Source organism: Mesoplodon bidens, assembly GCF_964165515.1.
Source record: "Mesoplodon bidens genome assembly, chromosome: 8".
In the NCBI taxonomy this organism is placed as follows: Eukaryota; Metazoa; Chordata; class Mammalia; order Artiodactyla; family Ziphiidae; genus Mesoplodon; species Mesoplodon bidens.
This window is the reverse complement of record NC_138165.1, coordinates 40508285-40652463: the sequence shown is the minus strand read 5'-3', so window position 1 is coordinate 40652463 and position 144179 is coordinate 40508285. Positions and strand designations below refer to the sequence as shown.

The window sequence follows — 144179 nt, the reverse complement described above, 5'->3', positions numbered from 1 at the left end:
GAGTGAGAGCACTAACCAAGAATTAAGAGGGGGCCCCCCCTCAAATAAAGGGCAAATGAGCATTATCAGCGACCCTTATAATGATCAAGAGGATGGACTCGGTCATCAGATGACCTGGCATGAAATCTTGCTCTGCTGTTTTGTGACCCTGAGCCAGTGTACAGATCAGGCATGTTTGGGTTGCAGATTACAGAAACTCAATTCAAAAAATCTTAAACTCTGGATTTAACAGATCATTTCACTAGAAAGTCCAGAATTGGCTTTGCACTTGTTACGGATCCAAGGATTTAAACAATGTCACAGGTAACCTTTCTCTCTCGGTTCCAAGGAAGGTGACGATTAGGAAGTATTTGTGTGAAACTTTTTTCTAGGTCCCATAAGATTTCTAGCTGAGTGTGATAGGCTGGATGATGACCACCCCGCAAAGGTGTCCAAGCCCTAATTCCCATGCCCTGTGAATCATTACCTTACAGGGTAAATGGGACTTTGCAGACATGATTAGATTAAGGATTTTGAGATAAGGAGATTATCCTGGATTATCAGATTGAATCCAATGTAATAATCACAAGGGCCCTGAATAAAAAGAGGTAAGAAGGTGAAATGCGATGTCACAGGAGATGTCACAGGAAAGCAAGAGGTTGGAGTCATACAAGGAAGGAATCGTGAGGTAAGAAACATGAATAATTTCTAAAAGCTGAAAAGGGCAAGGAAATGGAATACAAAGCCTCTGAATGGAGTACAACCCTGCCAGCACCTTGATTTTAGACTTCCAACATCCAGAACTGAAAGAGAATAAATTTGTGCTGCTTTAAGCTATTAAATTTGTGACAATTTGTTACAGCAGTAACAAGAAACTAATACACTGAGTTTCTTGTTTCTCTGCTTTCATTTTCATTGACTGGCTAGGGGCAGAAAATTCAGATTTTCCAACTATTTGTGGGATATATATTTTTGAACCTTAATCATCTTGGATTGCTTCCTACTGGCCAAGAAGACCTCTCATACTCTCATAATAAGGTTGTATTTTTTTCTCGCTCATCTGTCCATCAGTACAGGTTTGAGTGAATCTGTAGCAGTTTGCTAAAAACTATAAGAAAATTACAAACTCTCAAGCATCCTGATATTTTTCTATCAAGTCTTCTAAAAATCAATCTTTAGTAGGAAGTGGTCCTAATCAAGATTTGAGGGGACAGTTTAGACCAATGATGGTCAGTTTCACAATCAGGAATGAGAGAATTCTTGTTTCTTCTCATCACTCCTAGTTATCCAATCCCACATTTTAAGGTCTATAATCTACCTTTCACTCTTGGTGTCCATTTCTTTGATATATAATGTTTCACTGGTTGAAAATGAAAGACGGTCCATTCAAAACAAATTCCACAGAAAGGAGAATTATTCTGGCTTCTGGAAAGTTTCGTTTCTCTCCCTCTCTCTATTTCTCTCTCTCTCTCTCTCTTATTGTTCTACTTTGCTCTATACTGACTTGTTTCTCAGGTAAATTCTCCCAAGGTCATAGCAAATACTTCTCCGGCAACCCTAAGTTTACATTATCAAGATAATTATTAATATGAAACAGGAGCATTTCTTTCCCATTAATTCCAGCCCAAGTCCCTGGGATGGCCTTCATTGAGCCACTTTGGGATATGGGTTAACTCCTGAGCCAGTTGTTGTGACTTGGGGGATAGAATCCTCCAGTTGCCAGGCCTGGGGTAGGTGTCCACTCCTGAGCAGAAAAATGGGCAAAGACAATGAGAGGGACTATAGGACAAACAAACAAACAAAACCCAGACATTAGCAGATGCCTACCTTTTGAAGAGATTCAGATCTCCCACCAGTGAAAGATAGATTCTAATATAATATTCGTCCTAGAATTGTAAAAACTAAATGTGTTAATCCAGGGAAACTGTTTAGCACAGTGTGGCATAATAGATATTCATTCATACTTGTTTCTTTTTTTTTTTACTGTTTTATCGTTACTTAGTTATGTTACTATTATTATGACTGCTAGCCATGTAGCTTTGGAAAAGTCACTTAACCTATCTGAGCCCATTCCTTCATATTAATAAGAATGGTAACACATCCCTTGTCATGTAACAGTAAAAAACAAGTTAATATGTACAAGGTGCCAGGCACAAGGTTGGCACATAGGAGAGAACCATGAAGAGGAGATATTATTTTTATTGTTATCTGAGAAAGAAGGAACAGGACCACACCTATCTTATCTACATATGCATAGATTTTTTTTTTTACAAACCAAACGCTGAAATTTGACTTCTGAGATAGGTATCATTAGATCACTGAAAGGCTCTTTTTCACTCAGTAGGAGGCAATGCGTGGGCTGCTCCTGAGACTGGCACACATACATGGAATTTAGATCTAATGTGGCTTCAGTCCTGTCCCTTCCTGTAGTCCCTGGGAAAACTTCAGTCATTGACACCCTTTAGAATGACTTGTTGTAGAGGGTCATTGCAAACTATGGTGGCATCTGTTCCATCTAATAACACACACCTGGGTGAGTACCATGGCTTCATCCTTCCTATCTTGAATTGGGATTAGTGTGTGAGCACCAGCCTGTGGCCACTACAAATACTCCAGTGCATTGGCTTGGTGGAAATTGATCCTAAAAATGTACAGAAACTGATCCTAAAAATGTATGAAATAGCAGGTGACTATGAAAACCTTGACCCCTAGATCTCTCTTACACATCAATCCTTGCAGTAGAGAATGAATTATGTTTGAGACCCTTGCAGAGCAATCGCACAGGTAAGGAAGGGGAAGCCCCATGGAATGAAATCATTTCACTCTGTTGGACATAATTTTAAGAGTATACTCTCCTAGATGCACGAAGGAGTGTCCCCAATGAGCTGGGCTCTCGAGAGCTTTTAGCCAGGCAATTATAATAATCCTGTCTTGCTTACAGTGGGATTTTTCTTGATGCACTTTAATGGAAAGAATGCTTTCTTTATTCATGGACACTCCATATATGTTAGATAATAAAAGGAATTTGTGCAGGTGTTTATAAAACCACAGAAAGAAAATTTTTAACTGCATACACACTCTTTGGTAGTTTGAAGGCATTTTATCTTCCTCCAGGGGAAGCAGAGCTGTATGAAAGTCATATCACTGTCAGCAGCATCCCTCCTGAACTATTTTGAATGTCACTAGGAGTTTAAGGCAACATATTGTTTTTCAGAGGAGAAAGGCAACAAAATAATTAAACACATTTTTCCTTCAGGAAAAAAAAAGAAAAAACAAGTCATCTCTGTTTTTGTACAAAGGTGATATGATGTGACCATGAACAAATATAATCTCCTCAAAGATGCCTCTGGTAACTTAGCTCAGAAGACTGTTTCAGGGTAAGCAGGAAAAATTCACACACTATCAATAAGTGAAATACATCTGCAGAGAGATTAGAATTTCTTGTAAATCCTTTGTGTTGAATCCAGATGAAGAACCCTGGACAGCTGTGCAGATTCTTCTGACCTTTAGATGAGGAGAGCAATGATTTGAAAGTTCTGTTTATTGATTAACTTATTCACCCCCCTGCACCCCGAAACTTGAAGCCAAACAGGAATGTACTTCAGAAACCATCTAGGGACTTCCCTGGTAGTACAGTGGTTAAGAATCTGCCTGCCAATGCAGGTGACACGGGTTCGAGTCCTGTTCCAGGAAGATCGCACATGCCATGGAGCAACTAAGCCCATGCACCATAACTACTGCAGCCTGCGCTCCTAGAGCCCACGAGCCACAACTACTGAGCCTGTGCTCTAGAGCCTGTGAACCACAACTACTGAGCCCGTGTGCCACAACTACGGAAGCCCATGTGCCACAACTATTGAAGCCCGTGCACCTAGAGGCCGTGTGCTGCAACAAGAGAAGCCACCGCAATGAGAAGGCCGCGCACCACAACGAAGAGTAGCCCCCGCTTGCCGCAACTAGAGAAAGCCCTCGTGCAGCAACAAAGACCCAACAACGAAGACCCAACACAGCCAAAAATAAATAAGTAAATAAATTAATTAAAATTAAATAAATAAAAAGAAGCCATCTGACTCAGAGAAATGTAGGAGAAGAACAGCACACTCGCTCTGTGGGGTCTGCACAGCAAGGAAAATGTAGGCTCTGGGAATTGTTGATGTGGACCGTAGTAACAGTCTTCTAACTGGTTGCCCACCTCCAGTCTTCAATTCTCTGTCTCCCAACTCCAAATGATAATATTGTAAATTCCAAGTACATTATGTGCTTCACAGCAAATGTTCATTCACACACAGAGAAACTCAGTTTTTGCCCATTGCTCCACTGCTTGCCATATTCAGTACCAGTTCCTTGTAACACAATACAGCTACTTTCCAGGTTGATCACCCCAAATTGCCCCATTCTTGCTTCTACCCTTGCCACAGAGAAGTATTCTGTGTTACCATACGTGACTCCCATTTCCATGGGAGTATTCTTTCTTGGAGTATTCTTGGAGTATTCTTTCCCCCATGTCTGGAACTTTCAGAACTTCAGAACACCTGGAGAATGCCTATCTCATGGAGTTTTTGAGATTAAATTACGTGACAAAATATATGTGGATCACTCGGTACAGTGCTTGGTACATAGTGACAGCCGAATAATAGCAACAATGCTATTTATTAATATATTGTTGGATACTTGCAGGCTTTGCGTGATTTGTTTTTGTACTTCTATAGGGGCAAGCACACCACCTAGTTCATAGTCTATGTTATATACACAAGATTTGAGTTGGCAGTAGAGGTTTCTGGCATTAGAATGTGACAATAAAATTCATTTGAATATAAAATTCATTTGAATATATCTCGGATCCCTTTCTTGTCCTTCTTTTACAAATCTGTTTTTATCTATTTAAATTAAGTATTAGGGATTCAGGATCTAAGAGTTGGGTTTTCCACGGTGTAGGACTGTGGTATGGCTTTCGAAGACGCCACCTACTGGCAAACAGGCAGAGTTTAAGTTAGAAAGTGAAATAAAAGCAGCTCTGTGGTGCCACAGAAGACCGTGCTCAGTGTTCTCATATTCACCCTCCTGGTTGCTCACTGGACAGAACCTCCCAGTAAAATACACATTGGCTAATACAGTCTTCATGTAGAGAGTTTTAAAAGTCAGCTGTCACTGATTTTCAGGTGAATATTCTGGGTCGGATTTCCCAGAGCAGAAAGCCTCCACAGAGGAGGAGCATGTGATCAGACAGGATGTGACACACTTGACATGTTTAGGAACCCTAGATTCTGGCCAGGTAGACCCCACCCTATCCTTCAATGTGACCCCTCACCAGTAGCTCTTGGGCAAATCCTTTAACCCAGGAAAGCCACAATTCCTAATCTGAAAAACTAACATCATGAGCCTGCCCTCAGAGGCCTCTTATGAGGGTTTAATGAGATCCTATCCAGAGATCTCAGTGGCTGGGATCTAATATATGCTCTAGAAATGGACCTGCTGCTGTGATTAAGCAAAAGAGTCTATGCCTGGGCTTCCCTGGTGGCACAGTGGTTGAGAGTCCGCCTGCCGATGCAGGGGACACGGGTTCGTGCCCCGGTCCGGGAAGATTCCACATGCTGCGGAGTGGCTGGGCCCGTGAGCTGTGGCCACTGAGCCTGCGCGTCCGGACAACGGGAGAGGCCACAGCAGTGAGAGGCCCCCCGTACTGCAAAAAAAAAAAAAAAAAAGAGGCTACACCTGTGTTACTCAGTCATCTTCAACATTCAGTTTGCCTCAGAATATTCTGGGCACCTCCTTTAAAATCTAGGTTTCTAGACTGTACTCCCAGATATTCTAACTTGGTTGAAGCCCAGAACATGCACTATAAACAAGCACCTGGGTGATTCTGGTACACATTCTAATAAGCAATACTACACTTTCTAACCTCCAACACACACCTAAACAAGGAAAAATAAAAGGCAGTAACTCTTGGAGGACAATTTTTTTTCATTATTCATATTACTTAAGAACTTAAAGACTGTGAATAAATAAATTTCTGGAATAACAGTAATAATTTAAAAATAAAAGTAGTAATAATAATAACCAACATGTGCTAGCACTTATTATGTACCAAGATTGGTCAATGAGCTCTCAAAACAATAGCCCTTTAATCTTCACAACAATCTCTGAGATAGGTATTCTGGTTGTCACCATTTTACAGAAGAGGAAACCTAGGCACCATCTAGTCATCTATCTAGTAAGGGACAGAGCCAGGAGCCAGAATTTAAACCAAGAAAGTCTGGCTCAGAGCCTATGTTCTTAAACACAATCCACCCTTTATAAAAATATAGCACTATTCACGACCGAACCAAATCACAGGGACTAAACAGCTATTAGTCAAATAAGGGACCAAATTACCCGTAGAGCTTTTCTATTTAATAGAAACCCCAGGGGAACAGGTAACTAATAGTATAGTCACAGGCCACCTTTTAATGCATTCCACCTTCCCATGTTTGATTTTTAAAAATTTTTTCTAATAGGTTGGTCTTCACTTCTTATACTTTACAATATCCCAATGTTGAATTCCCATGGTTAATAACATTCTTTAGTCTGGTGTTCATGGATAGACTTGTAACTTTATACTTGTTTGCAGTTTTAATTTTTAAAAATGAGCTGCCTAATACAACCAATACATCCTCAATGAAAGTCAAGGTTCAGAAAGACTAAAGGGATAGAGAAGTCCTAGCAACCTCTGTGAAAGGCTGGTTTTGAGGGAAAGAGCTAATGTGTACCTAAAAGCCTAAAGGTTATACTTAGTTTTTACTATCGACAGTAAGAAACATAATTTAAAGGGTAACGTCTCCCAGGCTATGTTCTCAAGAGAGTCTATGGCTGACAATAAAATTCATGCCTGAGGCTCACTTTTGCAACAAATTTTAAGGAACTTGCCACTTCTTCCATCCAAAATCCTGAGGGAGAAGAAAAAAATGAGTAAGAGAATGACAGGGCTCAGAACTCATAGTCATCCTTAAGGGGAAAATTCGTGGAAATTAAACAGTGATTTGTTTCCTTTCTCATTTCTAATCCCTCACACTCTGTGCATAGGCTTTTGGATAATAAGAACATGTGTATAGATGGAGCATTCCAGTGTTCACAGTCTTTCACAGTCATTCATTTGATATGAGTGAAGCAAATCATTTCAGGCTGAGTCCAGTGAGGAGCTTTTTAAAGACAATGTTGGCAGCCCAGGGTCATAGCCATCTTGTCACTGACTTGACGTGAACTCAGAGCACCTAAGGGCGAGCCAGGACGTGTGTCTCTGCATCACAGAGAACTAGTGCAATGCCTGCCACCAAGGATGCACTTCATAAATGTTTAGTTAAACGAATAAATAAAATATCTTACCCAACCCACTCCACTTATAGATGAAAAACTCAAACCTCATAGGAGTGGAAAGTTTCATGAAGCAGAAGTTAAGACATAAAGAGAGGCAAAAGAGCCAGGCAAATAAAAGAGAACATCCTTCTGTCAATTACCTTCCTTTTTCCCAGCTCTACCTCTTTTCTCTGTATATCTCTGAATCTTTCTTATCCTCTCTTGGTTCCTTGTTCACTAAATTAATTGACATTAATATGTAACTAAAATATATGGTTAATGTATTGAATTAAGAGAACTTGAAATATTTAAACAGGCTTCTTAAAAATGAGCTGACCTCAGATAGGTTTGGGTTGCTGTGTACATCTCTAAGATATATACACTCTGCATTTATTTGTCTCTCTTTGAGTTAGCAGCCCTCAGGGGTAAAGAGGTTTATTGTACAAGCAGCTTATGTTTTTAGTTAACTCATGTAGTTCTCTGCTCTCATTTTATTTTCAAGGCTAAAGAGGGGAATAAACTTGACATAATGTATATAGGTAACTCACAGAAATAACAGAATTACCACTGAGACGCCTGCCTCTTGGTCATAGAATCAAAGATGCTCAGGGATGAAGGGATCTTTGAGTTGAATCTATGACACCAACTGTTCAATAGTTGAATCCCTTCCACAACACCCATTCCAGGCACTTGACTATTCTCTTTTCGAATATCGTTAAATAATGGAGAATTCAGCACTTCATGAAGGCAGCCATGCTTGAACTGCTCTGAGTTCTGAAAACTTATCCCTGTGTGGAGGTAAACTTTCATGCCTTAAAGCTTTCACACATCAGTTGCGCTTGACTGAACCCTCTGGAACCACCCAGAACAAGTCTAGTCTGTCTTCTACCTGACACTCTTCAGATATTTGAAGACAGCTTTCACGCCCGTCCCCATCACCCAAGTCTTCCCTTTTCTGGAATAAACTTCTCTGGTTCATCATATAACATTTTATTGAGTAGCTTTACACTATCAAACGTTCTTACCTGAACATATTGTCATATGCTGTGTACAGGGCTGACAAGGGTCAGATATATACTAATATAGACACACTGTGTATTAAAATAATTTCACTATAATTGATAAAAAGTCATGGTTCTAAGTCTCTCCCTGAGAGTCCACCACTGCCTTTGCCCATCACCTGGCACTCTCCTGACATCGGCATGACCAATAATCAAGGGTTGTTCCTAGACCAATGTGTTGATTAGTAAATTACTAAATCATATTAGTTGCTAGATGTTCTAAATATGCCCTATTCCTAAGTATCTTTTTCAAGGTAGTGGTCGGAAATTTAAAAAACAAAAAAAACCTGAAGGAAACTTTCAACATTTACTCAGAGCTTCTTATGTGCCCAGCAATATGACAAGCGTTTTCAAACATTATTCTCATCTAACTGTCATAGAAAGACTGTGAAGTAATCATTATTATTCCTATTCTAGAAAAGAGAACACTAAAATCCTTGGAGGTCACATATCTTACCCAGTGTTTCACAACTATTAAATGCCAGAGCCAGAATTCAAAAACAGATCAATGGTCAAATAAATTTGGCAAACGCTACAGGTTCTTTATCCTCATGGAAAATCCTGATGAACTTGAGCACATTAAAGATTCTAAAAAGTTCTGTAATAAAGAAAGTAGTTTAACCCAATGCATTTGAGGTTTTACTCTTAGCCGAACCAATGCTTTAATTACTTTGGAAGCTGATCCTCACTGTTGATTCATGGCAGTCTAAATGATGACTAAAGCCCTAGATCTTTTTCACGGATGTCATTGTTAAGATCAGCTATCCTTTCCTATCCCTGAAAAATGTGTTTTGAACTCAAGGGCAGAAACTTAAGTCTATCTCTTTTATATTACCTTTGGTTAAATTCATGCTTTTTTCCAGCTTGTCAATATCACAACTCTGCCATCTTATGTAATCACTGTTCCTTTTGTTTTCATTCATCCTCACACTGACCACATTCTCTACATCTTCACTTAGACTGGGAATTATAAATGTTAAACATAGAAGAATTGAGGACTTTCAGTTTCAGATCTAACATGTAATGAGGTCGGAAGTCATCACCTCCATCCTTATAATTAAAAATCTGGATAAACTAAAAATCACTGACTTTTCTTGGGCCTATCAGAGAACTGAGGTTTCAGGGCAAAACATTACCTCCGAATCTGAAGGGTTTATCCAGACAGACACAGTTGATAGCTGCTTACTTAGAGCAGAAGGTACTGGAGCCATAAACTGTTAGAAACACTCACACAATAACTTTGACAATTTGCTAGAAGCTGAGTGAGGACTAGTGTGAGAGGAGAAATTCCTGGGGGCCACACTTCTCAGGGTTTCCCTCACATATTTATGGGCTTTATGTCCAGAAACACAACCAGGTTCTCATGGTGAAGATCTGAGAAGGATCTTCTACTGGCTCTGGCAGAAAAAAAAGGAAGAATAATAATTGTGAAATATACCCCAGAGTCTTCTTCATAACAAAGGTCTAATGTCCCTGGGGAAAGACTTTCCCTGAGCATTAGTCCAGCTGGAGGAGGGCATTCCTCCCTCTCCAGCTCCGTCTAGTCTCCCTGCCTCACCTAAGGGAGAAATTAAAAAGCTATGCTAGTGCAGAAATACTTGTGAAGGTGACAGCTCAGAGACACTGCCCCAGAAAGGACTGAGATTTAATCATAAAATTATTGAATGTTTCTGCTCCCCCTACCTTTCCACCACAGCAATGGGGCTCCAGTATAATAGCGGGTTGCCAATGAAGGAGCTTCAAGACATAGATTGTTTCTGAGGAAAAGTAAACAGGGAAGCCCAAAGGGAAGAGGAGAGACAAAATTAAGGAAGAATTTGAAATCTCTGATGCCTAACACTATAGTGAACACTAAACACAGCCCAACTACTAGCCAGATTAACATGAATCCTCACACTAAAATCCTATTACCTATTTACCTGTCTCACTTTCAACCAAAAATTACTAGGCATGCCAAAAGGAAAAACAAAAAACAAAAAAAGCACACTCTAAAGAGAAAATCAGTCATCAGAACCAGACTCAGATATGCCAGATCAGTCTGGTAATTTATAATATAATAACTATGATTAGTGTGTTAAGAGCTTGAATGAATAAAGTAGGCAACATGCAAGAACAGATAAATGATGCAAGCAGAGAGATGAAAACTCTAAAAAGGAATCAAAAGAAGATATTCCAAATAAAAAACACTAATTTATGGAGAACTATATGGAGGTACCTGTAAAAAACTAAAAATAGAGCTACCATATGATCCTGCAATCCTATTCCTGGGCATGTATCTGGAGAAAATGATAATTCAAAAAGTTACATGCACCCCAATGTTCATTGCAGCACTATTTACAATAGCCAAAACATGGAAGAAACCTAAATGTCTGCTGACAGATGAACAGATAAAGAAGATGTGGTATATATATACAATGGAATATTACTCAGCCATAAAAAAGAAGGAAATAATGCCATGTGCAGCAACATGGATGGGCTACAGATTATCATAATAAGTGAAGTAAGCCAGACAGAGAAAGAAAAATGTCATATGATATCTCTTATATATAGAATCTAAAAAAAAAAAGACACAAATGAACTTATATACAAAACAAAAATAGGCCCACAGACATAGAAAACAAACTTACAGTTACCAAAAGGAAAAGAAGGGGGAGGGATAAATTAGGTGTTTGAGATTAACATTTACATACTACTATACATAAAATAGATAACCAACAGGGACCTACTGTGTAGCACAGGGAGCTATAGTCAATATTTTGTAATAACCTATAAGGGAAAAGTTGTCTTTTTCAGATTGAAAAAAACACAGATATATATATAGATAGATAGATAGATATCGATATATAGATATAAAACTGAATCACTTTGCTGTACACCTGAAACTAACACAACATTGTAAATCAACTATACTTCAATTAAAAATAAATAGGTCAATAGCGACTTCCAAAAACTGAAATGCAAAGAGAAAAATAATGAGAAAAAAATTAACAGAACATCTAAGACCCATGGGGCAATTTCTAAAGGTATAACATATAATTGGAATACCAGGATAAAAAAGAGAGAATGAAACAGAAGAAATATTTGAAGTATAAAGGCCAAGAACTTTCCAAAATTAATGTCAGACACCAAACCACAGATCCGGGAAGATCAGAGAATACCAAGCAGGTTAAATAAGAAACACAAAACAAAAAACTAACCATATCATATTCCAACTGCAGAAAACCAAACACAAAAAAGAAAAATCATGAAGAAGCCAGAAGGAAAAAATCATTTTACCTATAGAGGAACAAGAATAAGAATCACCACAGACTTCTCATCAGAAACCATGCAAGCAAGAAGAGAGCAGAGTGAAATAGAGTGTTAAAAGAAAAAAGTCCACTCACCTAGAATTCTATATCCTGTGAAATTATCCTTCAAAAATGAAAGAGAAATACTTTTCTCAGACAAAAACTTAGGGAATTCATCACCAACACACCTATCCTGCAAGAAACGTTAAATGTGGAAGAATCCTGGGAAGCAGCATTTAGAACTTCCTCTTTGGATAACATCATTCTGTTAAGCAGCCCTTGTTCAGACACATGTGAACCATTTTCCAACAGGATATTTATAATTGCATTAAATTATTCTTCATCCTTTCTCCAGAAACTTTATGAAGGAACTTCCAGTATGCCTGTGGAAGATCAGATACACTCATACAACAGGCAATATTTCTTGCTAAAAGATGAAATGAAGTTATTCTGTCATGAAGTGATCTTAGTGAACTCTTGCTGGATTTTCTTCTCAGTTTTTCTGAATCCTCTCTTTAATAATTCATTCTGGAACCTTGCCCAATATTAATTTAAAGCTCACTAATCTGGAATGTCAGAATATACTCTTTTTTGTTCCTCTTTTTAAAACGTGAATCTAAATTTGCACTATCATATCTTCAACTTTTCCTTTATCCTTCTAATTTCTTTACATATCACTGTCCTCATGTGCACCCTGGGAAACTGTACTCCTGATTTGCCACAGCAGGAAACTTGAACACATTTTTAGTAGCAGGATTATCTCTTAGACTATTTTATCCCATCTTTATCTTCCATTCTGCCTAACCAATGTTTATTCTGTACAATTTAATATAGAAGTCAGTCTATCTCAGTACGCTAACACATATATATGGAATCTAAAAAAAAAATGGTTGTGATGAACCTAGGGACAGGACAGGAATAAAGACGCAGAAGTATAGAATGGACTTGAAGACAGGGAGGGGGAAGGGTAAGCTGGGACGAAGTGAGAGAGCAGCACTGGCATATATACACTACCAAATGTAAAATAGATAGTGGGAAGCAGCTGAATAGCACAGGGAGATCAGCTCGGTGCTTTGTGACCACCTAGAGTGGTGGGATAGGGAAGGTGGGAGGGAGACGCGAGAGGGAGGGGATATGAGGATATATGTATATGTATAGCTGATTCACTTTGCTATACAGCAGAAACTAACACAACATTGTAATTATACTCCAATAAAGACGTTAAAAAAAAAAGAATGGGGCTTCCCTGGTGGCACAGTGGTTGAGAGTCCGCCTGCCGATGCAGGGGACACGGGTTCGTGCCCCGGTCTGGGAAGATCCCACATGCCGCGGAGCGGCTGGGCCCGTGAGCCATGGCTGCTGAGCCTGCGCGTCCGGAGCCTGTGCTCCGCAATGGGAGAGGCCGCGACAGTGAGAGGCCCATGTACCGCAAACAAACAAACAAACAAACATAAAAAAGAATGTATCAGTGTACAATATGAACTACTTGCTTTTTTCTTTAAAAAAAGAATAAAATATTAATATGTTTTTGGAAAAAAAAGAGTTCTACTCTCTGGTGTCAGCAAGCAACTTTATATGCTAATTGTGATATACACCCTGTCCCTGAGCCTATTCTCTTGATGATCTTATTCTTGTCCTAAATGTAACTAAGATCATTTTGTCATCCTTGACCTTCTCATAAGTTACAAACCACTTTGGATCTTAACCTTTCTAAAACTGATCTTCAGATCTTTGCTTCCCCCCTCTGCTGTGACTTTAAATTTTTCAATATCAGGAGCCCTTATTTTTACTGCTCTAAACCTAAGGTCATTGAAGAGTCTAGTACATTTCCTGTAATGCCACTCAGGCCAAATCTCTTCCTTCTCCATACATCTATTACACTATATATGAAAGCAGATGAATGAAATTTCCTTACCAACCTAGATCCCTCTTGAAATAAATCACAAGCAGAGGCTGAATGTCAGTTAATAAAATGTCTACCCTCAGGTTATTGAAATAAGAAAAATCAGTTTCCTGTATCTTAATAATTTTTTTGATAATTTTTATTGTTACTTACTTATTTGAGATATTTAATAATAAAAGAGCTTAGTGAAATAAGTCAGACAGAGACAACAAACACTGTATGACCTTTCTCATATGCAGAGTTTTAAAAAATTGAACTCAGAAACAGAGACTAGAATGGTGGTTACAAGGGGCTGGGGTATGGAAGAATAGAGGAGATGCTGGTCAAAGGATACAAATTCTAGCTGTAAGATGAGCAAATTCTGGGGATACAGAATAATAATGATAATCACCATACAGCATGGTGATTATCATTAATATTATTGTATTATATACCTGAAAGTTAAGAGACTACCTCCTAAATGCTTTTATCACAAAAACAAAATGGTAATTTATGTGATGTGATGTGACGCAGGTGTTAGCTAACACTATGGTGGTAATCATTTTGTAATATATGTGGATCAAATCAACACATTGTATACCTTAAACTTATACAACAGTGTTGTATGTCAATTATATCTCAATAAAGCTGGGGAGAAAAAAGGAATAAAAAGAGCTTGAAATTGTCGTTGTGTAATGTATAACACAATAATAGTGTGAAACATAATAATATAATACATTGATTGTATAATTGGAAAGTGCTTTGTTTCTCAAAAATCTGGGCTCCTGCCTGTACCTAACACTGACTAAACATGGGGGAGTGGTGGTCTTTTAACCTCTTTAGTCTTTGTTTCCTCATCTCTAAAATTGGTCTAATAAATGAACAAGCTGTTAATGCCAACCTCATAAAGTTCTTGCAAGGGTAAATGAAATAAAGTATATGATCTTGACCTTGAAAGCCTCAAGGCAGTGAATTCAAAGTGTGGGACATGATGTTTTATTTTGTTTTGTCTTGTTTTGTTTTGTTTCATTTTATGGCTGTTGGACATGTATCAATACTAAGTAACATTAAATCACATAGTATTTTTCATTATGTAAAGAAGAAAGTCTCTTTTTGGTGCTGGTATGGTTTCACACCTTTCTAGCCCTAGTTAATCTCCTTTTTAAACAAAGGGAATGTAGGTCACAGGCCTCCCTTCAGCAGGCAACAGCATTTATCTAGAACTTAATTACATTATTTTGTTTTAATTGTACTAATTTTTTTTAGAGCTATACTTACTTTAAAATTTTTTTTTAATTTTTATTTATTTATTTATGGTCTTCGTTGCTGTGCGCAGGCTTCCTCTAGTTGCGGCGAGCGGGGGCTACTCTTCATTGCGGTGCACAGGCTTCTCATTGCAGTGGCTTCTCTTGTTGTGGAGCACGGGCGCTAGGTGCACGGGCCTCAGCAGTTGCAGCACGCAGGCCCTAGAGCGCAGGCTCAGTAGTTGTGGCGCACGGGCTTAGCTGCTCCGCGGCATGTGGGATCTTCCCGGACCAGGGCTCAAACCTGTGTCCCCTGCATTGGAAGGTGGATTCGTAACCACTGCATCACCAGGGAAGTCCCAACTGTACTTATTTCTATAATTACTTTCTATTTAAACTATATTTGTTTTCGAATTTCCATTTCTTTGTCAAATAAGCAAATTGAAATAAAAAGAAAATTGACTTTTTAAATGAGTAAAAACTAGTACAGATGGTTTAAGGTTTGGCATAAATCCTGAAGTTAATATAAAAAGGACTGAGGAAATATCCTATGATGCAATGTACTCATTTTAATGTATTATACTGGTATTATCAATGAAATTATATTCTTATTATTTGTTACTAAAAACAAATAATTCTTTGAAAAATTGATGTTTGGTACAATTTCCTACGCCTGATTCCCAACGCTTCTTACACAGAATTTTAAAAGAATTCATCCATAAAAAATAAAAATGCAACTTGCATTTGATGTCTGACTTTTATCTCCTTTAAGTTAGGGATAATATCCTACCTCCTTTGTTCGTCCTATGGTAACTCTCAGAGTGCTGAGTGCACAAGTGTTGCTAAGTAAATATTCAAATGTGTTGAACTGACATTTAGGAATATCAAGAAAGTTTATGTTTAAGATATCAGTGCCTCCCCAACTCTTCTCAAACTATCACCCGATGTTAACTAGCAGGACAATTTCCTCACCTAACTCCCACTCTCAACTATGAAGTTATAGCTAGATAACGTAGAGACCAGTCTGGCTCACAGAATCTTTAGCTGTTTAGCATAATATCTGCCAGTACCCTGTAAGCAGGCTGAGTCTAGGTCAAGGAAGTGTACTTTTCTCCATAGTTTATATATTCTATAATTATAATTACATGTCAATAAGTGTAATTATATATGTCTTCTCTAATCCTTTCCCAATTCAGTCCCTGTTCCCCATCACCATGACAATGCATATCTTACAAAGAGAGCCTTTATCAACAGTCAAAAGGTGAGACCTTTTGACTTTTCTCTTCAGGGAGCTCATCCATATCCATATTCTCTGCTTGTGGGCTCCTGACATTTTAATGTCTGAAATACCTAAATCCTTTATAACCAATAGAAAAAAACCAAAACAAAACAATGTCTCTACATTCTAATCACAAAAATGGTTGTTCAAAGTCTTAAGCCAAAAAGGAATAAAAAACATTTCCAGGAACCTCATCTTGGAAGATATTTCAATATTCATGAGAAGCATTATTTACCATTAAAATATGTAAAAAGGAAAACCAAAGCCTGCAGAGGAAAGCCAGCGAAAGGCAGATTTTAAATTCTCTGCCCTTGAAGCTGGGTTAGTAGAGCTCATACCAATTGCACTTGATTAGGTTCTGCTTTAAGTCTGTGGAATCCTCTCAACTAGTACTATGCTTTTCCTTTATTTCTGACTCTTATTCTTTTTTTTTTTTTTTTTTTTTCCGGTACGCGGGCCTCTCCCGTTGTGGAACACAGGCTCCGGACGCGCAGGCTCAGCGGCCATGGCTCACGGGCCCAGCCGCTCCGCAGCATGTGGGATCCTCCCGGACCGGGGCACGAACCCGTGTCCGCTGCATCGGCAGGCGGACTCTCAACCACTGCGCCACCAGGGAAGGGAAGCCCTCTGACTCTTACTCTTAAGGTCTTTAATAAAAAAATGTGACATGGCTGACTGCCCAAATAACACAGTTGGCTAAAATCCCAAGCTCTGACATTTGTCTGGCGTGCTAGGTTGTTCATCCGAGCCTAGATTTCTGAACCTTCTGAACGGTGGGCAGTCTGACTGCTGGCTGATAACAAGCGTCCGCCCAGTCTTCCGCCTGCCCTCAAGAAGGAATCTAGTGTAACTACTTTGTGAAAAACCAAGCTCTATTTTGCCCTTTATATGTGATATTTCCTGTCTTCCTCCCAACAAATCAATGAGAAAATCTTGCTATGTGCATTATAGGGAGAAGGAAACCTGAGCTTAGAAAGTTGTTACTCAAGGTTATGGAACTTGTGAAGAGCAGGGCAAGTTAAAATCCAGGTCTGTCTGACTACAAAAGCCATTCTCTTTCTATTGCACCAGCGAACTCCAAAACAGTGTTATAATGGTAATCTTAAGAGTGTTTTAGAATATTAAAAGAAGTATTTCAATTGACTTGCATCCAATATTAGCTTATCACTTGCCTTAAGAAGCAACTATTTTTCCCATCTGTTCAATCAGAAAATCAAATCTCAACAGATATTTAGTACCCTCTCTGGCAACTTGTGATGGTAGAACAGCTCCTCTGTTCAAATGCTGTTAAAGTTACTTCATGTATATGTGATCATAGTCATCCTTTCTGCAGAAAATACAGAAAATAAATGGACTACCACATCTTGCTAATGCTTATAATTAGTCTGTTGTTCAAACTCCTAGGCTTCTGTTTCAATTCTAGTTTTTTATTTACATTCTTGCTTTTTTTCTCTTTTTTTCTTTTTTTTACCGCTAATAACTTCTACTGTTGCTGTTTTATCAAATTCAAGAAAGTCATGCCTTCTGGACCTCATTAATAGCATTTCCTGCAGACCAACAGCACTTGTGAATCTAATAAGCCTGAGCAATCTGCAAATAATACTCCTCCCATGTATGTATAACCAAACCTTGAGGAAATACGCTATGACCCTTTCAGCTTTCTCAAAGAAGACATGCTTCCATCTAGAGAAAAACAAAGCTCGGGACAATTGGCTGCCTGATGAATGCTTCCATATGGAAGTCTGTGATTCCCAAATTTTCTGACTAGTAAATCATGTTGGCGTCTGCTTATTGCATCTGGAGGCAGCCTGGGGTATATGAATTTTATATCCATATATATTTCTTCATGTTCCTAAACAGTGATTTCTTCCTTCACTATATCTTTTGATTAAAACTCTTCCTGTTTACACTTTCCAAAATATGCCCTGCTTCTACATTTCGGCCACGCCTCCCTGAATTATTCCAATAAGCCAACTTTTAGAAGAGACCCCAACAGGATTCCTACACTAAGAATGCTTCTATGAAGTTTTAGAAGCCCTTGGACCACAGTTTTCTGAAATACAAACAAAATCATAATGAGAAGAAAGCCTACTCTTATTATCATTTAGTGGAACAGCTTATCACCACCACTCTTTGGTTCCATAGAGAACAGACTTCCACATCTCTCTGAAGAGTAAGCAGTGAGTTCTAAGTCATAGGCAGCCCACTATGTCCCCCACAGTGGTTTCTATTTTCCCAATTGAGCTCTGACTGAGACAATCACATAAATTAATAAGAAATGAGATTGAGAACAAAGTCTATCTTGCTGTGAGCCCCATGCTCTTTCTACAAAGAAATAAATGGCACACTTGTGAAGGTAAGGGAATTTCCACCACCTTGGATACCTATACTACCCATGGCTAACTAAAGTTTAGCTTAGTACTGAGTGGCACCTTAGAAGCCATCCTAGTCCAGTGTCCTCATTTTACAGAAGAGAAAACTGAAGTCCAGAATTACTGAGACTTGCCAGAATCACCCAGATAGAATGTGGCAGAGTGATAACATGAACACAAATCTTTTGAGTCACATACAAAAAAGTTTTTTTGATTAACCCATTAACTTTCATGTTACTACAAAGGAAGAAAGAATCTGGGGACTAGATGCAAGAGAGGAACAAGTTTGGTCTTGCTAAGAAAGGGAGGACAAATCTGAATGATTCTGCCCTTTATGAAGGAAACTAAGAGTGGAGGGGGGTGTTAAAGATTAATGCTGTTTCTTCCAAATTGTGCCAACATAATTCACACACACACACACACACATCAGTTATTTATCAAAACCATGTCTATTTGTGGGAATGAAATTATGGGTCTAACACAGCTTCCTTCTTTAGGATTGAGGAAACAAGTCTGCTTTGAAATGGTAAAGGAATCTGTGAGGCTTGAAAAGGTGGGGATGCTGATTTCCCATCTGTGCCTGAGTAGGACCCGGATCACCTGCATCCACTACCTGGCAGGTGAAGGACTGGCAGGTGACATGCACACGTAAATTCTCCAGAGCAGTGCTATCCAGGCTGGGGACTACAGGTTCCCAAAGGAGAGGAAAGGGTGGATCGGAGTAATTTCAAGAGTTCTGTCAATACACATAATTTCCAAGGCCCCCGGAGGAAGATGGCGGAAGAGTAAGACGCGGAGATCACCTTCCTCCCCACAGATACATCAGAAATTCATCTACACGTGGAACAACTCCTACAGAACACCTACTGAACGCTGACAGAAGACCTCAGACCCCCCAAAAGGCAAGAAACTCCCCACATACCTGGGTAGGGCAAAAGAAAAAAAGAATAAACAGAGACAATAGGATAGGGACAGGACCTGCACCAGTGGGAGGGAGCCGTGAAGGAGGGAAGGTTTCTACACACTACAAGCCCCTATCGTGGGCGGAGACTGCAGGTGGCGGAGGGGGAAAGCTTTGGAGTAGCGGAGGAGAGCACAGCAACAGGGGTGCGGAGGGCAAAGCGGAGAGATTCCGGCACAGAGGATCGATGCCCTCAGGCACACACCAGCCCGAGAGGCTTGTCTGCTTGGCCGCCGGGGCGGGCGGGGCTGAGAGCTGAGGCTCGGGTATCGGCTTTCAGTCGGAACACAGGGAGAGGACTGGGGCTGGCGGCAGGAAGAGAGCCTGAAGGGGTTAGTGCACCACGGCTAGCCCGGAGGGAGTCCGGGGAAAGGGTCTGGAGCTGCTGAAGAGGCAAGAGACTTTTTTCCCTTTTGTTTCCTGGTGCGCGAGGAGAGGGCATTAAGAGGGCTGCTTGGGGAAGCGCCGGAGACAGGCGCGAGCCGCGAGTAAGGCGCGGACCTCGGTGACGGGCGTGGGACGCTGGGGCCGCCGCCGCCGCCGCCGCCGCCGCCGCCGCGGGGCCTGTGTGCGAGCGCGGGTCACTGTCCGCCCCGCCTTCCGGGGGGCCTGTGCACCCCGCCACTGCCGGGGTCCCGGGACCCGGGGATGGCTTTCCCAGGAAAGTGCACGGAGCGCCACGGGCTGCTGCAACGTCACGCCGGCCTCTGCCGCCGCAGGCCCGCCCCACACTGCGCGCCCCTCCCTCCCCTCTGCCTGAGTGAGCCAGAGCCCCCGAATCAGCGGCTCCTTTAAACCCGTCCTGTCTGAGCGAAGAACGGACGCCCTCCGGCGACCTACGCGCAGAGGTGGGGCCAGGTCCAAGGCTGAGACCCGGGAGCTGTGAGAGCAGAGACAGGGAAATCTCTCTGTGCAGCCTCGGAGGCAGCGGATTAAAGCTCCACGGTCCATTTGATGTGCCCTGCGTCTGTGGAGTGCATGAATGGACAGCGAATCATCCCAAATTGAGGAAGTGGACTTTGAGGACAAGATTTAAGACTTTCCCCCCTTTTTCCTCTTTTTACAACGAATTATCCCAAATTGAGGAGGTGGACTTGGAGAGCAAGATTTTTGATTTTTCCCCCTGCTCTCTTTTTGTGAATGTGTATGTGTAATCTTCTGTGTAAGATTCTCTCTGTATAGCTTTGCTTCCACCATATGCCCCAGGGTTCTATCGGTGGATGAAAGGCTCTTGGTGCTGCAGCCAGGAGTCATTGCTGTGCCTCTGAAGTGGGAGAGCCAACTTCAGGACACGGGTCCACAAGAGATCTCCCAGCTCCACACAATATCAAGCAGCGAAAATCTCCCAGAGATCTCCATCTCAACACCAGCACCCAGCTTCAGTCAACGACCAGCAAGCTACAGTGCTGGTCACCCTATGCCAAGCAACTAGCAAGGCAGGAACACAACCCCACCCATTAGCAGAGAGGCTACCTAAAAACATAATAAGGCCATAGGCACCCCAAAACACACCACCAGACGTGGACCTGTCCACCAGAAAGACAAGATCAAGCCTCAACCACCAGAACACAGGCATTAGTCCCCCCCACCAGGAAGCCTACACAACCTACTGAAACAACCTTAGCCACTGGGGACAGACACCAAAAACAACGGGAACTACGAATCTGCAGCCTGCAAAAAGGAGACCCCAAACACAGTAACATAAGCAAAATGAGAAGAGAGAAAAACTCACAGCAGGTGAAAGAGCAAGATAAAAACCTACCAGACCTAACAAATGAAGACGTAATAGGCAGTCTACCTGAAAAAGAATTCAGAATAATGATAGTAAAGCTGATCCAAGATTCTATTTCCAAGATCCATAATCTTGGAAATAGAATAGACAAAATGCAAGAAACAGTTAACAAGGACCTAGAAGAACTAAAGATGAATCAAGCATCAATTAAAAACACAATAAATGAAATGAAAAATACTCTAGATGGGATCAATAGCAGAATAACTGAGGCAGAAGAACGGATAAGTGAGGTGGAAGATAAAATAGTGGAAATAACTGATGCAGAGCAAAATAAAGAAAAAAGAATGAAAAGAACAGAGGACAGTCTCAGAGACCTCTGGGACAACATTAAACGCACCAACATTCGAATTATAGGGGTTCCAGAAGAAGAAGAGAAAAAGAAAGGGACTGAGAAAATATTTGAAGAGATTATAGTTGAAAACTTCCCTAATATGGGAAAAGAAATAGTTAATCAAGTCCAGGAGGCACAGAGAGTCCCATACAGAATAAATCCAAGGAGAAATACGCCAAGACACATATTAATCAAACTGTCAAAAATTAAACACAAAGAAATCATATTAAAAGCAGCAAGGGAAAAAAAACAAATAACACACAAGGGAATCCCCATCAGGTTAACAGCTGATCTCTCAGCAGAAACTCTACAAGCCAGAAGGGAGTGGCAGGACATAATTAAAGTGATGAAGGAGAGAAACCTGCAACCAAGATTACTCTACCCAGCAAGGATCTCATTCAGATTTGATGGAGAAATTAAAACCTTTACAGACAAGCAAAAGCTGAGAGAGTTCAGCACCACCAAACCAGCTTTACAACAAATGCTAAAGGAACTTCTCTAGGCAAGAAACACAACAGAAGGAATATACCTACAATAACGAACCCAAAGCAATTAAGGAAATGGGAATAGGAACATACATATCAATAATTACCTTAAAGGCAAATGGACTAAATGCTCCCACCAAAAGACACAGAGTGGCTGAATGGATACAAAAACAAGACCCATATATATGCTGTCTACAAGAGAACCACTTCAGACCTAGAGACACATACAGATTGAAAGTAAGGGGATGGAAAAAGATATTCCATGCAAATGGAAATCAAAAGAAAGCTGGAGTAGCAATTCTTATATCAGACAAAATAGACTTTAAAATAAAGACTACTAGAAGAGACAAAGAAGGACACTACATAACGATAAAGGGATAGATCCAAGAAGAAGATATAACAATTGTAAATATTTATGCACCCAACATAGGAGCACCTCAATACATAAGGCAAATACTAACAGCCATAAAAGGGGAAATCGACAGTAACACAATCATAGTAGGGGACTTTAACACCCCACTTTCACCAATGGACAGATCATCCAAAATGAAAATAAATAAGGAAACACAAGCTTTAAATGATACATTAAACGAGATGGACTTAGTTGATATTTATAGGACATTCCATCCAAAAACAACAGAATACACATTTTTCTCAAGTGCTCATGGAACATTCTCCAGGATAGATCATATCTTGGGTCACAAATCAAGCCTCGGTAATTTTAAGAAAATTGAAATTGTATCAAGTATCTTCTCCGACCACAATGCTATGAGACTAGACATCAATTACAGGAAAAGATGTGTAAAAAATACAAACACATGGAGGCTAAACAATACACTACTCAATAACGAAGTGATCACTGAAGAAATCAAAGAGGAAATTAAAAAATACCTAGAAACAAATGACAATGGAGACACGACGACCCAAAACCTATGGGACGCAGCAAAAGCAGTTCTAAGGGGGAAGTTTATAGCAATACAATCCCACCTTAAGAAACAGGAAGCATTTCGAGTAAACAACCTGACCCTGCACCTAAAGCAATTAGAGAAAGAAGAACAAAAATACCCCAAAGCTAGCAGAAGGAAAGAAATCATAAAGATCAGATCAGAAATAAATGAAAAAGAAATGAAGGAAACGATAGCAAAGATCAACCAAACTAAAAGCTGGTTCTTTGAGAAGATAAACAAAATTGACAAACCATTAGCCAGACTCATCAAGAAAAAAAGGGAGAAGACTCAAATCAATAGAATTAGAAATGAAAAAGGAGAAGTAACAACTGACACTGCAGAAATACAAAAGATTATGAGAGATTACTATAAGCAACTCTATTCCAATAAAATGGACAACCTGGAAGAAATGGACACATTCTTAGAAATGCACAACCTGCCAAGACTGACTCAGGAAGAAATAGAAAATATGAATAGACCAATCACAAGCACTGAAATTGAAACTGTGATTAAAAATCTTCCAACAAACAAAAGCCCAGGACCAGATGGCTTCACAGGTGAATTCTATCAAACATTTAGAGAAGAGCTAACACCTATCCTTCTCAAACTCTTCCAAAATATAGCAGAGGGAGGAACACTCCCAAACTCATTCTACGAGGCCGACATCACCTTGATACCAAAACCAGGCAAGGATGTCACAAAGAAAGAAAACTACAGGCCAATATCACTGATGAACATAGATGCAAAAATCCTCAACAAAATACTAGCAAACAGAATCCAACAGCACATTAAAAGGATCATACACCATGATCAAGTGGGGTTTATTCCAGGAATGCAAGGATTCTTCAATATACGCAAATCAATCAATGTAATTCACCATATTAACAAGTTGAAGGAGAAAAACCATATGATCATCTCAATAGATGCAGAGAAAGCTTTCGACAAAATTCAACACCCATTTATGATAAAAACCCTGCAGAAAGTAGGTATAGAGGGATCTTTCCTCAACATAATAAAGGCCATATATGACAAACCCACAGCCAACATTGTCCTCAATGGTGAAAAACTGAAACCATTTCCACTAAGATCAGGAACAAGACAAGGCTGCCCACTCTCACCACTCTTATTCAACATAGTTTTGGAAGTTTTAGCCACAGCAATCAGAGAAGAAAAGGAAATAAAAGGAATCCAAATTGGAAAAGAAGAAGTAAAGCTGTCACTGTTTGCAGATGACATGATACTATACATAGAGAATCCTAAAGATGCTACCGAAAAACTACTAGAGCTAATCAATGAATTTGGTAAAGTAGCAGGATATAAAATTAATGTACAGAAATCTCTGGCATTCCTGTACACTAATGATGAAAAATCTGAAAATGAAATCAAGAAAACACTCCCATTTACCATCGCAACAAAAAGAATAAAATATCTAGGAATAAACCTACCTAAGCAGACAAAAGACCTGTATGCAGAAAACTATAAGACACTGATGAAAGAAATTAAAGATGATACAAATAGATGGAGAGATATACCATGCTCTTGGATTGGAAGAATCAACATTGTGAAAATGACTCTACTACCCAAAGCAATCTACAGATTCAATGCAATCCCTATCAAACTACCACTGGCATTTTTCACAGAACTAGAACAAAAAATTTCAAAATTTGTTTGGAAAAACAAAAGACCCCGAATAGCCAAAGCAATCTTGAGAACGAAAAACGGAGCTGGAGGAATCAGGCTCCCTGACTTTAGACCATACTACAAAGCTACAGTAATTAAGACAGTGTGGTACTGGCATAAAAACAGAAAGATAGATCAATGGATCAGGATAGAAAGCCCAGAGATAAACCCACGCACATATGGCCAACTTATCTTTGATAAAGGAGGCAGGAATGTACAGTGGAGAAAGGACAGCCTCTTCAATAAGTGGTGCTGGGAAAACTGGACAGGGACATGTAAAAGTTTGAGATTAGATCATTCCCTAACACCATACACAAAAATAAGCTCAAAATGGATTAAAGACTTAAATGTAAGGCCAGAAACTATCAAACTCTTAGAGGAAAACATAGGTGGAACACTCTATGACATAAATCACAGCAAGATCCTTTTGGACCCACCTCCTAGAGAAATGGAAATAAAAACAAAGATAAACAAATGGGACCTAATGAAACTTCAAAGCTTTTGCACAGCAAAGGAAACCATAAAAAAGACCAAAAGACAACCCTCAGAATGGGAGAAAATATTTGCAAATGAAGCAACTGACAAAGGATTAATCTCCAAAATTTATAAGCAGCTCATGCAGCTCAATAGCAAAAAAACAAACAACCCAATCCAAAAATGGGCAGAAGACTTAAATAGGCATTTCTCCAAAGAAGATATACAGACTGCCAACAAACACATGAAAGAATGCTCAACATCTTTAATCATTAGAGAAATGCAAATCAAAACTACAGTGAGATATCATCTCACACCAGTCAGAATGGGCATCATCAAGAAATCTAAAAACAATAAATGCTGGAGAGGGTGTGGAGAAAAGGGAACACTCTTGCACTGCTGGTGGGAATGTGAATTGGTACAGCCACTATGGAGAATAGTATGGAGGTTCCTTAAAAAACTACAAATAGAACTACCATATGACCCAGCAATCCCACTACTAGGCATATACCCTGAGAAAACCATAATTCAAAAAGAGACATGTACCAAAATGTTCATTGCAGCTCTATTCACAATAGCCTGGAGATGGAAACAACCTAAGTGTCCATCATCGGATGAATGGATAAAGAAGATGTGGCACATATATACAATGGAATATTACTCAGCCATAAAAAGAAATGAAACTGAGCTATTTGTAATGAGGTGGATAGACCTAGAGTCTGTCATACAGAGTGAAGTAAGTCAGAAAGAGAAAGACAAATACCGTATGCTAACACATATATACGGAATTTAAAAAAAAATGTCATGAAGAACCTAGGGGTAAAACGGGAATAAAGACACAGACCTACTTGAGAATGGACTTGAGGATATGGGGAGGGGGAAGGGTAAGTTGTGACAAAGCGAAAGAGAGGCATGGACATATATACACTACCAAACGTGAGGTAGATAGATAGTGGGAAGCAGCCGCAGAGCACGGGGAGATCAGCTCGGTGCTTTGTGACCGCCTGGAGGGGTGGGATGGGGAGGGTGGGAGGGAGGGAGATGCATGAGGGAAGGGATGTGGGAACGGATGTATATGTATGACTGATTCACTTTGTTACAAAGCAGAAACTAATAAAAAAATTAAAAAAAATACACATAATTTCCTTTCACAGAATTTTCTGTGGACTAATATTTTTTTTTTGGCTCCCTGCATTGGAAGCATGGAGTCTTAACCACTGGACCACCGGGGAAGTCCCTGTGGACTAATTATTATCCGAAAGCACTCAGAAAACAAATGGTTTCTAATATTCCCAAATGATTAGGAGTTGTTATTTTAAAGCAAATGTGCTGGCTCAGCCACATCTTTTCTTCCCACTGGCTCCCTTCCCTTCACTACCTTGCCCTTTTCTGGGTCACTGCACATCACAGCTGAAAGAGGCAGCTGGGGCATTCTCTGGGACAGCCCCAGACACCTGGGTGGGGAGACACGGGGGAGGTACTGCTATTTCTGCATGAAGAGAAGATCCACCAAAACAGAGAAGTTGCAAGTATGGTCCTAATCCCTGTCTCATTTTTGTGTGTTTCTTTAATTCTTTCAATTTTTACCACAGGTAAAATTTTAAAAGATGAGAAAAAAACAAACAAAAAAAAACCCTGAAAAATCTTTGCAGATATCAGCCAAGATCACTTTGAGATTGAGTTCTCAATTAAAATAATTACTTTATTGCAAACAGCTATTCATCTCAGTAGACAAGAGCTGAATGTCTGATTTAGAGGTTAGGTTGAGACAGTCAAAGAAAGTTTGAAAAGCCCTAAACTCAATGTGATTGCACCCTAAGAAGTGGGAAAAGGGATGGAGAGGAGGAATGAGGACTTATGGTGCATGGCTAAGAAGGCCAGGGTCAACATGCTTGGCAAGAAAGCTCAGGAAACAGCGTTGAATTGAACTTAACTGAAACTAGCCAACAAAGTGGAATTTCAATGTGATATTTGAATAGAAGACTAAAAGAATTCTAGAATAGAAGAATAGAGAAAGAATATAGAGGAGTCTGGTAATTCCATTGAAAAATTAAAGACAAATATAACCATTTTGGTGGACTTAGATGACTAAATATAGTAATATATCAGGAAAAATCAAAACAGTGAACTAAAAATCTTAACAAAAGAGAATGAAAAAAAGGGAAACATTGGGCTCTTTCTCCAGGTCAAATATATCACTTCCTTTAATATTCATAATAACCTTATAAGACAAATATTATTTCTACTTTATGGATTAGGAGGCCATGATTCTGGAAGATACATAATGTGCTTGAAGTCATAAAGATACTTTTGTTTCTGCAAGTGTTGGTAGGTATTCTAAAAAAAAGAATTTCACAGTAAATAATTTTGAAAAACAACAGCTAATGCCATTTCTCTCTTCTAGAGATTAGGCTCTGAGAAGTTGTACAGAGATAAATATTTTTAACCTCTCTTTAACCCAGAACTTCTCAAACTTATAACATGATGGGAAATGTGTGTGTGTACATTTGTACTTTCTTACTACCTTTGGAGCACATGAATGTTCTGCAGGAAGTATTTTGCAAGAGACAGCAAAAAGCTATAATAGAGCTAAGCCAATAAGACTAAATTTAATAGAGAGCAATTTTAATCTGGCACTGGATATTTTTAAAGTCTGATTGTGCAAGAACAAATTTCAGGCCAAAAATGTCATTTACAATGCCCAGAAGCAGGGCTACCATGAGTCAAAAGATGATGACAAAGCTAAAAGTTAATGAAATCTTAGGCTATGTTAATAGAAGTATACTGCCAATATTAAGGGAGGTTAGGGTGTATGTCTGGCCCTGGATGAAACCTTGAAATAGAATGTTTACAAACTAAAGAAGACATTGAGGGGCTTCCCTGGTGGTGCAGTGGTTGAGAGTCCACCTGCCGATGCAGGGGACACGGGTTCGTGCCCCAGTCCGGGAGGATCCCACGTGCCGCGGAGCGGCCGGGCCGGTGAGCCATGGCCACTGAGCCTGCACGTCTGGAGCCTGTGCTCCGCAATGGGAGAGGCCACAGCAGTGAGAGGCCCATGTACCGCAAAAAACAAACAAACAAACAAACAAAAAAAGAAGACATTGACATTAAAGTTGAAAGTTCTGGGAATTATGTCACATGACATTACTGGTTAATTTGAGAATATTTTAACTGATATAGATATTTGGTTGGAGGCTTGGGGTCGCTAAGGAGAGGTAGTTATCTTGCCATAGTTAACAGAGTGTCATAAGGATAATGGTGTAGACTTGGTATTTTTCTAGAATGCTGAACTAGGACTAAAAAATTATAGTTATAAGGGATTAAGTTTAGGTGTAACATAATAAAGAGATTCAATAAGGTATCTAAGAAGAAAACAGGCTGATGAAAGATTAGACTTGTTAGATAGTCTCTTAGAAGTTACCAAGGAACAGAGGCATTTTCTGGTTACTTCACTTAATAAAGTTTCACTCTGAAAATTCATTAGTGAAAATGGCAGTCTCAGAAATCTCATAGCTGTGTTTAAAGAAGAGTATTATGTACTGATGTCCAGAATTCAGACATCTTTAGTTGTCAAAGAACTGTTCTGTTGACCCAACACAGCAACTCCAGTTATTGGCTATGCTTGTGACTGAACTTCTCCTCTTTGCTGCTCCAACTGCTTTGACCTGTCCCACAAGTGACTAACTTCTTTCCATCTCATGGCTTCTCCTATGCATGACTTCTTATGCTTCAGGGCAGGAGAACCTGCCGCATGGTTTGTATTCACTAGTTTCTTTCTCTGTTGTTTGGCTTCTGACAGCTCTGTTATCTGATGATTTTCTGCATGACTTACTTTAAAACTTTGTAGGAGATCATCTTATTGTATTGGCCTGTCAACATCCAGTTTAATGCATCACTATTAGATTTCTCTCATGAGGCTGTCTTACTACTTTCTCCAGATAGCTGTCTTGGGGAGAGCTATCCAGCATAATCCACTCAGCGGTGACCAGGATGTTGCTGTCACATGATAGCAAACATTTTGCAACCTATATGAAGGAAGTTCTTAAGCGGGGATATGAATGGCAAACAGTTTCAATGACCTATCCAATACCACTATCTCTTAAGAATGTTTCAGAAGGAGCTTTTGCTCTTTATGAGGGTTAAATAAGATCACCTCCATAGTCTTTTCCAACAATAATATTCTATTACGTTAAACAATAACTATGAACTTATTTTATCATATTGATAAACTAGATTTTAGGTCTTTTGGAAATATTAGACTTACTGGCACCATATTTACTACAAAGCATTAATTGAACATAATATTACCTCTTCCAACAGAAGCCTCTAATCCAGACCATTAGTTAACAAGTGAGACAAAAGAGAGAAATGAGAATAAGATATAAGTATACAGACACAAGCATATATTTTACATGTTCGATCCTGCCTTTTACTTGCTGAATTTAAGCAAATCTCTTAATCTCTCTGAGACTCTGTTTCCTCATTTGAAACATGTGGAGACTATCACCTGGCTTCCAGGATGTAGGAATCAAATGATATAAGTATAATTCTTTATAAATTACAAAAATTTCTATAATACCCTTGATCAATATTCCAGAAATGATTAAAATCACAGGATTTTGTTTCCCTCCGTATCTCCAGTTATCAAAGTACATTCTTTCAAGCAACTGTAAAGTACCTGTTTGGTGCTCAGAAGAAAACTGGGCATTTGGAATTTCAGGCACCTTTCTAGATGACAAACTCACGGCTAGCCAGTTGTTCTGCCTTGATTTTCACCATTCCCTTCTTAATATTTTTCCATTTGATTGCCCTTAATGATTCTTATGTATACAACCACTAATTATTCTATATTTCTTATTAGTCTTTCAAATCACATGGAGTTACAACTTAGACAATAAATCTTAGGGGAAAAACCCAAGAGTCTGTTATGACACATTTCTTGTTCTGTGGAATAAGCAGGGATAATAATTAAGAATCACATGAAATATCACTAAAAATAGATTTCCTCTGTTTTTTTGTCATACACACATCTAAACTTTTTTTAATGTTTATTTTAATGTGATACATATTTAGTGTCTGAGAATCATTTCACTGAGTAGCCAGGAAGCTGCAGTAAATTCTTAGTTACTAAAATGACAAGCAGATGAATTATTTAAATATCCTTATGTGCATAACAATAGTGTGTTTGAAACCAATATTCCTGTTGTGGTTAACTCATAAAGAACTCATAATCTAAATAGGAGGTATCATGCATCTTTTTTTTTTCTCAATGCATGAATCTCTTTAGATAGTCATTCCTTCAACATTTATTGAGTATCCCAAGGCTAAGGATACTGCAGTCAACAAGACAGATGAATATACTTCTCTCATAAATTCACAATTCTATTTTAGGAAGGCAGACATTGAACAATGAAATAAATAAATAAATAAATAATTCCACATGGAGATAAATGTTATAAAAAAAGAAACTGGGTAACAGAATTTGGAAAAGCTACAGAGATGGGGACAAAGAAGAGCTTATTTCTACTGGATTCTTATGGCAGACCCTGAGAAGAACTGAGTGATGAGAAACCTGTCACTTGAACACTAGGAGGAAGGATGGTTAAAGCAGAGGGAACCACAATGGTAAGCATGACATATTTAGGGAAGGGAGGCCACTGCGGCAGAAGCATGGAAATCAGAATGTGGTTGGAGATGTGGTCAGTGTGATAAATGAGAGCCAGATTCTGCAAGGATGTGGGAAGCTTGATGATGAGTTTATATTTAATCTAAGTTCCATGGGAAGGAGCAATTGAAGAGTTTTTAGCAATGGACGAATAGGACCTAATTTACATTTTCAAGAGCTTACTCCGGTTGTTTGGCAGATAAGAATGGAAGTAGGGAAGTCATTTAGGATTTTGAAACACTCAGTAACACAGACAAAAAAAGTGATGGCTTGGACTACCATTGAAGGTGGGTGCAGAGAAGAAATGGTGACTTTGAGAGGTGGTCAGATTCAGGATGTATTTTGGAAGTAAAGCCAATGGGTTTTATGATTGATGTGACATGTGAAATTAAAGGAATGAGGAATGAGGAAATGAAGCAGCAATTTTTGTACTTTATTCTTCAGACCATTTTATACCAACCTCTGTGTTGCATGGCAGGAGTTCATAGTTGATAATAAAAATAAAGAGTATCTACATAACAGAAGGTTTGAGAATGAGGAAGTGTCTACTAGATATTAGAGAATTGCAGAACAATGCATTGTGAGACCCCCATAGAAACAAAAGTAAGTAAATGCTGTCTCTAATTCTGTGATCATTGTAGGAAGACCAGGGCTTAAGGATTTGTGGAATTTTCCATGTCCTTCCTCTATAATAACACATTATTCTACTTCTGTCTTTATGTTTTACATTAGACTATAATTTTTTTTACAATGTTTAATGAAGTGCCACAACCCTATTACATAATTTCAATAAAATTTGGTCAGCATAGATATGGACAAAGAAAAGAGGAAACAAAATGAAAGTGAAAAAAAAATATGTAAAGACAAAGAGAATGAAAGAAACAGAGGGGAAAAGCCTGAAACATGCCTGGAAAATACAAAGCACATTCATTTCTAAACATCAGCTCCTGTGTGCTTTTGAACTGAGGAAGTTTTGAACTGAGTGAGTTCAAAAGGTGGCCAAGACTGATAATGTGTCTTTGTTAATAGAAAAATTTAAAACAAGTCTACTTCAGGGAGGCATACTTAGAAATCCTCTAATGAATTTCTCAGTGGGAAAAAAAAAATCTGAACTTAACCTTTGGTTTAGTAAGTTAGTTCTCTTAGTGAAAGAGAAGTCTAGTGAAACAAATTTTATGAAATGCTGAAAGAAAAGCTCTGCAGAGAATTGGGGCTCCAAACTACTGCATTTCAGGCCTCTCTTCTCTATTTTTTTTCCCCATCCTCTTTGTTGGCTACTCTAGAAACCATGTATCAGGCTTCCAGGCAAGGCAAAAGTCTGAATGCTTTGTGACAGGCATTTGAAAAAATCACATTATGTCTATCAAAACTTTGTATTTGTGGAAGTGAACAGTAAAAACCAAGAGAAAAAGTCTGCAATCTGTATTAGTATTACAAGGATAATGCCCAGAACCCTTTATACTTAGAGGAAGAATAGCATAGGATCTCAGGCTATGTCCTTGAAGTACAAATATTATTATACAAGGAAAGATCTGCCTTGAACTGCATGGCCCTTGGTACTTTGGTAAACCTAGTTTCATAACCTTAGAAATGATGCAAGGAAATTTCAATAAGAATCTCATGAAAGTAGACTTGGGTTGCAGAAAACGTTATAAAGCTTTAGTTCTGTAAGTCTCGAGGTAATTGCGAGCAACCAATTTTACCAGCTCATTACATAATGGTCAGCTCCTTTTAGCCATGGATAAAGAGTAGAAGAAATTTAAAGATTCAAAGCTCTAAACTGTTTTAACTAACATTGTTTTTTTTTTTTGATACGCGGTCCTCTCACTGTTGTGGCCTCTCCCGTTGCGGAGCACAGGCTCCGGACGCGCAGGCTCAGCGGCCATGGCTCACGGGCCTAGCCGCTCCGCAGCATGTAGGATCTTCCGCAACCGGGGCAAGAACCCACGTCCCCTGCATCGGCAGGCTGACTCTCAACCACTGAGCCACCAGGGAAGCCCTTAACTAACTTTTATAACAGTTACAGAAGACATTTTGTCAACATGAGTAAATAAAACAAAGTGGTACTTGAGTTAAAATTGGAGTATTTCTATAGAACTTTTCATGGTAAAATGGCCAAGGTAAATTGGATAATGGGGCTGGAGGGAGGGACACATTATTTTTATATAAAATATAAAAGTAGTGATACAAAAGTAAAGAACAAGTTTTCCTTTTTATTGGTAATCAGCAAGTACCAGTGTGCCCCTCTAGAAACAATATTTTCCATCAATGGAAAAAAAATAACTAGTATATATAGATGGTTAAGGTAAACCTGGGAAAAAATGTCAAAAGGAAGATTATGCATTACAGCTTAATTCACATGTTTAAGCTACTTTATTGGAAAGCCATGTGGTATTGCAAAAAGAGCACAAAGTATCTAGTAAGAAAGACATGTTTGCATTCATGCTCCATCACTCACCAGCCAGGTCATCTCAGGCTAATTACTTTACCTTTCTGAGCCTCAGTGTCCCTAACTGTAAAATTTAGATTCAAAAATTAATCTCATGGAGTTGCTCAAAGACATAAATGAGAGATTACCTTGGAAATATTTGATCCATGGTATGTAATACCTAAAACACCTTCACATCTAATTCACAGTGTTATCACTAGCATAGGTGGCAAAACTATATCAATTTGTATTTAAAGGAAAACAGCATCTATTCAAGAAATAAGAAAATTCAATGAGTTCTATAATTCCATTTTCCCTTAAAATACTGCATCCTCCTCTGTAATTACACTGAGATATTTTATTATTGGCAATGAGTTGAGCATCTCTTTACACAAATACACTTCTTGTTAACTTAGAAGCTCAGGACAAAGGATAATGAGAAACACCTTTTTTACAGGCTTAGGGATAAAGGGAATAAGTGAAAGTAAGAGGCTAACAAGACAGGCAATTTCTTCTCTCTCAAAGGTGTTTTAAGAGAAAGGATCAGAGGATCTGGAGAAGAACACCGAGTGTGGATTTATTTAAGGTGAACTTAATTGGAACGGAATGGTCTAAGTTATAAGAACTCAAGTAGGATTATCTATTAGTAAAGAGGAATTCTAGAACCAATGGAAGAATTTCCCAACTTTCACCCTTTTAAAAGAGTTGTGGAGATAAATGCCAAAGTGTGACAGTTTTTAAACATAATTAACATTTGTCGAATCTTTATTATGGACCAGGCACTGTGCTGAGAGCTTACATTAACAATCTCATTTAATCACCCAACAACTTTATGAAGTATATAATATTTTGATCTCCATTTTGAAGATTAAAAAAATAGGGCAAGATTATATAATTAGTAGACAGAAACACCAGCATCTGATTCCAAAGTCCAAGCTCTCAACCCTTTCATTGTACTCTTTAACAGCACCGGTAGGTCTCATAAGCTTCTGCTCAAACATTTCCACTTACCAATAACAGCCTCCTGGTGTCTGACCATAACTTATGGGACCAAATTCTTCAAAATAAGCAGCCTGATATCGGACACAGTCTGACAATTTGTGGTCATTTTCTTAAGGAGCCTATGAAAATCTCCATATTGGGTTTCTTTTTTTTTCCAAGTAAACTTATTAAAAGAACTATTCCATTTTCTTTTCCTCTTGCAAGTATCACTAGGTATGAATTTCAGAAAACTCTGATTATCAGATTGATTTGCAGGAATTCCCTCCTCTTCTGTAACCTCTTGTTTTCAATGAAGATATGACTTATTTATTTTTTGTAGGTAGCATTTATTGAGTCTTAGTATGTGCCAGGCTTGGTCCTAAGCTCTATGCATAACATATTCTATTTGATCCTCACAAATCTCTATAGGTAGATGCTGCTATTATCTCCATGTTATGTCTGAGGAAACCGAGGCTCAGAGAAGTTGTGTCTTGTCCAACATTACAAAGCTTGCAAAACGCAGGGACAGGATTTGATTCCAGAGCTATGCGACTATAAACTCAAACTCTTAGGCATTATAAAACTGGATTGATGTCACTTTTTATTAGCTATGGGTACCTTGGGCAAGACTTAAAACCTTAATGACCCACAATCTCCTCATATGAAAAATGGGAATAATAATATAACTGGCTATCAGATTATGATCAGTAAATATGAGATAATGTATGTGTAGAGTTTAAAGAGTGCTATAGCATACATAGTAAGCATTAAATAAATACTAAATAAATTTTAATTCTACCCAACAGTGTTTTTGAATAGTAATGATAAACTCTATGCAAATATGCTTGGGTGTATCTCAGGTCCTATGAACACCAAGTTGCAATAATAGCAGGACAGAGAAGCTTCCTGGAAAGACTTCTACCTGATTATGTGCTGTTAAAATGCTACAGTTGGGGATGGTTAATTTTGCTTGGATTTGTCCTTTGGCTCAAACCCCAGTCTCCATGTGAGCTACTGTCCAAGTTCTAAGGAGAGGAGAGGCTATAAGTAAAAGCTCCCACAGTATTTTTGTGATCCAAAATATCTGTAAGACTCTGGTGGATAGAAACAGAAATGCAAGGTGTCACTCTTTATCATCGAAGTAACATGGGGGAAAGAGAGTCTCCTAAAAATGTTTTCTGGGAAGAAGTTCATAGCGTTTAAACCTTCCTCTTGCTTTGCTGTGCGGGTTGGCCTCCTTAGATGGTATCTCATATCAAACTACATCAAAGGACCATCCTGCAGGCTTGTATTGAAAAAGAAGCAGGACTTGCATTTAGCCCCATTCTTCTAAAATTGTTTGGTTTGGAATTTCAGGAAAATATGTCAAATTAAAGGTATATCTATTCTATACTTTTCTTTGAAATCTACCAAAAGTACCAAAAAAGTTTTAAATGGGGAGGGACATTACATTCATAATGTTACATTCATAAAATTACATTTATAAGAACATTACATTCTACCACATTCATATGGTAGAAAAGCGCTACCATACAACCAAACAAACAAACATAATAAAAAAAATCAAGGGAATGATCATGCAAAATCTACTGAGTTCAGTAAAATATGGGTCAAAATGAGGGAGGAAGCTATAAACTTAAGCATCTTAAAGTAAGCCAGAGGATCACTCAAAGACTCTTCTGATGGCATTTTATATAACATAAGGAGGATTAAGGTCATGGCTTCTGCAGAAAACTCACGGTAGAGCCCTAAGAATGTCAAAGCCAACATCATGCAAATAGCACAGGAGAAACTACCACCAAGGCTGGGATATTTGACCTCAAACCACCATCTGGAGGTAACCTGAGGAGGAGGAGAATAAAAGAGAAACAAAAACCAGACTTTCAATTAAGTATGAATGTAACTGAGCAGAAGTAAATCCAGAATGATCACTTTCAAGACCATGGTAAGCCAAGATGCTCTACTGAAACCCAATATGAACTCTGACTAGTTCACCTGCTCATCCTGAAGGGAAACGTGCTACAAGGTCAGAAAACTCTGTTGAATTGATGAGGACTTGTGAGGCAACATTCCTGATCTGAAGCTGTCCATGGCTCCAGCTCAGACCAGGGGTGCTGGTCCATACTGCTCTTAATCAAAGTGCAGGTACATATTAACTTCCTGATTCAGGAACAGGAATAATAAAGATTCCAACATGGGAACCTCAACTGAAAGCTACAAAATTTAAAAAAATGAATAAAAGGATAAGAACAAGCAAAAAAATCTAATAGTACCCTATGAAATAGAAGAAAATTAAGCACTACAACCCTACACTCTTGAAAGTTAAAAGGATTATGACCTCTGAAAAGGTATTCAATGAAGAGCTATAATGATCAAGAACACACCAAGGAAACAAGTCACCCTGGGTAAGAGTCACTGGAAACAATAGATTGTGTTATCAAGGTCTTCAGATATTGGAACTATCAGATACAGAATATAAAATAGCTATGTACTAGGTATTTTTAAAGATGAAAAATTGATTTTTTTAAAGGAGCAAGGGAGAAAAGAGTACTAAGTAATGATGAAAATTTGAAAAAAAACCAAGTAGAACATTTAGGGAATATAAGCATTGAAATTAAACTTTCAGTGAATGAATTAAATAGGAGATTTGGTGCAGATAAAAGAACAATCTGAAGAAATTATCCAGAATTAGTTAAATGTAAAGAAATCAAGAGGGAAACACAGTGAAACTAGGAGAGGCAAAATGCAAAATAGAGGTTAAAACACAGAAGCATAGAATGGAATTATCCAACATACATCTAATTAAATATGCAGAAGGAGAAAAAATAGAGAGAATAAAGGCAAGGTGATATTCAAGAGATATAGATGAAAAATTCCCAGAACTGATAAAAAATACTAAGTCCTAGATACGGAAAGCAAAATATATGCCAATCAAGATAAACAAAAGAAATCAACACCTATACATATTGCAGTGAAAAAGGTAGATTATTATAGATAAAATGAAGATATAAAAATTATCCACTTATAAAAACAACCTAGGAAGGACAATAAACTGATAGCAGACTTCTCAAGGGCAAAAAATTAATAAAGTCATAAAATAAAATCTTCAAGGTGTTGAGAGAAATTGCTACATGCCTATAATTATGAATCAATAAAATCTTTATTTCATAAAACATGAAATAAAGATTTTTTTTTGTATTCAAAAAAGAGTATTCACCACTAGATTTTCACTAAAGGATTTTCTAATGGATCAATATTTGGAAGAAAGAAAATGATCTCAGGACTGTCTGAGAAACAAGAAGGAATAGTAAGAATTAATCATGATAAGGGTCATAAATATTGTCTTTATAAAATAATAGTTATTATATTTAATTTGTATAGTTAGAATTCAAATACTGGAAAATAATAGCATGCAAGTGAAGAGAAGGATGATCAGAGTTAATGGATAATGTTCTTGCTTTCTTCAAAAGAGGAGGTTAACTGTTTTTATTAACTTCAGGCCTTACTAGGTTATTAAGTGCTCAAGGTACAAGTTCAAGGGTGCCCATTAAGAGTATAGAAATAGGAGGTATAATCTCAAACCCAACCCAATAGAGGGAAAAACAAAAACAAAATCCACTCATTTAAAAAAGAGCATTTTAGGAAGCATAGAAAAAGCAAATCAATAGCACAATATAAATAGCACAATATAAAATACTAGGACAAAAAATTCATTTATCAAAATAAATAAAATATTCCAACTAAAAAATAAACTTTTTAAGGATAAGTTTTTTAAAACTGAGCTATATTCTGTTCAAAAGAGACATTTAAAAAATAAAGGCCCTTTGGAACTCAGGGAAGGTCTAGGAAGCTGAATGAAGCCTATTTCCTACAAACAAGAAATGAGGGACACAGGAAGGATTTGTACTTGAGAGGGCCCCACAGGGTCCTGCTAGGTTTCATGCTTGCTTGAGCTAATATGACTAAGCAAAAGCAAACGAATACAAAGGTTAAAGTAAAAGTAAAAGAAACTGACCCAGTATGGAGTCAGATTTGTTCTTCCTGATTACACATTGAGCTTCTGTGACGGACCAGGCATTGTAATACGCTCTAGAGAAACAAGGATATTCCCTGTCCTCAAGGATTTTCCCTTCCAGATTGTGAGGAAATGTATAAACTCCATGAAGCCAGACATTTTTGACTGCTTTTTTTTTTTTTTTTTTTTTTTTTGCGTTACACGGACCTCTCACTGTTGTGGCCTCTCCCATTGTGGAGCACAGGTTCCGGACACGCAGGCTCAGTGGCCATGGCTCACGGGCCCAGCCGCTCCGCGGCATGTGGGATTTCCCGGACCGGGGCACGAACCCGCATCCCCTGCATCGGCAGGCGGACTCTCAACCACTGAGCCACCAGGGAAGCCCTTGACTGCTTTTTACTAATGAAATCCACAGACCTGGATTAGTTCCTGGTTCATACTGTGTGGCTGACAGGGTCTTAGTGCTCCAGCTGGGTGTCAGGCCTGTGCCTCTGAGGTGGGAGAGCCTAGTTCAGGACATTGGTCCACCAGAAACCTCCCGGCTCCATGTAATATCAAACGGCGAAAGCTCTCCCAGAGATCTCCATCTCAACACTAAGACCCAACTCCACGCAACAACCAGCAAGACACCATATATGTCCATATATGGACACCATATACCAAACAACTAGCAAGACAGGAACACAACCCCACCCATTAGCAGAGAGGCTGCCTAAAATCATAATAAGGTCACAGACACCTCAAAACACACCACAGGACACAGTCCTGCCCACCAGAAACACAAGATGCAGCCTCATCCACCAGAAGACAGGCACCAGTCCCCTCCACCAGGAAACCTACACAACCCACTGAACCAACATTAGCAACTGGGGGCAAACACCAAAAACAACGGGAACTATGAACCTGCAGCCTGCGAAAAGGAGACCCCACACACAGTAAGTTAAGCAAAATGAGAAGACAGAGAAACACACAGCAGATGAAGGAGCAAGGTAAAAACCCACCAGTCCAAACAAATGAAGAGGAAATAGGCAGTCTACCTGAAAAAGAATTCAGAGTAATGATAGTAAAGATGATCCAAAATCTTGGAAATAGAATGGAGAAAATACAAGAAACATTTTACAAGGACCTAGAATAATTAAAGACCAAACAAACAATGATGAACAACACAAACAAAGAAATTTAAAATTCTCTAGAAGGAATCAATAGCAGAATAACTGAGGCAGAAGAACGGATAAGTAACCTGGAAGATAAAATACTGGAAATAACTCCTGTGGAGCAGAATAAAGAAAAAAGAATGAAAAGAATTGAGGACAGTCTCAGAAACCTCTGACATAACATTAAACACACCATCATTCAAATTATAGGGGTCCCAGAAGAAGAAGACAAAAAGAAAGGGACTGAGAAAATATTTGAGAAGATTATAGTGGAAAACTTCTGTAATATGGGAAAGGAAATAGTCAATGAAGTCCAGGAAGCACAGAGAGTCCCATACAGGATAAATCCAAGGAGAAATATGCCAAGACACATAATAATCAAACTATCAAAAATTAAATACAAAAAAAAATACTAAAAGCAGTAAGGGAAAAACAACAAATAACATAAAAGGGAATCCCCAAAAGGTTAACGGCTGATCTTTCAGCAGAAACTCTGCAAGCCAGAAGGGAGTGGCAGGACATATTTAAAGTGATGAAAGGGAAAAACCTACAACCAATATTACTCTACGCAGCAGAGATCTCATTCAGATTTGAGGGAGAAATTAAAAATTTACAGACAAGCAAAAACTAAGAGAATTCAGCACCACCAAACCAGCTTTACAACAAATGCTAAAGAAACTTCTCTAGGCAGGAAACACAAGAGAAGGAAAAGACCTAAAATAACAAACCCGAAACAATTGAGAAACTGGTAATAGGAACATACATATCGATAACTACCTTAAATGTAAATGGATTAAATGCTCCAACTAAAAGACATAGACTGGCTGAATGGATACAAAAACAAGACCCATATATGCTGTCTACAACAGACCCACTTCAAACCTAGGGACACATACAGACTGAAAGTGAGAGGATGGAAAAAGATATTCCATGCAGATGGAAATCAAAAGAAAGCTGGAGTAGCAATTCTCATATCAGACAAAATAGACTTTAAAATAAAGATTATTACAAGAGACAAAGAAGGACACTACATACTGATCAAGGGATCAATCCAAGAAGAAGATATAACAACTGTAAATATTTATGCACCCAACATAGGAGCACCACAATACATAAGGCAAATACTAACAGCCATAAAAGGGGTAACACAATCATAGTAGGGGACTTTAACACCCCACTTTCATCAATGGACAGATCATCCAAAATGAAAATAAATAAGGAAACACAAGCTTTAAATGATACATTAAACAAGATGGACTTAATTGATATTTATAAGACATTCCATCCAAAAACAACAGAATACACTTTCTTCTCAAGTGCTCATGGAACATTCTCCAGGAAAGATCATATCTTGGGTCGCAAATCAAGCCTTGGTAAATTTAAGAAAATTGAAATCGTATCAAGTATCTTTTCCAACCACAATGCTATGAGACTAGATATCAATTACAGGAAAACATCTGTAAAAAATACAAACACATGGAGGCTAAATAATACACTACTAAATAAACAAGAGATCGCTGAAGAAATCAAAGAGGAAATAAAAAAATACCTAGAAAAAAATGACAATGAAAACATGATGACCCAAAACCTATGGGATGCATCAAAAGCAGTTCTAAAAGGGAAGATTATAGCAATACAATCCTACCTCAAGAAACAAGAAAAATCTCAAATAAACTATCTAAACTTACACTTAAAGCAATTAGAGAAAGAAGAACAAAAGAACCCCAAAGTTAGCAGCAGGAAAGAAATCACAAAGATCAGATCAGCTAAATGAAAAAGAAATGAAGGAAACAATAGCAAAGGTCAATAAAACTAAAAGATGGTTCTTTGAGAAGATAAATAAAATTGATAAACCATTAGCCAGACTCATCAAGAAAAAAAGGAAGAAGACTCAGATCAATAGAATTAGAAATGTAAAGTAACAACTGACCCTGCAGAGATAAAAAGGATCATAAGAGATTAATACCAGCAACTCTATGCCAATAAAATGGACAACCTGGAAGAAATGGACAAATTCTTGAAAAGCACAACCTTCCGAGACTGAACCAGGAAGAAATGGAAAATATAACAGACCAATCACAAGCACTGAAATTGAGACTGTGATTAAAAATCTTCCAACAAACAAAAGCCCAGGACCAGATGGGTTCACAGGTGAATTCTATCAAACATTTAGAGAAGAACTATCACTTAACCTTCTCAAACTCTTCCAAAATGTAGGAGAGGGAGGAACACAAACACATTCTACGAGGCCACCATCACCCTGATGCCAAAGCCAGACAAAGATGTAACAAAAAAAGAAAACTATAGGCCAATATCACTGATGAACATAGATGCAGAAATCTTCAACAAAATACTAGCAAACAGAATCCAGCAACACATTAAAAGGATCTTACACCATGACCAAGTGGGGTTTATCCCAGGCATGCAAAGATTCTTCAATATATGAAAATCAGTCAATTGGATAAACCATATTAACAAATTGAAGGATAAAAATCATATGATAATCTCAATAGATGCAGAAAAAGCTTTTGACAAAATTCAACACCCATTTGTGATAAAAACTCTCCAGAAAGCAGGCATAGAGGGAACTTACTTCAACATAATAAAGGCCATATATGACAAACCCACAGCCAACATCGTTCTCAATGGTGAAAAACTGAAACCATTTTCACTAAGATCAGGAACAAAACAAGGTTGCACACTCTCACCGCTATTATTCAACATAGTTTTGGAAGTCCTAGCCACAGCAATCAGAGAAGAAAAAGAAATAAAAGGAATCCAAATCAGAAAAGAAGAAGTAAAGCTGTCACTCTGCAGATGACATGATACTATACATAGAGAATCTAAAGATGCTACCAGAAAACTACTAGAGTTAATCAATGAATGTGGTAAACTAGCAGGATACAAAATTAATGCACAGAAATATCTTGCATTCCTATACACTAATGATGAAAAAGCTGAAAGAGAAATTAAGGAAACACTCCCATTTACCACTGCAACAAAAAGAATAAAATACCTAGGAATAAACCTACCTAAGTAGACAAAAGACCTGTATGCAGAAAACTATAAGACACTGATGAAAGAAATTAAAGATGATACAAATAGATGGAGAGATATACCATGTTCTTGGATTGGAATAATCAACTTTGTGAAACTGACTACACTACCCAAAGCAATCTACAGATTCAATGCAATCCCTATCAAACTACCACTGGCATTTTACACAGAACTAGAACAAAAAATTTCAAAATTTGTATGGAAACACAAAAGACCCCAAATAGCCAAAGCCATCTTGAGAAAGAAATAGGAGCTGGAGGAATCAGGCTCCCTGACTTCAGACTCTACTATAAAGCTACAGTAATCAAGACACTATAGTACTGGCCCAAGAACAGAAATATAGATCACTGGAACACGATAGAAAGCCCAGAGATAAACCCATGCACATATGGCCACCTTATCTTTGATAAAGGAGGCAAGAATATACAGTGGAGAAAAGACAGCCTCTTCAATAAGTGGTGCTGGGAAAACTGGACAGCTACATGTAAAAGAATGAAATTAGAACAATCCCTAACACTGTATACAAAAATAAACTCAAAATGGATTAAAGACCTAAATGTAAGGTCAGACACTATAAAACTCTTAGAGGAAAACGTAGGCAGAACACTCTATGACATAAATCACAGCAAGATCCTTTTTGATCCACCTCCTAGACAAATGGAAGTAAAAACAAAAAGAAACAAATGGGACCTAATGAAATTTAAAAGCTTTTGCACAGGAAAGGAAACCATAAACAAGATGAAAAGACAACCCTCAGAATGGGAGAAAATATTTGCAAATGAAGAAACTGACAAAGGTTAATCTCCAAAATGTATAAGCAGCTCATGCAGCTCAATAACATAAAAACAAACAACCCAATCCCAAAATGGGCAGAAGACCTAAACAGACATTTCTTCAAAGAAGAAATACAGATTGCCAACAAACACCTGAAAGGATGCTCAACATCACTTATCATTAGAGAAATGCAAATCTAAAGTACAATGAGGAATAACCTCATACCAGTCAGAATGGCCATCATCAAAACATCTACAAACAATAAATGCTGGAGAGGGTGTGGAGAAAAGGGAACCCTTTTGCACTGTTGGTGGGAATGTAAATTGATACAGCCACTATGGAGAACAGCATGGAGGTTCCTTAAAAAACTAAAAATAGAACTACCATACGACTCAGCAATCGCACTACTGGGCATATACCCTGAGAAAACCATAATTCAAAAAGAGTCATGTACCACAGTGTTCACTGCAACACTATTTACAATAGCCAGGACATGGAAGCAACCTAAGTGTCCATTGACAGATGAATGGATAAAGAAGTTGTGGCACATATATACGATGGAATATTACTCAGCCATAAAAAGAAACGGAGTTGAGTTATTTGTAGTGAGGAAGATGGACCTAGAGTCTGTTGTACAGAGTGAAATAAGTCAGAAAGAGAAAAACAAATACCGTACGCTAACACATATATATATGGAATCTAAAAAAAAAAAAAAAAAAGTTCTGAAGAGCCTAGAGGGCAGGACAGAAATAAAGACACAGACATAGAGAATGGACTTGAGGACACGGGGAGGGGGAAGGGTAAGCTGGGACGAAGTGAGAGAGTGGCATGGAGATATATACACTACCAAATGTAAAACAGATAGCTAGTGGGAAGCAGCCACATAGCACAGGGAGATCAGCTAGGTGTTTTGTGACCACCTAGAGGGGTGGGTTGGGAGGGTGGCAGGGAGACACAAGAGGGAGGATATATGGGGATATATGTGTATGCATAGCTGATTCACTTTGTTATAAAGCAGAAACTAACACACCATTGTAAAGCAATTACACTCCAATAAAGATGTTTAAATAAATAAATAAATAAAGATCCAAAAACATGGAAAGCATGGAAATGATACACCTGGCAAATAAGAACAACAATTAAAAATCCTGAAATATATATATATTAATATTAGAAATATGGACTTTAATACAAAAGTGTTATAGGGACAAAGACATCTCTACATAGTGCCGAAAGTAGCCAGTCATCTGAAAGATATAATAATTCTAAACTTTTATATATCTAATAAAATAGCTTCAGAATACATAAAGCAAAATATTATTTAAACATGAGAAACTGACTAATCTAACCCGAAGTGGAAGACTTTCAAACACCTTTCTCATTGTCCATGCACAGAAAGGTGAATTATATATAATTCTACAGCCAGAAATTAGAGAATATACATCTGCTCCAATAAACGAGGAGCAAGAAAAACTTGACCATGTAAAAAGCTAAAGAAAATCTCAGCTCATGTTAAACACAATGCATGATGCAAACCATATTATTTGCATTATAATTAATTAAGAAATAAATTTAAAAAGTTAAATAAAGCATCCCATACATTTGGAAACATAAAACACAATTCTATATAGCTCATTTATAAAATAAGTAATAATACAAACTTAAAATATTTAGTACCAAACAATAAAAAAATACATATATCAAATATTTGTCAAAACCTGTGGGATGCATCCAAACTAGTCATCAGAAAGAAATCTATAGCCTTCAATTATTATTTTAGAGAATACAAATCCATCATGAGAAATTAGAAATAGAATAGTAGACTAAATTTGAATAAAGTAGTAGGATGGAGAAAATTTTAAAAGAGCAAAAGTTAATAAAATCAAAACCAAAAATACAATAAATTCAACAAAGGTAAAAGTTTATTCCCTAAAGACTAATAAAATAGACAAGGCTCTGTCAAGATTGAAGAAGGAAAATGAGAAGAGACAAAAAATATTAGGATTTTTAAAAGGTAACATAACCAGAATGTTAGTGGAGATTAAAAAGAAAATAAAATGATACTATGAAAAATATTATGCTAAGTCTCTGAAAAGTTATACAAAATGAACAGAGTTCTAGAAATACATAATCTATTAAAAATGTCTCAAGAAGAAACAGAATTATCCTAAAATTAGTACAGAAAATCAAATCAAAATTTTAAAGTTTTTCTGCAAAGTAAATAGTAGACCTAGGTGATTTTACAGTCGAGTTCTACCAAGCCGTCAAGGACCAGACCATGCTAACCTTTCAGAAACTCTCTGGGAGAATAGAAAAAGAGCAGACATTCCTCACTTCAACCCTAAGGCTAGTATTACCTTGATAGACCAAAAGGCTACAATGAGGAAAATGGTTCAGTTAAGAGTCAGGACCATAACCAGTACTAGAAAGTTTTGGGTAATCTTAAACCTCAAATAGGATAAGGAGGATGGGGTGGGAGTGGAGTGACTGGATATCTGTAACTAACATAGACAAGGAAGAAGAAAATCAGGAAATCATTAGCATAAGCAAGGGACTCATTAAGATAGTTAAAATGCTAATTAGAAGAAAACATTTCAAGGTAACATAATTAAATTTTAAAGGGCTTTAGATATTAAAAACTTGACTGTAAATTTTACAAAACTAAGAGGACTCTAATGAAATTTAAAATATCAAGTTGCTGAGCATTATATATGGTATAATTCAGTTTATATAAGTATATTAAACGTTTTTGGCTCTTTAGATATTAAAAAGTACAATTTAATATATAAATTATATATATATATATATTTTTTAAACCACAATTTAATATATCAATGTCCAGACAAAGGCCTATAAGAAAACTCACCAAAGTTTTGACAAAAATACCTCTGAGGAAGTGAAGAGGAGTTAACTGTGAACATTTTTAATTTGATTTAATAACAGCACAAAAATTGTTTTGTCACTGCCAGGCAACTATGCTCATGAACATTCTCATTTGAGTACTGTCAATGATCCATAATTTTTTTTTTTTTTTTTTTTTTTTTCTGGTACACGGGCCCATTACCGTTGTGGCCTCTCCCGTTGTGGAGCACAGGCTCCGGACGCGCAGGCTCAGCGGCCATGGCGCACGGGCCCAGCCGCTCCGCGGCATGTGGGATCCTCCCAGACGGGGGCACGAACCTATGTCCCCTGCATCGGCAGGCGGACTCTCAACCACTGCGCCACCAGGGAAGCCCAATGATCCATAATTGATTCCTGCTAAGCACGTTCCCTGTTGTGGCACCACGCAAGGGGATTCTGCTCTTGTAAACCTGACATTTTCAAATTCTTTTTTGTTTCCAAAATAAACCCAAAGGGCACACATATTTTTGTTGCCTTTCTAAAATGACTGCCATCGCTTCTTGGCCTTTAGGCTAAGATCAAGTGTAGTATCTGTTCTTACCAGTTTAAAATGACTGCCAAATTTTTGTCTGTTCCATGCTTAGTGATGCATACACAACATTTTTAAGTTTTTTGTTTTTAAGGCAAAAACATCAATAAATGTCTTCTGGACCATTTTGAATGTGAAATTCTTCCCCTTAAAATAGCAACAATCAAAAACCTCCAATTGCACAAAAGTAAAGCTTGTGGATTTACAATCTCGAATTGTAAAATTAGCATAGATACTGCAAACATGATCATGTATTAAAATCCAAAGATTTTGCTAAAAGCAGTGAACGTCAACTTAGTATTGGCCTGGCTATATACCACTTCTAAGTTCAATGTATCTTTCTACCTGGAGTTGGTTCATGTGCCAACTCCGATGACAGAAAAAGGGAAGGAACTCATTATTACTGGCCTGCAAATTCTGTGACAGATTTTAAGTCTCTTGAGTATTTAAATACAATCTTTCAAAAGAAAGAAAGAAAAGGAAGCGAGGGAGGGAGGAAGGAAGGAAGGAAGGAGGGAAGGAAGGAAAGAAGGAGGGACGGAAGGAAACAAAACCTGAAAAACAATTCACTGGAGCTGAGTAGCAGCTGGCTTCCTGGCCATAACCTCCTGACTGCCCACCTTTCCCTGTTGTCCTGACACTGAGGCTGAGTGTCTGTTACAAAATGATTTGTCTTTACCTGGCCCACACCACTCATTTATGCATTCTCTCTAGTCTCTGTAGTCATAGAGGCAGAAAAGTTTGTTCATTCAATACAATTAAAATACAGGATATGTAGGAGAGACAGGGAAAGATAAGGTCAGAGGGTTAGACTAAGAGCAAGGAATTCTGGTCTGGGAACATGGCTGAGGTATACAGCAGTGATATTTGAAGTTGTAACAGAAGATGAGAACCCCAAGGAAAAGAGTATAGAGAAGAGAGAACCTAAGGAATGGCTCCGTTTAAGTGGCTGAAAGAGGAATCAGAAAAGGAATAATCAAGAAGGCAGGAGCAGAGTATTTCATAAAGGAAAGAGTGTGATCACAGATATCAAATGTTACAAAGAGGTTGAGGAAAATAAAGTTTAATTTAAAAAAAAACATAACACTGTTCTTTAGAAGGCTGTCAATGACACTTTTCCAAGATTAGTTGTTAACAGAAGGAAAAAGATACAGCAACAGATGCAAGAAGAAATCAGTCAAGATGCATATATACAGATGTATACATATGCATGTGTGTATATATATATACATATATATATATACACACACACATGTATCACATATATACACACATATATTTAAGGCATATAAAATTACGACAAATTTCTCTAAGCCTGGAAGTGGAGACAGCAAGTTATCTTGAAGTATGATTTTGTTAATAAGGGAAGAATCACTAGAATGGCTCTTTAATTAGCTAGTTGTAACACAAGTAGCAACCTACCGTCCCAGGTGTAAAGATAAAACAGGACCTTTCATCAGCAAACAATGGCTGTCCTTGGTATGCGAAGTTGGACACCATTGGAGGAGACTCAAGAAGCCAGAAGAGAAATACTGGTTCCTCTCTCTAGACTCTAAAATTAGCTACTTAAGACCTCTGATAAATTGAGATTGTCTTTAATGCGGTCCACTAACAGGAAAAGCTCACAAAGAGATTTCACCACAAGGGAAGGATCAGTCTCAACTGGTGGGCTTTGCTCAATAACTGAACCTTGCTAGGCATGCAGACGGGTTGCTCCATTTTGAAAATTAGAACACAGCTCCTTCCAATTCAGCCATCCCATTACAAAAGGGGTCTTGAAGACAAAAGATGGAGCACATGAAAGAAAGCTAAAAGAACTGCCATCTTGGGAGCTCACATTCTTTTGGCTGCATTAAATACCAGATGACCTAGACTGGCTTCTTTCCAAGAAATACCAAGATCTTGAAGGCTCAGAAGAAGGAATGGTGTCAGTGCCTTGAACTCTACAGGGCAATATTTCGGTAACAACATTTTGTGACAGTAGAAGAACAGTAACTGAACCTGGGCCCACTAGTGGCATTTCAAATTCTCCATTTCTCTTTTCAGGAAGTTTGGAAGCACCACCAAGTAAGGACCCTCGATTCTCAGGGAATTTAGGAAAGAAGGCAGAACAGGATCCATGAATGAAAATCTCCTCCTGCAAAGCTGAGCAGGTCGTGGACTCAAGAAATTAAATATTGAAGAGATGTGATCTTCTTTTTACTTCATGCTGGAAAAGCAGGTTTAACTGGTTAAATTCAGAATAAGGAAAAATAGAAAACATTTATAGGCCTAATGGAAGAAATCCGTGGGTAAGTAAAAAAGATGTGAGGGAAGGGAAAAACATGAATTCACTTCAGTCAGTACCTTATCTCTGAAACAGGGGCAAAGGGAAAGAGAGACAGAAGTCAATGGGGGAAGGGAATTAAGGAAACTCCTTTCAGAAGACTTCCACTGCAGTGGAGTAAGGGTTAGTGTCACTCACTGAAAATGAGGGGTAATAGAGGCTGGAAAGGGTAAAGATTTCACACAGCCCTGATGGGAAATTAAACAGGAAATTCCTAGGAGGTAGCTTTTTTCTAAAGACACTTTTAATGTTTTTTAGATTTCTCATAATTTTTTTCTTAAACTTCTCTCTTTATCACTCAATCTAGCCCTTTAACACGACCAGAGCTGGCAGAGAAATTGTAAGCTTCTTGTGTTTCTCAAAGTGTGGTTCCTTGGCTATCTGTATGAGAATCTCTTGGGGAGCTCATTTAAAAGGAAGATTCCTGGACCTCGCCCAGACCTATTTGACAGACTCTCTGGGATCTGGTGCCTGGGAATCTGCATCCTAACAAGTTTCTCAGGTGATTCTTACACAGCAAGCCAGCACTGGTCTGAAGATGCTGTTTCAGAACCACTATCTTAGCTCATGTCTAGTCCTGCAAGTCCTATGCATAACTGTTTACCCACATCCTGTTTTTAATCAGTGGCTCTGTCTACAGTTTTAAAACTAAATAAAAGTGTCACACACTGTGGTGAGGAAATGACAACCGTGCCTTCAAGTGCAGCTAGCTAGGATCAGACTCATACCCATGATCATCTTCTATGGTTTCGTTATTTTTTTATATTTAAAAATAGTTTAAAAATCCACTTAGTTATTGATGGTCAAGAATGGTAGAATTACTATATTGAAGCAATGTTATAATAGTAAACTGCATTGTTTAGTCAATTAGAATTGAAGATATATCGACCTAGTTACTTAATTCTGGGCATTTGAGGACAAGAAAATTACAGAATTTCACTCACCAAACAGTGCAAACACTCTTCCTCTTCTCATTTTCTCTCTGGTTTAACTGGTTCATTGGTATTTGGAGATTCAGGTAGGAAACGAGTGTGGCGAGAATGGAAGACACTCTCTTCTTTGGCCGTTGGGAAGGAAAGTGGGTACCATTCCACCTGCTCTGCTCTTCAGTCTGAGTACACACTTTCATCAATAATGAATTTGTGACCTGACCAGAAGGCTCTCAAGTCATAATCACCAAACTGGCACAGCTGTGAGGAAAAGGAAAGCTTGCTTCAAATCCAAGTGATTTGCTTAGATTAAAAACTTTGTAATTTCCTTTGTCATATGTCTGCTTTAATGTTATAACCAGGTGAAGTTCTTTGCACTCCTCCCCCGAAGGGTTTATGAAAAATAATGATCACATTTCTAACTCCAGTCTAAGTGGTCCTTGTATAAGTTCTTAAATTACGTTACATATCTTTACCTTAGAATTTATCATGGGGAATTCCCTGGCGGTCCAGTGGTTAGGACTTCGTAGTTCCACTGCAGGGTCCAAGGGTTCGATCCCTGGTTGGGAAACTAAGATCCCGCATGCGGCACGGTGCTGTCAAAAAAATTAAAAAATAATTAAAAAAAAAAAAGAAGGGGGCTTCTCTGGTGGCGCAGTGGTTGAGAGTCCGTCTGCCAATGCAGGGGACACGGGTTTGTGCCCCGGTCTGGGAAGATCCCACATGCCACGGAGCGGCTAGGCCCGTGAGCCATGGCCGCTGAGCCTGCGCGTCAGGAGCCTGTGCTCCGCGACGGGAGAGGCCACAGCAGTGAGAGGCCCGCGTACCGCAAAAAAAAAAAAAAAAGTGAAGTGGGGACTTCCCTGGTGGCGCAGTGGTTGAGAGTCTGCCTGCCGATGCAGGGCACACGGGTTCATGCCCCGGTCCGGGAAGATCCCACAGGCCGCGGAGCGGCTGGGCCCGTAAGCCATGGCCGCTGAGCCTGCGCGTCCCAAGCCTGCGCGTCCCGAGCCCGAGCCTGCGCGTCCCGAGCCTGCGCCACAACAGTGAGAGGCCTGCGTACCGCAAAAACAAACAAAAAAAAAGAATTTATCATGCTATAATATCAATATGTGTCTTCTGACAGAACTCTACCTTTTGAGATAAGGGATTTAGTTGTTTTGACTTTCTAAGAGTTCCCATTAATTAGAATTAGCTCAAAAATTATTTGTTGACTTGGATGATTGTAGAAACAAGTAAAGATTGAATATATGTATTCTTTTACATACATATATTCAAATCCTTGTCCCTTTAATAAATATTTTCCTTACCTAGTAACTGCAGAAATATAAGAAAGAAGGAAAAGCGTGCGCACCACCAATGGTAAGTTAAATTCTGCCCCTAGGAAAGACTAGTAGGAAATCACACAAAAGATATCACAAAGTGGCATTCTTTACATGAGGAATTTAGTAGGTCTCCTCTCTGTTACAGATGTAGAAACTTGATCCTGTCAACATCATTATTGTTCCTTGTGATTTCTCTTTTCTCTTTGGTTGCTTTTAAGATTTTTCTCATTGGCTTAAGTGTTCCATGGTTCTACTATAATGTGTGAGTGTGGATTTATTTTTATTTGCCCTGATTAAGCCATTCTTGGGTTTTTATCAATTCTGCTAAATTCTTTTTTTTTGTGCCCCAGACCGGGGCACGAACCCATGCCCCCTGCATCGGCAGGCAGACTCCCAACCACTGCACCACCAGGGAAGCCCCCCCTGTAGAGTTACTTTTTTCCTCCCTTTTCTACCTTGTACTCCTTGGAAGGAAGTCACCTTGTTTAAGGAATGGGGACTTCTGCTCCACCTCCTTGAGGGTAGAGTAACTACATAAATTACCTGGAATCCTTCTGCACAGGAGATTTGTCTCTTCACCCCACTTGTTATTTATTCAGTCATCTATTTATATTAAGGTGAATGGACTCATGCAAGGAAATTTTATTTTATATTTTGGGCTATAATCTAATACTCTTTATTTATTTTGTCGCTCACACTGTTCCATATTTGGCCATTGAAAGCTCATTCAATTGACTTCTGTGTCCCTTCAATATATTCCCATCACTGTGAGGTTTTTTCCTTTTGTTTTTTAAATACTTTCTTACTTTCTAACACTATAAAACACTCCAGGCTCTTCTTGTACATTTTCTGTCCCTGTCCTAGAATCAGTCTTTTCTACAAAGAATGCTGGTTTCTTTTATTGGAGAATGGTATTAGAAACCAAGATCTTAGTGCTAGGTGTGCACACTGCTATCAGGATATTGCTTCTAGGCCCTCTCAGCTGACAGAGCAAGTTAATACATGTGTGTATATTAACCCATGTATATAACATATCTATAAGTATTTCTCTATGTAATCATCTGTATCTATATTAATATTATAGTGACTAAATTCTGATGTCTCCAGCTCTAATCCTTTTCCATATGGATCATTCTAACCTCTTCCATTGCTTATCTGTAAACTCTCACTGTAACAGTGAAAAACCTGGTTCCCATAACCAACCATTTATTTATTAATAGTTTAATTCCAATATACATGTATACCAGTATCAGAATTTTTTTTTTTTCGGTATGCGGGCCCCTCACTGTTGTGGCCTCTCCCATTGTGGAGTACAGGCTCCGGACGCACAGGCTCAGCGGCCACGGTTCACGGGCCCAGCCGCTCCACGGCATGTGGGATCCTCCTGGACCGGGGCACGAACCTGCGTCCCCTGCATCAGCAGGCAGACTCTCAACCGCTGTGCCACCAGGGAAGCCCGTATCAGCATATTTAACTGGTACCCCCATGGGAAACAACTGTTTCAATTAGAGTACAAATGTTCATGTATCATTTTTTTGCCTTTAATTTTACAGACTTAAGTCGTTTCCAAAGTTACTTAGGTCAGCTTCTTTTCCTTCCACTTTCTTAACTAGGTTGTTGCATACATTATTAATACAGTTAGATTGTCTTTTCACATTCTGCATTCTATTCTGGGATCCCCCAAACTCCTAAGTTGGTTTTTATTAATTTGCATGTATTGAGTCATTCTTTGTGCTGAAAGTTCTGTGGATATTGACAAACACATAGTGTCATATATCCACAATTACTGGTACAATATCATACAGAGTAGTTTGCCACTCTTGTCTTAGTCAGCTCAGGCTGCCAAAACAAAATTCCACAGACTGGATAGCTTATATGACAAAAATTTGTTTTCTCATTATTCTGGATGCTGGTTCCAGATCCAGTCCAAGATCAAGTTCTGGGAGGGTTCAGTTTTTGGTTAGAGCTGTCTCCTTGGGTCGCAGATGGTTTCTTTGTCCTCAGATAGCTTCCCTACCCCCAAGGTTCTGCTGGGCAGTCAGCCTCCAGAACTAAGAGAAAATAAATATCTGTTGTTTCAGCCACACAGTCTGTGGTATTTTATTTCAGTAGCCCGCCTAGACTAAGAGAACATTATAAAACTCATGAGTGCCAGCAATCCCTCGCTGCCCTCAAGAGCAACAGCAGGGTCTCAGCCTGAAAGCCCAAGGGTGGGAGTGCCAGCAGGTGCCCCCAGAATGGGGCCCTGGGCCAAGAGGACCTCACCTGATGGTGCAGCCCTGAGGTCACATGGCAGCCATTGACCAGGGCCGCTCTGTCCTCTCCCCCTCCCCATCTTACTTGAATTTAACCAGGAAAAAATGTGATAGCACATGAGTAGCCTAGGCAGTGGGTAAATACACCAGAAGTCCTCTTGCGGCAAGCGTCTGTACATGTTGTGGTCATTTTCTATCTTACATGTTCTCGAATGTTTGTATTTCAATAAACCTCTACCTCTTCACACACACACACACACACACACACACACACAAACTCATGAGTGCTCCATTGATTCAACCTTCTCCAAGTACACACACCACCCCCACCACCCGCAAACCCCTGCGAACCACTGATCTCTTTACTACTGCTATAGTATTGTCTCTTCCAGAATGTCATATAAATAGAACCATACAGTATGTAGCCCTTTCAGACTAGCTTCTTTCACTTATCAACATGCATTTAAGGTTCATCAAGTCTTTTCTTGGCTTAAGAGCTCATTTTTAAAATAGTTGAATAACATTCCATTGTTTGTTTATCCATTAACCTATTAAAGGACATTTTAGTTCCTTCCAATTTTTTTGTGATTGAGAATAAAGTTGCTACAAATATTTGTGTGTGGCTTTTGTGTAGGCATAAGTTTTCAAATCAATCAGGTAAATACAGGCATACCTGGGAGATACTGAAGGTTCAGTTCCAGACTACCGCAATAAAGTGAATATCTCAATAAATAGAGTTACATGATTTTTTGGTTTCCCAGTGCATATAAAAGTTATATTTACAATATACTGTAGTCTATTGTGTGCAATAACATCGTCTAAAAAAAACCCACCAATGTACACACCTGAATTTAAAAATACTTTATTGCTAAATAATGCTAAACATCATCTGTGCCTTCAGTGAGTTGTAATGTTTTTGCTGGTGGAGCATCTTGCCTTGATGTTGCTGGCTGATGACTGATCAGAGTGGTGATTGCTGAAGGTAGGGGTGGCTGTGGAAATTTTTAAAAATAAGACCAAAAAAAAGTTTGCCACATAGATGGACTCTTCCTTTCATGAGTGATTTCTCTATAGCATGCAATGCTGTTTGATAACATTTTACCCACAGTAGAACTTCTTTTAAAATTGGGGTCAATCCTCTCAAACCCTGTTGCTGCTTTAGCAAATAAGTTTATGAAATATTCTAAATCCTTTGTGATCATTTCAACAGTCTTCACAGCATCATGACCAGGAGTAGATTCCATCTCAAGAAACTATTTTCTTTGCTCACCCATAAGAAGCAACTCCTCATCAATTAAAATTTTATCACAAGATTGCAGCAGTTCAGTCACATCTTCAGGCTCCACTTCTACTTCTGGTTTTCTTGCTATTTCCACCACATCTGCAGTTATCTCCTCCACGGAAGTTTTGGGCCCCTCAAAGTCACCCACAGGGGTTGGAATTAACTTCTTCCAAACTCCTGTCAATGTTCATATTTTGACCTCTTCCCATGAATCACAAATGTTCTTAATGGCATCTAGAATGAGGGCTCTTTTCCTGAGTTTACTTTGCCCAGGTCCATTAGAGGAATCACTATTTATGGCAGCTACAGCCTTACAAAATGAATTTCTTAAATGATAAGACTTAGAAGTTAAAATTACTCCTTGATCTATGACGTTGTGTTAGCAGGCATGAAAACAGCATGAATCTCATCATACATCTCCATCAGGGCTCTTAGGTGATGAGGCACATTGTCAATAAGCAGTAATATTTTGAAAGGAATATTTTTTTCTGGGCAGAAGGTCTTAACAGTGAGTTTAAAATATTAAGTAAACCATGTTGTAAACAGATGTGCTGTCATGCAAGCTTTGTTGTTCCATTGATAGAGAACAGGTAGAGTAGTTTAACATAATTCTGAAGGGCTCTAGGATTTTCAGAATGGTGAATGAGCTTTGACTTCAACTTAAAGTCAGTAGCTGCATTAACCCCTAACAAGAGAGTCAGCCCTGTCCTTTGAAGATTTGAAGCCAGGCATTGACTTCTCCTCTCTAGCTATGAAAGTCCTAGATGGCATCTTCTTCCAATAGAAGACTGTTCGTCTACATGGAAAATCTGCTGGTTAGTGTAATCACCTTCATTAATCATCTCAGCTAGATTTTCTGAATAACTCGCTGCAGCTTCTACATCAGCACTTGCTATTTCACCTTGCACTTTGATGTTACAGTGACGGCTTCTTTCCTTAAACCTCATGAACCAACCTCTGTTAGCTTCAAACTCTTCTTCTATAACTTTCTCACCTCAGTCAGCCTCTATAGAATTGAAGAGAGTTAGGGCTTTTCTCTGGATTAGGCTTTGGCTTAAGGGAATGCTGTGGCTGTTTGATCTTCTATCCAGACCCCTCAAACTTTCTCCATATCAGCAATAAGGCCGTTTCACTTTCTTATCCGTGTGTTCCCTGCAGTAGCACTTTTAACTTCCTTCAAGATTTTTTTGTTTGCATTCACAACTTGGCTAACTGTTTGACACAAGAGACCTAACTTTTGACCTATCTCAACTTTCAGCATGCCCTACTCACTAAGCTTTATCATTTCTAGCTTTTGATTTAAAGTGAAAGATATGTGACTTCTTTTTGCTTGAACACTTAGAAGCCATTGTAGAGTTATTAACTGGCCTAATTTCAATATTGTTGTGTCTCAGAGAGGAGGAGAGATGGGGGAACACTTGGTTGGTGGAGCAGTCAGAACACACATAATATTTATCAATTAAGTTTGCCGTCTTATATGGGCACCGTTTGTGGTGCCTCAAAACAACTACAATAGGAACATCAAAGATCACTGATCACAGATCACCATAACAAATATAATAATAATGAAAAAGTTTGAAATATTGAAAGAATTATCAAAATGTGACACACAGACCCGGAGTGAGCAAATACAGTTGGAAAAATGGTGCTGATATTGCTTGCTTAATGTGGGGTTGCCTTCAATTTGTAAAAAAAAAAATGCTTCAATTTGTAAAAAAAAAAAAAAAATGCAATATCTGTGAAGCATAATAAAATAAAGCACAATTAAACAAGGTATGTCTGTACCTAGAGGTGCAATTGCTAGATCATATGGTAAGACTATGTTTAGCTTTGTAAAAAACTGCCAAACTGTCTTCCAAAGGGCTGTACTAGTTTGCATTCCCATCACCAATGAAGGAGCATTCCTGTTACTCCACATCCTTGCCAGCAATTTGTATTGTTAGTTATCTGGATCTTTTTTTTTTTTTTTTTGCGGTACGCGGGCCTCTCACTGTTGTGGCCTCTCCCGTTGCGGAGCACAGGCTCAGGACGCGCAGGCTCAGCGGCCATGGCTTACGGGCTTAGTTGCTCCGCAGCATGTGGGATCTTCCCGGACCGGGGCACGAACCCGTGTCCCCTGCATCGGCAGGCGGATTCTCAACCATTGTGCCACCAGGGAAGCCCCAGTTATCTGGATCTTAGTCATCCTAATAGCCATCTAGTAGCATCTTGTTACTACTTGGGATTTAATTTGTAAACCCCAAGTGACAAATGATATTGAACTCTTTTAATGCACTTATTTGCCACCTACATATTATCTTCGGAGATGTGTTCACATCTTTTGAACATGCTTTAATTGGGTTGTTTGTATTCTTATTTTTGAATTTTAAAAGTTCTTTTTATATTTTGGATGCAAGTTCTTTTCAAATATGTGTTTTGCAAATATTTTCTCCCAGTCTATGGTTTTTCTTTTGATTCTCTTAACAGTATCTTTCCCAAAGTAGAAGTTTTTAATTTTAATAAAGTTCAATGTATCAACTTTTTCTTTCACAAATCATCCTTTTGGTGTATCTAAAAAATTTATCATGAAACCCAAGGACATCTAGATGTTTTCCTTTGTTATTGTCCAAAACTTTTATACTTTTATGTTCTACATCTAGGTCTATGATTCATTTTGAGTTAATTTCATGAAATGTGTAAAGTCTTGCATATGGATGTCCAATTGTTCAAGAACCATTTTTGAAAATACTGTCCTTTCTCCATTTAACTGCATTTACTTCTTTGTCAGAGATCAGTGACTATATTTGTGCAGGTCTATTTCTGGGTGCTCAAATCTGTTTCATTGATCTATATGTCTATTCTTTTGCCAAAACCTTGCTGTCTTAATTATTGTGGATTTATAGGAAATCTAGAAATTAGGTATTGTTATTCCTCCAACTCTCTTCTTCTCCTCCTCTTCCTTCTTATACTTCTTCTTCAGTATTACATTGGCTATTCTAGGTCTTCTACTTTTCCATGTAAATTTTAGAATTAGTTTCTCAATGATTGAAAAATATTGATTGGAATTTCAATGAATCTATAGATTAAGTTAGGAAGAATTAATATCTTAATACTACTGAGTCTTCCAATCCATGAATACAGAATATCTATCTAGATTTTCTTGGATTTCTTTCATCAGAGAGTTTTCCACATATAAATTCTGTACATATTTTGTCAGGTTTATACCTAAGTGTTTCTTTTTTTTTTTTTCTGGTACTATTGTAAATGGTATTGATTGTTGAATTTCAAATCCCAGTTGTTCATTTCTGGTATATAGGAAATCAGTTGACTTTTGTATAGTTATTTTTGTCCAGTGACCTTGCTATACTCACTTATTAGTTCCAGAATGTTTGTTGTTGTTGATTTGAGGGTATTTTCCACATTGACAAACATACCATCTGAAAACAAAGTCAGTTTCATGTCTTCCTTCCTAATTTGTATACTTTTTATTTCCTTTCCTTGTCTTAGTGAACTAAATAGGACTTTCAGTACAGTGGTAAATAGAACTGGTGAGAGGACATCCTTAGTTTGTAACTGATCTTAGAGAAAAGGCATCCAGTTTCTCACATTATGATATCAGCTGTAGGCTTTTTGTAGATATTCTTTATCAAGTTGTGAGACTTATCCTTTATTCCTAAGATATACATTTTTTATATTCTTTCAAACTGTTTTATTTTCTCAAGTTCTAATAATTCTGCTATTTGTGGAATCACCTGACATTTGCTCATGGTTGATCATTTCCTTTTGTGCTTTGTAGTTTTGATTATGAAAGTTTTGTTTTGTTTTTCTGTGGAATTCCTGTTGTCTGCTCACAAAGATGCACCCACATAGAAGTGATAAAGTCCAGCATGTCAATCACTGAATTCACTTAAATACATTCAGATTCCCTGAGCAGAATTTGGAAGCAAGTAACTGGTTCACTCTTTAATATTCTTTTAAAATCTTCTATCATTTAATGTACTTGGGGGACAAAGTTGGGCGGTCAGTAATAGACCTGGATACAGTTTCCTACTCAGCTTATTGGCTAGTTATACAATCTTGGCCAGTTTCTTTAATTTCAAAGGTCGTTAATCTTAACATTTCTCTCTATAAAAATTAAAAATGGTGACCTTCACAATTTCTTTTTGCTCAAAGAAGTTTAGAGAAGACTCAGTATCTGAAGTTATCTATCTGTGAACTCCTTGAATAGTGTTGTGAATAGCTTCTAAGGTAGCCCCTGATCCCCACCTCCTGATGTTCATGCCTTTGTATAAGCCCTGCTTTGTGAGTGTGGGTGGCTCCTGTGAATTGTGTCTGACAAACAATATGCCACAATTGATAGGATGTCATTCCTGTGATTATGTTCTATTATATGGCAAAGGTGCCGAGATGTCGGTCTGGTTACGTTGCATTATTTAGGACTCTGTTTTGCTTGCAGTATCTCTTTCTCTCTGTTGCTGGGTTTTAATAAGCAAGCTGCAATGAAACCTATGGCCACAAGGAATGCTTCTGACAACAACCTGAGGGACTGTGGTAGGAAATCCTTCCCCAATAAAGCCTGCAGATGAGAACTCAGTCCTGGGTGACACCGTGATTGCTGCTTTGTGAGACACTGAGGAGACCCAGGTAAGCTTTGCCCATACTCCTGACCCACACTTTGAGATAATAAATATGTTTTAAGCCTCTATGTTTGCAGTAATTTGTCAAACAGCAACAGAAAGCTAATACAGGTGCAAAGCTTCAATTAAGTAGGTAATGCCTCTTAATAACAGCAAAAAGGTAGGTATTAAGAGGTCACCCAGATTTTTTTTAATCTTCTTTTAAAACAACCATTTCATTTAAAGTAAGTAAGTAAAGGGAGAGAGAGAGAGAGCAGAAAGTTCTGACACTGAAGAATAGCATTCTTTATTTCAAAAAGGTATCAAACTTTTATTTTGTTGCCCATAGTTCTGTAAGGAAATGGATATAAAGCACCAATAATTTTGTGATCTGAAGGATAGTATAGTTGTTATGTATTATTTACTGTGCTTAGATTGTATACATCCATAAATATTTATACTTTATGATTAGTCACACAAACTGTGTCCAAGTTTGATTTTCAGTTCAAACTGGGATTTTTAATACTGTTTGTATCATGCAACTAAGATATAAAAGAATTGAAAAGTAGAAAGTAATAAATAAAAGTTCATTTCAAAAAATATGGTGCCAACCTGTTTGACATGGTGGTGTTCCTTTTAGTCACATGACAGTAATTCCCAATGGGCTTGATTCAAATTTGGCTTATCAATCAATGCCATACTAGAAAAATGCATTTTCATAACAAATTATCAATTAATAAGTTCACCAACATAACATATTTTGACAACTTTGGGGTTAAAAAAAACTCTTCATTTTTCTTTTCCCAGTAAATTATAGCAAAGTGAGTCACTGTGGTCATTGTGCACCAGAAAATTAGAGAAATGAAATCTTCTAAAGCCCCACTGAGGTCAGATTCAGTCTGAAAAGCTGTGCTATGAGAAATTACCCACATTTCCACTAAACAAGAGTTTTCATACAGCTTGTGAACACACAAAACATGACATACCCTTACTTCCTGTACTTTGGTTAAAAAGTGCTTAACTTTTTTTCCTGAACATATCTAATTCTTGACTAATTCTGCTCATCACAGACTACAGCAAAACATGCCATGTGCTTCTTCCCTGTACCATTTTGGGTTTGATGTTTACTGTAAGAAAGTATTACACTATATTTAACACTTAAAACCACAGAAAAGCAAATGACATATTGTCTGCTTTTCCAGATGAACTGTGGTAGTTCTTGAAACATTGTTCACATTGTAGAAGACTTTAAAGTCATCTTTCCTCAAATAAATGTGATACTTCTTTCCCCTTGACTTGGCAAAATAGGATTAACAGATAATGCTGCATTCATGTAAGCAGATCTTTAACATGATAATTCTAGCCTACAATGAGAAATAAGCAGTATCAATCAAATCACAATTGATTTGCAAGCCCTTGTTGAAAATAAATGTATTGCTAACCATGCAGTTATTAATGTGCTTATATCTGAAAACTTGCTTGTGGAAGTGAGAAGGAAGAGTCACCCTAAATATATGTTTGTTTTCCTATTTACCAAATAGGAATGTTTTTTTCCTATTTACAGTATCCTTATTCATGCAATATCTACAATTGCACATTTTAAATTTTCCTGGGATTGAGGCAGGAGGTAGTCCTGTGGTGATAACTACACAGAACCAGCAAAAGGGTGAGCAATATCTAGAGAGACTAAGCAGGTAGGCTAGAGCTGGGAAGAACTGGCTTCCAATATCAGCACTGCCACTGACCATGGGGACTTCTCCCAATACCTGCTTCCTTATCTGTATGCCTAACATCTCTCTACAGGGTTATTTCCAGGATCACATGGAAAGCACCTATAACCTATTATGCATTCAGTAAATGATAGACAAGATTGCTATTGTTCCTGTGAAAGCTCTGCTTTTCACATGAATGATTCTCAAGCAGAGCCCACTGGATACTTCTGAATTCAGAGACTTAATAGGAAGCAGATCTCAATTAGAAATCTTTTTCTATTTTATTTTATTATTTATTTCTTACCCTACAAGCTTCCTTACCTTCACCTCTTTTTTTTTCTCAAAATGACTCACTCTTTACTCAGTTTATTTAAGTGTTTAAGTGTATCAGTTGCACTCAAAGTCAACTATCTCTCTCTCTCTCTCTCTCTCTCTCTCACACACACACACACACACACAGAGTTTAAAATCAGTAAGGACTATTTATTGCATTGTTCAGATTATCTACCCTAGAATATAGGTAATGAGCAGCTTTATCACCAGAACAGAGAAATCATGGACTTTAATGGGTATTGAATAAAAATATGATTGAAAGGCTAGAAGTAATGTGATATTAACATAACTAATAGACAAAAGAGTGCTGAGGCAATAACTATTTGGAATATATAATATAAAGTGAGGAGTAATGTGGAATAAAATCTACAGGAGGAAAATACTTTTCCTGACTAATTTTTCAAATTTTAGACATTTGCTCAAAAAAATCACAAGGCTGTAGGATCTTGAGAGAGCTAGACTTGTCATCAATGTTTAGGCAGAACAAAAGTTGAATTAGGTAAGAATGACATCCTCATCCATTTTGTTTAGGCTACCAATAAAAAAGGACTTATTATAGTCCTCCTTAGCACCCATCTTAGATAACATCTTTCCATGGATCTCATAAAGTTTAAACCCCCATATTAAATCTTATACTTCCTGATTTATTGTCATTGTGGATGTAAAAAAGGGCTGATGATCATCTTTGTTTATAATCTTTCATAGATTTGAACAGAAACATTCAAAATTGCCTATTAATAAGCCTCCCCAAAGGCTACTGAGCTTAAGCAAATATAAAGTTTTGTAAGCTACCAATTAACCTACAGAAGGTATTCCAAATAATTATATTCTGTCACTTTCTTATTCACACTTGACTCCAAAAAGTTCTCAACTTTTTACATGAATAATCTAGAAAATAAATTTTACTCTTGCCTTCACAGGCAGCATTAAAATGAGCAGGCACTTGTGTTAATTTGTTATATTTTCTAATTTATTACTTAATTTTCCTACTGCCTGCTTAGAACTTGAGTTGTTCTGGTTAAAAAAATGATTGAAGGAGCAAACATAATGATACAAAAATTTAAATAAAGTTCACTATTGTCATGAAATGGGATGTCAGTTTTGCAATCCATCTGCACTTTCCCACTAAGCTGGGTGGAGTTGGTCTAAATGAATCTGAAGATATTTATGAAATAAACTAATATGAAAGGGCACTACAACCCATTAAAAGCGACTCTCTTCCTCTTCCACAGCGCGATGAAGGCCAGGGATGAATTTTAAGAGCTGTTTCCGGACACTTCCCCTTCTGCTTTTCCTGGGCAGAGTCCCAAACATGCTTGAGAAGTTGCCTTCCCACAAGGGAGACATGGACCCACTACTAGCAGAACTAATGCTCTGGTTCCTCCTCGAAGAACACCTCTTCAGAAAATCATCCCCATCCTTGAGGACAAAACACTCATCATCTGTGCTTGTCTGCCGGCTGAAGGCTTCCCTGCTCAAGTCTTCAGACACACATGTCTGGTACCCATCCTCACTGTCTATCGTCATGGAGCTCAGGCAGCTCTTACAGCTGCTCTCACTGGATAATCGACTCCGGTCCAGGAGAGCTGAACCAGGCAGGGGTCCAAACAAAGCTGATTCATCTATGTCCATATTTTCCAAACTTGGGCAGTTAGCTGCATCACCTAGAAAGCAGAAAACAAAGCCTACTGTGAAATGGATCTGAGCATCACTCCTTACAAGTAAATACGCCAAATTTCTCTTTGAAGGGCACAAGAAAGAGTAAGGGTAAATAATACTTTTCACTAAACTTTCACTTGCATGAATAAGTAACTGTTCATGAGACCATTCGATAAACCTTATAGTACGATTTTTCAAACTATTTGTTCACAAACTAGTTTCCAGGTAAAAGGGTTCCATGGTGACAAAAATGGTAATGCTAGATTAAATAAATTGAAACAAGATTCTTCATGTGAGAACAGTTCAACTCATCTAACAGTATGCCAGTGTGACTTAAGAATTTCCAAAAGAATCATTTCTTATATTGAAGTGACCATACCACCTTTTATTAAAATTATCATAGAAATGGGCTCCAAAGAACATACTTGGGAAAATGCCTCTTATGGATTTTCTCTATTTTAGTTCCTCTGATTTTTAGTTACTATATTTTTTAATAATTGTAAAGTTATTATAACATCACTTGAAGTGTATGGGAAACACAGTTATAAAACCTGCCCCCAGGGGCTTCCCTGGTGGCGCAGTGGTTAAGAGTCCGCCTGCCGATGCAGGGAACACGGGTTCGTGTCCCGGTCCGGGAAGATCCCACATGCCGCGGAGTGGCTGGGCCCGTGAGCCGTGGTCGCTGAGCCTGCACGTCCGGAGCCTGTGCTCCGCAACGGGAGAGGCCACAACAGTGAGAGGCCCGCGTACCGAAAAAAAAAAAAAAAAAACCTGCCCCTGTAGGCTGATTCTTAGAGAATTCAAAGATGTTTAAAACAGAAAGGATATCTTCCAGCCTCGATATGCCCAGATGATTCTTAGAACACTTTAATACTTAAATGCTTTGAAATGGTAGTGTACCCAGAAAAGATCCCTGTCCTAAAATAAGTAATAATTCATTTGAAGAAATTGAATGTTATCTGCTTAGTTGAATTTCTTCAACATTTTATAACCTACATCTGGGCTCTCCAAACTCAAAATTTAATCTCACACCAACAGCTTATTCATATCCCACTTGTTTCTGTACTATTTGGGTTGGTTAGTATACTGCTAAAAGAAAGGAGATTATTTGTAATACTAGCATGAGAAAAACATCATTAGAAGATGACTTTGCTTCAGGAAAAGTAATAGAACCTTACACACTCAGAAATTGTTTTATTTTGTGCTGATAATATCTACTTCTGCTCTCCTTTGTCCTTGGTTGACACTATAAAAAGAGACTATTTATTTTTCCATTTGATCTGCAAGGTTGAGTAGGGCCAGCCCTGTGGTGACTAGTTATAATGCTTTCCTTTTTGCTAACAAAACCGATTTTATTTCATCTCCCAACAAGTTGATGAATTTCTTTTGATTGGCGAGCAGTTGGCTTGTAGAAACTCATGCCCTGGATATTTATTGTAGGTCTAGAAAAAGTAAGCTAAAGAACTCCTTCAATCTCTCAAAAAATATGTACAACAATGACCTATGAAAAGTCAAACTCCTTGATTCTGAACTAAGGATCATGTCTATACAAGGCCACTTCCATAAAGCCATAGAACTGCCTACACTTACCAGACCAAACCCCATCTCCACTCCAGGATGCTCCAGAAGTAGAGGCAAAGATATCCCAAACACCTTCAAGTCTACAGAAATCCCAGAAGTGGCCAGAAATGTGTTCCTCTGTCTGGTTAGCAAACTTCAGACCCACCCCCCCAACAAAGCCTGCTATATGGTTTTAAGAATATTAATTTAGAAACACAGAAAAGAGAAGTAACTCATACATGTTTCATTTTTTGAAAAAAAAAAGAACTTTGACACAAGCCTCTAAGCCATAAATTAGTGCCTAATTAAGAATTAAATGTATCCTTCTTCTGTAAACAGATTATCACTTTTAACAAACAGATATTCTAAGGTTATAAATAGAGACATTAGCTCTGTGTTATTTGAAGAAGATACAACCTATATTTCACACCCACACAGTTAGTGGTTTCAGTGGATTATTTGTATCTACAAGTTCATTCCTCAGGTTATACCAGTCACATGGCAAATGCCAAGTCAACAAATTTTAAACTCAACCCTTCTTTTCAGAATGTACACAAAAGCAAGAGCCATGCATTTACTGTTATAATGATCCTTCATATTTCTGTTTTGGACTTGAGGGCCATGAAGAAGGATTTCTCTGCATTACTGTAACTTACACAATTTGAGCAAATAATAGGAGCTCCACCCAAGAAGCATGTTACCATTCCCAGCTTCAAGAGTTTCTGAGAACTACTCAGCCCCTGAACCGTAGATGTTCTCAGGAATTTAATTCTTCTGCTGAAGTAGTAGGAAAATCAGGCGATCATTCATATTACTCTTCTAAAATCCCCAGGTGCCTCTTGAGAGCGAGTGCACACGTGCACCTGTGTCCATGTTTTCATGTGCATGTGTCCTGTGTATGGAGGAGGGGGTGTGATGATGACTTCTCCCTCCTCCAAATACAGTGGTCACTCCAAAAGCCATGCCAAAGAAACACAGGCTACTATTCTCAATCCATGCTAGGCAATTATTTGCTTGTAATGATGATAATCTTAAAACAATTTAGAGGCAGAAATACTGAAAGAATGAAATGTAAGTGTGGTTTCTGAACAGGAAATCACATTTACCATGAAGCAGGCGCTGTTCCTGTAACTGCAGAGATCTGAACTCCACCCATTTTCTCTTCAAGGTTTGCTGAGAAAGAAGAAGAAAAGTGCTAATTATTTGGAAACCCCAGTGAAGATAGCAATTTACTTCCAGGTGTTGAGATTTGTCATTAATTTCTTTTTCGTTTCTTTCTATCACTAACAATCCCTCCCACTCATTTGAAAGATTCTTTTTCTGTATAAAAGCAGAATATTGGGAACACTAATTTCTCAAGAAATAATCTAGTATCACCAACAAGTTGAAACAATGATGCCATTTCAATAGAAACAACAGATAATAGAAACAATGATATTTATATATTTTTTATTTAAAAATAGTAAAGAAACAGATTGCTTAGGTTTGTGTCCATTTACTAGCTGTTTCGGCAAGGCTTTACACTCTAGGCTTCTTCCATCAGCAATATGAGAACAACAACAGAACCTAAACCTGGGAATTGTCATGAGGATTAAATGCATTAGTAAATGTTAAATGGTTGGAACAGTGGGTACAGCTTAGTAAACGTTCAAAAAATACCATGATCATTTTGAATGGATACAGAAGATGTAGTATACATATACAATGAAATATTACTCAGCCATAAAAAAAGAATGAAATAATGTCATTTGCAGCAACATGGATGGACCTAGAGATTATCATACTAAGTGAAGTACGTCAGACAGGAAAGATAAATACCATATGATGTCACTTATAGGTGGAATCTGAAAAATGATACAAATAAACTTATTTATAAAACAGAAACAGACTCACAGACATAGGAAACAAACTTATGGTTATCAAAGTGGGAACAGGAGGAGGGATAAATTATGAGTATGGGATTAAGAGATACACACCACTATACATAAAATAGTAAATGACAAGGATTTATTGTACAGCATAGGGGACTACATTCAGTGTCTTGTAATAACATGTAATGGAAAAAAATCTGAAAAAAAATATATGTATAACTGAATCACTTTGCTGTATACCTGAAACTAACACAATATTGTAAATCAACTATACTTCAATTTAAAAAAAAATATACCACCATCATTCTATAAGCCTGGGACACTAAAGTAGTCTTTTCTGCTGGATATCTACTTATTTTCTATACCCAAAAGGGGAAGTTCTAAAAGACTTCATTGGAGGGCTAAACTTAGAACACTGTAAGCACCCTGACTTCTTAACTGCTTCCTTCCTTGGCTACCCCGCACATGAGAGCAGTGGCCCAGGGAAGGATGAAACAGCTGCTGTAATGGTCACGACTGCACGTGAGGCCTGGCCTAGCCCACAGGCTGGAATCAAAAGTCAACCAAGCAGAAGGCATCTGACAAGGCAAAAAGGGTCCTTCTCCCTCCCCCTCCTTGTTCTTTACTCCACCCCTTCCTTTGCCATTTCAGGTCCCCACAGCAAGTCCAGCAGGTAAGCACAGCTCAGATTTGCCTGGAGACACTTATCCTGAAGGACAGCCAGCCTAGTTGGAAACAAGTGGTCCTTTGTACAAATCAGTCTGGAAGGGGCAGATGAAGGCTAAAAAGGAAGAGGGGGAAAAAAAGCACATTTGGAAGGGGAAGACTGAAGGAAAAGAAAATATTACAAGAATGTCATTAAGGGTTTAAGGGGGAAAGTGGCTGGTTCCTCAGTTCAGAGATTGAACAATCACTGGGCAGGATTTTCCAAGGCTTGATAAGAGTAACATTTAGCAGCAATCATTATGGTTGTCAATATAATATGCAATCAATGAGTCAAAGCCATAAAATACCTGGCTCAGTTAATTTCTTGTTCTTTCTGTACTGTAATATAGTCTACCTGGCTATGAGACTGCTGGGCGACCTGAATTACAGCTCTTGTAAACCTGTGGTCATGTGAAGGTCAGAGTTAGGAAACCAGGAAGTACTGAACTAGCAGGGATCTGGCATATATACCAAGCCCTTTTTTTCTTTCTTAAAGAGGTTTATCTCTTGCAAGAGAATAGAGTCTAGTTGGGGAGCATAAGGATAGACTGATGCTCAAAACTAATTATAGGGAGAAGAGGAAGTTGTATTTCTGCACTTACTATGCAGAAATACAAAGTTAGAGCTTGCCAAACAGTTTCTGTGAAAGTCAAGGTTTTTAAATGTCAAATCTGTTGATTTGTCCCAGTCATCTAAGTATGTCGTCACTTAAACCAAGAAAATACCAATGCAAAGAGCAGATGTGTCAAAGTGACTAAGAGTTTTTAGTCTATATTGAAGCTTCCTTATTTTCCTCAGAGTCAGCCTATTATTAATATCACAGTAGTGTATTTGGACAAATCTAACCTCTCATTGTTAGAAGAAAATTTAAAAATACATGTGAGATTTAACCCTCCTGGATCACGTCACCTCGCTGTGCCTAGCTCAGTGCCTGGTACATAACAGATGCTCAGTAAATATTGGCTAAATGAATAAATGAAAGGATGGCTTCCTGGAACAACACTCAGCTATCACAGACTGGATATTTTGGTTGAACATATCTCCAACGTTTTCATTCTACATGAGACGTATAGCTAAACATTTCCATGGCACTTTACTACTTTTATAGTGCTTTCATGGATACTATGCTGTTTAATTTTTCTAACTGTCCTAAAAAGTTCCAGATTAGAAAATAAAGGTTCAATGTAGCAAAATATTTCCCAAGGGCTACAAACCCAGTAAATATCAGAGCTGGATTAAAAAGTAGGTCCCTCAGCCCACTAGATGTGCTGTTTTCATGTTAAACATTTGAGTCACAGGCCATGAGAAAGGGAATCCCTGAAAACACAGCTCAGAAGGGACCATTGTTTCCAAAGAAGAGGTTATGGCCCCACAAAGAGTCTTCGAGGGACACAATGCACACGTAGGATGCACAAACTAAATGTCATTGTGTGAAGGGGAAGCCAACCTGACTCTGGTTAATAGGTCAGACCCAGACATTTCTGGTTCAAGAGATGAGCTGGAAATCTCATAATTTCAAGATTAGAAAAGGAACAGAAATGAAAGAAAGTGAGCAGAAATGAACCCAAAAGTCTTCTGGACCTAGAGAAAGAAAGAGGTCACAAGGAAATTGGACCCTACGGTGATAGTTTAAATGCAATTATGTGAGGCAGAGACAAAGACAAGTTTCCTGCTTGAGAGAAGAACCTTGGCTGAAGCTCCACCATTGTGAAAAGAAGCTGAGCAAAGCTGTTGAGGGCGACTAAAGCCCATGGAGAGCATGTACCCAGAGAGGCAGGAGCACATAAACGTAGCCTCATGACCTGAAATGAGCAGCACACTGGCCCTCCAGGGAAGGCATCCAAGCTACCAGACCTGGCTTTAGACTGGAAGTCTTGAAGTGCAGAACAGAGGCCACTGCCCAACTCTCACACTGAGTGGAAGGGAGAGGCCCAGGGAAATGGGAAATCCAGACTCCGGAGCTCCACAGAAGTTTAATGATAAGAAAGACAACAAAACTGATAATCAGTACATGGACTCTCTACAACAAAATAAAAATAGAAAAGTGTTCAAAGATTTTAAAATAAGAATATTTACAATCCTCTGAGAGAGAAATGTGATGTTCCTAAGAATAAGAAATTTGAAACGAAGAACAGATAGACACGAAAAAGAACTATTTGAAAATTTTTAAAAAACTTTTAAAACTCAAGAGAAAGAACACATCCTATACAGAACACAGACAACATTACTGAAGATATTACTAAGGAATTCAAAAATAACATAACCGTGAAAAGAACTGAAAAAAAGAATATAGATATAGTAGATGTATACACACATATATGTAAAACTCAGTCACTTTGCTGTACACCTGAAATGAACACAATATTGTAAATTGACTATACTTCAATAAAAAATAACATAACAAAAACGATAAAGTGATATAAAATCTGAAGTGGTTAGGAAGCATGGAAAGTAAATCAAAAGATGCTGAAATATGTCTAACAGAAATTTCAGAAGATAATCCAGGGAATGATGAGGAAGGTGTATTCAAAAAGGTCAAGCTGATAATTATCCAAAACTGAAGAAAGTCAGAAGTCTTTAGACTGGAAGGACACTGCAAGTTCCAAGCAGTATAAATTCAGAAATGAATCCAGACCTAATCACATTGTGGTGAAACTGTAAATCAGGAAAGACAAAAGAACACCTTAAAAGCAACCAGCAAAAGATGAAAAATTGCCCAAAATTGAAATACTGGGTTTTGAAAAGAGCTTAAAAATGGGCAATCCTCTAGAGAGAATTACCAAGAAAAAAGGCATAAAAAGTAGTACAAATGAAAATGGGGACACAAGCACAGCTGTGATAGAAAAGAAAAAGATGAGAACAGAATGTTTATTATCAACTTCATGCAATAAATTTGAAAATTTTAAAACTTTATTAACAAAAACATCATTCAATAAAGCTGGCTCAAACAAACAAACAAAAATAGAAAGCCTGAGCAGTCTTATAGCTAATAAAGAAACTGAAACAGAGTTTAGAAGTATTCACATCAAAAAGAAACACAAGCCCAGATGATTCAGATAGTGTTACAAGAATTCTACCAGAGGACAAAAAGGGGAAGAGACTCCTCACCTCATGCTAAGAGTCCAGTAAATTTGATACCAAAACTAAAAAAGATAGTCTGAGAAAAGAAAATTACAGGCCATCTACCTGTAAGATGAAGTTACCCTCAACAATGTTAAAGAAAATGTTATAAAATCAAATCTACAAGTATATAAAAAAGATGATAAATTATGACCAGGTTGGATTTATTATAGAAATGCAAGGGTGGTTTTACATTAGAAAATCTTTAAATGTTATTCACCAAATTGACAGATTTTTAAAAATAAATAAATGAAAAGACCACCTCAACACTTACAGAAAAAAAGTATTTGACACAGTTTAATACACGAACACTGTAAAAACTACCAGAAAACTTGGTGTAGAAGAGAACCTCCTTAACCTGAAAAGTATAACCCTAGAGACAGGAAAGAATCAAAAGAATTCCCTTTAAGGTCAAAAGCAAAGCAAGGATGCCTTCTATTTTAGCTTCTATCCATCATTGTATTATAGGCCTTAACCAGTGTAGCAAAATAAGAAAAAGAGCTAAATATCATTCTCAACAGATAGTTATTATCTTCATGAGAAACTCAAAATAATCTGTAATTTATTAGAAATTATATAGTTTAGCAGGATGTTTGAATATAACAGCACAGAAAAATTGATTTCACACATCTACACATTAATCTCAATCAAAACATTATTTTTAATAAAGAAACTATAGTAAGAACAAAAATCATTTTACAAAGGAATAAATCTAATAAAAGCTGCATAGGATCTATCTGCATAAAATTATAGGAATTTATGGAAAGACAAAGAAAATAATAAAAATTATTTACTGAGATAGTCTGTCAGTAAGAAAACAATACCATATGGATGTAAGTCTCCTCAAATTGATCTATCTATATAAAACCGTATTATCTATCAAAACTCCAACATACATTCATAGAACTTAACAATTTGATTCTAAAATGTATACAGACAATCAAAGGACCAAGAATAACCTGAAAGCTTGCCCAATCAGACATCAATATTTATTACAAAGGTACAATAGCTGAGTTTGAAATAAACAAATTGATCAATGGATCAGAATTGGAAGCCTGTAAGATCCATTCATATCTGGAACTAGCTTAAAAATAGAGGTTTTACTGCAGGTCCATTGGGGAAAAAGAAGGACTGTATAAAATAAATGGTACTGGGAGAACTGAGTACTCAAATAGAAAAAAATAAAACAAAATTGGAATCCTATCTCATACTACATACAAAAATTAATTCTGAATGAATTAAAGACTCAGATATTTAAAAGCTTTAAAACTTTTAGAAGAAAATATAGAAAATGCAGAGTACCTTACAAAGGATAAACAATCAGGAGCTCCCTCATAAACAAAATATCAAAGGAACAAAGTGCTCAAAGTGCTCAAAGTGCTAAGGAGACAAAACACCAACTTAGAATAATTCAATTACCTATAAAACTCTCTATAGTAGTAGTGAAACAGATATTTTTCAATAAAGACCCACCTACCCTCACTAAAAGGAGTATAATACTACAGCAAGAAGGAAAGTAAACCCAGAGGTAAAGAACAGAATACAAGAAACAAGGGCAAGGCCGACAGTTCACAGGTTGGTATACTTGTTTACCAGCTGTTAAGAAAAAAATGCCATCTTTTTCATTTTAAAAATGGATAGAATTTTCTAAAGTAAGCAATAATAAGGAAAATGGAGACTTAAATGGACATTTAAACATGTTAAGGTCCTCATGACGTTCTGGGAGAGGATGGAGATGTTGAAAATTTTCTAGGTTAGAAAAAATAATAAAGTATGTATATTAAAAGCTCAAGAGAAAATGTTCAAAGAATACAAAATGCTTAGAAGCATGCAAATATGTGTTGTGCAAGAGAGTTCTTTATTCCATGAAACATAAACCTATTTTTCACTTATGTTTTAAATAACATCACTAGTTTATATTCTACATTTCTTTCCTTTTTTTTTTACAAAAGCCTGAAAAAGCCAGTTTTACTTTTTTGAAAATGATGTTCACTAAGACCCTCTTTTGCAGAAACAAATTAACTTTCAACAATTAAAAAAACCTAAATATAATATAAAGAACTATTTACTCCTTACAAAAATTTAATGATAAAATGTTAGGGGCACCCCTTTTAACATGAAGAATAAGACTCACTATTTACAACATCCTGAGGGGCCTAGCCAATATTGTAAGAGAAGAAAGAATAAACTAGTCGAGTAATTGGGAGTAAAGGGGCAAAACTTTGGTTATTTGCAGATGATACTATGTTTATATAAAAAAATCCAAGGGAATCTACAAACATATTACTAGAATAAAGGGAGTTCAGAAAGACTCCTGGATTTAAAACTTTACACAAAAATCAATAGCAATAAGCAGTTGAAAATGTAAAAGACCACATTTATTATAGCAAAAAAATTAGAAGGTATATAGGAATAAATATAATCAAAGATATATAAAAATGTATGAAGAAATTTAAAAATGTTTTTGAAGTACATAAAAGACCTGAATGGAAAGAGAGATCCTGTGTTTGAAGTAAGGAAAGCGAAAACCATAAAAACATCAATTGATATCATTTATTCTATAAACACAATTCAATTACTATCACAGTCTAAAGAGGACTTTTTTCCAATGAATTTTATAAATTGATTCAAAAGATCACAGGGGTAAGCAAAATGACAAGAATATAAAACCAATGTTGACAAAGAAGAAAACAGGTCTTGCTGATGAATTAAATGTGGTGGAAGGGAGGAATAAAAGATAAAGTAGGAATATACTAACTCTACCCTCTTGAGCTCAATAACTGAGCACATCCTGAGATGCACATGAGCGAGGGCCTAGACTTCATGGTCTGCCAGAACCTCACCAGTCTAGGAAACTGAGATTTTTAAGACCCTCAAATAGCCTAGAGAATTTTCACTGAACATCCTGCATTGTACACTATCTCCTGTAAACTTTAATTTCCTCTTCAAAGTTGACATTGTATTTGCCAGTGAAAGTAGATTCAAGGACAGCCACAGGAGTAGAGGGAGATGATTTTTGTAGTAAGAATGAGGCAAAACGAAAGGACGCAGAGGAGGACAACAGAAAAACAAAAATCCCAGGCCCTCCTGCACACATATATAGCACTTGGGATGACAAAAAGACAGCTTCTACTTCTTTGGTTTTTTCCAAACAAAATGTAAATTGAAAGAGATCACAGGTGCATTAATGAAAAGTTCTTCAGGTGATGTGCCTTCCTGTTGCCTTTCTGAGCCTCATAGACATGCAGAAGGAGGAAGGAAGAAAGTGATTTGCCCTGGTTTGTGGAATTTAATATTCCTGCAAAGGTAATTGTATGGCTCTTGATAATTCAGCAGTTTAGTCTCATCACGACATTTCATCTTCAAGGGCTATCTCAATTCTTCAAATAGATCTTTATTCTACCACTCACATTCAAGGATGAAAAATGTGTCTCACTGTATTAAATTAAATTACCTTTAAAACTTGCAGCTTTGCCTCAAGCTCTGTTCTTTTGAGAATCATTGTTCCATTAAGAGTCTCTATCCTGTTTTAAGAAAAAAAAGGAGGGGGAGGGGAATAGCATGAGTGATTCTTTCAAACAAGTACCATCCTTATGGAGTACTACACTTTGAGCACAGGCTATCCTTAAAAAGCAACGTAAATGTTACCATTCTCATGGGACTTCAAGTATCTGGATGTAAGCCAAACCTTCTGACAACATTCTAAGAAAGAATATGGAAAATAAATACTCTCTGAGAGGGTGACTGAAAGAAAAGACTCTGGTTTATTTGTAAACTGTAGCTCATTTTATAGAAGCCCCTATATGGCAATGACGGTTGTTCTCTGCTAGAACCTATTCTTTTGTGGTCTGGGTGAATCACCTCCTTCATTTGGTGAATATTTATTGGGCATCTACTATGTGCCAGACTCTAGACATCGTGCTAAAAGTGAGGGATACAGCAATGAAAACAGGCACTAGGGACTTTCAAACAATGGAATCAAGAAGCTATTTCTTGAAGCAAGGGAAAATCCTTTCTTCCCTAAGATTCTAGGAAATTTTACCTCTGTAACAGCCTTAATTTTGGAACTAGAACAAATAGAACCAGAACTACTATGAGATAATAACTTTCATATGACTCTCATCTCAAAACCTTTTAAGTGTACAAACTTTAATCTTAGAATTATCCATCTAATGGTGTTCTTTCTCCCTATACCAAATGCCTTCTAAAAATAAAAAGACTTGCTCTATCCTGAGTTATTTGATTTGTTTTGTGGGCTCAAGTTAGATGCCATCAATCTGCATAAGATAAATATGGTATGTGAGTTATACAACTAAGCATTTTTAATATATTGCTTCAAATTCATTCTGATAAATAAGCTGTAACTCTATAAAGATGCAAGAAAATTTTCAAGCCATGGTAAAATAATAGTATTAAATGCAGAGACCAGTTTCCCTCTATTTCCAACAGCATTATACCCAAGATAATGAGATGATAGCAAGAGAACACGTTGTCTGCTTTCTCATTAGTGGGTCTTGACTCTGGGCGATAGTGACAATCCCTATGAATCTATTTGGCACTTTAATGTTGACCTGACCTGCCCAAGCAATAGATGTCTGTGGGAAGAACTGCAGCCATAGATTGGCCGCTCTCTTCAGTATTTGTTCAAACGGTCTCTCATCTTCCTTATCTCTGGATTGCCAATTGTCTCCACCCAATACTCTTTAATTATCCACCTGAGGTCTGCCCACTTTACCCATCTGGAATATAGGTTTCTGTTTCTAATCACCAGCATGTTCTCCTGGACTCTATATGATTCCTACCTTATAGACTCAAGTTTCTCTGGAGCTCAAGTGGCCCCCATTCTTTACCCTGAACTCATAGGATTCATAGAGTTGGACTCAGTCCTCTACCACCACCAGTCATCTTTCAAAACTACTCTCACACAAACCCCAAAGAAATATCCTTTGAAGTTTTAGACTAGAATCACTAAAGAGTGTCCAGCAGATTTTTTATTGGCAGCTTACAAGGAGCAGCTGTGGTGTAGCTGGAGAATAGAGCCTGGCATCCAGAGCAGATGGTCAAATCCCAGCCCTGGCACTTCCTAGATGGTTGGTCTTAACTAAACCATTTCAGCCTGAGTCACTTCGTTTATAAATAGGAATATAACTAACTTCTGTGAAGAATAAATGAGATGATCAGAATAAATTCTAAAACTATTAAGCCTGGCTGGTGAGGCCCATACTCTGCTCCCTGGAGAACTCTCTGTCTTCATTTCTTACTATACTCTTCCTAATTCACCAACCACCAATTACAATGGCTTCCTCTCTATCCCTTGAATATGCCAAGCCCACTTTGAGAACTCAGAGACCTCTCCCTTTACCTGAAATGTTCTCACCAGGAGTTCATCTAACCATCCCTTCTCTTCATTTCACTCTCAGCTCAAAGCTCACCTTCTCAGAAAGGACCACTTTAAACACTTAAGCTAAAATAGCAGCCCTCTCACTCAATGTTCTATCCCATCTCTTGTTTTACTTTCTTTATAGCAGTTATCAATAATTGAAATATCAAAATTACTTATTTTTGCAGGCTCTTCTTACCTATCTCTTTCCACAATAAAGCAATAGAAGAGTCTTTGTCTCTCCTGAGCCTATCACAGAGCTGGAAACATAGTATTTGCTCAATAAATATCATTTTAGTGAATGGGTGAATTCCATCTTTTAACTAATTACTAAGGTCTTATTAGGTACTAAGGGTGGAAATGTCAGTTGAATCCCTAACTGGGGAAACAAATGTCCCATTAGTAAGCTGGGAATAGTAGCAGATGCGAGTGTGTGTGTTGCAGGGCAGGAGGGCCGAGCAGACTGTTCTTTCAAACAGAACACTAGGAGAGAGAAACAATTGGCTGGTGGTAGAAGAGGAAAAAACTCAGCCCTTCTGACCTTTCATTTTTTCTAACCACAGGATTACATCAGCCATGGAAATTGGACCCATTCCTCTCTGTCCAAAGAGAATGTGTGCCAGTTTAATTGAATTTGAATAAAAAATAAAATTTAAAAAACGCTATCCCGCCCACTCAGATGTTTGGGCTATTGATGTTCTCTGACTTCAGATGTTGACAGCATGTTCAAGTTTGAGGAAACCTTGAGAAACAAAAGGAACTGATAAAAACGTCTGTACCCAATCCGCCAGCTATGGTGCACTGCCTCCCTTCTTGTGATCCTGAACAAAAAGCCTATTCATTCACTCAACAGGCATTATGAGAGACCGTAACATTTTTGAAGCCCCACGGGAAGCAGCCAGATAGTTACGTTAGCAGGTTTCCTGATGATCTGATCAGGTCAACAACTTGTTTGTGGGTAAAACCTTCTGTGCTCACACCATTGATATTTGCAAGGACATCACCTGGGAGATGCCAAGACAAATGAGTGTTAAAACGGTTGGTTAAATAATCTTTCCTGAATGAAATAAAACAAGCAAGACCCAAACCTTGGCAACATAAAGGAGTTAAGGAAATTCAAAGCAACAATCATGTCCTGACCTTCACTATCAAAAAAGTTATTTTTCTTGCTATTTAAATAATTCCTAACATGAGCATAGTTCTAACTTACCAGCTTTCAGGCCAGCACAGTGTGCTGGGCTATCCTCCTGGATTTTGCAGATCAGGGTGCACATCTCTGAGGAGCAGGTGTTCTGGTTTTGGAGCCTGTAAGTCTGTAAAATTAGAGGGATACATAATTGCCATTACCAAATATAAAATAGATTACCATTACCAAAAAACTCAAAATCTATTTGTTAAAAAAATATTAAGTGGTATCAGTTACCTTAAGCAGCATAATAGATAAGTGCAAAGAACAATTTGGGAAGCTTTTCTGAATATAAACTAAATCTAAGTACCAATCTTACACTTCTCCCACACAATCTGTAGCTGATTCCATTCATAAAAAATACATTTGGCTTAAGAAAGAAAGTAGGATAAGACTGGCTTAAGACTTTAAGACTTTCAAGCCTAAGAGACCACCTGATGCTATCATTATTGCATATTTAACAAGAAAAATTTGGTTTCTCTTTTCCCAATGGGCTAAAACAATAATGGCCAATAGCAGAGAGAAAAATCTCTATGTGGTTCTCCCGAGCTAAAGTACTTATTACAGGAGCGTATGAAACAGTACACATCCAGCAAGGGAGATATGCCAACAATAATTATTTTAAATCAGAGTTCTGCAAATAATGACAATCTGCCCTGCATTCATTCAAAAGCACCATGATTGACTCAATTACCTTCATTCCTGAGTGCTCGGTGGTACATCTGCCCTGAATACTCATTCATTAGCCACTCGACTAAATTAGAAAAAGTTATGCTTCGCCTCTGGCCTCAATTTGGCAAAAGCAGCTTGGTTTTGTTTTTGTTTTTGTTTTTGATTTGTACCAAGAACACAGCATAAGTGTTTGGTGAATAGAGTGGCCCAAGGACCTATACTTTTCTTTTTCACATATTTAAGTTATGAAGTCTCGTTGCATTTAGAATCAAAATCAGCATTCTGAGTTGAGTAAGTCTTCTAAACATCTGTTTCCTAAAATTAAACCACATTCCAGCACTGCTTCCCTGTGGAAAAATGAATGTCCGATGTTCATTCCTTTTGATTTTACAGACCTACAGCCTCCAGAACCAGCAGAACCAGAAGTCAGTCAAACTTCTAGAAACTTGACTTTGTTAACCTAAGAGATTTCTATGTATTCTGCAAGGCATTTAGAATCCCCATATCTTAAAGATAAAGGGGACTTTTAGAGATCGTGTAATCTACTTTCCATCTGTGCCAGAGATCCCTTTAACAGCTTTTCTGCCAGGAAGTCTTCTTCTTGCCACAGCCCGGGCCCTTCCAGAGATGGAAGGGTGGTCTGGTTCATGGAGGACATGAACCAAAGCTATAACAGACCCTCCTTTGGGAAACCACTGTTGTAATGATTCTCATTAGCAGTGAGAATCTACCCTCCATGTCCAGGGAGCAAGGTGAGTACAGTGAAGGGGAAACATGTTAATTGATGTAGCCTGCACCTGTGTATATATTTGCAACAGGTGTAAAATTTGTGGCTTTGAGAAGGAAAGGCAGAGGTCCCCAAGTTTTGGAAAGAAATTATTAGTTGGATATTTCTCTCTTTTATCCAGTTTTCTAGCTCAATCATTTCCTAGAGACACAAAAGTACATTGCCTTTCTCATGCCTGATAGCCTTCATTCAAACACTTTTCATTTGCTGACCTTCTACTGGAACCAGCCACATTACTAAGTACTTTATGTGTTAATTCATTTGAAGCACCTAAGAACCCACTAAGGTAGCACTGAAAGAATATGAACTCAGGTGTACATGAATCTAAGGTCTGTGTTCCTGCCAAATTACTACATTATTCTCTGTAGCAGCAAAAAACTAGCACCCATGGAAACCAGAGGAGGTGGACTTGTTCTCTCCCAGCATGCCCTGCACCTGGTAGACCAGGGCCCAAATACATGTTAATGATGGGGGCACAATAAGGGTACATGAGGTTCTATCTGGTCTTCAAAATGTTCCCAGAGCATGTCCCCTATTTGATGACTACTACAAATCTTATGAGTACTAGAGAATAGGTTATGGCGTAGAGCTGGTAATGGAAAGCATACACCATAAGGGAATTTGCAGAGGAGTAGATCCTTGCATCACTAAGATAGCACAGACATGCTGCAGTCCAGAGGTGAAGCCATTAGCTCATGTGAATCCACAAAGCTTCAAGGCACTATAGCCTGCTGTTTACTAATGATAGCTTTGATTCTTGCTTCATGTAGAGTAAGTGTTTATGGTATAAGAGAGAAACATGGGGGAAGCAGTGACATGTCTATAGAAAAATGAGAAGAGATCCTCACTGGTTACATTAAGTAAGAGTAAGTGAGTAGACTTTGCTCCTGTTTTCAATAGCAATCACTGCACATCCTTGGGGATAAACTCATTTGAAAAGAAGTGGTCACAAAAAGCATAGTGTCTCTACAACAGAATAGGGAGTGTTTCATGTAAATGAGGAACAAGAGAGAGTACTATGCTTCTAAAACCTGATGGAAGAATTAGAGTTTTCACCAAATTCAAAAGTAGAAGAGTTCAGAAAGGAGAAGGTCTCTTCTTTTCCCCTAGAGCCTTCTACCTATTCATTGCAGCTAGAGTTCCATTTTGTTTCTTTATTCATAAAACACATCTTACATAGCAGCTTCCTGTTCCTAATCTTAAAAGACACTGACTTTACATTTGTGGGGCTGATATTTAGTCGCCAAAGATTTCTGAAGGCAGCATCAGAGTTAAGATATAAAAACTGATGTGCAGTTTAAGGATATGGTTATGCAGAATGCCTCTAAAAGAAATGCAAAAGTGTAATGGAAAAAGAACACAGTAACACTTAAACTACTTCTCTTGCACTTAATTAGACTAGACTTCATTTGATCTAACTCACCACCTTAGCAAATATGGCCATGAAAAGCAGACACAAATAAGAAATTAAATTCTTAGGCTATTAAATAGAAATCCATAAATAAGTTAAAATTGTCCTAGATCATGAGACAATACGCACATAGAGCCAAATGTTCTTAAGTGTTCCAAATAATAGTTTAAAAATGTTGCCATAGCCAAAGCAATCTTGAGAAAGAAAAATGGAGCTGGAGGAATCAGGCTACCTGACTTCAGACTATACTACAAAGCTACAGTAATCAAGACAGTATGGTACTGGCACAAAAACAGAAATATAGATCGATGGAACAGGATAGAAAGCCCAGAACAGGATAAACCCACACACATATGGTCACCTTATCTTTGATAAAGGAGGCAAGAATATACAATGGAGAAAAGACAGCCCCTTCAACAAGTGGTGCTAGGAAAACTGGAGAGCTACATGTCAAAGAATGAAATTAGAACACTTCCTAACACCATATGCAAAAATAAACTCAAAATGGATTAAAGACCTAAATGTAAGGCCAGACACTATAAAACTCTTAGAGGAAAACATAGGCAGAACACTCAATGACATAATTCACAGCAAGATCCTTTTTGACCCACCTCCTAGAGAAATGGAAATAAAAACAAAAATAAACAAATGGAACCTAATGAAACTTAGGTTTTAAACAGCAAAGGAAACCATAAACAAGACGAAAAGACAACCCTCAGAATGGGAGAAAATATTTGCAAATGAAGAAACTGACAAAGGATTAATCTCCAAAATATACAAGCAGCTCATGCAGCTCAATATCAAAAAAACAAACAACCCAATCCCAAAATGGGCAGAAGACCTAAATAGACATTTCTCCAAAGAAGATATACAGATTGCCAACAAACACATGAAAGGATGCTCAAGATCACTAATCATTAGAGAAATGCAAATTGAAACTACAATGAGGGGCTTCCCTGGTGGCACAGTGGTTGAGAGTCCGCCTGCCGATGCAGGGGACATGGGTTCGTGGCCTGGTCCAGGAGGACCCCACATGCCATGGAGCGGCTGGGCCCGAGAGGCATGGCTGCTGAGCCTGCACATCCGGAGCCTGTGCTCCGCAACAGGAGAGGCCACAACAGTGAGAGGCCCGCGTACCGCAAAAAAAAAAAAAAAAAAACTACAATGAGGTACCACCTCATACTGGTCAGAATGCCCATCATCAAAAAATCTACAAAGAATAAATGCCGGAGAGGGTGTGGAGAAAAGGGAACCCTCTTTCACTGTTGGTGAGAATGTAAATTGATACAGCCACTACAGAGAACAGTATGGAGGTTCCTTAGAAAACTAAAAATAGAACTACCATATGACCCAGCAATCCCACTACTGGGCATATACCCTGAGAAAACCATAATTCCAAAAGAATCATGTACCACAATGTTCATTGCGGTACTATTTACAATAGCCAGGACATGGAAGCAACCTAAGTGTCCATCGACAGATGAATGGATAAAGAAGATGTGGCACATATATACAATGGAATATTACTCAGCCATAAAAAGAAACGAAACTGAGTTATTTGTAGTGAGGTGGATGGACCTAGAGTCTGTCCTACAGAGTGAAGTAAGTCAGAAAGAGAAAAACAAATACCGTATGCTAACACATATATATGGAATCTAAAAAAAATGGTTCAGACGAAACTAGGGGCAGGACAGGAATAAAGACGCAGACATAGAGAATGGACTTGAGGACACGGGGAGGGGGAAGGGTGATGAAGTGAGAGAGTGGCATGGAGATATATACACTACCAAATGTAAAATAGATAGCTAGTGGGAAGCAGCCGCATAGCACAGGGAGATCAGCTCGGTGCTTTGTGACCACCTAGAGGGGTGGGATAAGGAGGGTGGGTGGGAGACACAAGAGGGAGGGGATATGGGCGTATATGTATACATATAATTGATTCACTTTGTTATACAGCAGAAACTAACACAACATTGTAAAGCAATTATACTCCAATAAAGATGTTAAAAAAAAACACATCACTAATTCAAATATATAAAATGCACATTATAAAGAGTATATCGCTCTCTTATTTATGAGCTGGCTGATATCAAGAATTTCTGATCAGTCTCAAACCTACCAGAAGACTAAAGCAGCTTCAAACAAGAAGCAGACTATGTCTCAGGGTGGGTTTTTTATCCACTTGAATGTTTTCTTTCCTTGATAGTACCCAACACACTGAAAAGCTACCTAAAACATTGAAAACAAGTCACAGCCTCCATCATTCCCTAAGCCCAATATCATTCTTTCTCTGCAAATATCATGACATAACCAGTGCCACTTTCTTCATTAAAAGTCTGGAAAATCTGAAAACTGCCCACCTGAATTTCAAACCCAAATTTTCCATTATCTTGTTTTTCCACAGTAACAAGCTTTCTGTAAAACAAAAAACAAAAAAAGATCAAAGTATAACATTTGGCACATACCTATCATTAAAAATAACTGTCAATAAAAAATAGCTGATGTTTATGTAAGCTGTAGTATATATGACTCTGTGTGTGTGTGTGTGTGTGATATCAACAGCCTGGAAAGCTGTGTTCCTAAATATCTTGCTGAGAAACCAAAAAATAGATGAATTTCTTTACCTTTGAGCCCAGGAAAAGTCACCTGAAGAACTTGATCTCGTCAGAGCAAGCTGAAAAACACAAGCACACAGTTACTGAAAGGTCCTTAAGACACATCTGCAAAATGTTCTATATCACAAAGGACTTTGTTCTTTATCACCTTCTTTGGCCCAGCTCCTGGGAAATTGTTACGGAAAGGCCGTAATTTCCATTCTCTAGCAATAGCAAAGGAGAGCTGGGAAAGGGACCGTTCAGGCAGTCCACTTGAAAGATTAAATGAGGCTTCCATAATAATACCCCATGGCAAAAGAGTTAATGTAATGTGGCAAAGCTCCAAAGCTTCCAAAAAGAACTTCATATCTAATCTGTATTTAAAATAGCCTCTGAAAGGTTAACCAGAGCAATTTATAATCACACTGAAATCCAAAGAAAAATAACACCCATGGAATGGCATATAAAACCCAAATAGTTGATAGTTTTGGGAGATGCTGATGAAATGACTGTGTTTATTGTAATAGTTCAATATGTTACTGTTTTTAGCAGGATAAAATCATCTCTAAAGAACTAACTAATACCCAGAAGCACAATTCGGGTGAAATCAGAGACTCAAAACCTCAATTCTTTTTATGATTTATTTTTGCAATAGTTTTAAAAGAATACAGTGAGATTTCCAGCCAAGAAAAGAAAAGAACCTCAGAATGATGTAAATGGCATAAATAACATCACCTTTACTCCTCTGCATGTTTTGGGAAAAGATCTTATAAACATAAGCTTCCAGGATACAGTCTACCGTTATAAACAAAGTAAAAGTTAACAAAAAGTGGAATCTTGTTTTTAAGGTAATTACAGTGAGTTTTTTTGTTTTGTTTATTTGCTTAGGGATTAACAAATGTTAATTAGCTCTTTCTCAAGTGTTGGTCCAGGGCTCCAAAACATAAGCTCATTCTACTAGTTAACCCATGGTGTTCATTTAACTGGCAACCTATTATGCTTCTCATATGTCAAGGACTACAGAAAATATCAGGAGATCAATTCAGGAGTCCAAACAAATAAAAGTAAAATAGAGGATGAAAGCCAGGAGAAGAACACGTAGCAGAAATTAACGCACAAATTAAATCTTCATTAAGGCATTTGTTAGTGGAAAAGCTTACATCAGTATAAGGAATTTGAATTACCAAGTACAAAATGTCAGCATTCTCACAAATTTTCTGGAATGGCTCAGTGTTCAGAATTTGGCCACTTGTCAGTAATGTTAACGTAATGAAGACCTGATCTCTTCCTAACAATTTGATGTAAATTAATTATATTTTCCTCACTTGTCAGTTTTGGACTTCAAATCATTTATATCATCGTGAAGACTGCAATCGGAAGGCTCAGAAGCAAAAAAAAAAAAAATTCTCTATATTTGCTAAAAAGTATCTATTTTCAATTTATAAGGACTAACTGTGGAAGACCTATAACAGCTTGTATGGTTTGTTTCAGCCTGATTTTGTCCTGATAAGTACCATTAACAAGGGTGGGGACCATTCAGTTACGCAGCAGCCTGCCTTCTTGTGGAAGATAGCAGTAAATTTGATATGCCCAAGCATTCTCAACCTCTCTGTTATACTGTACACACATTTTCTTAATCTACTTTCATTATTTCCATTTGCTTGGCTTTGATCCTTATTTCAGATTGTAAAGTACTTAGGTAGGTCATACCTAATCGTGCTATCTGTAAATCATACCTAGGGTTTATATTTAAAATTATTACTCTTGCTGTCAATATTCATCAGATAATGCACATATTCATTCATGTGGAGGCATATATGTGTATTTACGTGAAGGGCAGATTGGATTAAATACCTCACTTCTGTTCATAATTCCCCGTATCCTTTGGGCCTCTTGGGGAATGTAGTTTTACTTTCTACCCCAGCGCCCATCACAGGGCCTGGAGTCGAGTGGAACCGTAAAAACAGCTAAACAGACAAACAGAAGTAAACTACTAGACTACAATACGAGCAAGTAAGAGGTGGTGGGAGATCCAAAGTAAAAGAGTCTTCAACTCTGTCCCTCATTAAATTAAATATCCATAGGAAAAGCTCAAGGGTAGACATTTAAAAATATAAAGTAAAGTTTTAAATGAAAGAAAACAAACAATGATAAAAAACAAACACCTGAATCGCAAAACAGCAAGAACCATAGAAAAAGCACTAATAGAAAACAAAGTAAGTCAGTAATGCCTTAATACACAACTACTAAATGAATGAATGGTGGCAAAAATCAATGAATCCTTACAATTTTGAGCCTTCCTTCAACAATTTTAAATACCCTTTTGTTAAGCAAATAATCATAGCATTGAGGGAAACTTCAAGATTTCATCTCTTCCACCATTAACCTGCCTTCTAAATCAAAAATTATTCTAGATAGATTCAAATATAAAATTGTTTAAGTCCACATGACAAATCCCAGACTTCTATAGAGAAGGAAATTTCCCCACCTCTCTCGGTCTAACCTTTCTATCTAGCTAATCGACTAAATTAAGATGGAAATATCTGCCTAGCACAAGGTGAGATGCAGAGCAGATACTCAATTCTTTTAGACTGACTGATCCGGGTCATCAGTGACACAAAGGAAAAACTCAGACTAAATCAAATTATGAATTAGTTTCCACTCTGGATCAGCAATGAGCCTCTCATAGGCACCTAACATTTAAATAAAAAACAATTTAAATTAAGCACCATCAAATTCTCTGACACATTCCACATCTTGACACAATGCTTACGTGGTTTTGATCTGGGCTGTCAGACTCAGGTGATGTGGAAAGGAATGTTCTCAGGGTTCAACCAACTATCTGCCTAAGTGACAAGAAGTACGTCTGAGGTCTTACCAAAGGTCTTACACTTTAGAAAAAGTTTTCCCTGCAGCCCATTCCCTGGAGTGAGCAGCCCTCTTCTAGAATCTGACCAGTGGAGTCTCTGCTCCCTTGACTGCCCTCCCAGCCTGAGCTTTTTCTTAGGGCTGTGGGGATGACACCAAAACTCATGAATGAGGAACTGGTGTGCAATGAACAGCATATGCTGGCAACAGCTGTCTTTTATTACACATTATCTAATATGAGAAATCTAGGCTTAGCAGTTTGGCAGGGCTGCAAACTACACATTCGATTACATCTGCTGAGTAGACAAAGCTCTTTAACCCCTTGCTAGCCTCTAAAATAAAGATGCCTGGGGTAGGGCTGAGGATCCGTCTCTTTTGTTTTTAGTCAGATGACTTAAAAGATTAGACATCAATGTTAAAAATGTCATCTTTGCTGCTATGCAATGATTCACAATGCCCCTCTTTAGTGGGAAACCAAGACCAAATACTTCAGCTGTCAGTTTGCAAAAACTAGGCATATACCCTGAGAAAACCATAATTCAAAAAGAGACATGTACCAAAATGTTCATTGCAGCTCTATTCACAATAGCCCGGAGCTGGAAACAACCTAAATGTCCATCATCAGATGAATGGATAAAGAAGATGTGGCACATATATACAATGGAATATTACTCAGTCATAAAAAGAAACGAAACTGAGCTATTTGTAATGAGGTGGATAGACCTAGAGTCTGTCATACAGAGTGAAGTAAGTCAGAAAGAGAAAGACAAATACCGTATGCTAACACATATATATGGAATTTAAGAAAAAAAATGTCATGAAGAACCTAGGGGTAAAACAGGAATAAAGACACAGACCTACTGAGAATGGACTTGAGGGTATGGGGAGGGGGAAGGGTAAGCTGTGACAAAGCGAAAGAGAGGCATGGACATATATACACTACCAAACTTGAGGTAGATAGATAGTGGGAAGCAGCCGCAGAGCACGGGGAGATCAGCTCGGTGCTTTGTGACCGCCTGGAGGGGTGGGATGGGGAGGGTGGGAGGGAGGGAGATGCATGAGGGAAGGGATGTGGGAACGGATGTATATGTATGACTGATTCACTTTGTTATAAAGCAGAAACTAATAAAAAAAAAATTAAAAAAAAAAAACTAGGAATAATCTGCCGCAGAGCCAGACAGACAGCCCTGCAGAGGAGCTTGTAGTTCCATACTGTAGCCACTTCTGCTGCTAAGTAACGGCCTGTTACTTCCTGTCCCCACTGTGTACTCATTTCCTGAAACTGCTGCGGGTTGTGGAGAGGAGGATACCTATTCACAGACGAGGTATTTTTGTTTTTGTTGTTTGTTTCAAAAGTCCCAAAATTATGTGCTCCCTTTCCAGTCCCCTGCCTCATTCTCCCCAATTCTTCCATGAACACAGATTGGTTTTTTTCCTTTTTAAGTCAGGAGCTTTAGGATAGCAGGGCTCCAGAGAAATATTCTAAGATTAGCAAAATAATGGAGCTGAACTCAAGTTTTTAACTTTAAGTGCCCTTAAGGAACCCAAATAGAATGTTGCGTCTTCTCAGGAAAGTCTCATTGTGGGCCCATGAACCTCTTTTTCAAGAAAAAATTTTTGGATATTGTCTCTAAGCATACCACAGTATAGATTAGAGAATACTTTTCAAATTCTTTTGTAGTGAAATTAACAGTTTTCTACTAAAAGTATACATTAAATGATCAAAATATCTTGCCATCAGGAACACTTGGGAGTTTTGGTAACGGATGGGTGTGTAGCCAGAAATAATGTAAAAGATCCTGAAGGGTAGAACCCATCCCAGAAATACATGCATTACCGGGTTTAGTACAATATTCTGTACCTGAACTTATAAGTGAAATAACCCTTCCAGAAGTTGTCTATTTAGTAATAATTCGATAACCAAAAGAAAACCAGGCAAAGAGAGTCTGTCTATGGTCCCACTAATGCACATTCAGGCTTCTCCTCTGTTTGTCAGGTTTTCACTATAGCATTCAGTGGAAACTACTTTCCAACGACAACCTACTACCCTTGGGAGAGTGGGTGTAAGGTCCAGTGGCTACTCCTTTAGCATTGCCACATTCATCAAGATGACGTTACTTCGTCCTGTCTCCTTCCTATAGCGTTTTCCATTGTAGAGATTTTTTTTTTCTAAAACCATGCTCAGAAGTAGGAGCCATACTGGGAGTGTGTCACCTCCTACAAATAAAGGTATTGAGATCATATAAATACACAGAAATCTGTTTTTAAATAATGTTGAGTATAAACACCCTGGCTAACCAGATAGAGCTTTGCAGAAAGCAAAGCCAATGATAACAAGAAGTATGAATTGTTGACGTCAGCCCTGAAAAGGTTGAAAATAACAGTGGGCAGAGAAACACCTGCTTGTGGGATTGCCTCAAAGGGATCTTGTTGCCTGCAGTTCAGTCAGTGCCAAATATGTGATTATTCTCTAAAAAACCAGTTAAGGGAAATGAACACCCATTTGGAAAATTCTGAACTGTTGGGATAAACTTGCATCAAGCCTCACTGATGATAATTGTACAGAATCAGAAGTATCGTACACAAGATGTTTTGTTTTGCCTTTTTTTTTAAGTAAATCTCACAACAGTAAGAAAAAGCTGTTTGAATAGGAAAAGTCTTACCATGGGAAAGAATATGAGAAAAGGGAAAAGAGAAGAACTAAAAAAGATGAGAATATATGAATAAAATAACTGGTGTGGAAATGTGTGTGTATGTGTAGATATTATACAGATTATATACACACACACACACACACACACACTCATGTACATCTCATATGCCTACATCCCTCTCATTATCTTCTGCCAATAGCCTTCTACTGATTCCTCTTTTTAGTTCATGCTACCTTCACTCAGGCTTAAAACCAGATGTGTCTCCTCCTTCTTCACTGCCTTCACAGCCAAGCCCTTGAGGCTCTTCTCCATTCCTTCGAATCTTCTTTCTCCAACTACAAAAGTTGCTCCCTCACTGCTAGTCTCTACCCACTTACCGACAAGCATGTTGCCCGACTAAGGTTCCTAAAACCTTCTACTCAATCATGCTCAGTTGTTTCCCTGTGCTGGTCAAATTACTACTTCCTCAGGGGAAGTGTCCAAGTGTTGTGTAAAGCAGCCCAGCTCTGAGGTCTCCCCTCCCCTCCCACACAGACTCTCATCAGGTCCACCTAACACAATAATGTGTTGTTACGTAAACTGCCCTAAGAGCCCCAAGATCTGTGCTGTGGCATTTAAATTATTCCTTTGCTCTGGAATACCCTTCAATATCTGCAATATCTATCCTTCAAGGTTGCATTCAAAGACATGTACTTGGATTGGAGCAGGTATGTTATTTTACGTTGTATGATGCCTATTGGTTCTGCCTACTCAATTGTAAACCCTATAAGGCCAGGAAAAAGTGTCCTTCTCATCTTTGTACACCCTACACTGCTGTACATATGAAAAGTGAATAGAGATTTTGGTACTTCCCACAGTTGCTTTAGTTTCAGACAGTAAATTGATAGGAATATTCATTATTATGTTAAACAATTTCATAAAGGCACTTTTGGATTGAAAAGGATCAATCATCCAAACCATGACAAATTATTCCCTTATCTTCATTGTGAAAAATACCAAGGAATCAGCTATGTACATCACTGAAAAAAGATCACGAATCTCCCACTATGCTGTAACTCCCTAATCCTGAAATTAGAAGGCTTAAGAGGAACATATGATGTGCATACAAGAGTTAAGGGCAAAAATTCATGCTTTAAAGCAATTCTTAATATGTTCTGTATTCAGATATGTACGTGGGACATTATAGCAAGTTATTTAACCAAAATCTGAAGAGGTGTTTTGGTTTGCATTTTTTTACGAGCTGGAAATTGAAAAATGAAAAAAACTCACAATAAATCCAGTTGTATATGGATTTTTTCCAAATGAGTTTTCCTCTCTAGGGAAATACTTTGCAATAAAAATTAAAATAATAGCATAATTATTGAGCACATACTACATGTCAGTCACTCTGTTAAGCACTGTACATTTCCTCACTTAAGCCGCAGAAGAGCCCCACTAGATGGTTCTATTATTATCTTCATTTTAGAAAAAACAAAACTGAATCTTAGAGAAGAAGGTGACTCTACTCAAGATTCCACAGCTAGTAAGTCATGGATCTCGCACTCATTTATCCCGTTAAGAGTCTTAATTCCCAATAGTGTGAGGTATGTGCCAGTGCCCCAGAACTGTAGATAATTTAGTCAATAAAATTTGCCCTAAAAAAAGTATTCTCATTGGATTATGAACTGAAATGACTATCAAGGACTGGGAGAGAGGCTGGGAGGGAAGGAATCAATGGGAGACATTGGAAAACGGAAAAAGGAGCAATAACTCTCAAGCTGGTTGTGCCTACATACACCTTCTTCAAGTTGATGTGTTCAATGATTTTTATTTTACCTGAACACCTCTTCCAGTGAGAAAAACAATCTTCTTTTAACTTTTGCCTTAAAAATGTTGTCTTATAGTCTTGGGCTTCCCTGGTGGCGCAGTGGTTGAGAGTCCACCTGCCGATGCAGGGGACACGGGTTCGTGACCCGGTCCGGGAAAATCCCACATGCCGCAGAGCGGCTGGGCCCCATGAGCCATGGCCGCTGAGCCTGCGGGTCCAGAGCCTGTGCTCCGCAACAGGAGAGGTCACAACAGTGAGAGGCCCGCGTGCCACAAAAAAAAAGAAAAAAAAAAAAGTGTTGTCTTATAGTCTTAAATCTTAAAGATTTAAGGATTAGTGCAGGAGCTCTCTGGGTTCCTCACCTCCTTCCTCACCCATACTCTGAGCCACTAATTCCAAAGCAGCTAAAATAACATTTTTAATATGCAGTCAGACAAACATATCACTCTGCTCTCAAGAGAACATGAACACTCTAAAAGGTACAAAATAGCAATCATACCTGCTTTCTTCCCCGAGGCAAAGTAGCCACAGTATCTGCCAACATTTGAAGCCTTCTATTATCATCCATGGGAAAGCTGCCTGTGAGTGTGGGGTAAGAGCTATACGCTGGACCAGCACGGTACTCCACGAAATTGACATTGCTGTTCTGTTGCATGATCCTTTGTAAAGACATTGTGAATAAAGATTACTCCAGCTAGCACATGGTTGAGTGGCCTTGCAGGCTGGGGGAAGCTAAAAGTATAACTCCCTGACAAGTAATCAAAAGTAGCAAAGCAGAGAGAGCCCATGTGACTTCTGTGGTTTGAGGTACTTGTTATACAAACCCTATCTTGCAGTTCACTCCCAATTCTCAGTACTCTTTTCTTTAAGCCCCTGAGAAAACCTAAAGCTAGTTTATACCATTAAAATAAGTCGACTTATTTTTTTTTTCTCCTTCAAACAGCCAGAACTCTTATGCTTTCATGTTCTATGGCAAGTTGTGTTCAAAACACCATCTGCCTTACTTTTTTTCAAAGGAAAAAGAAAAACTTCCCCAAATTCTGCCATTTGTTTGCCATCCACTAGCCTACTTAATATGGTCAGTGCAATGTAAAAGTCAGGATGTGCAGACATTGAGTTCTTGTGAATATAAGTAAGACTTATAGGATCCAGTCATAAGGTCCTCTCACAAAGTCCTTGGAATGTACTTTCCCCAAAGTACATCTTAGCTCATTAATGGTCATCAAAAAGACATTATATCTGCCACATGGTCTGTGACCATTCAGCATTCTTCTGATTGTCCTTCCACTACTCTGTCCTCACTAAAATTATCCATCATCTTTACAAAGAACAATGGGAGAGGAAGACCAGCCCATTTAGAGCACAAAGTTGGCCATATCTTAGACTGGACTTTGTCACAGCATCAGCAAGTGGTCCCAGGGGAGGAATGAGGAGGCCATGAAAGTAATAGGCAGACCAAGGTGGCACAAGAATGTTGCCAGTTGGTCCCTGCCTATGCATATGGGGCAAGGGTACCATCATGAATTACTCAAGATCACAGATGCTTTTATTGGCTGGGGGGTGGGGGGGATTGGGGACATGCAGTTTTAAGAGACTTGATTTTAGAGAAGGAGCAGTGTATATAAGTAGAAGGAAGATTCAAAACAAAAATCAAAATGAGAAGTTTTGCATAGTATAAAAAGTCAATTGTCATTTTCAAAATCATTTGCAAGGTCAATAGTAGAATTTTAGAGACAGAAAGTCTTTGAACTAAAATGGAAGTCAATGTGAATTCAGCTCAAGCAGAACCTGCCAAATGTAAATTATAAAATCTTCTGAGTTAACAGTGCTTCAAGAGATGGAGCCACCTCAAAAATTTTTTAAACCCTATCACAGCATGACTCATTACCATTGGAATTGGATAATAACATGAACAAAATGATGTCTCCAAAGACATAAAAAGATCTAAATCAGGGATTACAAACACATATGCCGTCTGGGTTCAGGTAGGTAAAATAATATAACATATATGTGTAAAACAAAAGAGAGTGGTAGAGACTTTGGCAACTAAAAATATGGTCAATTATAAAGACGTTTATGTAATGTGTGTGTGTGTGTGTGTGTGTGTGTGTGTGAGAGAGAGAGAGAGAGAGACAGAGACAGAGAGAGAGAGAGATTGATTTTAAAAACATCTCCAGGCTGCTATAAGGTACATGACTTAAATCAACACTGTTACTTGAGGACAGCAGTCTACCTGTCCTCTGGGAATTTTATAAAATTAGGGAAATATTTTAATATTTCAAAATACCAAATGGAAATTACATATTTGCCTGATATAAGGCCACTAGGCCAACCAACAACCAAGTTTTACAGATGGATGCTAAAATTGTATCAATTTAGTTGTGTGATACTAATCTTAAGCTAATATAAATTATAGAAATCTATTATTAAATTAAGAAATTAGAAAATAAATTATCTTTTTACTTAATTTATGAAATGTGTTTAACAAGTAGAATATTTCAAATCATGAGATCTATGGCTGTAAAATTGGAGTCAAAGGCAAGTTTGACATTCAGCCAGTACATACCGGTATGGTCACACTTGTTAATTACATATTTATGACTTGCTCTATTTTGATTGGTCAGTTCCCTGTTCTGATTGTCAGGACCTGTGTCATACTAGTTATTAAATATTTTTAATAACACCCCTGATCAAAAGTATCCTTTGTGACAAAATGTGGGGAAAAACTAATCTTTCCATACAAATGTGACTTCAACCATCAAACCTTGATTTACAAAGGTCTTCTACTATTTATAACTTCTCTTTTCTATAGAATTTACCTTAGGACAAATATAATAGCCTGAAGCTGTCTTCCCCTTCATCATCCCCTTTATTTTATAATAAAATGAAGCCAGATCAAGCTATCTACCTACTCAAATGATTTCAGGAGCCTGAAGCTGTCTTCCCCTTCATCATCCCCTTTATTTTATAATAAAATGAAACCAGATCAAGCTATCTACCTGCTCAGAAGATTTCAGGAGTCCCTCATTGTCCATAAAATAAAATTAAAAGTAAAAGTAAAATAAAGAATTTCAAGTTTTTACCTAATTTTATCTCTGAAATGTCATATCACTTTTTTTTAGAGACATCAGTGGTTTAATGGATGGGGGATCTTACACGTCTGAAGCAAAGTCCTGGAGCAATACCCCACTGTGTGCTGCAGATGGAGGGCAGGACATGGTATCTGCCTTCACTCTCGTATCACTTTTTTCAGATCATTAAGACTTAATATATTATTGTTAGACTATAGTTAATTGTACACAAGTCTGTTTCTACACTGTCTAATTTCCTCTAATTACCTTGAGCACAAGGCCCATCTCTTATTTTTAAATTTACACTCATGTCCTATATCTACAGGTGTTCAGTAAATGTTTGTTAAGAAAAAGAAAAGGGTAGAGCAGTAGATATTTAACAAAATGAATTCAGCAATATTGTTCTAAAACATCAAAGAAGAAAAACTAAACTGGAAGAAAATTTTTGTGCTATTAACCCATATTCCAAAGTGCTATAGTCTTCTATAAGAGTGATCTGAAAGATGTGGACAGAATCTTTTACAGTAGTCAAAGTAGTCAAAAACTCATGAGATTAGATCCAGGTTACTTTATCAGTGCTATACCAAATTTTCAAGATAAATACAAATCTTATATTAATAGTCCCAGAGCAGAAAACAAGATGCATTCTCTAAAGCTAATTAATCTGAACCTAAACTATATATAGAGGGAAGAAAAGGAAGGAAGGAAGGAGTGAAGGAAGGAAGGAAGGAAAGGAGGGAGGAAATTAAGCTAATTAAGCTAATCTCACTTATTAATTCTGATACAATTAAAATATCAAACTGAGTCCAATAGTGTATTAAAAATAATACCTCACGACGAAGTAGGATGTACCCCAGGAATACAAGGATACTTCAACTTTAGGATATAAAATACTAACAGAAGTCACTAAATCTCTGGATGAAAGAAGAAATTCAATGCAATAGACACCGACAGTATAGTGATTCGTCTTTGCTTTGAAAAATCCTAAATAAATGAGGAATAGAAGGAAAACTTTCTTAACATAATGAAAGGTATCTACCAGAAACACCCACAAAATATCATCTTCAATGTTGAAATGTGTTTCCATTACAGTGAGAAGGAAAGCAGAGATGACAATAGCCCTCACCACTGATCACTGTTGTAGTTCATATCACAGATAGGAGGTATAGAATTTGTAAAGAAAGAGACAAAATTATAAGGTTTGTTGGTGATATGGTTGCATAACTAGAATATCCAAGACAATCCACTAAAGAACAGACTTAATAGGATAGTTTTCCTAGATGTAAGATTCAAAGAGAGATGAGAAATTAAATAATGAGAAATTAAATAAATTTCTCATACAGCAGCAGTGGATGATATGAACTGGTAATATCGGAGGAAAGAAATACTATCAAAATAGCCAAAAATTCATAAAACAGGAATGAACTTAGCAAGCATTTTTAAGATTTTATGAAGAACATTATAAGGTCCAGAGTAAGGGAAAAAATACCATGTTCCCATATGAGAAGAGTCCTTCTTGTAAAGATGTCTATTATTCCCAAATTTTCTAAAATATTCAATGTACTGAATTCAAAATCCACACAGGTTTTGTTTGTTTGCTTGCTTGTTTATAAAATTTGACATACATTCTTACACTCATCTGAAAGAGAAAGCGCACAAGATGAGCTAAGAAAATTTTGAAAATAATAATGGTAGGGGATAGAGGTAAGGATGAGCATTGAGAAGATTACCCTACTTGGGTATCAGAAAATATTACAAGAGTTAGGATTGTATGGTCAAATAGAATAGGTCAATGAAAAGAATACTGACAAATCAAATATTGTCAATGAATAGAGAATCCCAAAACATATCCATGAATATTCAGAAATTTACTATATCATTAACTTATTTTAATTCATTAGGAAAAGAATAACCCCTTCAATAAATGGGTTGGTACCTGTGTGGAAACAATTAAGTTATAGTCTTTTATTACATTATAATAATAAATTCCAGATGGCTTAAGGAGTTAAGTATAAAAATAATTTTAAATATTCAAACTAATAGCAAAAATATAGAGTATTTTAGTAAGATTAGATTAGGAATGGTTTTCCTACCAATACAGAGAAGTCCAGAGAGCATTAGTAACATAAATATTAATAACTTCCATTCAAAAAAAAAAACTTCCGTTCAATGGAAGCTATAATATACATAGGCTAAAGCTAAATGACAACAAGAAATTATTTGTGATACATAATTGATTAAAGGCCATAATACATAAGGAATACTTTATTCTTTGAAGAAAAGTATTTTTAGATGATTAAAGGCTCTGAACAGATAATTTACAGAGAAAGCTCAAATCATCAATATACTTATTAAAGGATGTTCAAACTTACTAGTAATCAGGAAAGTAAAACTTGAAACAACAGTTAGATACTAACTGTTGCTCACCAAAAAATGAACAAAAAATAAAAATTGGCGATATCCAGTATTGGTGAAGTTACAAGTAAATAGGCTTTTAGCACTTTGTAGGAATATAAATCAATAAAACTTTATTAGTGGGGTAATTTGACAGTATTGAATTTTTGAAATGCATTCCAGGAATTCTACTTTTAAGAATTTATCTGACAGAAGTACTCTTACATGTGCAGAAAACAAGTATGTTTCTTGTGACATTGTTTGAAATTGTGAAAAATTGAAGTTTTAAATGTATATCAGTTGAGAAGTAGCTACATAACTTATGATAATTTAATTCAATGGAATGCTCGGCACCCACTGGGAAGTATTAAATAAACAATTACGTGCATAAAGATTTTTAAGACAGATAAAGTAGGGGAAAAGATAGAACAATGTGCACGATATGTTCCCATTTATTCTTTTTTCTTAAAGAAAGAGCATGTATCTATATGTACAGTGACACATACAGACATAAAAAAGACTACATAATATGGATGGTTCCCCACGTAAGATGGTCTGACTTAGGATTTTCCACATTTACCTTGGTGTGAAAGTGGCATTCAGTAGAAACCATACTTTGAATTAATGAATTTTGATCTTTTTTCAGGCTAGCAACTTGGGGGATGATACTCATGATGCTGGGCAGGGCAGCGAGCCGTCGCTGCCAGTCAACCACCTGATCACGAGGGTAAACAAACGATAGACTTTACAACCATTCTGTTTTTCAGTACAGTATTCAATAAATTACATGAGATATTCAGCACTTTATTATAAAATAGACTTTGTGTTAAATGATTTTGTCCAACTATAGGCTAATGAAACTGTTCTGAGCACATTTAAGGTAGGCTGGGCTCAGCTATGATGTCCGGTAGGCTAGATGTATCAAATGCATTTTCAACTTACAATATTTTCAGTCTATCTGGATACCCATTGTAAGTCGAGGAAGATCTGTATATACTAATCTGTTAACAGTGGTTACCTCTGGAGAACGAGTTGAGGGAGAAAGTGGGAAAGTTTGTGAAGGAAGACTTTCAAATTTTGTTCTATTATATATATGGTTTGAACCTTTTTAAATAAGTATGCATTCTTATATTAGTTGGTCAACTTTTAAAATATTAATAACTCACAGAGAATTTTTAAAAGCCAATCACATTTTGCTGAGAATACCTTATGATTTTCTAGATCCTCATACCGTTTATGCTTACTGATAAGAATTATTGGTCTATCTACTGAATGTTTGCCATTTGTTTATAGGCTAAAATTTTATTTTGCTTAATGGGATTTTTAAGGTAATTCTTTAATATTTCTTTATCATTTTCTTCCAACCAAGCAAAATTCCTCCTCAAAAAGGACTGCTGAAGTCTCCACGAAATAGTACAGTAAAGGAGAGTAATGCAATCACGCCGCTAATTCTTATGGAAACAAAGGGCATTGGTTTGTCCTGTTGAAATCCGCCGTTCTCAAATGGCAGTTATCAACTGCCTAAGAGTTCGCATTAGTCATTATTACCTCCACCTTTCCCCACCGCATACACACAGTTCCATTTCAAAATCGAAATCTTTTATCAAAATTCAGGGTAAACAGGTGACAGTGCTCCTTCCTCTTCCTTTAACTAACACCCTGCGTCACACTCAGAGTTCAGCTTTTACATAACTTGCTCAATGGGGGTGGGCAGAGCCACCCCACAGAACTGAGAAGGGCTTTAGTGCTTTAGAAAGTAGCTTCTTAGAAAGCAAGAAACTTGTTGGGGACTGGAATTTTGTGTAATACTTGGAACAACAAAATACTTACTTGAGACATAGGTAAATTCCCCCTGGCCTTTGAATAAAATCCAAACATTTTAGCCTGTTATTTAAGGTCATGTATGTTCTAGTAGAGCCTATGGTGTCATATCAGACCACATCCTGGTCACACTGGCCTTCCTTCTAACCCTCCAACAGAAGCAGTTTCTCCTCAGGGCTTTTGTACTGACTCTTCCTTCTGCCCGGATCACTGCTCTCCCCACCAGTCTTCATTTGTCTTCTTTTCTCTCTCTCTTTCTCAGTCTCTCTCTTCAAATCTCAGCTCAAATGCTATCTACTAGAGAGGCCCCAAATATTCCTAACTGAATGGATAAAGGTGTTAAACAGGCTGCATCCAAATGGAACAGCTCCAAAGAGAGCTTTTGCCATAGAGTTCTCTAAGTAGACACCCCTCCAATCTGCTCATCCCCCAGAGCTGCCTGGATTGGCCACCTGGTGGGGACTTGCCTTTGACAATAGCAAGAGAATCCGCAGAGAAGGGCCAGCAGGAAGCAGCTTAATGGAATGATCCTCACCTTCCCCGTTTTGGTTTTCAGAGCCTAGAAAGGTGGCAGGGGCGGGTAGCGGGAAATGTGTGTGCACCAGAAGGAAGTACAGAAGAGCATTAAGGTAACTTCTTAGAACATCAGAATCCCCTATTTTCTTTCTATCCCTGTCTAATTACAATTTCAGAAAATGATATGCAATCTCAACTTCTTTGATATTCAAATGTAACACAGGGAAGAATAGTATAGTAGTCATTTCTATGTATAACCTAACACAGAGACTAACAGTGGGCATCGGTAAATATTTTTTAACTTTATTGAGTTAAAATAATAAAGCCAAACAAATATAGCACAAGGTAGTAAGTACAGGAGATAAACCACTAAGAATACATCTTTCTTTGGTAATCACAGTGTTTGTTAGAATAGAATCAACTATATATAGAACTGAAACTATATATATATTCTTGAAGTCATCAGAAGATACCAGCTGAACTTACAGAATGTTAGACTGGAAGGAACCTCAGAGCCATGTCATCTAACTCCCTTAATTTTCAGATTAAAAAAATAACGCCTAGAAAATGTAAGTCTTGCCAAAGAGACACAGTAATTTAATGGCAGAACTATGGCTGGACTACTTGGTCTCCTTCAACTCAATTCTACAAAAATTTATTGAGAATATAGTCATAGTAACAGCTAGGCAATGTGCTAAAGAGTTTAATCCCATAAAACAATGAGAATAGTATTATATTTCTCATTCTTTTCCAGATGAGGATACTGAGGCTTAAACACCTGCCTAACATTACACAGCTGATACCTAGGATAGCTGGGATTAGAATCCACATCATCCATTTCCAATGACAAGGTTAACCACTATGCAAAACTGCCTTCCCCAAATTGTGCTAACACTGTACGGATGAGCCAGGTATGACCCCTGCCCTCATGGAGATCAGAATTTGGTAGGAAAGACAGAGAAAAAAATGTCTCAGTGTGATAGCAATTAAAACAGTGATTCTAACAGCCACTATGAATTTACCAAAGAACAAAACAGTACTCCCTCTACTATAGTTCAACTCACACCCCTAAGAATTTTACAATCTAGATAAAATGTTATTATCTGTATAGAATTAACCATAATAAAAAGGAAGAGTGCCAATTATTGCTTACTATCTTATAGGTTAAATTCTATCTCCCCAAATGATATGTTGAAGTCCTAACCCTTGGTATCTGTGAGTGTGACTCATTTTAGAAATAGGGTCTTTGCAGATGTCATCAGGTTAAGATGGGGTCTTAGGTGGCCCTAATCTGATATGACTGGTGTCCTTATAAGAAGAGAAAAATGCCATGTTAAAAACAGACACACAGGAAGAACACAACATGATGTCAGAGGCAGAGTTTGGATTGTAGGCTTTACAGTTGTAAACTAAGGAACACCAACTATCAACGGCCACCACCAGAAACCAGGAAGAGGCAAGGAAGTATTCTACTCAGAGTCTTAGATGGAACATGGCCCTATGACAGCTTGATTTCAGACTTCTAGCCTCTGCAACTGTGAGGGAAAAAATTCTGTTGTTTTAAGGCACTAAATTTGTGATAATTTGTCATGATAACTAGGAAATTCATATGCTAGGAAACACATACACTCTCTATTCTTCCTTACATTTAGAGATATTATGACAATATTAGAAGTGCAATGTGCTCTCAATCTCAAGAACAGATAGATGATTGCTCAGCACCTCATTGGCCAGGATATTAACTCAAAACACAGTGAAAGTTCTTTGAAATAACCAGTATTGAAATTTAATATAAAAATATATGACAAAGAATTGTGCTGAATTCAGAAATAGTGACACCTTCTCTTTAGCCAAGCACTGTGGACTTTCTATTTCACTAAGAAGCTGCAGGGTCGGGGTCAGAAAGGTTGTGAAATGAATGATTTAACCTAAGATAGTTGGACAGCTGGCCTAGTTCCCAAAAGAGCAGTCTGCGAACTTTTCCATGAAATCCTGACACTGTTTCAAGAGGCAGCAGCTAGGACAGCTCCCTCCTCATCAGTGGAAAAGTACAGAAGTTACTGTCTCCTTACCAAGCACCTGACTGTGTGGTCCTGCCTGTGTCAGCCAGAAACTGGTCCATTTTTCTTGTTGGGCAAGGATACTATCTTTTACTTAGGAGAACTTATTTCCAGTGTTGAGCAAACCCATCGATTACAGTATGTAGACCCATTTACACCTCTGAATGTAAAGAGGGGATTGTTGATGTAAAACCAGTAAAAGGAAAAGAGGTCTGAGGAAAAGGCAGTAGCAATGATCTAAGCTCCAGAAGATCTTGCTTCCTTCTCTAGCTCCACCATCTATCAGCCCTGGGACTTGCTTAGGCAAAGTTAGTCCCAATGTAGGGTATGTTTCCCCATATACCCAAGGCAGGGAGAAATGCCACATCAATCTAAGGATCAAAATAAATGACATAGGAAGTGAAAAAGATCTTTGAGAATGTAAAGTCCTATAACAATTTAAGGGTTTTAAATGTTCCCTGGAGGCTGCTAGAATTTGACACACAACCTACCCTCCTCTGGTACCGTATTTCTAAGGACCATTACACACATTGATTCTATTACACACACTGATTCTATTACACATACCAAAAGGGGGGTGGCAGAGTGTTCCAAATCCAGAGAATGCCATAACATTAGCTGCAGAGTAAACTTCAGACTCCATCACATAGTTTGCAGCACCTTCCCTAACCCGTGTCCAGCATTCTTTCACAGCTGTATATTCCTGTGTGTGCCCTTATAAGCACACTGCTTATGAAAGGAATGAGGCCAAGTGGTTCAGCTTGAGCTCTTAGACCCCTGGGCAAGTTAATTAACTGACCTGGTCTCACTGTCCTCAGCTATAAAATGGGATCAATCATTCTACATATCACCAAATAAAGTGTAACAGGACCTAGCACATAGTAACTGCTCAATAAATGTTTCCTGTAATCATCGTTATTATTATTATTCACACTTTTCTCTGCAACTACCCTGGACTTCTGTGCTCCCTGAACATGCATGGTTCTTTCCAACTTAACCTTTGTTCATAACACATGGTTCACCTGGATTCACTTACTTCACCTCTATCTGTAGAAATCCTACCCATGCTCCCAGGCCAAGTTTAAATGCTACATCCTTCATGAAGCCTTGTCTGAGATCCCCAAGCAGATATGAGCATCACCTCCCCAGAGCATCCAAAGTACATCTAAAGGACCTCTCTTATGATAAATTACACTTTGCCCTGTGAAAATTTTGTGCACCTGCCTTTCTTCTGTAATAACTTGTAAGCCCCCCATTCCTACCCCAAGACAGGGATTCTTTCTCATTCATCTTTGTATCCCTCCTGCCCTTAGAAGAGTGACTTTCTCATAAGAGCTGCTCGGTACGCATTTGATGAATACATCCATAATCTCCCCAAAGCTCTGGCAGTTGATTTATTCTCCTAGTGATCCTTTTCTTTGGGCAATGTAGGTATTTGATGAATAATATTTACTGTGTGCTTAATACTTAATGTAAATTATATTTACTGGGTAGTTTGGCTTAACTATAATGAGAAAGAAATAAATTGGCAGTTTGAAAGGAAAATCCAATACAGTAATAATATATATTTTAAACTTTATTTCTATTATGATAAGTTGCCATCAATTGCAGTATTCACCATTGATTTACTAACAACCTTTCAAGGAAAACTTTCACATTAAATGTGCCCATAGATGGTAAGAAGCAACTTAATTTCAGAAATGTAAAGGGTAAAGTAGAGGTGCAACAACATGAAGAAGTGCAGTCAGGGCTCTTTTCTCCCAATACATATTCCCCTCCATACCCCAAGATGTACACACATTAAACTAGACTCACCCAGTCAGTCCTGTAGAGCAGAACACAGTCTAGCATCTCATTTATCTCAGACTTTTCTTTTTCTATTGATTGGACCTCACGTTTTGTCACTTCTGCCTCTAGAATGTCTAACATCTGTCTCCTCCTTTCCATGACCACCTGTTGCTTCCAAGCTGAGGCCCTGGGTTCAGTCCTCAACACATATAATAGCAGGCAACGGGTCTCCCAATACAGAGTCTCCCAAACCTAACTATTACTATCTAATCATGTCCTACCCCATGCCTACTGAATTAAGTTTAGACTTCTTAGCTGCGCATTAAAAGTTACCCACTGTCTAATTCTTACCTAAGGTTCCAGTCTTAAGTTTTAATCTAAATGAATTGACTTACAGGTGCCAAGATATAATAGCCTTCCTCCTGAGAACAAACCTAGCATTGTCATACCTCTGCATCTTTTTTTAAACTATTCCCTCTTCCTAAAACTCCCTTCTATTCATTGAAATCCCCTCTGCTATTAAGAGCTGAGTTCAAATTCCACCTCACCTGTGAAGTATTCCCTTTTGACAGCAGCCAAAATATCTCATTACCACTACTGAACTCTCATAAAATTTAGTATCTGCCCCATTCACATAACCCTTGGTACATCACCATATAACCCAGTTATTTATTTGCATGGCCATTCTCCTATTAGGACAGGAACCCCAATTTATATCTATTTGTGACCCTCATAGACTTGAACATCTTGGTTTAGTAAAAATTGGATTAACATATGTCAAATAAGTAGATTTTTGGAACAGGTAATTTCGTTGATTAGATGTCACATGGCGGTTTCTGAGATGACACGGAGGGAGTCAGACCGAATAAAAATTACTGAAATTAAGAATTTTATTTCAAGCTATTTCGCACGCTCACTCGGTGGGACACTCAGAAGCATGGTAGAGGAACACACCAGACATGTTTAGAATGCACTAAAAGGTGAAATAGCCATTGTCCCAACCAATTTTTGTTTTTTAGACTAAGCAGAACAAGTGCAAAGTGGAAATTATAAAACGTTAGTTTCAGAATCAGAGAGCGGGGGAAACCAGGGTGTAAGTAATCTACAAAACACCTGTATTTTGCATTAGCGGTGTCAGGAAAAATGTATCATCACCATTTTACAGGAAAGAGAGAAGCAAGGAAAAATAATGCCATTTTGCAGGAAGAGAAAAGGAAGCACTTTATGTCTTTCTCCCTAGTGGTATGACTTCAGCAGATAAGCTCTGTAACACAGAGAATTTCAGCACCACCCTTCTCCATAAGACTGGAGAGGAATAAAAATGAAGTCTGTGTAAGAGATGCATCTGGAGAGAGACAGTAATTACTGGCCAGGACTGTTTAAAATTCTCAGTAGGATCTCAAAGAAACACACTGAACATGGCTGAGCAACGGAAGGAAAGCATAGCAACTGCTTGGAGGGAGGAACAAAGAGAGGAAAATATAATCCTGGCTTCCAGCTACAAGTTAAAAAACTGAATGAAGGAAAAGCCAGATTGTATCGATCTGTCACTCCTATCCATGATGTGATATTCAACGCCACCATAGGTGTATAAGATGTACTTCCCCTCCCTGGTAAGAAGGTTGCTAACATTTCCTAGTCTTTCTCATGCTGCTGCATTTCCTCTCCCTAAATAATACCTACCATAAGGGCCAAGTGTGTTTGTGTCACATATTTTATCTTACACACCTGGCAAAAATTCTGTACATATTACATACCAATACAGAACCAAATAGGGAATGTTTCCTTCCCTCTTGACTTCAGAAAACAGACTCAAGAGTTCACTCCCAGAACCAAGGGTTGTAAGGTGTTTTTTTGCCAGGCTACTGACTCCCATCTTTCCCTAGCTTTGAGAGTCAATTTACTAACCAGCTTTTTTTTTTTTTTTTTTGCTGTGCGCGGGCCTCTCACTGTTGTGGCCTCTCCTGTTGCGGAGCACAGGCTCCGGACGTGCAGGCTCAGCGGCCATGGCTCACGGGCCCAGCCGCTCCGCAGCATGTGGGATCCTCCCGGACCGGGGCACAAACCCGTGTCCCCTGCATCGGCAGGCGGACTCTCAACCACTGTGCCACCAGGGAAGCCCCTAACTAGCTTTTAAAGTAGATTTTTCAAAATAGATGTTTTTGAAATATTCTTTCTAAAATGCAAGGATAAGGACTTCCTTCGTGGTGCAGTGGTTAAGAATCCGCCTGCCAGTGCAGGGGACACGGGTTCGAGTCCTGGTCCAGGAAGATCCCACATGCTGTGGAGCAACTAAGCCCGTGTGCCACAACTACTGAGCCTGCGTTCTAGAGCTCGCAAGCCACAGCTACTGAGCCCACGTGCCACAACTACTGAAGCCCACGCACCTAGAGCCCGTGCTCCACAACAAGAAAAGCCACCGCAATGAGAAGCCCGCTCACCGCAACGAAGAGTAGCCCCCGCTCGCCGCAATTAGAGAAAGCCCACGAGCAGCAATGAAGACCCAATGCAGCCTACAAATAAAATAAATAAATAATTTTTTTAAATTAAAAAAGAATTAGCCAGGAAACTTTAAGAAGATAAAATAAAATGCAGGGATAACATGAGCAATGGTGTTCACTACAATTAACTGATTTGTTTTCCAATTACTGCTAACCAATGACTTTATTTTTCAAAGGGTAGAAATTCCCTTAAATAGTAAAGAGTTCACAAGTGCATAGCAATATTGATTTGTCATTCTCCACTGGACCCGTTGCTTGCTGTTTGCTATCCTTTGCTTAATGGTTTGGCTTTTGAAACATGGCTCACTCTTTCAAGCAACTGGAAAACAAAAAACCCCTAAATTAGTGAACTCTCCAGGAAAAAGAGTATACTTATCCGCAATGCTGGGTAGGGGGGTTGGGTAGGGACACACTAGGAAGTAAAACAGCCTTTGTCATTTTCAAGTGAACTGCCTTGCCCTAGTGTGACTTCCCCTTTCCTCCACTTTTGGAATGCGATTTCCCTAGAGGCAGGAATCATGTCATGGAAACTTTAGACTGCATGGGACTTTGAAGATTGTCTAGTCCTTGCTCAACAAACCTGAACCCCTCTTTGTCATTCTCCAAGGGAGGAGTAGTTAGTTATTTACTCAATTCCATGGGCTTGTGAAGGTTTTAGGTGTGGAGAGGAATGCAGTTCTGCTATTTTGCTTTTAAGTACTGAAAGTCTGTTAGTTTTATTTAATTTTGTGATTGCCTTTCTTTTTATTTCCTTTTTCAGCCCCACTTTTTTTTTTTTTTTTGCCAAAACTCTAACACAGTTTGCAAAGACACACACAAAACTGGCATGCAAACCAGGTTTGAAAAAAAATAGGGCAGGCTGGAAGGAAACAAGTAGACTCCCCAGAAGAAATTGTACTTGGCACTAATTTTTCTATTTACATTCTTTTTTTTTTCTTTTTTACAGCTGGTATTTGAACTGCTAAGGATAAGCAAGACACAATGGGCTTTACAAAGGGAAGGAAAGAAGATAAACATTGAACCCAAATGCCAACATCATAGATTAAATAAAATTTCCCCCAATTCAATGAATGTTTCATCCCTGGCTTTAAAAATGCAGTATTTTTTTTCTTACCAAGGTTAACACCATACACTCTGTACATTTCTTCTTGTTCCACATTTCTGGTAGATAAGAAGCCATTATAAAGTTTGAGCTGGAGAGACCTTAAAAATTAACCAATGCCTTCATTGACTAATATGGACAATTCAAGACAAAGAGGTAAACCGACTTGGGTCATTGGCAGCAGCTGTAGAACAAGGCAAAGGTCTCCTACCTCACAGAGCAATGCTCTTCCTGCCAAACCACACTACCTTTTACAGGAAGATCATCATGAGAACCCACTTTGCCATTTTCTCACCTTTTTTCATAAATCCAAATTTTCAATCATTTTTATGGTCTTTCAACTAATCTGTAAAATTTCAACATGGCACAAGTAATTTTTCAATAAAATACAAAATAATCAGTTCATTTTGTTGTAATGGTATCAAAAGTTCCAGCTCCCTAAACTTACTATCTTTCTATTTCTCCTAGTAAAAATAATTCTTTGTTGCTATTTTCTGACTTTAGACCAAATTCTCATACATATTTCTGGTTTTGCTCTTTTCCTACTCTTTTTCATGTGCTACAGATCAGATTGCTAAGATCTCTGAAGCCTGACACAAGAATCGTTTAGTACTCAATCCTGCTGCCTACTGCCTGTCATCCATCCATCAATTCAAAAATGAATATGTAGGAATGTATTTCACAGTCTTGGCAGGACAAATTTTTTAAAGACTCTTACTGATTTACAACATTATACTAAATTGCTAGAAATATACTTTGACAAAAAATAACTCTCAATACTAAAACATAATTATAGGAAAGCAAAAAAAACCTGGAAAAAAGTCCGAGATAAAACAACTCTAAATGAAACTGTTTTTCTTTTTACTTATTCTTCTAACTTAAATAAATCCAAGACTTTTTTTTGTCCTTGATTATTTAAGGTAGAAAGGAAAGGAGGTAGAATACAGATTCAATCATGGTAACTGGAATTTCATTAGAAAATAAAATTAATATGTTAAAACAAAAAAAAATCCATTGTACTAAAATATGCACCCTGAATTAGCAAGACCTTTTTTCATGGGAAGGAAAAATATCATGGATATAAGGAATCTCACTCTCTAATAAATATTCTATCCACTGAGCCCTTTCTGTCTCAGGTGGAAAGTTAAGGAGATGCAACGTTAATTTAATATACACATATAAAGTTTTTAAAACACACGTGGACATTGTCACAGACTTTTTGTTCAATATCAGTCTACGTAAGAATAAGAATTTGGGGTAGTCATTGCAAAAGCATCCTAAGTGTGCTGCCTAGAAAAAGTATGCCTTTTTTCCTCTGGAAGAATAAAATGGGAAGAAAGAAGAAGAAAGAAGAGCATAGGGGGAGGAGGAGGGGGAAAAAAGGAGAAGAAAGAAAATCAGCAGGGTAAGAGAAGGTTGAAGACTCTTCCTGAGTTACGGTGAAGACTCAGCAGGAGAAATATGATCCTATTTGACTCCCAAACTCTTTTTTAACTTCAAAATTCATGTCTTTTTGTCCAACTGTCCCTTCACATCACCTTTCTATCCACAATGAAGTTCACCTACAATCTCAAAATCAACAAGTATGATTGGAGTATGAAACATCCTTGACATAATCCCGTTCCTCTGCTTCATTTATAGACAAAGAAACTTAGGTAGAAACAGGGTATTCAGTTTGCCCAAGAACACATAGAAACTTATTCTAAATAAGTTAGAAGAAATAAATTAATTCCAAAACAGAATTACTCTGGGCAGGAGGTGGTGGGATGGTCCTTTAGATCAGTTTACCAAAAATTTATAACTGAATATTTAGAAAAGATATATTGTCTGTCCCCAAGTGTTCAATCCCATGTATATAAAGACACTAAGTTGAAAGACTCAGAATGACCTTTTACTAAAAGTTGTCACAGGAGTATATCTTCCTGGTCCTTGAGGTTCTTAACCAGAAGAGTTGGAACTGAACTAGTTGGTGAAAAAGCAAACTTCCTTCACTGAGTTTATTTCATGTAGAAGAAACTTCAATATGGAAAATAACTTTAGAATAAAGAAAGCCCCAATTTTAGTCTTTCATAGGTTGCAGATATCTGGGAGGTGATTCAGAGAAGAAATCAGGAAGAAGCTAAGACCCTAATGACAGGGTTTGGATAAAGCATGATAGATAAATGACTTGATATCAGTCTTCTGATTATCTAAAAGAGGACATGACTGACATCCTCAGATATCCCGATAAGAACAACCTGGTTATTACTCTTCAGATGATTACTTGAGGTGGTACTTTCCAGAAAAGAAGACCATTTAACATTAGCATGTATTGTCAAGGGAATTTGTGAAGTGTCTTTTTCCTAAGTTCTACAAAGTTAAGCAAGACATCTGGGGAAGAGGGTTGGATGAAACCCAGTGACTACATATAAGAACTGAGCATGTGGGACTTCCTTCGTGGTCCAGTGGTTACAATTCAGTGCTTTCACTGCCGTGGCCCAGGTTCAGTCCCTGGTCGGGAAACTAAGATCCTGCATGCTGTGTGGCACAGCTGCAAAAAAAAAGAACTGAGCATGTAAGAAGTGAGTGTCATCAAGCACCCATCTAGCCCTAAGAAATCAAGCAAATGACCAAGAATGTGGAAAAAAGAAAATATATCCTATTCTCTAAAAGAAAACCATAAAACGACAACAAACAAACAAACAAAAACAGGAGGTAAAAAGGAAATTGCCTTTGTCTGTCTCCTAGCAGTTGCAGAAGAGAACACGCTGTTTGCATCTACAAGGATTGAAAGATACTATCAAAAATTATCAGTTTATGGGGTCCCATTTCCTGCCAGACTAACCTAATTGTCTTTAACTCACTTTTAATCTGAGTGGGTGTGGTGAGAACGGCTGATGTTGCTTAACAGCACTTGGTGTTGGTGTTAAATATAGAAAATTCACAAAAAGATTCTTATCTACAGAAGAATGGAAAACATTGTTACACATGATGAGACAGTCAGAGAGAAAGGAAGTTGGGAAACGTCCCCCATCCTGCCACACATTTCATCTATGAACAAAGCTCTGACTGGCCTCAAAGGAAGCTCTGTGCCCAAAAGAAATAGTTGAATATGCAGTGGGGATTGAAAATCAGATCCATTATGAATAACATTACCAAAATATATATGTATGTATTACCTGAAGGTATGATGGAAAAATGACACACTTCAAAACTGAAAACAGGATAACTAAATATTGTTGAGGTGCAAAGAGAATCAATTCTGAACATTATAACATTTAATATAACAGAAAAAAGATTTGAAACAAAAAATCACAAGAAAGAGCTTTTCTTTAAAAATAGCAGTTTTAAGACTTTAATATGCAATTTTCTGTGACCCTAATTCTCATACTAGCCTACACATCAGTTGGCTCTTGTTAGTATAGTTGAAGATGGAAAGACACGTTGGAGGTTCTCTCTTCTCATAAATCTACCACAAGACAGAGCTCACCTCTAAAAACAGATGAAGAAAACAAAGGCATAAGGCATATATAGCAAAGTATTTAAAGACTTCCCATGTCAGCATATTGGGTAAACAACCATTGGCATTACTTATAATTGGAGTTACTGTCTACGAGAGTTGTTAGAGTTGATAAGCTTTAACACATAAGAATAACCACTGTACATCCAATTTTTGAGGAAACAATCCTATTGTCCTTGGGCAATTATATCTCTTTGATATCCTTTAATAAATCACATTAAAAATTTTTGGCTTAGCAAATATAATCATGGTAATTAGACACCAAAACCAATCATACAATTTCTTTACATACCCCTTGCTTTACACTCTTTACATACAGAAAAACTAGAGTTAATGGTCTGAATTAGATGTAACTTTTACCCAGAGAGAATCTGTGAAAATTCGATTCAAAACAACAAATTTTAGAAAAGGTCTACTACCTACCTGGCTCTAAGCTAAGGAAAAGCAATGCTGAAGTTATTAAAACCTCATCTCAGCCCTGCATGAGCCTACAGTCTGGTAAGAAATCAACATGCCCACTTCCATAGCTTACAAGACAGAAAATGATACAAAGCACTTCAAGAAGACAGAAGAGAAAGAGTAATTTCTTCTTGAGGTGGCGTAGGAGTTGCCATTGAAGGACAAAGAGAAATTTAAAGAATCAGTATAATTCCAATAGTTAGATGTGGTAGCCAGGAAAGAATCAACATTTCCCTTGTGAATGAGCTTATTAAGGAGAGCCATTAAGAGAAAACACAGAGAGAGAACTGATCAGAGATTGGTAATGAGACTGGTGTTTCAGGACTGTGGGATGCTTAGTAAGGGATAACTACCATGCACTTTATTAGGGCTGGATGGGTAAGGCCCCTTGTCTATTATACCAAATAATTTGAACTTGATTCAACAATCAAAGGGGAAGAAATAGAGTTACAGATGTAGAAAACAAACTTATGGTTACCAGGGGATAAGGGGTGGGGGGAGGGATAAATTGGGAAATTGGGATTGACATATACACACTGCTATGTATAAAATAGATAACGAATAAGGACCTACTGTAGAGCACAGGGAACTCTACTCAATACTCTGTAATGGCCTATATGGGAAAATAATCTAAAAAAGAGTAGATATATGTATATGTATAACTGATTCGCTTTGCTGTACACCTGAAACTAACACAACATTATAAAACAACTATACTCAAATAAAACTTTAAAAAAAAATCAAAGGGGAATCACTTTTTTTTGGGGGGGGCCTCTTCACGTGGCTTGTGGGATCTTAGTTCTCCAACCAGGAATTGAACCCTGGGTCACAGCAATGAAAGCGCCGAGTCCTAACCGCTGGACCGCCAGGGAATGCCGAAGGGAATCACTCATTTTTTGAGGAGAGGCATAAGTTAACTAAATAGGAATTTTAGGAAAATTGACTTGGCATTGGATTATAAGAGAATTGAAGGGAGAAAGCTAAAGACCAGTTCAGTTAATGCCATAATCTTAGAAACAGGCAATAAAGGTTTGAACTAGATCAGTGCCAGTGGGGGAAAATGGGAAAGAGTAGAAGCCAGAAGCACTGGAGAGGAATAAGCAATAGGATTTTGTGCCTCCTGGATATGAGGAGCAATAGAGGGAGATGATGACTGAACCATCCTGGGGAACAGGAAGGATGAGGGACCGTGATGACAAGGAACCTAATGATTTTGCTCCATCTTTTGATCCGAATTTCACTGCCACCACTCCAGTCAAGATCCAGCAAACTGTGCTCAACCTCTGAGGTCCAAAAATTAAAATCACACTGGGAAATCTAATTCTCTCTTTATCCCACACTACAGAAGCCATTTTCAATGGCAAGTCAACAAGTGTCAAGATCCTGTAGCTTTCCAAAAACAGTAATTCTGAAAGCCACACTAAATGTACACTTTGAACTCGACTAGATAATTGTGTCTGACCATCCTTTTAGACCAATGTCCAATCAGAGAATCTGACTTGAGTATCAGGAGGCTGTCGTGAAATTCATGTTTCAGTTGCTTTCTCTTCCTATATCAGGCAACCCCCAGTGGTAACTAAGAGGTTATACTCTACCAAATAATTTTATCAGTAGGGGAAGAACTTGGTCAGTGATAGGTAGGCAGCTGGAGGTTGGCCTTTAATGACCTATTCAAAAGCAAAGGTTTAAAGTAGTTTAAATGTTAAAAATAATAATAAAGCATAAGCCACCACCTTACCTCCCCTGTTAGCACTAAATTAAAGGGAGGATGGAGTCAAGCAATACTCAGAATATCCACTTGGGTGGAGTTCTCAGTAAGCAACATGACAGAAAGCTTCTACAGGTAGCCAGACGTATTTAGCCAAAGACGTTGACCTTGTCTGTCTGATAGTTTTCCAAATACACTTAATTGTGAGTACAACAAGCTTTTTTTCCGTTGTATCTCTGGTTCTAAGCCCTTGCATCATCACTGAACCTTAACGACTGCTTGCTCCAACTCTATTGAAGCCAAAATGGGAAGAAGAGCAGAGCCCTTGGAGCTTGCATGCCCCAGTTAAGACTCCTCTGAGGGAACACCACAAGTATGTGCATTACAGTTGTACATGTGCATGTGGTGGGGGTCAGAGATTATTCCTAGGGGCCAAGTTGGTCTGAGCTAGGTGTCAGTTCAAGTGACACCAAGAGAGAACTAATATGTCAATTTCCAGTGAGCAGGGGAGGTTGAGAGCTGAGTGAAGAAACCAAGTGTGAGACAATGAAGGGTAGTTCAGAGGAGATGAGAGAGAAACAAAGAAGACAAAATAACACGTAACAGGAATGGGTTCTGAAACAAATTCTGTGAACAAGGGCATCCATCCTGTCTCCACCTCTCTCTTTTGCACAGCTTACTTTGCTTGGCTTGGTCAAGAAACGTGTTCTTCAAAACCAGACCTCAGCTGATGTTACAGACTAGTTTCAGTACCAGAAGGCCAACATAGATACTGTCAGTGCTCTGATAGGCACCTATAATATTTATCCCCCCCCAAGGCTAAGACTAAATAAGACACATCCTTCACACTTGGCTCTCATATTTCCTACCCATAGTTTCACCTTCATACTAATTTAACCACTGCCAAACATGCAAAACTTTTGAGCAGTGCAGGTGAGCTTCACTAGAAAGGGGCAGGGCTTTACGTGCTGACTGTGGTTCCTAGAGGATGCACAGTTTCAGTGCACCTGCTCACATGAAACTGAGCCTAGCACTGGCCCCTGTTTCCCCTCTACAATCAAAATGGCTTCTCAGAAACCTCCTGGACAAAGAAGACAGCTCAAAGGCATCTACTAGTTACCCCAAGGGAATCATTTCATAAGCACCTTTTCTAGTAACCCCTAGCAATTGTCCCTTGTGAGATTTTACACCCTTTTGAGATAATGGACAGCATATTCACAAGCATGAGCCACCACTTCCCCTCCCTTGTTAGCTCAGAGCAGTGCAAAGAGCCGCCTCCTCCCAATCTGGAGTCAACAATTCTATCGAGCTGCCTCCTCCCAATCTGGAGTCAACAATTCTATCTCCTAGGCATTAATTGAGCACCTACTGTATACAAATATAGGAAATAAACATCTGGACAATAGAGTGATGGATCTAAAACAAAAAGATACTTGTAACAAGTTGTATTTTCCAAAGATGGCCTCATCCATATAGTTTATCCCACACAATCTACTTACAATGTGATTTTTGAGAGGCAGGGTATACATTCTTTCCCCTTGAATCTGGGTAAGCCCATGGATACTGCAACAATGATGTTATGTGGCATCCAAGGGTAAGTTATAAAAGAAAATACAGCTTCTGCATAGTTCTCTTGGGATGCTTGGAACCCAACCACCACACTCGAGGAAGCCAAGCAGCTACATGGAAAAACCACGTGTAGGTGTCCCAGCCGCCACCTCATCTGAGGTCTCACTGACAGCCAGCATCAAACACCACACATGTGAACAATTGAGACTTCAGGTAATTCTAGCCCCCAGCCTCTGAGCCACCCCAGCTGATGCTGAGTGCAGCAAAGGTGAGATTTTCCTAGTGAGCCCTGCCCAAATGGCAGATCTGTGAGCAAAATAAATGTTGTCTTTAGTTTAAGCCACTAAATCTTGGGATTATTTGTTACTTAACAATAGGTAACCAGGACAGCACACATAGCATGACCTCAGAGAGCTTACAGTCAATTCACAGAAATAAATATGTTCACATATAACTATAATATGTCAAGGTATGACACAAGTACCTTAAGAGATCCAAAAACTAAAATGAATATGTATGCATATGTGCTTATATCTTGATTTATGCATAGATAATTTTGAAATACATAAAAAATTAATAATAGTTGCCTCTATGGAGTAGTCCTTAGGTGTAAGGGATGGAAGTCATTTTTTTGTTTCCCTATCTCTTTGTATGTTTTAGTCCTTACCTTATACATGCACTTACTTTTGTAGCTTCAAAGACAGTTTAATTTGTAAAATAAAGATGAAATAAAGAGGAAAAGAGCTAAACAAGTGCTGCTGGTACCCCATGAGGACTGTACTAGGGACCCCATGAGGACAGGAGGCAACCAAGCTGCTGGGAATCACTGCATTTTCTCTCTGTGTCCCAGTTTTCACATCTATATAAAAACAGTACCAACTTCATATGGTTTTTGTGAAAATTAAAATGCTGTAGAAGTACCTGACACAGTAGCAAGCACTCAATAAATATTAATAAAAATAAGATATCCTGAGTGGCTGAGCACTGGCACGGCATGTGGACACAGGGTCCCAAGTGGCAGAATCAGACAGTTGCTTTAGGAAGAAAGACATTCTCTCTCCTCCTTAGATTAAAGGATAAAAAGGAACCAGCATTCTTAGGTGCAATTACAAGAGAGAATATAAGATGACTTTGATAACAATGTTAGAACTTCTGCAAATACCACATTGACTTACATTTTCCAACATGTTAAAAGACCACTAAATTAAAACTTTCCATCCCACTTCCCCATTCTGCTTCCCCTTCATGGTTTTCATTGGGTGTGACAAGCTGTCTGTATATTACAGATGACTGCCTTCCATAGGAGGCCAAGGAGACTAGGTGTTTACAACAATTTTGCATCTAACGTTTAGCTTCTCCCTGTATTTTGAGAACCCAGTTATAATCTCAACTATTTCAAAGGAACACCAATCTTTCCATTTGTTCTCATATATAGTTTTCCCATTCAAATTATCAATACATAGTATGGAGTAGGTCACCCAAAAGACGAAGTGTTGTAAGTCATCTTCTTCCTCCCCAAAGTGTCCCATGTTCTAAAAAGTTTGTGAAAATATGATCTAGTTCTGAAGGGCTGGAGTTGTCTAAAGGAAATGGAGAAGGTGAAGTTGTCCATGAGATTACATGGTGTGAGAGCATAACCGTAGTATTTCATAATCGACAATGAGTTGTCTTAAGTTTCGTAGATTTCAGGGTAGTGGCATCATCACTCTGCTTGCTAAGTCACATGAGTAATGAGCAGTTCCTCTCTGACTCAAGGACTTCTGTTGTTTCCTGTTTGGTTTAACTTATCTAAGTATCTTAGAAACAGATAAAATATTATTTCAGCTCCTTAAAGATGGCTGCACTTAATTTTTTTTTTTATGAACTAGGTGTTTTACCTCTTTCAAATTTCTGGCATTTGAGAAAAATTTTTTTATCTCCATTTTCCTTTCTTTAACTTAAAGATGATTCCAGCTTCTCAACTGCAAGCAAATTCTCTATACTCACAATGAATTAACCCTCTCCCCAAAAAGTAAAACTTTCTAAAGAAAAGAGAAATCATGCTAAATGTCAAGAGCCAAATGGTTGCATTTTACTAAAATTTAGCCATTTAAATCCCTTTTGATATAAACAGGGATGAGATTAAATAAACCACGAGATTGGCTAAATAACAAACAAAGCCTGGCTGATTCCATCGCTGTGTAGTGCATATGAACAAATGTGAGTATGTGAATTGTAATGAATATGGAGTGTAGACCAGACAAACTGAATACTCAAAACTCTTGCTGATACATTGGATAGAATTGTATAGGGGCATGAAGCATCCCTAATTCGCTCTATGTGAAGTTCTTGAAGGGGGAAAATTTACCTATAAAGATTTTGTGACAACACTTAGCTGGGACTTCTGAAAGCTGGTCCAAGCCAAGAACAAAAAAAAAAGTAAACAAGATTTATGTAATATAACAGTCAGCCACAGCCCTTTTCCAGGCAATTTCTCCTTCCATTTCATGCCTCCATCTATGGCAACATTCTGAAAAAAGAAGTAGAAGTGATTCTCTTTGATATCTTCTAAGTACCCTTTTATCACACGCCTCTAGCACTAGTGGTTCTTCAACAAGAAGGCTACTCAGTATAAGATGACTAAGGTCTGAGGATCTAATGTATAACATTGAGACTATAGTTGATAACACTGTATTGTACAATTGAAATTTGCAAGAGTGTAGAACTTAAATGTTCTCACACACACAAAAAAAAGGTAAACTTGTGGGGTGATGGATATGTTAATTAACTCAATGTGGGGAATCCTTTCATGATGTATACATATAACAAATCATCACATTTTACAATTTCAATATCTTACAGCTTTGTCAATTATACCTCAGTAAAGCTGGAGGAAAAAAAAGAAGTCTATTGAGGTTGACAGTACTTCAAAACAAGAAATAGAGCCCCATTAATCCATGGCCTATAGATAAATACACCTTCTATTCTTAGCTTCCCAGGCCATACCTCTTCCTCCATCACTGAAAGTGCCTCTTCAGTGACCTGGTTAGAACCAATCTGACACTTGCTCTAACTTCATCCCCTTGAAGTAAGGAATCTCTATAATCTTTTTTATCTATCCACATAGCACAGAGAGTAAAAATTAAAATTTGTTTTTGTGCTCTTTCTTATTTTATGTATTCTTACAATAAGTAAAAAATTATTTTCATAAAAATGTGGTTTTTTACTAATAAAACTTTTATAGCAGCGCCAAAGCATCAGTATATTTGCAGGGTTACATAGGAACTGCTGATGTAAATGGTGTTGATCTGATAATCAAAGCACCTGTCTCCCTGTCCCCAACCAGGGTGGTTTCAACTACAATACTTCAGATTTTTTCTGGCCAAGAATTAACAACTCTAAGTCCATAGCAACCAACACTCAGTAAACAGTACAAATGAAAACAAAAAATAAAACAAAACAAAATAGAAAATTAATGCCTAATGACACCTCTGCCCCAGGATGGAGTATTCAGGCCTCCCCATTGATTGCTGATTCTGGAGTCTGACATTGTTTCTCCACCAATGGGGCCCACTTGGCCTCAAGAAGACCCTTTGCTTGCCTTGTGTTATGGACTGCATGTTTGTGTCCCCTCCAAATTCATATATTGAAACCCTAATACCCAATGTGATGTTATTTGAAGATGAGGTAATTAGGAAATGTAGGTGCTCTCTCTATATTTGCTAAAAGAATGATTGAATGCTAGAGGTAGAAGCAATGGTGGGAGGGTTTACATCAGAGGTTAATAGCAACAAGAATTCCAAGAGGGAACAGAGGGACTTATGTGATATGGAGTAAAACCGCAGGCTAATACAGCTCCACACTTCTAAAGAGACTTAGTGACTCTAGATGCATCTGAGCCTACCTATAGACATTCCAACTTTAAATTAGCATTTTACAATTGTTTGTGACTTTTTTTTTTTTTTTTTGCGGTATGTGGGCCTCTCACTGTTGTGTCCTCTCCCGTGGTGGAGCATAGGCTCCAGACGTGCAGGCTCAGCGGCCATGGCTCACGGGCCCAGCCGCTCCGCAGCATGTGGGATCTTCCCAGACTGGGGCACGAGCCCGTGTCCCCTGCATCGGCAGGTGGACTCTCAACCACTGCGCCACCAGGGAAGCCCTGTGACTTTTATATTTACAAAGCAGCAGCCAAAATCATAGCTGAACTACCAGTAGGTGTGTACCCACTGAAAGATGAACTGGCTCAAGTGATGAGATGTTCCTGTAAATAGGCACAACACCACTTGCATTTAAAAATTTGGCAGTTGGGGTACAGTATTTGGTGGCAGGCAAAACTGCCTTCAGAGAGAAAGAGGAGATAGGAGATGAAATAAAGTGAGGGTGGAGGAGTATGAATTCACAGGCATCATCTCCTTGGCTCAGCAGAGCAAAGCAGCAAAACATTACATATGCTCTGATGATTAATGCCCTGGGACTCGGTGACATCACTCTTTGGAGATCCAAGAACCAGAATGTCACATCCTGGGTTGATGGAGAACCCCGTGGAATCTTACTGAGTCTGAGGGGAAAGAAAATTCTCCTCTCTACATAATATAGTTCAACGATGGCTCAATGGAAAACACAACTCTAAATACACTTTGTTTCTAGTCAAGTTCTTTAGATATAAATAATTATATTCATGTTTTAACCAAAGAAACATTGATACCTCTTAAAAAGGAATTAAAAAAAAAACACATTCTTTTCTATCATGCCTACCTAAATGGTCACTCACTGTTGGAATATGGGGTTAGGTGGTCGTGGGCAGGCTAGTTAGTGGCAAGAGAGGATAGGATGAGATCCCAGAGTAATCTAAGGAGACAGAAGCTGAACTTATAAACTTGAGTGTGTGGATCAGGGATCCATTATGCTGAGAGCAAGCACATAAGAGCCTGACTCTGGAAGGGTTTGATTAGAACCAAGAGGTCCAGTTGAGAACTGAAAATGCAGGGAAGTAAATTCTCTTGGCCATGGTGCAGAGCCTACAGCCAAGAGATAAACACATCCAACTTCAGGGGAGAAAAGCATTTAAGAAAATACTTAGACCTTCAAACACCTCCAAGACAGAGGAGGCCAATTGATGAGAGCATAGAAAAAGTTGGAAACTTCTGTATTTTTAGACTATAGAGAAATAAAAGCAACAGTTAATAGACAAATTACATCTACGTTTGCTGTTGCTTCCTGAACCCCTCAAAATTTATAATATAGCATGAATCGGAAAGCATGTTCCTGGACTTAAACAAAATATAGAGAAAATGCTAGAGACTGAATTCCAAGACTCATTTCTTTGAAAACATCTTAACCAGACATTTTAGAGGTAAATTTTGAAAAGCTACATGACATCTGTAAAAACATGAGTTTGGGCAGAAAACTAGTTTGTTTTAAGAGAACCCTTTCATCAACATATCTCAGGGGATGGATTGGCTTCCCAATGGTTGAGCAAGAAGCAGAGGTCTGTCTTTGCAGTTGCTCTGTTGACTCCGGTGCTCTGAAGGAGCTGGCCAAAAGCATTAATTGTTTCAATAGATTTATTTGCTCTCTGCTCCATTCCAGCTCTGCCAGGATATCAGATCTGAGATAATATCCATGTGCCTTTCACCATTTTCAATGATCTGCCCTTTTTTCCTTTGTCTTTGTATTGCACCCTGTATTTCTTTTTTCTTACTTAAAATAATTTTCCCCATTATTATGTCTGTTTGTTTTAGGCAGTTTGTAAAACATAAAAATCCTTTCCAGGGCTTCCCTGGTGGCACAGTGGTTAAGAATCCGCCTGCCAATGCAGGGGACATGGGTTCAAGCCCTGGTCTAGGAAGAGCCCACATGCCGCAGAGCAACTAAGCCCTTGTGCCACAACTAGTGAGCCTGTGCTCTAGAGTCCGCGAGCCACAGCTACTGAAGCCCGTGCACCTAGAGCCTGTGCTCCGCAACAAGAGAAGCCACCGCAATGAGAAGCCTGAGCACTGCAATGAAGAGTAGCTCCCGCTCGCCGCAACTAGAGAAAGCCCGCGTGCAGCAACAAAGACCCAACACAGCCAAAAATAAAAATAAATTAAATTTTAAAAAAAATCCTTTCGTCACCAATTATCATCATGGACATTTATCATGACCTTTCTATTCCTTTTTTTATTGTTATTAATTTTAACTAGATGAGACAATTATGCATAAATAATTATATATCCCCTTTTATTACACAAAGCATTATCTAATAACTGTTTTCTTTTCTCACTAAGAACTGCTCACAACATGATTTTAATTGTGGTGTGATGGTCCATCCTATAGCTGTACCATAATTTCCACTTATTACCAACAAATTCAATTTTATTAAACATTGTTTCTAATATTGCACTATTAGAAATTAATGATGTTATAAAAATGTGAACATAAATCTTTGTCCACAAAACCATTTTCTTAGGACAAATCCTTATATGAAAAAATATTGGTTTGAAAAATATGGCTGTCTTTAAGGCTCTCGACGGATGTTGCTAAATTATTGTCAGCAAGCTTCAAGATGAAATTGTCCATCCATCCTGTAGAACTCCTGACAACCTAGATTATTATTAGCTAAAAATCTTTGCTAAAATGTGCTCTGTGAAAACTGCTACCTAATTTTTGTTTTAATTTGAATTTCTGAAAAATTTGTCTCTCTTATATTACAAAAGAAGGTATTTTTCATATTTTGTTAACAATTTCTGTTTCCTCTTTTGTGATTTTCTTATAGATATGTATGAAAAACCACAGTTTCTTTAATGTGTTAGTTGTTGTTTGTCTTTTCATTTGGTTTATAACATACAGAAACTTTTTTATTTTATCCATCAATCTTTTCCTCTGTGATTTCCTTAATTGCTTTTAAGTTTAGAAAATCCTTTTCCATCTAAAGATCAGATAAATATTAAAGTATATTTCTTCTAAGTTATTTTGGTTTAGCTATTTAGACTTAACTTTTTAATCTATTTAGAATAAAATGGGTAATTATTTTTAGGGGGATTCGCTAAACTGAATTTATTTAATCTAAATAATCAGTTTCCTCAAAATAGCATTTTAAATTACCCATCCCCTGTCTCACTGATATATGGTGCTTCATTTATCCTATTAAGCTTTTTTGTTATTCTATCCTATTTATCTTTATTACATTAATAGCTCTGATCTTTAGCTGGTACTGGTGCTTGTTCTCAGATTTCAACTCTACCCCTTACTAGCTATCTAACAATAGACTAGTTATGGCCTCTCTGTGACTCAGTTTCCTTATCTGTAAAATAGGCATACCAATATTACTTCCATCATGAGACTGTCATGAAGAGTAAATTGATTAATAGAATAAAGAACTTAGAACAGTGCTTGGCACGTAGAAAGTGCCACAGAAGTATTGGCTATTATTGTTGTCATTGTTCTGTGTTAGCAATGCAAGTCCTTCTTGTAACCCTCATCTTTCAAAATTGTCATACCTTCTTTATCTGTTTTTCTTTTAGATAACCTTTATTTTCAAATGAAAATAGATTATTTTTTTTGATAATAAAAAATGCATGTCTATTATAAGAACATTTTTCAGAAAATGCATAAATATAATTTTAAATCACCTTTCATACCACCACCAAGAAATACATGTTCTTAACACCTAGCTAGAAGATTTCCAAATATTAACTCTTTATTAATTGGGCACGACCTCTTATTTTGATAGAAGGTAGTCTGAGATACTGAGGCACAGAATGGGTGTCTATAGCTAAATGTGAAAAAGTAACATAATAGGCAAATGCGAGGTTTACCCAAGGGGCTACATTTCTCAGAGCTGCTATACCATGTCAAATTTGCCAGCTTCAATTTTGTCTTTCTCTGCTTCTTCTAACCTGGTTCAAAGACCAACTAAAATTGTGAACACAGAAATGAATGTTCTAGGAAAACAGAATCCCAAATTTGAGGGACTGCTGTTTTTTTTGTTTTTTTTTTAAGAAGGTCATTTTTTTTTTTGATGTTGGGGGTAGGAGTTTATTAATTTATTTTTTTGCTGTGTTGGGTCTTCGTTTCTGTGTGAGGGCTTTCTCTAGTTGTGGCAAGCAGGGGCCACTCTTCATCGCGGTGCGCGGGCCTCTATCGCGGCCTCTCTTGTCGCGGAGCACAGGCTCCAGACGCGCAGGCTCAGTAGTTGTGGCTCACAGGCCCAGCCGCTCTGCGGCATGTGGGATCCTCCCAGACCAGGGCTCGAACCCGTGTCCCCTGCATCAGCAGGCAGGCTCTCAACCACTGCACCACCAGGGAAGCCCAGACTGCTGGTTTTTTAGGTAATAATGAGTCACTGTAGAGTTACATCATTCAGAACAGTAAGTGTGATGCAGTTTTCTGTGGCCTTGAAAGTAGCTGCGCTATCAAAGAGAAGGCTTCCAGGAAGAGGCGTCTCTACTCACCCACCTGTGCTGCTGCCTAGTCATTTCAGGATCAGTATCAATGACCATAAAATACAGAGGAGGCAGAAGAGTGAATGCATCTATCATTTGCTAGACATTCACTGTCCAAGGGAAGGAGTCATATAACAAAACATCACTCAGTCCCACACAAAAGTGGAAAATCTGTTATCCATTTAGAAAGCAGACTTCTCTACTTTGGCTACCTATGACTGTTTATAATAATATTTCAATATAAATTAATGTTTAAGTAGACTATCTTTTACAGTAGTGTTAGGTTCACAGCAAAATGGAACAGAAAGTGCAGAGAGTTCTCATGTACCCCTTGTTCTCATACACACACAGCCTCCTCCCCCATCAACATTCCACACCAGCGTATTTGTTACCACTGATGAACCTACACTAACACCTCATTATCACCCAAAGTCCAGAGTTCACATTAGGGTTCACTTTTGGTGTTGTACATTCTATGGGTTTTGGTAAGTATACAATGACATGTATTCACCATTGTAATATCACACAGAAAAATTTCACTGCTCTAAAATCCTTTGTTCTCCACTGGTTCATGTCTGTCCCTCCAGTCCTTGGCAACCACTGATCTTTTTAATGTCTCCAGAGTTTTGCCTTTTCCAGGATATCATATAGTTGAAATTTGGAATCATACATTTTGTAGCCTTTTCAGATTGCTTTCTTTCACTTAGTAATATATAGTTAAGATTCCTCCGTGTCTTTTCATAGCTTAATAGCTAGCTCATTTTTTTAGTACTGAATAATATTCCATTGTCTGGACATACCACAGTTTATCTATTTACCTACTGAAGGACATCTTGGTTGCTTTCAAGTTTTGGTGATTATGAACAAAGCTGCTTAAACATTCATGTGTAGGTTATAATGTGGATACAATTTTTCAACTCATTTGGGTAAATACCAAGGAGTGCAATTGGATCCTATGGTAAGAATATATTCCATTTTGTAAGAAACTGTCAAACTGTCTTCCAGAGTGACTGTATCATTTTGTATTCCCATTAGCAATGAATAAGAGTTCCTGTTGCTCCACATCCTGGCCAGCATTTACTGTTGTCAGTGTTTTGTATTTTCACCATTCAAATAGGTGTGTAGTGATATCTCACTGTTGTTTCAATTTGTAATTCCCTAATGAGATGATGTTGGGCATCTTTACAAATGTTTATTTGCCATCTGTATACCTTCTTTGATGAGGTGTCTGTTTCGGATCTTTTGCACATTTACTAATCAGATTGTTCATTTTCTTATTGTTGAGTTTTTTTTTTTTTTTTTTTTTTTTTTTTTTTTTTTTTTTTTTTTTTTTTTTTTTCTTTTTGCGGTATGCGGGCCTCTCACTGTTGTGGCCTCTCCCGTTGCGGAGCACAGGCTCCGGACGCGCAGGCCCAGAGGCCATGGCTCACGGGCCCAGCCGCTCCGCGGCATATGGGATCCTCCCAGACCGGGGCACGAACCCGTATCCCCTGCATCGGCAGGCGGACTCTCAACCACTGCGCCACCAGGGAGGCCCTATTGTTGAGTTTTAAGTGTTCTTTGTATATTGTGGATAACAGTATTTTAGCAGATATGTCTTTTATAAGTATTTTCTCCCAGTCTGTTCCTTGCCTCTTCATTCTCTTGACAATGTCTTTCACAGATAAGAAATCTTATATTTTATATCAATTAATTTTTGCCCCCAAGATTGCACAAATGTAACAGGCTATTGAGGGCAAGTCTTCCTCTTACCCTAGATATGGCCTGTAAGGCCCCAATGTTGGGATAAAGGAGTTGGATAACTAATGACTGGAGCCACTATCTCCTTCAAGTTCAGACTCCTCCAGCAAGTTCAGATTCATCAGTAAACGCTTTACTCAAAGTAAACAAAATAATATAATATTGCCGGTAAGAACAGAAATCCTTCACTAAAGTGATCATAAGTGAAAAATGAAGGAGTAGGACACTAACACACTTTGCATTGTATTTCTTTTTATTTTTTAATTTCAAATACATATATAATTTTTCCAAGCTTCCAAATATTTTTTTGTTAGTTTCTGCTTTATAACAAAGTGAATCAGCTATACATATACAAAAATCTCCATATCTCCTCCCTCTTGCATCTCCCTCTCACCCTCCCTATCCCACCCCTCTATGTGGTAACAAAGCACTGAGCTGATCTCCCTGTGCTGTGCGGCTGCTTCCCACTAGCTGTCTACTTTACATTTGGTAGTGTATATATGTCCATGCCACTCTCTCACTTCATCCCAGCTTAACCTTCCCCCTCCCCATGTCCACAAGTCTATTCTCTATGTCTGTGTCTTTCTGAATAAAAATTAGGAGACTCTGAATCAAGGAGAAACTATACAGGATTAATATGAATGCACTCAGTACAGAAGATTTATGGTATATTAAAGGAGTAGAAGCATGGGTTTTGGGATTAGAAAGACCTAGATTCAAATCCTGACTCTGCTATTTGCTGTCTCTGTGACCTCTCAGAAGTCTCATGGAAGATGGCCACAATAATGCCAATTTAACAAGGTTAGTATAAGGATGAAAGATGAAATGTGATGAGCATAATAACTGGCAGATGATAGGTGTTCAAAATATAGTGGCTTCTGTTATTTTTTTTCACTATTTATCATTACTCTCTATTACCATAGTTATTTATCCAGAGAACTAACAGCATTGGTAAAAACATATTTAAGTTGAAATTTGGATTTATGGGGGAAAAACACTAAAAAATTCATAGTTCAGGGTAAACTAAACTCCTCAAAATAGCTAGCATTTGGTGATAACTTAGGTGCCCTAGTTAGGGACTACTTTCCAGGTGTGAAAAATGCAAAATAAAATGTTTAAAGTGTTGGGATCTGACCCACCATCTATACCTTATCATAGTGTATCAGGCCTAGAAGGGCATTTAGAGAGGAAAGTAAGGCCCAAAGAGCTAAATGATTTGCCTACAGACAGTCTGATCCTACCTCACCCCCACCTGTCCATATCCCTCATCTACTAACTTGTTGGCTGGTTCAGCCGTAGCATACATTCAAGTGCTGATAAATTTCATCTTTGTCTTTTAAGAAAGTATCAGTCCTCTACTCTTCATGCGTCATCTTGGCAGAGTACCTGGCAGCAGCCACACGCAAGCAAGCCAGCTGGTTCAGTACCACCTGACATACCACTGAATTACCAGAAAAGGATTTCATTTAATGATAGTCTATTTGATTTGTGGTCCCTGTTTCCTTCCTCCCTTTGACCATTTTTCTCTTCATTCATTAATCCTTCTATGTAGGGTGGGTGGCAGAGATGAACAAATCACTGAATTTGATGCATTTCACTCTGTTCCCTTTTAGACGTTCTTATAATGGTTTTCCCGAGGACAATCAATTAAACTATTGACTTAAATACTTTTGGGGGATCAATTATAATTCCAATTAACTGTGCCATCTGGGTTGTTCATTACCATTCTTGGGAAACATTTGTAATGGTGAGAAATTTTGTCTCCCAAGCTCATGTTTATTCATCTTCCGGTCTAGGATCTAATCTATCTTTAGAACTAGCCTCCTGGTTGGTCCTGCCTTGCTCTGTCTGCTGCACACCATTTTCCTGGCCTCAGAGGACTTGTCCGTCTCTGCCCACCACAAGAAGTAACAGTTTACTAATCACTTTGCTATGTGCCAGTCACTCTGCTAAGTGCTTTTTTGCATTATTTCTTTAAATCCATGAGGTAGACAATAGGGTTCTCGTCTTTCTAAAAGGAGGAACCTGAATTTCAGAAAAGGAAAACACTTTGCACAAAGCCACAGGGGATTCAAACCCTGGTCTGCGTGGCACAGGCATTAATTACCTCTTCATCCAAGCTGCTCAGTCCCTCTCAGAGCTGGGCAGCTGGTGGGTTCTGAACCAACAGTCCTGTGATGAGATCAACAAGCTAGAGAAGCCTGACACTTTTTTCTCAAAAGTGACGTCCTCCAACACCTACATCTTTTACAAAGTAAAGATTCCTAGGGATATCCGTCCCACCCCAACTGATGACTTCCTGAATCCGAATCTCTAGAAGTGACAACCCGGAACTAGTCCTTGAACACTTTTCATTCTTAAAAGTTTGAGATCCACTGCCCTGTGTCTTTCTTCTCTGACACCAAAAGTGTCCTTTAACAAAGCTTTCTTGGAGACAATGTCCGGATCCGTGGTGGTCTAACCCAAAAGCGTGACTACCCTGACAGGGATTTGAGGGAATACTCTGTGATCTGCTGCTCACAGCTCGCCTTTTGGCTGCAACTTATTTGATTAAGTTCCAGCTGCCTCTGCCTGAGCTCTGATTACCTTCTTCAGGCCTGTCTCACAGAAAGCACATAAAAGCAACTAGTTTGTGGACCTTTTTTTGTAGCAGCTACAAAAAGAAATACCTTTTGTGATCAATAAATGTTTTTTAATTGTCATTCTTTGCAAATTGTACAGAGCTAAGAACAGAGTCCCTCTCCTCAGAAAGGCTAGTGTGGATATAGATAAGAAAATAAGCAAGTCTTCTCTCCCTGTCTCTTACGCGCACACACACACACACACACACCCCGTAAATTTCCATTAGCTGCCTTACCCTGTCGCCGTCATTAGAATATTGTGTTTGAGCTCTAGCACTCAGCCAATTTAAACTTGGCTTCTTACCAATTCCCTCTTTGCTTTTCTCTTAATAAAAACCTTCAACTTTCTAAATCAGCCTCTTCTATTTTTCCCTTCTTGCAGTAACGTCACATTCCTGTTTTTATTGGACCTTTCTAACTATAACCAAAAGTTGTCTGGATATTACAAATTCAACCTTTGCCTTGATAGAAGACATCCCTGTCATCAGATCTGCTGACCATATGCTATCAGAAAAAGTAGCAGAGACATAGTAACGAAAATATCAACAAAAAAGAGAGACCTAATTATAAAACACTTCATTAAAACTTGTTTGCTTCCTCCCCTCCCCCATATCAAAGACAGGAACATAATGAGAATCAACCGCATATTTCAAAGTCAAACTTACCATAGAAGTTTAGTTAGCAAATCTCAGTCAGAGATTCCTCCTGGTCTCAACACCAGAGCATATGAGGTGTCCTCTAGTCTGCTGTAGATGAATTTACAGCCCCCTGCAATGCAACAAGACACTGACATTCTGAAAAGGAAATTCGATCTCACCCTAACTCATGCTAACCTCCTCATCTTTCCTGAAGAGGGTTCCCATCTATTTATTCCAGGACATGGACAAGCTGTTTAGTATCAAATACCTTACAAATACAGAGAGAAACAACAAAAATTCAGTAATGCCTATGTGATCCTTGAGCCCTGTACAAATGGAAAATCAGGGTTCTTCATTCTATAATGAATTAAGTGGAGAAAGAAACCATTTCTTATCTGGAGTCACTCCCATCTAAATGTTTCACATGTGGCTTTTATGGGGATGCTAAGCTTTCAGAGTTTCAAATGCTACTTACTGTAAACTAACTACAAATTTTATTCCCCTTGTTTTTGTTTTCAGATTAATAATGGTTGCAATTTAATTGGAAGGTACTTCCATAATTTATTCTGAACAAAATTTGAGACTTTTGGTTGACTTCATGCTGTTCAACTAAACCAGGCTTACCTGAGTTTTCCCTTTAAAGCAAAGCAGGCATCATTTACACAGTCTATCTTTTCAATAGAAAACCATGTTAGCTTTTATCCACATAACATTCATTTCCAGTCCCTAGAAACAATTTCTAGAGAGAGCAAATTTGCACGCATACAGCAGCTAACATATAAATATGCATCATGGAAAATTTTCCACACACAGAGAAAACATCATGATTTGGTTTGGAAAACAAGTCATTTTAAAGTTGTGGAAAATAGGATCTGTTCCTGCCTTTAAGGCAAGATCTGCCCCTGATACAGTCATTCTAGTTATTCTGCACCTGTAACTGGCTTTCCCTGAATTACCTTGAGATATGCATTGTGTGTGATCAGTTGAAAGTTCATATATTGTAACCTGAAAAAGAAAAAAAAAAACTCTTCTTCTAGAATTTGTTCATAAAGGACAATTCTTAATAGAAAAGAGCTTTTGTTTCCCAAATCACATTTGAACTGTTTAATTATTGAGTTTCTAAAAATCAAGGCAATTTTTATAGCAATAAACACATTGGAAAACATTGCAGCCTATGATTATCTATTGTGAGATAGAATCTCTTTTTTTCATCATCAGATATCTTTTTTATTTTGCGGTACGCGGGCCTCTCACTGTTGTGGCCTCTCCCGTTGCGGAGCACAGGCTCCGGACGCGCAGGCTCAGCGGCCATGGCTCATAGGCCCAGCCGCTCCGCGGCACGTGGGATCCTCCCGGACCGGGGCACAAACCCGTGTCCCCTGCAGCAGCAGGTGGACTCTCAACCACTGCGCCACGAGGGACGCCCTCATCATCAAATATTTTTTAAAATTATAGGGAAAGTAATCATAACAGTTGAAATTTTTACCCATGTAAAAGAAACACATCTTGTCTTATTGAGTCCCTTCTAAAAACAACTCTAGTATTTTCTGCCAGTTACTAGTCAAGGTTCTGTATTGTGTGTCTAAAATCATATACACTTTAGAAACCAGCTGCTTTGGCACATGCTCCCAGTTGCCTCTCTGACACCCTCTATCTCCCCTTCAGGATCTAGTTTGATGTATCCTCACAGATCAACCTGCCTGTCCCAATAGCTTCTTCCATGGCCGACCAAGAATCTGAATCCCTCTATACACCAGTTGCTCTAAGTGTTATTAAAATCAACCCAAATTCCATATTCCCAGAGTCTCTTGCAAGGTCTTAAAGAAATCTTTTTGGCATTTGCTCTGTCCCTACCTGTCCTGCAGGGCTGGAGGTAACAGCTGGGAGAAGGCAGTGAGAGTGGTGTGGCTGCCTTCTGGGAGATCCTGGTGCAGCACAGAGCTGGGGGAGGGCACAGTGTGGGCAGTTGGAGGAAGAGGAGGAGGAATAATTTGTTTGCCACTGCAAACATGAAATGGTGCCAAAAAAAACACCATTCTTTTCCCCAAGAAGTTCAAAGTGCTTTGCAAACATTAACTCATAAGACCAAGTAGTCATGGAGCAATTACTACTTTATTATGCCCTTAAGGTAACCTCTGCAAGCAAGGTCAGGAGGAAAGGGAGTCTATTCATTGTTTCATTAGACCACAGACATTTAATGAGTACCTACTATGTGCAGGGCACTGGCGGTAGAGAAACAAGCAAGAAAGCCAAGATCTGTGCTCCTCCAGGCTCTTAATGCTAGTCTATGGCCTCTTGTTTGCACAATGAGGGCACTAAGACCCTGGCTACACTTCTTATCACACTTATTTACACTTTATTTTTGCCCAAATTGTTTAATGGAATGTGCTCCATCCTTCAGAATGCCTATAATGTGCTAAGTGCTGAGCAAACACACAAAAGAAAAATTTCTTAACTTAAATGTAAATCTCATTATGATGATAGGGATCGGGGAATATCAGTTCAAAGTGCTTTCTTTTAAGATGCCATAAACAAAGCTTTATTGTGAGCAACTGTCTCTTGCAATGTTTGTGGAATTACTATAGGCAGACAAGAAAGTTTAATATCAATAATATCATTCCAAGCAGCTTATATAAATAGCTTGACTTTTAAAAATGATCAATCAGATGAGCAAGCCTATTTGGTGAAGTGGAGACCCTTTATCCATGGGTCTTTTTCTGATCTCTTTTTTATTTTATGCAACAAAACAGCAGGTGAGACATAGAAAGTGACTCAGGACATTTGTAAATACTTCTCCTTAGGCAATGGACTCTAGATATTTTAAGGTATATGGTGATCTAAGACTAACTGGACCAAAGAGGCTGCTTTTTAAAAATGTGTGACTTTCTGATGATTCAAAAGGGATGTAAGCTGTTGTGTTTTAAAGATCCAAGATAAGGATTCTAGTCTGTTCTGAGACTCACTCACTAACCCAACTTAGAGGTTGTTGCAGTCCTCATTCAGCAACTTACACATATTTTGAAAGGCAGAGGGAGTTATAACACTACTTAAAACCCAACTTCCCTCCCTCATAAACACTTCCCTGACTAAACAGAATATCACAGAGGTATAATATTAATTCGTCACTCAAGTGTATGTTTACACACATACCCAGTGAAATTCAAACTCTATATCTTATTAGTTTAATACCCTCTGCATTGGGCCCCAAACTACCAGTCCAGCCTCAGCCCATCTCCCCATTATTTGCACAGATTTTCATAATTTTCACTATATCTTACTTACCTGGAACACTCTCTCTTGAAGGCTGCTCTTCACCCACTCTAACACATGCATATATTCACTCTGCCCACCTGGAAAATTGTTCAATTTTAAGATCCAGTGATATCTTCTAGTTATTTCTTCCCCATTTTCCACACCACTAGCTTATCACATATTTATTTATATAAGTATGTGACTAAAGCCTGCATATCTCATGAATATCTCATATATAGAGATTTTTCTGCATATGTTCAGCAACTAGTACTAAATCGTTTTTGAAGTAGAATTTCCTACAAAACATCAAAATAGAACTTACTGAGGCTGGCAAGGTGATCAATTAAATTTGGGTTTACTCTTCAAGTGAAAGCACCAATGGGATGTTTAAAAACCCTTTATTAGGGCTTCCCTGGTGGCGCAGTGGTTGAGAGTCCGCCTGCCGATGCAGGAGACACGGGTTCGTGTCCCTATCCCGGAAGATCCCACATGCCGCGCAGCGGCTGGGCCCGCGAGCCATGGCCGCGGAGCCTGTGTGTCCGGAGCCTGTGCTCCGCAACGGGAGAGGCCACAGCAGTGAGAGGCCCGCGTACAGCAAAAAAAAAAAAAAAAAAAAAAAAAAAAAAAAAACCCTTTATTATGCAGAGCTGCTAATAAAGAGAATAACATCAATTAAATAAAAAATCTATTATTTTTTTTATTAAAAAGCTACTACAGGGCTTCCCTGGTGGTGCAGTGGTTGAGAGTCCGCCTGCCGATGCAGGGGGACACGGGTTCGTGCCCCGGTCTGGGTAGATCCCACATGCCGTGGAGCGGCTGGGCCCATGAGCCATGGCCGCTGAGCCTGAGCGTCCGGGGCCTGTGCTCCACAGCGGGAGAGGCCACAACAGTGAGAGGCCTGTGAACCACAAAAAAAAAAAAAGAAAGAAAGAAAGAAAGTTTCTACAGTAATATCAACACCATTGTCATTCAGCTTTTTACTCTTTAAATGAGCCAGGACCACACTCTACTCCAATTATAATCATAACACTGAAGAGAAAATGACATACTTAAGGAACTTCTACAGGGGATGAGAAATAGCTAACCATTGACAGCAGTGTCAATACTAGCTGAAGCTACTTATTTCTGGTTTCAAATCAAACAGAAGAATGGAAGAGAAGGATAGGGAAGGGCCCAAGAAAAAAGAGGAAAGGAGAAAAGGGAGGGCTTATATTTCTGTAAAAGATTATTCTTCAAATTCATTTTTGCCATTTTTCTCTTTATGAAAGTGAGAAAAACAGATGTTCTTATAGGTTGTATAGAACATAGTGATAGGCAGTTGAAGATAAATACTACTTAGTAAAAAAGTTCTGTCTCTAGAGCTTTTTTTTTTTTTTTTTTTTTTTTTTTTTTGCGGTATGCGGGCCTCTCACTGTTGTGGCCTCTCCCGCTGCGGAGCACAGGCTCCGGACGCGCAGGCTCAGCAGCCATGGCTCACGGGCCCAGCCGCTCCGCGGCATATGGGATCCTCCCGGACCGGGGCACGAACCCGTATCCCCTGCATCGGCAGGCGGACTCTCAACCACTGCGCCACCAGGGAGGCCCTCTAGAGCTTTTTATAAAAATTATTTGCAGGGCATCCTGCTTTCTTTTCATTCTCTGAATTTGAAATATCGATGATCTGTTTTCTAGTTTTACCCAAATACATTTCAGGAAGTCAATAATTGAACAATGTTGGTTTGTACGTTTGTGTGAACTCTTGTGTGTTCTGTTTTATGTAAACTTAGTTGATATAGCGGTGGCAGAGGATTGACTCTAATTTTGAAATAAGTTCTACTGTGGGTAAAATGTTATTAAACAGCATTGCAGGCTACAGAGAAATCGTTCATGGAAGGAAGAATCAACCGAGGAAGCAAACTTCATTGTTGTCCTATTTTAAGAAATTGACACAGTCCCCACAACCTTCAACCACCACCCTGATCAGTCAGCAGCCATCAACATCGAGGCAAGACCCTCCACCAGCAAAAAATTATGACTCGCTGAAGGCTCAGACAATGGTTAGCATTTTTTAGCAATAAAGTAGTTTATAATTTAGGTATGTACATTTTTTTGGACATAATGCTATTGCATAGTTAATAGACTACAGTATAAACATAACTCTTATATGCACTGGGAAACCAAAAAGTCTGTGTGACTCAACTTATTGTGATATTTGCTTTATTGCAGTGGTCTGGAACCAACCCTGCAATATCACTGAGGTGTGCCTCTACTTTGTGTGTGTGTGTGTGTGTGTGTGTGTACTCTTGTGTGAACTTGTGCATAGCACGTATATTTAAGACCTCATACTTTCAGTGGGCACAGTGAAGTGCTTTCTCATTCCTTGTTAGCTCATCTGATCCTCACAGTAACGTTTTAAGGTGGATATGTACCTTACAGAAGAAGAAATTGAGTCTCAGATAGATTTAGTAACTTGCAGAATTAATATAAAAATCTGGGCAGTCTGACGGTTCTCCCAAAGTTCTTCCTGTCATATACCATGTGAATACTTTAAAAATTATTAGAGATGCAGCTTTGATTCTTTACATTTCTTTAAAAATGCCAACATTGCACCCCTGTTTACTGAGCAAGATGTATACATATGATACACAAAGATTTATCTTTTTTCCTGGATACCTGGAAGTCTTCTAAGAAAGCCACATGTCATCCAGGGGATGCACTCCTTGATTAATTAGACCTCATCAACATGCAAGCAAATATTTATTTTCAGATAAAACCCCAAACTTTCAACCTTCATTAATTCTTTAGCAGGCAATGCAAATTCATTTTTCCTGCCAAATCCAGCAGAGGGCAGGATGCTCCCACCAACAGCCAGCTAGCTGGTGCCAACAGCCAAACCAGAGCAACTGCTTGGTAGAGAGTGTTCTACGTTTACAGCAATCATCATTTTCTCACCTGGATCTGATAAAGGGTGTAGGCTTGAGTTGCGAATAGCAGCTGTGGGATGTGGCCTCGGAAATGTTAGGAAAAGTTTTGCTTTGGAGGTTGCCCATGTTTTGTTTGGGACTTGAAATTAAGATACCTGGAAACCAGCCAATTCCAATTATCTTCCTGAAATATCTTTCTGAAGAGGCTACACTAGGGAATTAATTTAAAATGTGGCATGATAATTTCTGTTTCTGGTTTTAGGCTGCCTGAGGTCACAGCTGGGCTATTACACTCACATGTCCTGCCTCAGGTCACCCACCTCAGCCCACCCTGCACCTACCAGCTCTCTCTGTCTTTCAAAACTTCTCGTGACTTCCCACTGCTTGCCCTCCTCTGCCTGTCATTACTGCACAGTCCCCACTGATAGGGGCTAATGACCTCCTGCTTGCTAATTCAAATCCTCTCTCTCTTCCCAGGCCCAACTCAGGGGTCACTTCCTCTAAGAAGTTTCTGGAAATCCCAGCCCCAACGATCATCATCAAGAAATTTTCACCAAATGAAATACTAGGTGAAGGTTGTTTGTTTGTTTGTTTGTTTGTTTTTGCGGGCCTCTCACTGTTGTGGCCTCTCCCGTTGCGGAGCACAGGCTCCGGACGCGCAGGCTCAGCGGCCATGGCTCACAGGCCCAGCCACTCCGCGGCATGTGGGAGCCTCCCGGACCGGGACACAAACCCGTGTCCCCTGCATCGGCAGGCAGACTCTCAACCACTGCGCCACCAGGGAAGCCCTAGGTGAAGGTTTTATACCAGGTCTTGGATCTAAAAATATATTGCCCATTCCTCCTCTTGCAGGTAGTACCATGGTCAATGCAAAATGGAAGGGAGCAAGGATAAAAACCACAGCTCACAGTAGGGATAAACCAGGGCTTCTGAAAGTGGTAGAAACATTGTAACAGTCTGCTAGAGTTTTCAAACTATGGACTGGAAGTTTGTCATTGGTACCTCAAAGGTTTCCAGAGTTGGGTGGTGGCTGGGGAAGGGATGTTGTCTGGGCAGGCTTTCCATCACTCTCCCACACACTCCTCTCTCCACATGTACCCCGGTGGAGCAATTCCATTTTTCCTTGTATTATTTATGTACACCTCTGGACACTACATACAGATTTCCCTTAAAGAAAAGGGGCCTTAGAAAATAAGCAAATAATCCCTTCGTCAATAATCACAACAGCAAAACAAATTTTTTAAAGTGTGAAAATCATTGCTTAAAAATCCAAAGACCTTTCTTTACTCTTGAAGTAAGCAACCCTGGAGAGGGGGAAAGACTGAGGTGGGTTTCTGGCTGGAGGATGAGAGAAGTAAGACCTGAATCCTTATACTTAGTCTCTAAAGCCCAAGATGGAGACTTCCCTGGCTGTCCAGTGGTTAAAACTCCGCGTTTCCAGTACAGGGGGTGTATGTTCGATCCCTGGTCAGGGAACTAAGATCCCACATTTTAAATAAATAAATAAATTATAAAGCCCAAGATGCTCTCCACTAAAAGATGGGGCTTGCATTGAACCTGAAGGAAGAGGAAGCATTAAATGAAGGAATGAAGCCCTCAGCCACCAGTGGATAGAGCCAACCAGTGCAGCTACTCGGAGCAAAGTGAAAGACAAAATGTGTTTGCATGGGCTTGACCAGCAAAAGAAGATTAAGGTTATATTTTTCAGCACACTTATTGAACACTGACTATGTGTAAGGCAATGTGTGGGACAGAGCAGTGAATGAGATAGATGTGGCACCTCTCTGTGTGCATGGAGCTTACATTCTAATAGGGGAGACAGACAGGACTGTAACTTGATAAATGCTGCACTGGAGAAGTACAGGGTGCTACAAGAGCATTCTTAAACTCTATGACCAGCACCACTTCCTAGGTTATTCATTTGACCCCATCTCTTTAATTATTCAAGAAATCACCAATATTCTAATAGCATAAAACCTTACCTGGCTCTCCAGAGAGCTTCCCCACCCCCAAGACAGGCTCTAATCTACGATCCCACCCGGTCTCCTCCAATCTGGAACTGTTCCTCAGCCTTATATTTTCTTTGCCTTTCATGACCTTGACACTTTTGAAGAATACTGGTCAGTACAGTTCATAAAATGTTCTTCAATTTGGGTTTGTCTGATGTTTCCTCATAATTACATAAAAGTTATGTGCTTTTGGAAAAACACCAAGAAATGATGTTGTGCACTTTTCAGTACCTCCTATCAGGAAGTCCATGATGTCAACGTATCACATTATTGGTGATGTTAACTTTGGTCACTTACATTGGTGTCTGCCAAGTTTCTCCATTGTAGAGATACTACTTTATCTTTGTAATTAGTATCTTGTAGAGAGATATTCTGAGATTATGCAAATATCTTGTTTCTAATTATGTTTCTGCCTACTGATTTTAGCATCCATTGAGTCTTCCCTATGACAACTATTACTGGGCATTTGTGAAGTGGTGATTTTACATTTCCACCATTCCTTCTACATTTACTGATTGGAATTTTACTGTAATGAAGAGCAGTCTTTTCTGCTGTGTTTATTTATGTAGTCAATCATCTGTATTAATACAGATGCACAGATATTTATTTTATTCAGTGTGTTATAATCCAATATTATCGTTATTTATTTTGTTACCCAAATTATCCCAGCTTTGGCAACTGAGCTACTTCAGGTTGGTGTCCAAGCTTTTCAATATGCTCCCATCATTTATTGAACACTTACTTTCTGGTACCACAAGATGATCAAGGATTACCTTATGCTTTCTGCACCCAGCCCCGGATTCAGTCATTTTATTGAAAAATGGCACTTAAAAACCAAGTTCTGGGTACTAGGTATACTCATTACTGCTGGGGTGTCATTGCTTCTAGGTTTTCTAAGTGAACAGAGCAAGGGAATACATACATGTATACACATACAATTACATGTACATCTGTATCTATTTTTATAACTCCCTTTTTCTCTCTCTCTCCCCCTATATATATTATATATACATAATTATTATAGAAAATTATTATAAATAAATATATCTATATTACATAATATATTATGTATATATATATATAAAACTAGTAGTGAAACTGATACCTACAATGCTAATACCTGAGGTTCACTCTAGTCTTCTCCCTTTCCTCAGTTGTAACCCCTTTCTCTGACAGTGATAATTCGGCTCTCATTCTACAAAATTTATTTACTTATTTACTCACTTTCAGAATACACATAGTTTGAGAATTACTAATATATATACCTCTGTAAAAAACAAATTTACTAAAAAGAGTAAAGTATTTGTGTGCAGCGCTTTTGACTTTGGCCTTGTAGAATATATTCAAAATACTGTTTTTCAATATTACTTAGGTTTGTTATTTTCTTTTTTATCCCATTTGTAATGGTTGTGGTATTCATTTCTAGTACATTCATTAGTAATCATTTCTATTCTGTTTGGATTCTCACACATCCTGGTTAATATTAATTATCTGTTTGTTAATATGTGAACCACTACTTGGTTCTCAAAGTCAGAACTGTACAAGAAGGTGTGTTTACAGAAGTGTCCCCACTCATCCCTTCTACCCATTCCCTCTCCCTCATTCTTCCTGCTCCATTCCCAGTCACCTCTGTAGGTAACCAATCACATTAAAGTCTTTAATTTATCCTCGCCATATTCCTTTTTGCACAAATGAGCAGATATATGTATAATTTCTTCTGTCTCCTTCATGTTTACTTGAAGGGTATCATACTATAGATATATTTTGGCACTTTGCTTTTTTTCATATGAAAGCATATCCTGGATATCACTACATGTTGGTTCGAAGTGGTATTCCTCATTCTTTTTTTATAGCTGCATAATGCTCTCTATTGTGTGGATGTATCATAGTACATTTAGATGGTTTCCCATATTTTGCCTTTACACACAATGCTCAAATGAATAATATTGTGCATTGTATTGCTAGAGATAGGTCTCCAAAATAAATTCCTAGAAACAGAACTGAGTCAAAAAGTAAAAGCATATGTACCTTTGTTAAAGATTGTTAAATTTTCCTGGGGAGTTTTAATACCTATTAATGTCCAAGCTGTACCCCCAGAGGTTCTTGTATAATTGATGAGTGCAGCCAAGCAACAGTATCATTTTTTAATACTTTCTACCACTTTATCAAGGCATAATTTACACTATAAATCCACATACTCTAAGTGCACAATTAAATAATTTTTAAAGTAAGTTTATAGATTTGTTCAAACATCACCACTGTTGGTATCTTCTCAAAGCTTCCTAATGATTCTAATGGCAATGAAGAATTTAAGACCACTAAACAGGCCCACTACTGTTGGAGCTTTTTGCTACCACCGAGTGTCGCTATTAAAGACCCATCTGTTACTTGGAGGCACCAGGCTTTTCCTACACTACAGTGTCCCTGCTGGCTTAGATCCAATGGAACCTGTTTCACATTGAACAAACTGCAGCTCAAAATCCATTTTCATTCTTCAAAGTGGAATCAAAATCCCTAAGCTAGGGCTTCCCTGGTGGCGCAGTGGTTGAGAGTCCGCCTGCCAATGCAGGGGACACGGGTTCATGCCCCGGTCTGGGAGGATCCCACATGCCACAGAGCGGCTGGGCCCGAGAGCCATGGCCGCTGAGCCTGCACATCCAGAGCCTGTGCTCCGCAACGGGAGAGGCCACAACAGTGAGAGGTCCGCATACCACAAAAACAAAAACAAAAAATCCCTAAGCTACAGAGGCTGCATTTGAGGGAGCTTCCAGCAAAAGTTACTCACTTGTCCAAACCAGTTCTCCACTAGACACATAGGCCGAAACCATGTCATTAAACCAGACTTCATTTGTGACTTCTTTAAGGATATTCTCTTTTTCATGTCAATCGGTTCCTTCTATCTCGGCAACTAGCTGAGTACAACCCTAACAAAGGAAAGCCAACATAAATTTTTAATGTCTCCCATATGAGATACTCCTCTGAACGTCTCCCTTAAGAAGCACTCATACTGTTCCTTATATAAAGGGTGTAGCTACAGACTCAGTCTGGGAGATGTTGAAATGGTTTCCTTAGGTAGGTGATATTTGACCAGAGCTTTAACTGAAGACTGCTAATTAACCTGGTGAAACACAGGGAGGTGAAGGAGGACACACCCCAGGCAAAGCAAGATGCATATATATGCAAAGACCCTGCAGGAGCACAGAACAGGCAGGCTAGTGTGACTGGTGCATAGAGAGATGATGGGGGAGTATGTTGCTAGATAAGACTAGACAAATAGACCTGAAGTCAAATCATCTGGGCTCATTAGAAGCCTGAAAGAATTTGCTTCTAATCTTAAAAGCAGTGGAGTCCCACTGAAAAAAATATAAGTGCTGGATTAGAGGAAGATAGGGGGGAATTGCATGACATGACAATATTTACTAAGAAAAGTTCACTGATTGCAGCAAAGAAAACAGACTGGCAAAAGTAGCTAGTGGAACCCCATTTAGAAAACTAATGCTTTGAAACAGGGAGAAATGATTTTTTTAAAAACCCAGTGGGTGACTGGAGTGGTGCTAATATTGAGAAAAGCAATAGACTGACAGGATTTAATGACTGGTTGACTCTGGGGGCTGAGAGAAAAGCATTGAGGATGACTCAAGCTAACAGACTATACCACCCACTTCTCCTTATTGCAATCATCTATGGCCCTCCTCATCATTCTTTTCAAACTTTTAGCTCCTAGTTCTCTGTCGTTTTCTCCATTCTGTGATAATTCTTGATTATTTCAATATATGTGCAGAAAATCCTTCCATTTTCCTGGCTGCTTAGTTCCTTGATTTCCTCTCCTTCAATCATTTTGTATTCTGTTACCTTAGCCACAGATTTCCTTAGACATATACCTGACCTTTCACCACTATTAACTGAAATCCCTCCATAATCTCATTAGCAAAAACTGCCCCCAGTACTACAACTCCAATAATTTTTCTACCCTACGTGGTCCCATATTCCATTGATTCTACCATGGTTGCACTGTCCCTCATCCCATCATATACTCACTTTCATTACTAAAAAGATTAAATTCCAGAATCAATTATTGCAATTACTCTCTTTCATATACTCTCAACTCACTCAGATGTATCTCAATCTGTAGAATCTCTTGGCCAAGCCACCATTATGATAATTAAATGATGCCCTTTGAAGTTGTGTAAAAGTAAGGCACATGCCAGGTATCTTCTGTTTTTCCCCTAAGATCTAATCTCTTTCCTTCTCCTCCCCACTCGATCCCCTGGGAAGCTGACCTGTAAGTACTATATCTACAGTGTTCTCATGCCCTCTGCTTTCAAATGTACAACCAATGGAAAGTCCTAGCAGGAAAAAAAGGGATAGAGGATAATAGAGTTCTGATTATTTATTTCACTCGTTCCATCCCTGCAATTCACCAAAGTTTGTCCATGTCCCTAACTGAAGTCAGTTCGCTGGCCTGTTGTACGGAATTCACTCTTCTTCTGAATTTTGGAAATCTCTGCTTTCACCCAGGCCTTCCATCTAGAGATGTTAGTAGCTCCACTGCTAGTAGACCTGTGTTCCAGCATATCCCTGTAGTTCAACTGCACCCCACTCACTACTTTTGTTTTACATTTATTATTAAAATATAAGTGACACAGTGAAATGTACATGAGCCAATCAACTTTGACAAATGTATACACCTAAAAATCCCACATTCGAATTAAAACATAGAACATTTCCATCACATCAGAACGTTTTTCATGACCCTTTCCAGTCGGTACACTCTCTACCACAGCAAGCACTGTTCTGATTTCTGTCACCATATATTTTGAACTTCTGTAAATTAAATTTTTAGTTTTTATTCTTGCTTTTTGCTTTCAACATTACAGCTATGAGATTCATCACATAGTTTTGTCTGTGTTATGTCTCCTTTTACTGTGAATGTTATTCCATTGTATAAATATACTATTAATGATCCCTTCTTCTAGTCATAGACATTTAAGTGGTTTCTAGTTATTGGTTTTTATACATAAAGATATTATGAGTATTCCTCTACAATGTTTTTGTGGGCATATGTTTTCATTTTTCTTAGATAATTAAAGAGGAGTGGAAGTGATGAGTCATAAGGAAAACCTATGTTTACCTTTATAAGAAATTGCCAAACAGTTTTTCAAAGTGATTGAATAATTTTATATCCATAAGTAATGCATGATGGCTCCACTTGCTCCCTGTTTTCACAACATTTGGGGTTTTCTATTGTCTTTATGTTTTTAGGCATTTTACTCAGTGTGTGGTAGTATCTCATTGTGGTTTTAACTTGCATTCTAATACTGAGCACCTGCTCATGTACTTTTTGACCATTTGTCAGTCTTCTTTTGGGAGGTCCCAGTCTTTGTCCCAGTGGGGAAGGGAGCATTTATCTTTTTATAATTGAATTATAAGAGTTCTTTTTATATTCTCAATGTAAGACTTTTTCATATACATATATTTTGAAAAATGTTCTTTCATTTGTGCCTTGCTTAATCCACATTTTCTGTAGATCAGATAATAATATTGTATCAATGTTAATTTCCTACTTTGATCATTATACTACTGTGGTTTTATCTAAGAGAATGCCCTTGTGTTTAGGAGATACATACTGAAGCAGGTAGAGGTAAAGAAGCATCATGTCTGCTATATATATATGGGTGAAAGAGAGATAGAAAATGTTATAGCAAATATAGTAAAATGTTAACACGGAGAATCTGAGTGAAGGGTAATAAGGAAGTGTTTATACTAGCAACTTTTCTGAAAGTCTGAAATTATTTCAACATAAAATTTAAGAAATAATTTATGATGTGAAAGAAATCATAGGAAGAAAGTCTTTTAGTAAGAAGGAAGGTATTATGGACTGAATGTTTTTTGGCCATGCCACATGACTTGCAAGGTCTTAGTTCCCCGACCAAGAATCAAACCTAGGGCCATGACAGTGAAAGCACTGAGTCCTAACCACTGGACCACCAGGGAATTCCTGGACTGAATCTTTTTATGTTCCCAAAATTCATATGTTGAAGCCCTAACAACCGATGTGATGGTCTTAGGAGGTGGGGCCTTTGGGTAGGTTTAGATAAGGTCATGAGAGTAGAGCTCCAATGATGGGATCAACACCATTATAAGAAGAGGAGGGGAAACCAGAGCTCCTTTCTCTGCCATGTGAGGATACAGCAAGAAGGCAGCCATCTACAAACCAGGAAGAGTGATCTCGCCAGATACTGAATCTGCCAGCACCTTGATATTAGACTCCCCAGCATCCAGAACTGTGAAAAATACATATTTGTTTTTTAAGAAGCTACTCACTCTATGGTATTTTGTTATAGGAGTCTAAACTAAGACAGAAAGATTCATCAGACATGTACTTGTGGGAAGTCAAGTCAGATAAGGACTGAAGTACATTGAAAAGGTATGTAGAAGCTAAATTGTAGCAGTTTTCAATGCCACCCTAAAGATAATTGATTATATTCCTGAGGGATACATTAACAATTATTGAACATTGGGACAATATGTGTGATGCACTATTTTAGGAAGATTAATCTGGCAAAGGCATCTTGGGGAGACAAGAGACTAGTCAGAGGCAACAATTAATAAATAATTGCAACAACCCAGCAAATGAAGATTTGGACTTGGGTGGTAATGAGAATGAAAAAGAAGGAACAGATATGAAAAGTATTATGATGCAGTAGCTCTGGATGGGCCTTAGAAATCTATAATTTTCAAAACTCCTCAGGAAAGTCTGATACACAGCCAGCCTTTGAGACTAGAAGAGGTACCAGCACCATATAGTGGCACTAATGGAGCAAGAGCCCTGGACAGAGGAATCTATGATCAAAGGGAACAAGATTGATGCTAAAGAAAGTGGAAGGTTACCATAATAAAATTGTGGGTTTAATTATTATAAGACAGAGCACTTGAACAAAATGAAACCTCAAAGTAATAAATCCAAAGGGAATGTAATGAAGTGGACAACTTTACATTGACTAGAAATGAAGATAGAGATTTGGATGGGGGCTGTTCAATACTGTTTAGGACAAATTTTTTATATCTTTATTAAATTATAATGAATTACAAGTTTTATTTTTTGTATATTGGGGAGAGTATGAATTGATAAAAAATATGTATGATATAATACAAGCTCTATCTACTCTTATTCTCTTTCTTCATCTCCCTCATTGGCCTGAACTGTAAAAACCTCTCTTGCATATTTCCTAAAGAATGAACCAAATGCCTGTTCCAAAGACCTTCTAGTTATACATTTTGTTCTCTGTAATGTCTACCTCATGAGCCTCTATAGCATCGCATACAGTAGTGCTTTGTGCTCAGTGTCAAACAAAATGGAGTGAAGTCACCTTTCCAGAGTCATAGGAACAACATAAATATCCCTTTCTCCTGCCCCACCATAGGATTCAAATAATCACTAATAATGAACATATTTTTAAGAAAATAAGGTTTGGCTAATCCACACAGTAAATACACAAGCAAACAATGGAATAAAATGAGAGCTACATCAAGTACTTCAAGGCAGTCAATAAATGGTAGCCTCCTCCCCCAACCAACTCCATCCACTATGTGAGGAGGGTGAAAGGTAGTAAAGAAATTGTAATTTTAAAATAAAGTTCATTTGTGTTCTTACTGCCAACCTCAATTCTCTCCTCAGGCAACAAATTTATTTCTATTGGGCCCTGTTGGCAACAAATTCATTTCTATTGGGCCCTGTTGGGATATAAAGTGTTTTACAAAAGGAGTGCAGAGAGGTTACAAAGTAACTTTCAGGAATATTTTTTGCGTATTGTGGGAGGAGAGAGAGTAGGCCAAGAACTCTGGGAACAAAAACTGTCTCTCCCACTAATTCTACCAAGTAGAGACTTATAGTAGTTAATGAGCTATTCTTTTAAAGTGCAAAGGTCTTATAGGGTTAAGCCTCACTTGCACCTGAATGTCATTAAATAAATAATCTATTTTAGCTAAAATTCAAGGCAGAAAAGTTTGTGGTAGGGGAAGGAGATATGAAGAAACTTTCTGAGGATTAGGGGAAGTGGCAGACTTCTGATAGCTAGAGCCCCAGAGGGCAGTGAGTATCTGAAACTAGGGAAAGAGATGGCAGTGTTTCCAAAGAGAAAGGGACAATGGCCAGGTTCAGTGTTGATGTTTTGATCAAAGGTCAAAGAGCAGTGGATATATGACTCTCATATTCCCACAGGACTTTCAGATGACTACAGTAAGATAGTCAGACTAATAATAATAGTTTCTCTTATTTTCATATAAAAATTATAATTCTTACAATAATTTTACAAGACAGATATTATATCATCGTTTCCTGATTGAGGAAAGTTGCACACAGGGAAGTTATATAGCATGTTTGTGGTCACACAAAAACTCATAAATGTAAGAACAGAATTTGACTATAAATATTTTGACAGCAAAATGTATCTTGTCTTCAAGGAAGACCTCTACATTTAGCAGGCTACAAATCTCATCTTCCTTCTGCTGGGCTCAATCTTCTCAGTCTAGAACTCAATCTAGTTCAACTCAATGTCTTTCTGGTCAACCTATGCCCTTTTACAGAGGGTTTCAAAGAGTGGAAGGAACTCAAACTGTGGATTTAGGCACCCTGGGATCCACAACTCAGCTTTTCCATTTATGTGCTATGTGGCTGTCAGCGTATTTCCTTGTCTGTAAAAATTGATGATCATACCTAGTTTACAGTATTCTTGGTGGTTATTTGAGTTATCTATTGCTGCATAACAAACCACCTCACAATTTAGTGGCTTAAAAATGATATTTATTCTGTTAATAATTCTGTGATATGATCAGAGTCTGGTAGGGGTAGCTCATCTCTGCTCTACTTAGTATCAGCTGGGGCAGCTTGAAGGCTAGGGCTAGAATCATGAAAAGGCTTAGTTACTCACAAGTCTGGCAATTGATTCTGGCTGTGGTCTGATCTCTTAGCTGGTGCAGTCAGTCAGAACATCTACATCTCCCGGTAGCTTGAGCTTCCTCAACGTGGGGTTCCAAAGATAAGCATTCCAAGAGAAAGAGCTGTTAGGTGGAAGCTCTATTTCTTTTTGCGCTCTAGCCTCAGAAGCCACACAGCATCACTTTTTATAGCTATCTATTCTTTGAGGTAGCCACTAAGGTCTGCCAGGTTTTAGGGAATGGGATATATAGTCCATTAATGGGGGAGTGGCAATGTCCTGGAAGATAACTTGGGGCCAAGAAAAGAGTAGAGGCTGCTCTTGAAAACTAAAATATGCCATGATTAACTTTCAGGCCATACCAATTCACATCTCTTCCACAAGCAAAATACACTCACTTTCTTCCCCAAGACCTCTCTCCCAAGCTCATCAAGCTTAGACTTGAGGTTTAGGATCTTGTCATCTAAATTTGATCAAGTTTTTTGGGTGTGGTTCCTTGGGTTAAGCACCTTGAGTGCCATTCCTCTTGATCTGCAGATCTGTGAACTAAAGACATGATTCATCAACTCCACATACACCTGAGATACAATGATGTGTTAGAGGAAAACCATTAAATGTACTCATAGTCAAAAAAGGTAAAATAGATAAAACACAGTAGTCACTGGTTCATAACAATTCTGAAGTACAGCCAGGTACATGTTACCAGTTCCCTGATTAGTGCTCAGTCCTACTACCAGGAATTCTCCATGACTCTTTGCTCTGCTTTTTGGGCTCTTTCCAAACACTGACTCATCTTTCTATTCCCTAAAATATAGGTTACCTTTGCAGTTGATTGGTTTTTTAATCTGCTTCCTGTCCATAGATTTTGAGGGGTCCAAATATATCTTTTCATGTTGTACTATCTCTATCATTTTCAGTACAAGGAGATAAAATTCCTTTAAACACTCTGTGGGTTTCTTATGAATCAATTTATAATCCACCCCATTAGAGAATAGAAATATGTCCAAATCTCACTGGGATAAGCCTTTTTCTGACTTGAGCTCTCTTTAAGGCCACCTCCTTTAAGATTCTTAAAAAGCTTATTGTTTTTATAGAATGAACCTGTGAAGCACCTACCAAGATCCCTAGAGGGCCTTTTGTCTGTTTGAAATGGTCTATAAGGCACTATCTAAAACCTTTATGAGGCTTTAACAAAAGGTTTTATATTTAGACCACATTTTCCTGACAGCACCCTGGATTTGATCTCTGCTCAGAAGCCACATCTTAATTTTAGCATCATTTGCCATCTGGAGAGGCTGGGAATGAGAAACAGTTTTCTTTTCCAACCCAGCAAGTCCTAGAGACTTTATATATAACAGTTCTTTCTTTAGCTCATCTTTCTTCCTTGCATTTTACTGCAGGCAGCTAGAAGCAGACAAGAGGCAAAGTACATTCAACCCTCTTTCAGCAATCCTTCTTAGCTAGAAAATAGGTATATTTCTTATTTTCCACCTTATTGCAGGAGACATTGTTGCTAAACGTTCTTTCACTACATAACAAGAGTATCTTTTCC

General features: G+C 38.2%; 1 protein-coding gene and 1 long non-coding RNA gene across 3 annotated transcripts; one reads left to right on the top strand and one right to left on the bottom strand.

The window, feature by feature from the left end:
- Positions 1–61513: 61513 nt before the first annotated feature.
- Positions 61514–125637, bottom strand: CYTIP (cytohesin 1 interacting protein). Of its 2 annotated transcripts, none has more exons than XM_081241689.1 (8): positions 125555–125637; positions 82340–82389; positions 82076–82130; positions 76870–76972; positions 76570–76663; positions 73734–73803; positions 65690–65756; positions 61514–63028 (listed from the first exon to the last, which is right to left on the bottom strand). In XM_081241689.1, exons 1-8 carry the CDS (start codon positions 125555–125557, stop codon positions 62568–62570), a joined length of 903 nt encoding a protein of 300 aa, XP_081097815.1. In that variant the 5' UTR covers positions 125558–125637; the 3' UTR covers positions 61514–62567. The 2 variants fall into 2 exon arrangements, with proteins under 2 accessions (XP_081097815.1, XP_081097814.1); XM_081241688.1 differs by lacking the exon at positions 125555–125637 and adding an exon at positions 90138–90351.
- LOC308621287 lies at positions 88524–95813 on the top strand. The gene is made up of 3 exons (XR_014016438.1): positions 88524–88538; positions 92761–92857; positions 95750–95813. It is a non-coding gene; the product is annotated as an uncharacterized lncRNA (long non-coding RNA).
- Positions 125638–144179: the final 18542 nt, after the last annotated feature.

Coding starts and splice junctions, on each gene's coding strand:
- CYTIP (XM_081241688.1), bottom strand. CDS start 90,311: ATGTCTTTACAAAGGATCATGCAACAGAACAGCAATGTCAATTTCGTG. Junction 82,390..90,137: donor TGCCTCGGGGAAGAAAGCAG/GTATGATTGCTA, acceptor TGTGTTTTTCAG/CTTGCTCTGACGAGATCAAG. Junction 82,131..82,339: donor GACTTTTCCTGGGCTCAAAG/GTAAAGAAATTC, acceptor TTTGTTTTACAG/AAAGCTTGTTACTGTGGAAA.